Source organism: Parambassis ranga, chromosome 2 (assembly GCF_900634625.1).
Source record: "Parambassis ranga chromosome 2, fParRan2.1, whole genome shotgun sequence".
Taxonomy (NCBI): Eukaryota; Metazoa; Chordata; class Actinopteri; family Ambassidae; genus Parambassis; species Parambassis ranga.
The window spans coordinates 15,370,774-15,514,952 of NC_041023.1; the positions used below are offsets into that span (position 1 = coordinate 15,370,774).

The window sequence follows — 144,179 nt, forward strand, 5'->3', positions numbered from 1 at the left end:
ATATTAATTATGATCAATAATATGGTTAAACAGCAGCTTACCGTCACCTCCCCACTGCGCTCTCCCAGCCTGAAGAAAATGAGCCGTCACCGGTTTTGCTGCCGCTGGAGCCGCCTCTCCTCTTCCTCCAACAACAAATAAATATATTAAAAAATTCCAAATTTCTAAATCCACACTGCTGTCTCGCTTGTTGTGTAGTCCGTGTTGTGTCGCTGTTGCTTTTGTTTTTCCCGGGGCAAAATTTATGACGTCGCGCCACAATCAGGAAGTGCTTTGAAGGCCAGACCGTCCCATTACCAACGGTTGAGGATCCTCCGGAGGATCCTCAGGAGGACGCAGTCTCCTGAGGATCCTCCGGAGGATCCTCAGGAGGACGCAGCCTCCTGAGACCGCGTAGGCTGCGTCCTCCGAAGGATGCAGACCCTGAATTGAGACACAGCTCATGTCCTCTTTCCATGTTGTTGTGTTTGAAGCATTCAAGGCTCAGTTAGCATCAGAATGTTGCAAACTAATGCTACATTATATGTGAGGGGTGTGTATGAGGCAGACTGAAAGCAAAGGAAGAAAGATAAACAGCTGTTATCTGATGAACATTTTGTCATATGGTGTGCAAAGCCAGCCTGCTGGCTGAGCAGAAGAGGCAGCAGGGAGAATGCCTTTGAAAACATGCTTCAAATGTTTTAAACCATTCATTAATATAGGCTTGTCAGAGTAATTATTTAGTCCTGGCTTACATACTGACAGGTTAAGGGTCAGCATAGTTTAATACATGATGCTGTCACAGCACAGAGACCAAATTTGGTTTACCTTTGAATCATTACTTTATACAATTTAGGTAATTTGAAAGATTCCCATTGGGGTCCTCTGATAGATTTTCATGATGTTGTAATAAGGCAAGTAAAAAAAAAGATCTGAATCCTTACTAAAGATGCAAAAAGACATGTGCTGGTGTCATGTTGATTGACAAGAATACAGACATTTGATTATAATAATAAAGTTCATCTTGACCTAGATATAATATCTAGGGTGACAGAGTTTTGTTTTAAATGACAGTGCACTCCAATGCTGGCAACTGCAGCAACATACTGTGGAAAAGCTACATGCCACAATAATATGACATATAATCTTGTTGTCAAGACTGGATCTGTTCTTCCTGCAAGGGAGCCATCAAAATGGCAAATAAAGAAAAAAATGAGTTGAAGAGCAGGAAGAACAAGTACTATGTCATATACTGTCCTCGCCAAAGCATACATAGTTTGCTTAAAGGTTAACTGCTTTAACAAGCTGCCTTTGACAAGCATGGCAATACAAATAGCAACAGCTCAGCACTGTTTGAGAAATTTCTGAGGAGCTGTACAGACTAATTTGGAGTCATACAGTGGAAAAGGCCACAGATCACCTTCTTCATTGACCCTCCTATACAGAGATGGACTGCTTAAAGGTCCTGATTGTTCCGATACATGCCAGATTTGCAGAGAAATACTAAAAACAAGAATTGCTAGAAGTCCGACTTAGGTCAAAGCACAAAGTGAGAGAGAGAGTCAGTAAAGAATGACTGGCCTCTAGTTTCAGACTTCAGGCAGTGTGACATGAATCTAGCTGAGCAGCATGTGATGGTGTGTGTAAAATTAGGTTACATTTAGATTTATTGTGTGCATGGGGGATAGGCAAACAGGGTCTTTGCAGTAACAAGGATATTGGCTGTTAGTTGTTGTAAAGTATCAATGATGAAATAGCGGAAATGCTCAAAATTTCTAAGACATGGAAGAAGGTACTCTATGTACATTGCACCCTGAGAACACCCCTGATGCATGGTTGTGGTAGCGTCACACAGTGGGGATGTTTTTTTTTTTCATTTACAGGGACTGGCTAAAGAAAAATGAAGAATGCTGCCAAATAGAGAAATACTAGAGGATAACTGATTTTAGTCTCCTGTTTAAACATGACATGATCCAAAGCATACACAAAAGCAACATTTGAGTGGTTTAACGGGAAATATTTACATGCCATACTGATACCATACTGATAAAACAAAGCAAGACAAGCTAACAAATGTCATAGCCTATTGGTTAGCTACAAACTTCAGGTCAATTAGTATTGTGTCAACAAATGGCAACATGTACGAGGCTCATGCAAAAACATCTTATCAAGAAGAATACACAAGTCTTATAAACTTTTTTTATGCTTGACAATTTCACGTCACCCTAACAGGGACACTTACTCACTACTAAACATAGACTGTTTATGCTGCTCCCTGATTAAAGAAAAATCTTCGTGCTGGTAGTTGTTCCGGAACTCTATTGACAATACAATGCTTTCTAAAAGTCAAGAGTCAACAAAGGATGTTAGCCAGCTAGCTGCAACTCAGTTCTCACTTGTGATGTATGGCATGTTTTCAGCAGAGAAACACATCGTGCTCAACATCAATTAATTCCTCCTTTGTACTAATACCAGACATGCTTCATGGCAAGTGGAAGTGGAAACTAACTCTAACTTTGACATGCAAATCAACAAATCATGTAATTTAAATCAATTCCAATAGGTTTTGGGTTTGACAAGTGAAATAACATCTGTGGTTGAAAACAGTTTTATTCATTGCCACATTTTTGAGCTTTGCATGGTTACAAACAAGTGGCTGCATGCAGCTACAGAGGTCATTAAGACCCCATTCAGACATGTGTAATCAATCCCACTCGAGCAGGATTCAGGCTGGATTGATTTTTCTTAATCTAAACAGGGCAAATCCGATTAAATTAGACTTTTTTTGTAGTTCAATTGATTTCAATCGAACTACAAAAGCTTTGCCCAGAGTTTATTATCGACATGGCTATAAAGGAACCGACTGCGTCTCTGGACCACAGAGTAAACGGTAAGAACGAACGAAACGAATATATAAATAAATGAATAATGTTTTTTTTCAAGATATAATTTGTAATAGGTCAAATCATCTATGACTTAATCTGTGAATGGACTTGTAGTGTTATACGAGGCTGGCGACACATTTCCTGAGTTCTAGAATCTATCACATCCATCAGAAGCAGCTTGTGTCTAAAACACTGAACCTACAACAAGTCATGAAGCTTGTCATGGTCAGCAACTACATCCGCACACACACTCCTTATATCATAGGCAGTTCAAGAATTTCCTTTGTGAACTTAATCAGGAGGTGCCAAGAGACTCCCCAAAGACATGGAAGATGTTAGTCATAAGCAATTCGCAAAGTCACCCTGCACCCCTGAGGTGTGGTGGTGTCATGTCTCAGAATAGCCTAATTAAAGCAAAGACCATCCATTATGAAGAAACAGTTTTGTCTCAAAGAATGAGATGCAGTCACAGTAACAACATGCCTTAGATAGCTGTTGTATTTTCAGTAAACAGGCCACTTGCCAGTGGCACCTCTTGCCTCAACTCCAACATTTTCTCCAACCAGGTGAGAAGAAACACTGTTTTTAATATTCATCAGCTGTCTGCAGTGCTGCAACACAATAATAACAAAAATACAAAAATAAGTGATATATATATATGATATATATAATATATATATGATATATATATATATATATAGCCATTTAGTTTGAGACTGGAAACATTATTGGGTGTCTCACTAACAGGTTAACAACCCAAATAGATAATTGTGTAGCAAACATAAATTGGAAACATAATTTATAAAAGACAAAAATATATCTATATATAAGATAAGATACACTGTATCTTATCTTATATATAGATATATTTTAAGATTATATATAGATATTATATTATAGATATTATATATAGATATATTTTAAGATATTATAAGATAAGATACACTGTATTAATCCCAGAGGAAATTCTTTTGCCAGAGAGTTCAAGTCACATTAAATACAATTAAATTGCAGGAGTATAATTGTCAATATAAATCCAAATCAGAAGTACTTTTCTGTGAAAAGTCCACTTGGACTGCTGTACATTCCATCCTTTAATAAAGTTAAATAAAGGGAGCTGCATGTTTAGTTACTTTAGTACTTTAAATATGTATATACACAAGCCAAAAATAACAACAACAAAAACCACTTCTCCACAGGTTAAAGAGTGAGAACCTGTATCCAACCAAAACAGAAAAACCGGTACCTGTTTTTTGCTTTATTAACAAGCTTTTAATGGCTGATCAAATGGGTTTTCATTTTTGTTGTGAAAACAAAAACATTGTACATTTTCTGTATTTGAAACATGTGATAAAGGTAACATGGATCATGATGTCAGTGAGGAACAACTTGGCAAAATAATCCAAGCAGGTTTTTGTTGGTGGATGTTTACAGACAATATATTTGCTGTTTTACACAAACCGTCGGGAACGGTGAGTTGAGGACTCAACTGTAGGCAGAGGGTTCAGCAACCAAGGTGAGTTTATTGTTAAAAAAAATAAAGCTAAAACCACAGAAAACCCTAACTACGAAACTAGACTAAATGAGGAACTTACATGACCCAGGCCAACCAAGAGGGACAACAAGATAATCCAGCAAAAACAAAGGGAAGCACAGAACATAAATAGACAAGACACAGGTGAAACACATTATGAAGATGCAACCAACCACAAAGGCAGGAACACACGGGAAGTAAAACACATGCACAAGTACAAGGGAGACAGGACTTTCAAAGTAAAACAGTTAACAAGACAGAACCAAAAGAGAAATAACACAGACAGCCAGAACACATATCCAAGTAACAGAACAAAAGGAATGAAATACAAACACAAGAAAATAATCAAGAAACAAGGATCAAATCAACAGCAAACACACAGGGGAACACACAAGCCGGAAGGATAACCTAAGGAAGTAAAAAAAATCCTAAAATAACCAAGAAAACAACAAAGACCAAGAACAATGGATACAATCTTAAACAAAGAACCACCAAGCTACAAAGAATAAAATAACAATAGGATCATGACATAAATTGGTATTTGATCACCTTTTGGCGTGCCAGTCTTGTTGGAATAAAATGTTTTGTTTTGCTTTCAATAGCTGCCATAATTTAACCAGAACTACTGATTTTCCTAAGTATGAATGTGGCACACACACCCATATGCATTGACTCCTCACAAACAAATGTATTGTATGTCATTAAAATTATAACAAACAGTCAAATTGCTTTATAAATTGAGTCACCTCATAACTAGTGTCAACAGTTTAGGTTCGCACACAAGATTAACTGATGATGATGAGGAATAATCCATATACCTGATTCCCCTCTCTCATATGGTTTCTGTAACAGCTTTACTAATATAGACAACATTAACAAAAGAATCATGTCATATATAAACCTCACTACGGGGTCTATATATGGATCATTTACAAAAGCCTCATCTAGAAAAGAGCCATAGCTGAACAATTTTGTTTTTACAATGCATTACCACTTCTTGTAAAGGTAGAAAAACTAAGTCAGATTTCTGACTTTGGTGCACAACAAAGGTATGTCATAAAGTCATAAAGTACCTGCGAAAGAAAGGTATGACACCCAAGGAAATTCACGAGGACATGGAGACACTTGCAGAGGACTCTTCCTCCTATTCAACTGTAAAGAAGTGGGCTGCAGAATTCAAGCGGGGTAGGGACAGCACAGAAGCCAGGTCATTCAAAACCTCACCCACTGATGAACAGGTTGATGCCTTTCAGATGACAGACATCTTACTGTCCAGCAAGATGAAACGTGTGTCAGCACTTTGAACCTGAAACAAAGATTCAAAGCAAACAGTGGAAACACTGTTGTTCTTTAATGCCAAAGAAGTTTGAGCAGGCAGCATCTGTGGACATGATGATGGCTTCAGTGTTTAGGGAAGGCTGAGGGCAGGTGTGCTCCATCTGACTTCTGCATGTTTCCTAAATACAAATCTCACCTTATCACAGACTTTGATATAGAATATCTGCGGCTGTCATCATATGCAAAAGAACAGGTCACCTACAGGTGCTAGTGAGTCACTGAGAACGCTGATCATCAAATAGAAGTGCAAGTCTGACATCTAGTGGTATAACAAAATACTTGCTGCAGTAAATCTGCTCATGTTGGCAATTCAAATTTAAGCATGTTCTTACAATCACTACCACAACACTGAAGTAACACTATAATATAACTTCTATATAAACAGTATTTACTTTCACCATTGACCATTGTTTGTGCATTGAAATGATGAGGACACCTGAGATAAAGACCATAAGACAGTACTCATGATTATGTCATCATATATATTGATGATTAGTGATATTATTGAACAAATGCAGAGTCAAAGCTGATGTTTCAAAGTGGCTTTATTTGTCTGAATAGAAGGCTTCACATGACAGTAACATCAACATTATGCCCTTTGTCAGTCCACCCATCCCAACCTTCTGCATGATGAGTCTGTGATGTTTGACCTTGATGCGAATACAGGCTCCCTGCAGGCCTTTGTGTCCAAGTGTCACTCCAGCCGGTGCAAGTAACAACCTTCTCTCAGCCTCTGCTGCATCTGATCACAGCTGAGTGTAGGATGTTTACATGAAACACAGTCCTGAGCAACTGTCATTGAGGATACAGGCCACCCAAAACACAAAACTATGAACATTTAGCTTGCTATTCCCTTTTGTGTGGAGCATTAGGGGGCAGCCGGCAGCTGCAAACATCAGACTGAAAGCTCTGTGTGGCAGATTCCAGCTTCCAGTCGGGGATGTTTACAGCCACAAGCTGCCGAGAGCATTCGTAACCTCAGCCGGATGGTGACAACGTGCATAGTGATTATGATACAGCTAATGGAAACATTCAGATAACAGGAGCATAACGTCAAGCTTCTTTATGCTGCGTTCAGATTTAAAGTTAATACAGATTTATGCATCATTTTTAACAATTGTATCAGTAAATTTGTGACAATTTATATAAAAAAGGACACAAACCATTTAACATGTCAATGCCTACAGTTTTTATGCACTATATATATATGTAAATACCAACCCAAAGGCATTCTCGGATCATAATACCTTCTTTCAGTCACTGTTTGTGCAAGCAAATTTGAGGAACATTTAAACGTTTGCAGGCCTCAATAATGACTTCTCAGCAGCTACTGTTATCTTTAAGCCTTGTTCCGTCAGTTGTCTGCTTATAGTCGTTCTGCAGATTTTCTCACACTCTGATCTAGAAGCATTCATCTCTGCATAAACATCAGCAGCAGGCTTCATTCTGACTCTAGTACTTGAAATCTTAAGGTGCCTGAACATCTGCTTTAGTTACCTCTCTCTTCCCTTCTCTTCCTGGCGCATTTTGTAAGTACCCGTTCTCGGCAACTGACTTCACATCCTACTTAAGCTGACTACGAGAACACATTTTGTCTTTCCCTATTTGTCTCAGAGACCATCAAGCATTATGAGGAGCTTTAATGGCAGACTCTTTCATTTTCAGTGAACCATTGATACCATTTTGAACAAGAACCTTTTTATATCCATGGGCTTCTCTGAGAAGTCAGAAAAGAATCAAGCATAACAGTGTGAGACAGGGCAGGAAACAGTATGGAAAGGGCCACCTGATAAGGATAACAGTCTGACAGCCAGTGTTGACTGCAGTGAATCCAGCACCCTCTGTGTTCTTGTGTTATCCTAAAAAGACAAAAACATAACACTTGAAAAAAAATGAGATACTCTCATCCTAATATATAGATAGCTTATGTGGCTATGCAGGTCAGTCTGGGGGCAACTTTCAATGACATGGCATATATTAGCTCTAAGTTCACTAACAAGTATCTATTTCTGTCACGATTTCCGAGATTTGGCATCATCAATATGACTCAAATAATGACAGTGAAAAAAAGTTTGTTATGTGGACTCAGTGATCTGCTCTGAAAAAAAACAAGAAGCTAGCGTGCTAAGTCACATCAAGTTGCGTCAAAGGTTTAAATGATATTAGCTAAAACACCACGGTTATGAGCTTAGCATTTCGGCAGTGTATTGTCGTCTAACGCTACCTTATTGTCGGTGAAGTTAACTTACACAGCTGGGAAATATGCACAGTTGCGAGGCCAGCTACTGTGTCCTATCCTGACACTGCAACACAGAAAAAGCTAACTTAAATAGCAAGGTAGCCTTCGGTAAGAAGCGTTAACATCCGCAAAGCGAGTGATATCGCTGGTGACCCGCTTAAAGTAACTTTGTGTTGTCAGGCTGCTTTCAAAAACAAACAATACTGTCGAGTAACTGTTAGCACTAGCTCGTGTTAGCCAACGACCTGGATTGGGCTATAGCTAGCTCGCTGACACAGCTAGCTACTGTTAGCTCGTCTGTGACCCTAACCTTCTGATGTCTGACGTTTCCTTACCGGCGAACAAAACGGTTATTCCCGGACTGCACGGCGTCAGCATCCATTGCAAGGAAAAGCTCGGAGTTTAAAACGTCTGGGTCCATGTTCTGAACATATTCCAGGCAGCCTGTTAAGTTTCCTTCCGTTTTCATTCACTTGTCTTTATTTTGACCTTTGGTTACTCGACACCAACATTGACGTCATTGTCATGGCAACAAAGTCCCTCCTCCCGCGAGTCCGGACAGTCAGGGAATAATTACATTTACATTTTACGCCTGACATTTAACGCGGTCATAAACAGCATCTTCCTCTGACTGCAGTGCTCGTATAAATAAATGAAAGTAAGCGAAATACTTAAGGAAACAGTAGTAAACTGAAACAGCTCTAGGCCAAATATATAAATACTACATTTTAAATTAATATCAAGAATTCTAAACAGTCTTACTAGTTAATAAAAACAAGTGCTACATTAGATTGTTGTTCAGGCATTAACATATCCTGTTTGTTTTGAGGTAATCTGAATGACTGGATTATTTTAATCCAGCTAAAATTGCATGTATTCTACTCATTGTACCCTCTGCATTTGCTTTTATCTTTTGGCATGTTTGATTTTTGTACTATGAATAAATTTCACATTTATGAAAAAAATCTGTTATAGTATAGTCATATATTAATTTGGTGTGTATAATCTAGTATCCAATACAATCCAGATATTACTGCTGCATTTATTTTTTAACAACACTAAATTTTTAATCACTATATGTTATATTTTATATCTTAGGTAAGTATAGTGTGACACACTAAATACAAGTGTCCTGACATGCAGATGACAAAGTGATGTGTATGTGTTGGGATTGCAGGGATTTGCCGTTGCCTGCATGTGCTATAATAAGAACGCTTGGTTCAATCAGTGCTGGAGGGAAATGTTCAGTCCAGTCCAACACAGTTATGTGGTCTGTCAATAACCAGCTGGCAATCACAACAAAAAATGTTCCTCACTCTGACATTTCAGCAGGGTGAAATATGCCATAGGCCAATACCTTGTAGCCTCCAGTGTTGACCAGTAGCAGCTAATGTGTCTCTTTATGGCTGTGGAATAATGTCTCTATATGAACTTTTACTGTACATCATGCCTGTTGACATACTTGATAGGCTCATTAGCCTAATTAGTGACTTCAGCTACTGATGTTAATACATCGGAGAGATCAGTTTGGACAGCGTGAGTCATCTTTTGATTTTACATGTGCAATTTACATGTGCTGCATCCTAAATGTGGGGCAGAATTCGCACAGTAGTATACATTAAACATGCAGGAATGGACTGACATATAATGGAGACAGTATTCAGAGAAATAAGCTTTGTTACTATGTAAAACTGCTGTGCATGCTATCCTCCACATGAGGTCAGCCTGGATCCATCTCTGCATTATACACTATAGCTAGAGTTAATTATCAAGTCTTATGATGGATTACAGGACATTTATATTCTATTTAATATTTCGAGCACCATGTAAGTGTTGCTAAAATGCCCAGTCTTTGGTCAAAAAAAAAAAAAAAAACATAAAGCAAGTTCAGCAAATGCAAATTTACAAAATTCACTCAGAATAATAATATTCATTAGAATTCAGAAACTAAAAAAAGCAGTGTAGCCTTCAGTAACACTGCTGCAGATTTCTTAATAATTCATATAACATATCTCAGTTATTTCTTATGAAAAGAGCAGGCGAAGAAAATCCATCTATAACCTAACCAGGAAAATTGATTCCCTTGTCATTCTGTGTGGTCTGAAATTGCCCAGAGCTATTATGAGAGAGACTGATTTTCTCTGTGCAGTCGACTGGAACAGTCTCTCCTTGTAGAGCCTTTTTTTTTTGAGATGTGAACAGATTCATAAGAAACAGCAGTGCTAAAGAGACATGTTGCTGTGTGCTTTCAGGCAGAGATCCTGGACATGTTAAAGCTCTGTGCTGTAATCTAGGAAGCTGTTGTCTGATAAAACGTGGAGAGTTAAATATATATAACTCAGCTGTGATACTGTTTTTTCCTCTTATGATGGGAGTTTCACCAAAAACCCAGATTGTATTGTTCATTATACAATAATGCATAATGTATCTTTTCATTTGTCTAACCAGTGTAAAGTAAGTTTGACATGACTATTTAGAGAAATATAATGAATACCGAAACAAACAAAAAAAGTCCCAGAAACAGATCGTGCTGAGTTTTTTGAGCTGGTATGGTTTTAAAAGTCAGTGTTTTTGTGAAGTGATAAATTCAAAAATCAATAAAGGCTCTAAGTAATTTCATAGCTCCTATATGAAATGTGTGTCTGGTACTTTTACTGGGTAGAATTTACAGACGCTATAACTGAAGCTTAAAGATGTGTGAGGGTAGAGGGCATGTGTCTGTGTTTGACTGGCAGATACCTTTTTCTAACCCTGATGCAACAATCAGACATGCAAATTAAGGACATTTACATTTTTGAGTTTGATCAGTCCAAGCACAGATCTGTCCTGTTATATTGTATACAAAATGTAAATGTATGAAAATGGTTTAGAACACTCTCTGTGTGGTGTTCCTTTGTCTTGTTTACTAAGAAAAGCAGTGATACTAAGACCCCATTCACACTGGAGAAAGTCAATCCAGCTAGAGTAGGATGATATCTGGATAGTCTTTAAACTGGATATGTTCAGACCTATTTTCAAATCTGGCTATCACACACGCGTGTCCGCACCTAATCCGGCTTAATCCAGCTTGTTTGTTGTCCTCCAAACCGCTAGATGGCGCCTCATAATATACAGAGTCCAATCAGGCCATTGTAGGACAGCGTGCATGTGTGGTGTGTTTTTTTTTTGTCCCATGTTGCTCGTTCTTTGTTTCTTTTTTTTTGGTTCAAAAAACAGTTTATTCTTTGGTAGCCCTGTTTAAAAAAAAAAAATTAGGGCAACGCTGTCGTAGTTCGACAGTTGCTTACATACAGCTTTTAAACGCGACCCGGACACTGTCCCTATGAACCCGGAAGTATTACATCGCTATCGGATTCGATAGCTGCATTTATTCAGACCTGAGCCAAATTTGAGCCAATCCGGCTAGATCTCCACCTCCGAGAGGTGGATCGAGATCTATTTAGGTATATCCGGATTTGCGTTGTTCAGACTCAAAAAAAAAAAATCTGGATATATCCGGCTACAATTTGGGCCGATTGATTTCCCCAGTGTGAGCGGCCAAGGCCTCAATTTTTGCTTTAGTTCTACAGGTTTTATATATGAAGTCCTGGGAACTTGTTGCAGTTTTTAATAAGCAGTAATGCTTGAAACAGTAAATGTGTGTCAGGATTGTGTTGTCAGATACCACTTGAGGGTTTCGGGGAGTTGAGATTGAAGGAATGTGTCATACAGTACATTAATATGCAGAGTAATGTGTTGGGACATTATCACCAGCTGCCTGCTGCATTTCACATGATAGCTTAGCGCTAATAATGGCTGTCTTCTAATTTAAATACTGCAACAGCCCTGTTTCTGTTTCTCTTGTGAGGAAAGTGTTGGTTTCTTTACAGGCTTTAAACAATGTCATTAGCTTAGATCAACAATTCACTATAAACTGATTATGAAATTGATTTTTCCATCAAAGGTTCTGCCACAATGGCTCCTAGCCTGCGCTGCTTGTGTTTCCATGGTTGTTTTTTTTCCTCTTCAGGTGTGGACAATGTGTCATTGCTGTTTAACATACAGGACACTGCTACCTAATGCTGTTAAAGCACTGCATTCTCTGCAGTTAAATTGCATGTTAAGGTTCTGCACTGTTGCTTTAAGTACAGGAAGCTGGATGCCCTTGAGTGGCAAAGTCAGAGCCCTGGCTTTGTATCTGATTGAAAATCTGTGGAAGAGAGCTGCCCAATGTCTCTCTCCACAAAACTGACCGGATTCCCAACATTTCTAAAAGAGGGAGTGGGCAAAGACTTTCCAGTCATGTTACACTGGCAGAGACACATTGTAGAGATTGTATTTAAAACAAAAGGGGGTTATAAGAAGTGGAAGAAGAAGAACTGTTACTCATCCATTGGAATATTTAATTACAGAAAAGTTGTGATAAAATAAGTTTTTGTAAATGTTGTAAAGTAAACCCAGTAAGTGATGGTCTATTTCCTTTAATCTGACTGGTAAATATAAAGTAGATCAGTCTTATAAGTCATGTTCACACACACGGAAGCCTGTCAAATCCCAAAGTTCAAAGTGGGCTTAGACAGTGTGTATATAGCACTGTGACAGCTCTTGGGATCAAGTGGATTATGCTCAAAGTTTTAGGTAACATGTTCCTTTCATAAAATGAAGGACTAAGATATTTTTACCATTTATTATGTAGGTGTTGGGAGATAGTAACAGGTGTTTTTTTGAGAAGTGGCCATAGACAGTATCCTTTCTAAGCCTCATGTGTAAGTCAGAGTCCATTCTTCAGAAACCACTATGACTGATGCTTTTATTGCAAGGTCTATCATGTCATCTCCACTGCTTTAATTCCATCTTCTGATGGTACTATCGTAGTATGGTGTAAATCACATGGAAATCAATGAGTGAAAAAAATCTCTGAATTAAATCGTCTGCGCCGCTAAAAGCTCAAAATAACTCACTGCTCATGCTGCTTCTCAATGGCCTTGGAGGATTTATGTTTTGTGTTAAGTAAGGCTGAAGCTACTCATGTTATCTCACTCCATCAATAGCAAATACATTAACAATATCTAGTCGCTGCAAGCACACTATTAATTTACCACGACCTGTCCCTACAGGGGCACAATGATTGTTGGAGGCAACGAGGTGTATCTGCTTACCCTTCCCTGGGACACGGTGTCGCTGCCGAAGGGATCAATGTCCATTGAGCACGGAGGAAGAAGGGGGAAGGCAAAGCGGGCAGGCAGGCAGCCAAGCAGCCGGGCTGGAGGAAGCCCTCAACCTTAGCTCGAGTGACGCTGTCACCTAAGAGGTCCCAGCAGGCCCTGCAGAGACAGAGAGGGATGTGCCGCCTAATGCTGGAGCCATGTCCTTTCACACAGAAAACATGGGCCATTGTGCCTCAGAGGTTGAAGAGGACACAGGTAATAGATATCGCAAGCTCCGGTTCATGACAGGAAAAACCAAGACTGCCACTGACAGTCAGTTAAATCGTCTGTCAGACATTATGACATTTGCTATTTGGAGATGTGCAGAAGAAATTCATCTTCCTGGTAATAAAAAATGAGAATTCATATCCAATAACAGAGTGACTGCTACTTTTATATTAACATGAGGGTGGGACATCAGGGCTGCATGGAGCCACCAGTGTTAATGTTGTACAGAATGTCAATGTCAACGATAGCTGGGCAATTAGTGGAGAGACCAGAGGCGAGGGGTCATTTGGGGCAAGTGGTAAGACCCACCTGCCAGCAGTGAAAAAAAATACAGTGCTCTATAATCCACAGAACTGTATAATTCATGATTTGAAGAATAAATACTGGTGCAGCTGTTTTTTTATCTCCCTGCTGGCTGTGCTGGTTGTCTATTTTTATTATAGAGCCATGTAATAAACAATATCAAGCTGAATTACAAGCACACAGTCCCTGTTCTCTTGAATCCAAAGATTTTTTTTTATTGTGTGAATGCTATGATCAACTGTGTTCAACAGGAGTGTTTTTCAAAGGCCTTCCTGAACCCATCCTGTAATTTTCCCTACAGAATCTTGTTTGTTTTTATTGCAGTATGCGATGAGTTCAACTTTAATATTACTGTACACCTGCTTTCTAGATTCTCAGAATTTTATACAATGCTTTTGTCCTTTGTTCTAAAGGACAAAGGGTGGAGAAACCATGTGTCAAATAAAAGGCAAAAAAAGGACTGGAGGCAAATTAAAACACGTAACACTAAGAAAAAACATTTAAAAAAATTAACTGAGCTACAAGTAATAGCATTTTACCATGTAACTAACTTATGTTATGCTGTATTTTAGTATCTTTCTATTTGTTTTGAGGCCACTGGTCACACACACTGGTTTTGCAGAACCTACTTGGCTCACTTGTACACATATTACAAGCTAAGCATGTGCATTTAAAAGCCTATTAAGTCAGAGAGTTCACGGTTTTTGTAGAAAAAAAGAAGAAAAAGAAACAACTGTTTATTCAGCACACAGTTAGCTAAGAATAACTCCTTAGCTCAAATCCTCCTCTTTGACCTCTGAAGAAAAAAAAAAAAGAGCAGTTTGAGTTTTCCACCCTGCTGCTTTATAAATAGGGGAGTGTATGCTGGAGCCGGTAGCCCCTGGAGAAAAGCTACTGCATCAGCGAGTTCCTCAGCCTCCTGACTGTTGCCCTCAATGAGGGTAAAAGGTCAATAATAGAGCAGGCGCAAGCAGAACGTGTATAGTTGGGTGCTATAGCGCTTGTGTGGAAGTGTGTAAACATTGAAAGGAGAGTGATACAAATCCGAGGATTTGTAGAAAGTGCCCGTCTGTAGCGAGCGTGAGCGTGGGCAGATAGTTATTCCAGTGGGTGGTCAGCCTGCAGGAACGCTGAAACAAAGCCTCCCCCCGGCAAATAGTTTTGACATTGAAATATCAGACAAGCAGAAAATTGAGTGTTTTGATCTGTTCCATCATGAGGGATCACTTGGTCATATAAAAATCATGGCTCAAAGGATGCGCTGTATGCATGTGAGAGAACATCATGAATCAGAGGAGGGATACTTGAGCCGTGTTGACGGCTGCAGTCAAACCCGACATGATTTTACGGTAATAAAAAGTCTGATTCTTTTCATCTTTTCTCATTTAGCGGGTTTCACACCAAAACATTCTCACACGTTCTCTCTGAAAAGTCACAATTGCGCATGTGTGACTTCGCCAAGCTGCCAGCCTGCAAATGCTCACTTGATGTGCTTTTGTCTTCTCCATTGCTGTGGAGGGGATTGAGATTCCTTGTGTGAAATGATATTTGAAGTGATTAAAGAAAGTCATTCAGCAGAGCTGACAGTTCTAATGGACAGCAGAAAGCGCTCGTCCAGGGCCTAATAGCCACACAGGCTTCCTGACAGAGCTCTGGAAGCAGGACAAAGTGCCAAGAGGGACATGCTCTCTGATTTTATTCTCAAGAAATACTGTTTGTTCGGTTGCTTATGCTGTTATGAAGGACAGAGTGACAGAGAATACAGAGCATCTTATTTTTAGCACCACAGCTGGTAATCAGAAATGTACTGTCTGCTGAACATCTATTTCTGGCTTCCTTCTACTCAGTCTACCTGCCTTCTGTCTCCGCTTTAAAGTGGTCTCTATGACTTACATTCATATCTGGTCCATAATTAATGACCACAGGTTAACTGTAAAACATGTTTAGATTTATGTTTGTAAGATTAAATGTGATGTATTATTACAACAGTGGTCCTTTGGGGGTTAACTTCAGTGTATAGGTTATTCCATCCATACCAAGAGTGCAGTAATAGCGAAGAATTCATCTGTGGTGTCGGGCACATTCGGTGCAGATCCATTAGGCTCCATCAGATCTGAATGATCTTCCGTCAAGTTCTTAAACTGTTTCTATTGCACGACAGGGTGCAGAGCTTCGCAGTAATGACATGCACTTAATATATGCTGATGCACATTTTTAATGTACATCACCTTTCCAGTGTGATCTTCAGCTTTAGAGGTGTAAGAGGGATGGATTTCTCACACCATTCGCATTGACACAATGCTATATCTGAATTATCAAGCAAGCTGTTGAGGGCATCGGTGCGTGATTTAAGCATTTCCGCTTAAGATAATTATCATTGCTCAAAGTTTCTTTCTTTCTACCTTATAATTCCTGCACTGCTGTTCCCTGTGAAATAGGCAGTCTGCATCCCGGCCATGAATTAACGGTGCTAAAGTATCCATCTTCTACATTTTACTATTTTATTTCATGTTTTCCTAATTAACTTCCCAATAAAGATCGTGCTGATATTATACCTTTTTATCATTTTGCATGTACTACATTCTAAGTTTAGGTAGGTTTTTCAGATGAAAGGCTTACTTTACCATCTGTTATTGCCCTCCAGACATGAAACATGTTCGCTCCTTAAACATGGAAAGACGAAAAAGAGGAGCCGTCTCTGAACCATTTGATATTCACTACTATGAACGGTGCTCAGGGATATTACATTTTCAAAGGCAATTCTAAATAATCATTCCAGTTTTTTTTTTCAGAGCCTAAGACTGCTGACTTGTGTGGCATGCATTAAACAGTACATACAAACATGTAACACCTGCATGCATGTATTTAAGAGGCCGATGTAAAGCAGTGGCAGTGGCTTTTTTTATTTTATTTTATTATTTTTTTATTTTATTAAAAGTTTTTAACTGACTGTTTTTTGCCATCTCTTATGTATCTTGAAGATTTCACATGGACACGTCAACATACTGACTGTGACAGCGTCAACATACTGACGTTAAAAAAGGTTTCAGCAGTGTTCAATCCTTTTTCTGATTGGTCAATCATTTCTTAAGAACACACCATTACTATGCAGGTTAAATTCACTACAATGACCTCGCTTGCACCGTGTTTACCACCATTACTGTCTTAGTTTGGTGTTGTGTCCCCCTTTGTTGTGTATTCTGCGAACATGCTTCATGCATAATATGAAAAAATGTGAGGAGGTAATGAACGTACTGCATACTAGTGTCGGCTCAGTGCAGCTTTGATGGTATTTGCTGTTCATGAGTAGGATGCTCTTTTGTTAATTATCTGCGCTTGTAATGTGGTTTCTTCATTTGTGTTTTATTTGTTTCATCTTTATCTCGGTCTCTCTGCTCACTCTGTAGTCAATTCTTAGCTCCCTCTAGTTCAAAACACAAATTAAATAAGTTCTTTGTGCTTTTAAATGTGTGGCTGCATGCTTCTAACCTGATCATTTGTTACACAGAACCATGTAGGAAGTGTTCAGAGAAGCATAGGGGCCAATCCTATAAACCCACCACCATATCACCTGTTAGGCCCTGTTTACAGCAAGTATAGGATTGAATCTGGATAGCCTGTAAGATGGATACGTTCAGACCTATTTTCAAATCTGACTATCACACATGCGTGTCTGTGCTCAATCTGGCTTAATCCGGCTTCTTTGTTGTCTTCCAAACCGCTAGTTGGCGCCTCATAATATTCAGAGTCCTTTCAGGCTGTGGTGTGTGCGCATGCTTTTTTTTTTTTGTCCCGTCTCGCTTGTTGTTTTGTTTTTTTTTTCAGTTCAAAAAGCAGTTTATTCCTTTGTAGCCCTGTGGAAAATAAACTCGGGGCAAAGCTGTCTTAGTTCGACGGTTGTTTGGCTTTGGTATGCGACCCAGACACTAGCCGGATTCGCTAGCCTCCGAGAGGTGGACGGAGATCTATCCGATATATCTGGGCCTGAATCCCGCCCAACCATGTCTTGACTAATTGTCCTTATAGGGACAGAATTATGACTCTTTAATATTTAGTCTGTCTGGTTCACTGCTTGTCACAGTCAAAATTTCACACACAAAATTTTTTTTACTCCATTTATTCTAATTAATATTTCATCTCAGTGGTAGATATCAGAACTGACAAGCACCCAGCCCTGCTTACTTGAATTTCAAGCCAACTGACCTTTTATTCAATAAAGGGAAGCCTGCCGATAACAATGAATAAAAGCAAAACAGTTATAGCATATATACTATGTACTGTAACATGAGACACTTCCACAGATGAATCCCTCTCGTTTAAGTGCAGCTACAGTAAATTCCAGGTAATGATTTTCCATCCCCTGAAATAAATATATAGCATTACAAATAAAGCTGATAGTAACAGACTCTACTTTGCAGCCAGCAGTGAGTGAACAGCTCAGAGTGTGATGGATATTGACATCTGTGGAGATCGAACCAGTGACCTTCCTGTCCTGTCTTTGTTACCGGATGAACCCTTGAACCGCTACACCGCCCCCGCCATAAAGGAAACACAAGCATTGAAAATGAGTCCATATTTGACCCCCTATCACTATTAGTATTATTATTATTGTATGTATTTGCACATCCCTGTAACCGTAATATTACCATGAATGATATTGCTTTGTTTTTGAGTTTCCCCTTTAGAAGTCAATCTCTGCACAGAGACAGTTTGTATGCCCTTTCCTTGCTTTTCCAAGGCTGATGAAGTTATGTAGGTGTGACAAGAAGGGAGATGGAGGATTTGGCTAACAGAAGTCTTCTTCATCCCTGCAGATCAGCTTTCTAGGGCAGGCAGGTAAATCCTCTTCTCAGCCATTTCCTCTCAGCACCATCTTTCATCCAGCCATCACCTTACGAAAGGGCTCACACAACTAGAAAGACAACCGGCTCGACATTCTGTCTTGTTTGCCCTTTCTTTTGTGGTGAAATGTGGAAAACTCTAAAAAAAACGCTGCTTCTTTAACTTTTGTAAAATAAAGTCACTGCTCACAGACTCTGCAGTTCCTGTCACCTATGTGAGACGTTTAGTGTCTTTCAGCCCCTTGTTTTGGTTTTACTGTTATAGCTGCCAGTTTTTTTTATTTAATAAGGTCAAAATTTACAAAATAACTCCCTTTTCTGATAAATTTGTGTGATAATACTGATATTTACTACATTATTTCACTAAAATGTGCACTCAGCTGGTACACATTTGTTGTACAACACTAAAATGTAAAATCTCAATTTTGTACATTCAAGAACATCCTTGACACCATTCACACAAACAAATATGACAATTTCAGAAGCATCATAGCACACTATTTAGCAACTAATATGTCAGACAATTACCTTCTGGTTGTGACACCAAGTTGGGGGTAATTGAAGGTCCATGAGCATCTGTTGGTCCTGGACTAACTTGTTCAAATGAGCGTGCTAACTCGGTGCAGTCCAACCTGTTGGTGAGAGACATCACTTTGGTTAGAAGCTCAGCTTACCCAACCACATACATGAGAAGAGAGGAAATAAAATCAGATGACTAATAAAGATAAAGAGAATGTATTCACAAAGGGCCAATATTTTCACATAAGGACCAAAAAGATCAATGTGAAGTCCAAGCAATCCAAGCTGTTCCAGCACTTCAGTTATTTCATTCAACAACAACTATCAGCAAAGATACATTTGATTATCCCATGACAGATATGGCTTCTGGAAAACACTGCTCATTTTACTCTCACTCATGCAGTGTACGTGCTGTAGGTGCCAGCTAACTGTGGTTTTTCTGTAGCACCCATTGATAAAAAATACAATAAAAGTAAAGGAAGCAACTAGCATCATGAAACAAGTGTGAAATATTTTAGTTGATTACTCTAACAGAGCCTGTTTACCAGAATAACTAAATAAACTCTGCCCTAGATCCATATTATTATATAATGACCCTATTTCAGGTTTAATGAATACATACTTCAGGACAGTGTGCTACAATTAGCAAAGCCAAAATGTGTATATGTGTGTGTGTGTCTCCACATTAAGTGGATTTAAAGTAGATAAATAGATAACTATTATAATTACTTGAGAAATGTATTCAGGCTACTTCCTCCCAACAGGAGGCCTAACCCATGCAATGCGACATTTAAATGCTACTGGAGAATATATTGAGGGCAGCCTGGGGCTGTGCGGTGGTTGCTGATGCTATCATACTATCATTGTTCTTGTGCTTAATCGCTGTGGCTAATGACAGGAAATGAAATCAACCACCAAAGACCAACACACTTCCCACAGAATAATTACTGCTGTTGACCTTGTGACTCTCTCTCTTCGGTATGTAAAGTGCACAATGAGAGGTCCTACCACACACTTTTAGTCGATACGTATCACGGAGGATTGCTCTGTTAAGCTCTTACTCATATCACGCAAACAAAAACAGAAGTCACTGACCTTAGGTTAAAGTAGAAATAAAAGGATTGTGCTTTTAGCTATCATTTTTCTTTGTATTGTTAAAAGCCTGAGGACATGTGTGTAAGTTGATATTTCAGAAAATCCTCCAATTTCCTGATATATTACAGTTTAATTTATACATGTCCACCTCTTATAGAGAATTTGTGCATATTACTGAGATTTCAAAACTAGATGATCTGTGTTAACACATACAAAAATGAAAGTTCCACTTTGGCATTCTACTGCTGTTGTTTCCTGTGATGCTCCACATGTAATTTCAAGACATTTTGTGCCAGTTGTTGGATGCAAGGCATTAACAGAAAGAACACAAAAGCTGTGAACCCTGACGCTCCGTTGTGTCCAGTATTTTCGAAATGTTGCAATACACACACATTTGTTAGTTTTAGGCTGCTGTGTGTCAGTTTAGCGAAATCATTTGCATGCAGTAAAAGGTGTTTTTATATGCTTTTTTTCTAATTTGCTGATAAGTTAGCTAGTAGGGGGGCTACAATAAAGTTGTCTGTATATGCTAATTGGCTATTGTAGCCTGTTAATTTAGCACAGAGAAAACACGCATGTGTCATAGCAGTGTTGATTAAGTGAGTTCTGCAAGTGCTTATTAGTGTTGTTGTTGTCTTGATAAAGCCAGGCTTCCTGTTCACGCTGTTTCAGTATTTATGCTAAGCTAGGCTAATTAGCTGCCTTATAGGCAACATAGAAATGTGTGAAAGGAGTCAATCTACCCCTCTAATTCTTGACAATAAAGCAAAGAGAGATAATTGAAATGCCAAACTATTTCTTAGAGGTAAAAAGCAGTTTAAAGTAAATCCCATTTGAACCCTGTTTATCTGCTACAAGTCAGATCTTGACATTGCCCTTTACACTGCAGAAGCTTTGGCTGCAGCTCTAACCTCAGGTTTGGTGGGATGTGTGTGTGCGCTGCGACCTTGAGAGCACTGCTGGGTGCCATTGATTTGTTTACCTGTGCGCTGCTGACAGTTTCTCATTAGGTTTCTTTTGCACAACACTTCCAGGAGAGGAGAGCAGAGACTGCACACTCCACGGCCGACGATGCGTGATCAATGTACCTGATAGATTGGCACTGGCAATATAATTCTGTTGAATGGCTATTTAATGGATGTGAGCGCTCCATTTAGTAGCCACAATAAGGTGCCTTTTGTGACTGAGAGCAGCATTGTGGGGGCTACACGTGGAAGAAAACAATATCTTAAATAGAAAAGCTTTGTTAAAATTACTTTGGAAGACAAGAGTGACTGCAGGGGAAATTGTGTTTGTATTATATTGTAGTGTATTGTATTTCACTGTTATTGGAGAGAAGTGAAAGTATTTGCAAAGTGGAAAAATGCAATTTATCATATTTAAAGTTTTCAACATTATTCTTTCAGATTCCGGCAGCTTGAAGAACCTTCAATACAGGAGAAAATAGTGGATAAAAAAACAAAAGGCTGAAAACGACATGAAAAAACAACCTGTTCTAACCCATTAAAACTATTTCCCAAAAATGTAAGATGTACATACAATACTGTAGGATCTGTTTTACTAACAGAGCAGCACCACATGCACTGTGGATGCTGATAAATGAATCAATTGGCCTCATTTACAGCAAAGCTTTGCAGCAATTAGCCAGCTCCTGAACAACCACTCATATGACATGGTCACAAGGAGGCAGTGTTGTCACTCTCCTGGCAATCCATCTGCTCCTATCAGAAATGTAGTGATTGAGAGTATCCTGCTTTTTCTGAGGTGTTAATCATTTCGCCTTGTATAATACTGTCCAATTGGAAGAGCTAAAAGGCCTGCCTGGTGACACCCTCCTGCAATCCCCAGTTTGTGTTCTTTGTGTGACAGTAAGTGACACAGCAATCAGCTTGCGGACACATCAGGGTCTAATTACACCTCAGGTGACATTCTCTCACTGAAATGGGATTTTATGAAGATTGAAAGCTGACATGTCCGAGTGCTTCTATTTAAATCGGTTAGAATTTGCATCAAGTCACTGTTGGAGAGGACAATAGCTCCAATTATCCCTGATTCTTGTTAAGAGAGCACTGGCTTCTGAAAGCAGAAGATCACAGACTAATGGTATGGGTGTATATACACCATATATGTCACCCCCGGGATGGGGGGTGGGGGCGCTGCACAGGCTGCCTAGGTGTGGGCCGACATCATATTTAGTGGACCATGGGGCGAGAAAGAGAGGGCAAGCCATTCTCTAATGATCAAAATATCACTTTGTCAATGTAATAGCCCGTTGTTCTTCATTCTTTACACCCATCTGACGCAACATTCCTCACAGCTTTGTTTACAGCAGTGCTGCTGCCCTTGTGGCCGGCTGAGACTAGTATGAAAAAACGTCAGCCCAAGAGCCACGATTATTTTCATTGCCAATGATATGTCGCAATCAGACGAGACAAGATGTACGGGCCTGCAACTTTGATTCAAACATCAGTGACAATGGGAGGCTTTGTTTGTGAAGACAGTCAACAGAGTCAACAGATGGCAAGCATATCCATAAATAAGTCGCTCTTCTGAAATAGGAGATTAGTGCATTTGAGCTGGTTTTTAATGGTCTCTGGGAGAGATTAAAAAGTAAGCTGATTCATAATGCATTTCTCTTTGCTGCGAATCACTCATAAACAAGAGAAAGAGAGGGGAAAGAAAAATCTGCTTAAGTTAGCAAGTTATGTGATGCATGTCTTCTCTGCATGGGTGCTCTTTCATGACGTGTTAGACAGCGCATCACACAGAGTTGAAATGAAAGCGTTTTACAAATGACCCCCCCCCCACATGCAGCAGATCAATGCAGACCGCTCAGCCCCGCAGACCTAACCATGCACTATATATGTGCAAATTCCCAGCCCATTTACTTTCTATGCACACTATTCACATATCATTAATGCCCAGAGCGGGTATTCCAAGGCAGCAAATAACAAAAGCAAAGTAACCCAATAGCACATTTCAAAGTTCATGGAGGAAATAAAGATTGATAAATATACATAAAGCCATCTTGGTTTTAGCCTCTGGGTCACATTTTCTCCAAGTTATTGAAATAGAACAGAGGAGAGGGAAAAAAATCTCAATTATATAACCAGTGCTGATCAGCCTACAGATAGCCACCCACCTGAGGCTACCTCAGCATCCTCCACAAATATTGACAGAATCCTTTTCTCTCTCTCTTTTTTTTATTTCTCCACATTTTCTAACAAATGTGAAGCTTGTGTACACATCCTGTTTCCCCTCCCATCTGTTAAACTACTCAAAATTCTTCATTCTATGTTTCTAGGAACTGCGGCTCTCCGGATGTTTGATAAAAGTGGATCTGTGCGCTGCATTTTTAGATATCTGCTGCCTGGATAAACTCAAAAATGCATTTTTTTTTCTCCTGATGCTGCATGGTGTCATTGTTTGTGCTCAGTAGACTTACTAAATGTTCAGCTCTGTGCCACTTATGCGGCCACAACACAATTTAATGAATTCATAAACACGCCCAGGAGAAAAGCATGCTTGACCTATGAGAAGGTGAATGGATTTCCTGAGAACTATTGACAGGTTGTCCTAACAAGAGAGGAGTCACACAGTCCTAATCAATTGCTTAAATGAGTATGAAGACAATTATGTGGCCTCCTGAGATGTAACTGTAACTGTACTGACTGATGTGACATATGCGCCTCTAATAATATAAAATCATCTGATCATCAAAGCTTTTTTAATACCATATAAACAGCCGTTATTTGCACGCTGACCTTGGTGTCATAATGTATGCAATGAGAAGGCGTCTCAGGGTAGATCTGAGTGTTCACACCGTGTTTCTGTTTATGTGTCATTATATGTACAAAAACTTAGAAAAAATGATCCTAGAATAGATTTATTAGTGAAAAGTTTCCTTCTAGCAGTAAGTAAAATTAAATAATCTAACTGAATTAAATGTTAAACATATGTCCTTAGTTATTATCGCCTGGATTCCCTCTGCGTTGTTTTAAGCATTTGGGTCTATACGCAGATTTTAGCTGATGAAAGCTAACATGTCACATAAGTAGAAATCTGTTACTGGCATGTGATCTGATTCAATTTAAATGTATTTGTGAAGGATTTTTTTTGTCTTTTTATGTGGTTTGAGTGAACTGTCTCATCGAGCCTCCATTAGTTGTGTGTGAGGACATTGATATTTAAACTATTGTACATTAGGTTTATATTAATTGCATTACATACTAATGAAGACGTGTGAGATTTTGACTGATTTAGTGACAGAAATTTGTAAAACTTGCAGAAATATTGAGCTGCATACATTAGTCTGTAGTCTTAATCTGTTTTTGATATCATTTAGTATGTAATATAATGAAATATATACATATATATATCATTATCCCTGTATGCATGGTTTTAACAGTATTCAGACTGCTGATCATCAGCCATCATGACAGATGTTCAACACATACAGAAGATCCCCCCTAAAAAATCCAGGCACCAGTGCGCATGTTAGGCACTGATCTGCAGTAGATGTGTGCAGACTATAACCTGTTATTAAGCATTAGTCTAAGAGCCTGCACGCACTTTCCTCTGTTGGCGCCTCGCTGTACACGCTCACTTTATGATAATGATATGGTAATGACAGATTTCAGCACCGCGGACAGCTCCGGAGTGTCGCCCCGCCTCCTTTCCAACCGGCTGCGTGTGTCTCGCCGGGGCGACCAATAGCTGTCCGTGCCTGCGCTCCGCTCTGGATACAACAGAGGGAGCTTCAAAGAGCCAGTCCACCCAGAGAGGAGAGCTGCACTCCGGCTGGGATGCATAGCGTAGCTCTACGGCTTCAACAACACTTCAATGGGATAAAAAACATCCGGCTACATTGAATTAAACCATCGTTGCTTTTTCTTCTTGTGTGTGTGTGTGCGCGTGTGCACGCGAGTGACTGAGAGATGTTCTTGTAAGCGTCAACGCGAATGATATTATCGGCCGTGATTTTGCCTCAGAGAACTTGAAGCCGTGTGGACGCTGAGCAAGTTTTTTTTCTATTTTTGTATTAATTTTTTTTTATTTTTGTTTTATTTTTTTTTGTGAATCACATTTGAGTCGTTTTCCTGGGAAGCCCAGAGGCGCAGGAAGAGATGGGGAGCGAAAAGTATTTGCCGGAGCTTATGGCAGAGAAGGACACGCTGGATCCGTCTTTTCAGCACTCCCTGCGGCTACTGGATCAAGGTAAATGTCCGTGCGTAAATACTGGAGTAAACTGTCTTTATCACGGCGTTGGTGTTGGGCTGCGGGCTACATGACACCACACCAGCCCGCCTACATGGAGTTATAAATAAAAAGGGTTGTTGTTCTACTTACAATGTCCTGTTGGTCACACTAAAATAAAAGGTTCTCTAAGCATCATGGTCAACTACTTATGCCCCTCAACTTTTTATTTATTTATTTTTGTTGTTGTTTTTAAATGGCACCTAAGTGCACATGATGACCAAGTGAATATTTAAACATGCATGACCCTTCCCCCTTCTCCTGTTTCTAGATGGCATAACGTGAAATTCCACCTTACACTTTACAAGCTGCAGTCGTCATCTATCCCGTGCAGACATGTGTTTAAGCTGCTGTGGAAATAATCACACAGACTCTTTATTGAAACCTACATGTGTTTTTCCCACCACATCTGAAGAAACGGATGTGACTGAAATTTGCAATTGTGCATGCATGGAGCAGCTTTAATTAATCCGTTGCACATCACTTCTGCTTTGAAGCTGTCGGAATTCTGCAAAAAAACACACTTCTTCAGACGCAGCCCTCACATGGAGCTCCTCATGTGGGGGAAACTGCCTCCTTCTCCTTCAAGTACCACTCGTGGGCTTTGTTAAGAGTCTAGCAGGCTTGTTGTTGGCTTTAAAGGTAACAGACAAGGAGCACCAGACTGTAAACAGTCTTGCTACAGTGTAACTAATTCTATTGGATCCCCCGCTCCTGTGTTTTAGTCTGGCTCTCAAGGGTTTCCTAAAAGGGTTCCAAAAGTGAGGCGTGATTTAATTTTTAATGCTGGAGTTAAACAAAGTTACAAACTGGATGTCCGCTCAGTGTTCCTTTAATGCTTTTTTTTTCCATTAGTTAATGTGTGTAAAATGTCAGAGAGTCCCCTTCAGTCTTAGGAGTCTCACTCCTAAACAGCAAAAATAGTCCCAAATGATATAAAAGAGAAAAATCTGAAAACATGCAAAGCCTGCAAACACTTTAGAGACTTTCACCATATTAATATAAATGCAAATATCTTTGTCTATCTTTGGTATCACTGGTTTACATTCTTTGCCACATGCTTCCATTGCAGTATGAACACCTTGTGATGTGCTTCTATTCATTGACTGTGTTATATCAGCTGCAGATCAGATCAGACTTGGGTTAATGCATCTTTCAGTGAACTGATTCATGCACGGTACTGTAAGGTAAACTCATTCCAGTCTGCGAGGCAGATAAGCCTGTGTTTTACTCAGCACTTTTCATTATCAGCTGCTTTTGTTATTCAAAATCTGGGTTAAGATTTTTTTTCTTTCTTTCTTAGAGCTCACTGATGTAGAGAGGACTGGAGCACTGAATACTTAATGCCAGTTGAAAGACATTTACCAGCCACTTCCTTGACAGAACCTCTGTTAAAGTCTTTTATCCACACGGCAGGCTCTCTGTAGAGTTAAAGCAAACATTGGCTACTTTCCAAACAGGAATAAAAATGATGGAATATGAGCCCAGGATAAACCCAGCAAAGAAGTACATGTTCCCTCTGTGTTGTGCTATTGGATAGTTTAACCCAACACACACTTGTTTCTTGATATGATGCTTCCAATAAAGTTAGTTTGTGATATTTCTAGTGAGGGCAAAGATTGCAGTTGGACAGCATTGCCGTGGCAGAATTAATCCGTGACATTTTATGAAGTAAGCAGTAACTCTGCGGCGCACAAAATTTGGCCCGAAACAGTCTGCCACAACTCCAAAAACTGTAAATACTGTTATCTCTCTCTTACACAACAGATGGAACACGATGCAGCTTAATAGAGCACTTCTTCTGCCATCTTGCTGATGAGTTCTGGACTTGATTATGCAATTGGCAGGGGAAGCAGGGAAAACAGTAACTGGAGTTACTGCGCGCAAATGCAGAATATGAGATTACTGAAAGTCTGGAGAGACTTCCATTCAGGAAAAATTAGAGGAGGGCATTGTGTTGGTTTGCCCGGGGGACGGGGCGGACTGCTTTGATAAGTTTGGGTCGTTCGTGGAGCTCTTCTCCCACATGAGCTGTATCTCTGCCCTTGTGACAGGCCTCGTACGGTCAGTAGCAGGCACTAGGAGCTGGAGGGATGTCTTAAGCCAAAATAAGAGAGCAGCGCTCTACATGGAAGGAATAAAATCCTCAGCAGCATATTAATAAGGCACTTCCTAGTACAAAAACACCTCATGTGGCACGAGCAGCATCTCCTATTTATGAGAAATTGGTGCAAAAAACACAGAGGACTAAACAAAAATATGATTTCAAATGTGAAAGTTCATGCTTGACCTTGGAAAAAGCCATTCAATTTTAAGCATGTCTCCTTTTCCATTAGTCAACATGACCATGTTTACTTAGACATAATAGAGAAGCATATTAACCCCTTGTGGATAAAAAGGTGAGCCTGCGTGCTGACTTCGTTATGAGGAAATGCAACCGCCTTAAGCCGTTTCTACACAGCAGGCGCAGCATGCAGCATGTTAGCAGCTCTGGTGCTCTGCACAGGAGGCGTTTAAACCTAAGTGTTCAGCAGTAGGTGCTGTAATTTCAAAGCGTAGTCATACAGTGAATGTCGAAAATGTCGAATACAGTAAAAATATTTTTTTTTTTGACTAAAATGATTTTGCCTCTTCTAACTCAAGATTATAATTAATTAATAACTGAAGATTTTATCAAAAAAAATTAGCTAAAAGGCACTAAAATGCAATGGCAGGCTGCTCAAAACTAGGTTTCACAGTGAATATGTATTAAAATGATAACAAAGAGGACTGATTACAGAAAACATTCACAAAGATAAGGAAAATGTAAGTTTTCTGGGAGGAAAACATAAAAATGACAAGAACAGTAAAAGCATGCCAGTCATATACAGTTGGACGCATAATTGATAGTCTCAACTGTACTGCATTTTAATGCTTTTTCCTTGGAGTCCGTGTGTAGGCGGTATTCTTCCTGTGCTTATCTCCAGGAGTCTCGCACCTACAGTACATGTAACGGTGTGCTGCTTCGCAATGATTCTTTTCAGCTTTTGATATGAAGTGTTAGACAGTTACACCTGAACTGACTGGAAATGCAGATTTTATGTATATTATCTTTGACTACTTACTGCCCTAAAATATTAAAATACACTACATATAATTAGGTTGCTAGTTTTTTGTGTGTTTCCTGCACTTGTAAACAACACAAAGTTAAAAATGTAGTGTCTCCTTGACACCAGATGTATTCTGTTTGTTGGGGATATGGATGCAGAGCAGTGTGCAACCCACTGAATGTTTAAGGACCTCTGCCCCACTTTGAACATCATAACCTCAGTCCTGCACATAAGTTGCTTTTTAATTGGCTATCCCACAGCAGGAGCTCGGCACAATGTTTGCATTACATTAACAGCCTCAGCTAGCTTACATACAATAAAAAAAAAAGAGTAACCCTATTACAGATGATGCTCCACCTTTAATTCATCCATTTTGCCCCCATCAACAGGGCAGAGGGGTATTTTTAGCTTGAGTTCCGCCCCGACTGAGGGCGCTTCCCAGGTTAGAATGCCCAGAAGTGAAAAAAAAATAAACTCTGGCATAGGATCAAAGAGAGAGATATCATTTTGTTTGATAAACAGTGCTTGATAGCGATAATGATCTGTGGAACTGCGGCTGGCCGACATGCTGAGCTGCACGGTGAGGTGGAGGTGAAGGCGTAGCTTCAGCGCTCAATCCGTTTGAGGCTGAGACCTGACTGGTGATTTGACCCGCAGATGTAGTGAACTTGCGAGTGAACTGTAAGAGGGCAGTGCCAGGGAGCTCCGGAAACTCTCTCTTTGCATTCAGACAAGCAAGTGAGCGTTACTGTGGCTAAGAGCTGTTTGCAGAGTTCTGTCTCCATGCTTTGTAGCAGCTCCCACTGGAATCCAGGGGTGAAATGTAGGCCAGGACAAACCCAGGCTATAAAATCTAACAGCGGCTTTATACAGACGTCAGGGTCACGTAGATTCTTTGATATCACTGCTAATGTGGTGTACATGCTCTTATACTCTTAGGAGCTGAAGATGCTGTGATTTCACCCAGTTCCCACTCACCTGGAATATTATCATCAGTCATTAGTGTACTACCTCATGTAAACAAACCATATCCAGTAGTTATCAATGAGAGGTAATCAAAAATGTCTGGAAGAAAGCCACGTGGATTAGCATAATTGAACCAGCTCAAGAACTGGAAAATAGCCAGAAAGAAAAAAAGTGACAGAAATACAATAAGCAATTAATAGCATGTACTGCAAATATATTTAAAGCTGCATTAATCCATATTTTTATAGGAACAACAAGTCACTAATATAAGAAGGGTTGCTTAAAGAGAAAAATGTGCATAATCTTCTACAAGTAGTGGAGCATTTCAGTGTCTTTCAGCTCATTGTTTTGATATGAACTCCCACTTGAATGACATGTTTCACTCTCACATCGCCCATGATCCATTTGCACCACAACTAACAGCCAAAAAACCCTAATAAATCCATTATTCTACCTGCACAACAGCCAAACTACGTAAATAAACATGGTTGCCCAATAGCTAACCAACAATTAGCTCATTCTGGGGTCTAATTAAGTGCTAGAGCTTTGCTTTGTGTTGAACCCCACTATTATATTTATATAGTGACAGACCACAATGTGTCAACAATGTTTCGACAACTAAAGTTAGCACTGAATATTTGTGTAACTTCTTTTTTTCATATTTTAATGCATTCATGCTCATCAGATCAAATTGATTTCCTCACTTGGGAAATCTGTGGCAACAACATGGATGCTACAAACATCAACTGTCATACTGATAGCTGTTTCTATTTTTTTGCATGACAATGAGGAGCAAAGGAAGCAGATTAGAGGAGTCATGAGACATGACTAATTTTGAATATGCATGAAATAATAAAAATGTTTGCAGTTGCGCAAACGTGTGAGAGATGGGCGTGCAAATTCAACATTCAAGATACACAACATTTGCTAGTTTCACAATAAAAACCAATAGTACTTTTAATTATGTTAACAATATTGATAAGACACATGTATTTTCCCGGTCATGCAAATGTATGTGTGAATTTATTAGACAAACTTTGATACATTCTTTTAGATTTTGTACTAAACTGAGGGTATATATTGACACCACTATTCAATCCTCCCTAGCTGCTGGGCTCATTGGTCTTTTGTTGCATTCCCATTATCCCCTGCACAACCTCATCACCATATTGCACGGCACATCCACCTCCACCTGGCGCAAAAGCTTGCCCTGGGCTGCTCTTCTTGTTGATTGAACGTTTAAACTGTCACGTTCCTATGTCGAACACACCCCTCTGGTATAAATGCCGCATTCATATTTCAAATGCACGTTTTCCTCCTCTACCTGAATCGCTGAGGGCCTTGCCTTGAGCTGTCTGCTATAGGACAGCTATCTAAGAGGAGACTCAATTAAAGCGGGCAGCCAGGGCTAGCTTTAATAATGCAAACTGCACTTGTTTAGGCAGAAGTATGCTGAAAGGTGATATACAAGCACTCGGTAAAAGGATCATTTAAAAGGTGTGTGCTGCTAGGTCCCAGTGTAAGATTCTGGAGGCGATAAACAATACGTCGATTGCAGGTTGATCACATGCCATTCAGAAAATGTTTCAATGTTAGTCTATCATCTATCCTCACGGTGCTCTAAAGATCTTTTATAACACAGATGTCCCACTTTCCACTGATCGCTCACGGCATTGCGTGTGTATATGTTAGCGTGAGTGAGAGCTCTTACCATTGACCTCATCCTCAATCATGATGATCCTATAATAAAACTCAATTGTGTTTATATATATCTATATATATAGATATATATGTATATGTGTTCTGTGTGTGTGTAGAACATTTTGACTTGATCATTGTTAAAAGTAGCTCGCAAGCCAAAAAAAGTGTGGGCACCCCTGCAATAAAACAACATTTTCTAATTTCTCTTTATGCCAAATTGTTGCACACGCAAAACAGCAACACAACATGGTTCAATACCAGAAATGTGTCTCCTTCATGGTGCCAAAAATGTCCTCACCTCGACAGCGTTGATTTAAGCTTCAGTGCATTGCTTATGGAGATCTATTAATCATCATTTTTATTGGATGATAATGTGCTCCGCGGTGCTGGCTCAAAACAGGACTCAGACAGACCAGGATTACACTGGATTAGTTTTTGAAAACTCCCAGACTGTATCAATCTGTTTGCCGCGCCTGAGGCTGAGAGACAAAAGGAGATGGGGATATAAAGGAAAGAGGAGAGTGGGAGCGAGGTTGGTAGAAAAAAAGTAGGAGTCTTCTTTCCTCAGGGAAAGGTTATTTGTAAGGGGGATTGTACCAAAGTCAGTTACAAAAGGAAAAAAATGCAATTTGTGAGGGGAGTGTGGGTAAAAAAAAAATAAATAAATGGATCAGCAGAATGGGAGTTGAAATTGAAAAAAAAGCAGTTATGGGAGTGCTGCTTGTAGATGTGTTAGTGATAAAAAATAAATAAGTAAATAAATAAAGTTCAGATTCCTGCTGTTGCTGACTGCTGCTTCTATTTAAGCGAAAGAACAGAGCAGTAAGGAGTGGCACATCACATTCCCAACTGAAGATAGGTGTGATTTTCCCACTTCCTTGAAAAATTGGCGTCATTGCTTATTCATTTCTGACACTACGAAAGCCTTCCTTTGTGCCACGCAAGTACAGTAAGATCCTTTTAGGATAAGAGTGTTTTCATTTTTTATTTTTATATTTAGCACTTTCTGGACTAAACTATTATGTTTGACTTTCCTAGAAGGGGTCCTCTCTCTGCCCCGCCCCGCCTCGCCTCTGATCTCCCCTGACAGCCCGCTGCTTCCCCTTCCCTCTTCTTTATTTATGTCGTTTTGTGTGGTTGGCACCTCTATAGAGAGGATTGCACTGGATTAGCTTCTCCGCCTTCCCAACTGATCCGATCCATTTTGTGTAATCCAACTCAATTTAATTATGTTTATCGTTCCACCTCGCTGGTGCCGAGGAGCGGCAGCACACCTCTGCCGAGATAAGCCCGGGGACCTTGTGCCTCTTTGCTGGCAGAGCGTCTGCCTGAGCCTGTTGCTTTATAAACAGATGGTGTAAGTCACCTGCGCTCTCAGTAAATAATGTGTTAGGTACAATATTATGTTTTGGAGCTCCACTCAAACATCACTGTGACACAGAAAAGAAAGAAAAAATGAAAGGTTGAAGATCATAACCTAATTTTGTTTGTTGATGTTAATGGAATTTGTACCGTTTAGCATGTTCTCCATCCTTCACCTCCTCTTTGCATGAATTAATGTACCCACTATATAAACAGTCTGTAAGTTAGTCTAATCCTTGGCATTAGATATCAGAGGCTCCAAATAACTTGTTTTCTCAGAGTGCAAGGGCTCACAGATTAACCCAACCTCAATCCATAATGTGAGACAGTCATGTAATTTTGAATGCATTATTATTAATATTATTATCAACATTCACATAAAACATTTTTAACACCTAACATTTGAATGACAATGACCTGAATGACTGGGAATCTTCATCAAATTAACCAGTTGTGCTTTACATTGCTCTGCATTCATTTTTGGTTGACCGCCCTTTTGCTACCAATCTCACTGTTTCTACAAGTACAAGAAATGCTAATACGGCCTCAGTGTCGGTCTTCATATATCAGTGAGGTCCACTTATGGGTTTTTCCACATCTAGGCAAAGCCAATCTTTAGCAATCAGCCCAGCCGATAGCTGATGTGACACAAATTAGCTGAATTCAAACATACATTCAGCTACACTTACAGCATGTAAACTTATAATCTAAACATTAAATACATGGAACAGATCACCAAAAACTACATTTTGTCAAATTACACTTAAAAAATTAGTTAAACAGGAACAGTGTAATAAACATCACTGGTCTGCCTGCAGATGCACCTGCCTGTCAATCTGCTTAATATGCTCAGGTGTCAGCTGATGCTGATTATTTAAAAAAAGCTTATTAATTCAAAAAAGGTATTAATTGGTCCACAACTAGTGTAGTGGAGTGTTCTTAGCAGATGCTACAGTCTGTGAGAAAAAAGAAAGAAAAGAAGCATCTTCTTCATCATCTGTAGCGCCTTCTAAAAAGTCTAATCTCCTCCTGGTGTCAGGAAAAATCTCCTTTTGTTTATTATTTTAACAGGAAAGTTGAACTCAAATATTCAGCTGTGCCACGGAAAATATTAAATTCACATATCAGGCTGAACATTGATTTGGATATCCCATTAAGAACAAAATACCAACACACTACAGCCTTCTGTCAGCCCACGTTTGCAATGTTTTGATGTAACGCAAAGAAGCAAGCCGTCATCATTCCTTCATAAGTCACCGTTAATGGCATTAATCTTCTTTGCTGTATTAAATGTCCTGCTCACCTTCTGAATACAGAAGAAGAAGAAGAAGAAGGACAGGCTTTGGTGGTGGTGGTGGGCATGAATTTTTAATGAGCAAGGGCGGTGGGATATCAGTAAATGAAAGTTAAGTGCATTTTCTGGGTTTTTGGAGCAGGAAAAGTTATCCTGTAATGTACTGAGAGAGGAGGAGAGATGGATGCTCATTTACCACCGGAGCCAAGAGACCTTTCCTCGTGTCCTGCTGGGCTGCTTGCCTCACTGTGTCTCCCGTCTCTATTTTAAGAGCCTGATATTAAAGCCTAATTGTGTTCACAGTTTTTAGGGACATCTCCCTCTGTTTTCTGTGTCCTTTTTTTCTCTTCTCCTTCGCTCTCTCTCTCTCATGGCATGCTAACAAAATCATTAAAAAACAGAATGCAAAGCACAGTTTGTCATTTGAGCTGGTTTATATCACCTCCTTATTTTGACTAATACAGGGAAGGGAGCAGATGCAGCATGTATATTGTTTTCTGTGGGCCTGTTAACATGGCACTGCTGCTGGTTCTAAAGCATTCATTAAATCTTACAGTGAAACCATAAAAAAGGGGGGGGGGGGTCAAATCTGGGGTATACGACCCTCATAACAAGCAGTTATCCACTTTCTCCTTGGTAATGAAATCATACTGTTGCTGCTGTTTCTTTAACACTCCAGCTGATTGCTCCTTCACTGTGCCATTTGTAGGCACTTCTTGTTATAGTCTGACCTAGGCTTTGCCCAATAAGAGGCTTGTTAAAAAGTGACCTGGAAATGGATCTCTGTCCGTCTGTGTCTGTCTGCTTATGAAATTCTGTCTCAGTGGTCATCATTATTTCAGGCGAGACAAATGTTTGGAGCCATTATGGAGTTGTTTGTGTTTAGAACCTCATCCTAACAAAGGCCATGTAGCACATTTTGAGGAGTGCATGGCTCTCACAGGATTTTTAACCTGGTTATAGTGTTGTGTGTGCATATATTTACACTATACTGCAAATGGAAATATTACAATGGCAATGAGCTGGACCCAAATACTTGATAACAGTAACTCCTGATGAGTTAATGGATGACTGATGACCCTGTGGTGTAATGGCCAACGGCCAGAACAAGCATCACAGGCCTAAACAATCATCATGTGTAAATGAGACATAAATTAGTCTTCATCATTACTGAACTCTTAATATTTAAATCTAACATTTAACTTAAGTAAAGTGATAGTATGAACTTTGTTGCTAAATGGTTATCCTTTCCAATCATGAGTTCATTATTATCAAATAAAGAGCCCAAGAAACAATGTGGCACCCAGTTCCTTCTATAGTAAGTGTTAATCCATCATTATCATGAATCCTCATATTATTCAATGTATGAAGTAACTAATAAATAAACTTCATCATGAACTCATAGTGATCATTGTATGTACAGCTGGACCTATAGGCAAAGTCTGTTAGCCACTGTTCTTGGCTTTTGACTCCCTCTAACAACACAACAACCCACTTGTTGTGTTTTAAATTCTCTGTATGCTCACTGTGCAGTGTGGGCTTCTTTGACCTATGCTGCACGGACTTGAATTTAACCCTATGATGAGGTGCAGGGAACATGAACAAGGGCAGAGGAATCCAGATTCCTCCCTAAGAAGGGTCCAAAAATAAATACAGGTCAAAAATAACTGCTTCAAAAAATTCTTTAATAGTGACAACAATAACATATTCTATTCAAAACAGCCACTGCCTCAACATTGACCAGCTGATAGGGCCAAAGTAAGAGGACTGCCATGAAATGCAAAACAAAGGAAAGGTGGCACACATGTGGCTCACAGGCCCCACATCATGCAGTTCAATTCCAGAATCATAGGAGGCGACTGAAAGTTACATATCAGCCCACTGGATGTTCTGTCCACGTGTAGCCACTAAATTCTTCCTATAAACGATCACACCCTGTTATTGATCCAAAACTACCCTGACCCCTTAGCACCACATAAAACACCAAGTTACATACAGCATGTCTATGCACTATAAAAACTACTCCAGGCCAGTAGCACACTAAACTATGTCAGTCCTGTATTCTATTATATTACATATCAGAATAAAATATAAAAGCAAACATCGTTAGAAAATAAGACCTAATGTTTACGCTCCTGCTTATAAGTGGGTTTTTGTGCATGTCCAAAAAAACATGCTCTGTCATAGCATATTTTAATTAGATCCCTCATTAGAATCCATCATATTCCCTTGTATAACCATTTTATTCTGTTCACATTTGACTAATTTAGAATGAAATAGTGCAAATTAGCATCTGGTGCTTTGGACAATCAGAGCATGCACCTTGCGGTCACGATGTTTATCTGCCTATCAATTTAATTATTTCTGATTACATTGTCTGTGGCACTCCCATTGAACACATAAATCTATAACAGCATGTCTGCACTATGCACTGACTTAAGATAGACGGATGTTCATTATTTAGGTGCATCATCTCAGCCTGTCCTCAGCAGGAAAACAATGGCAGAGGTCCAATTTTAAAGGTGAAATTGTTCCGTCCCGCGATAAGATACAGTTTATCAGGATTTGGATAGACATGAAATTATCTGTGGTATCAATTTTAAGTTTATTTGTAGAATCTACTGACAGTGAAATATAGAGAATGTCACTAGAAGCTGAATATAAGGAGATGATTATAAGGCTAAAACTCCAGCTCATTCATTAGTGACGGGCATCACAAGTACCACAGCTCAGTTTCTCTCTGTCATATGTAATGCATCTCTGACAAAGATGACTGTAATTACAAGCGAGCATGCAGTCCACACAGCAGACGCCTCCTGAGCTGGAGTGTCGATGGAAGGCTGTGAGAGGTGAATGGATAGAAATCAAGTTTATAGATCTGTGGGTTATGCGCGCGCCCACCCCCTTCACCAGAGGGCTGGGGTTTTAATTGCTGTCTGACCAGGGCTGCTTCTGTGTGAAGATGCGCCGCCTCGATATGAGAAGTAAGGGGGAAGGAATGGCTTTCTTTCTCTGTGGTTGTTGTATTGACAGCCCCTCAACCTGGAGGAGCTGATAAGAACACGGGACCCAAGGAGAAACACCAGTGGGAGTGGATTGCATTTCAGGGCCAGGAATTAGAGCTGTTTTTTTTCTCTTTTTTTGGGGGGGGGGCTAGAGGGCCATATGACGACAGCCATATCTAATGTCTGGAGAGGACAGCAGAAGCAAGCAAAGGGCCAGTAAGCATGAGCAAAAACCCTGCACCCTTGTAACATGCATAAAGGACCTGCATGCCTGAGGAGGAGCATCTTATTCTAAATCAATGAAGGAAGGCGCATTGATTTACACAACAAAACACAAACACAGGAGACCTTGCTGCTTTCTTTATGTTAGGTCACTGTTTCAGTGCTTCTTTATTTACTGGAGTTCTATTCAGACACAAACACACTATGTCCTTCTCTGTTTTTTTGCATTCTGTCATCAGCTTTTCAAATAATTAAAAATCAATTAGGTGTTCATTTAACAACAGAAAGATGAAAGCACTGCAGAAAATCACAATAATTTCTAAAGTAGTGCTCAACATTCTGTCCAATTTGTCCTCTTTGAATTGTAGCATTTTCATGCAAAAAAATGACACATTCAGAGTTTGAATCCTTTTTGATTAAAAGCCTCTGCAGCAGCCTTTTTAAACTATCATGACACAAAAATACAGAAGTTCCTAACATAATAATGAATTTTATATTAAAGAAGATGTGTGATGTGAGGAAAAAGACTGCAAATCAAGCTGCGTTTTGGTTGGGGGGGGTGTGTGGGGGGACCGTGCCTGTATCAGATCACTGATCAATACATGATGTGTAACATAAGGCAGATATCAGGATATGCTAATACACGAATCCAAACCCCACTCCAGTCCAGTCACTTGACTTATTACTCCTTTTTTACGCTCTCAAACTGTGCCTCTGAGGCTGGAGAATCTGCAGCGCCGCAGGACAGCCCGTGCAATATGTGTCATAGATCTCACTGTCAGAAGTACATTACCCCTGCTGAGCTGCCCGGGTCGCCCGGTGAGAGATAATTGTGACCCCTTACTGTGAGGGGAAAAGTCCAACTTATGGAAGCCAACCGTCCTTTCATCACAAGGCGATTGATTCAAGCTTTTTCTCTCTCAGAGTTAAGTGGTGATCCTAGGCTCTGCAGTCTTGTGGTGTTTTCGTTACATCCTCTCTCATGATTTTCTACTTTTCTCCAACAAGACCCAGTTTAACCCCAATCATATCTCAGCTGTGGAGTTTTGGAGTGGTACTTATAATTAAAGTAAATCAGTACATCTTTCTTTTTGCCTGTTTTCATTTATTTATTTATTTTTTAACTGTGACCACCTACTGGAGTTAAAATTTCAAGCCCAAATCTTATTCATGCCTGTAGGAGTATCTTTTTTTATTTATTTTTTTGAACTTTTGAAGTAAGAAATATCACTTTTACTTTGAATAAAACACACTCCTACACACTGGAGTACACTCAGGGGTTATGAGAGAGAGATGTTTCTTACATGATAATTTTAGCTAAAACCACTCACACATCATGTAAATGTCTTGATGCCAACGATCGCATGCTCAAGTCTGTGCTTGCCGTGAACCACTTTCCACTCTCGCTTGTTGGTTGTATCATTCGGTTCCTAGCCTACCTACTGTTCTTTCTATATAACACAAATAACCCCCCTGGCAATCGGTGGCGTCTACCTCATTATCATATTTATTTAAAGTATCGTATGACCCATTTCATTCCAACATGGGTTCCTCTCGTCATGATTGAGTAGTCCCATATTTAAGTGTAGTCTCTGGAGATGCTGCTGTGCATAATGGGAACATTACTATTAAGCATAGTCACAGGCCTTGTCCTTGTCATTAAAATGAAAAGAGAAACACTTCTTCTGCTCCTAAGTAAGAATAGTTTTAGGTTACAATTACTGCATTATTACAGATATATTCAAAAACTGCAGACTGTTAAACAAAAGGAGCCTTCCATCTGTCTAATGTTGGAAATTCAACTCAGGCGATCAATCTGTCATGTAAGCAATACGGGATGGAATACTGAATATTGTTTGCCCAGTTCTCAGTGATGTAGTGTATAGAGTCCTGTTGGTGAAAGCAAAGGGCTGCGGTGCTGCCCTTTGTAACGTGACCACTCTAATGGACCACATCTGACAAACGGACATGATTGCACCAGAAATCTCTCTGATTGCCAGGTATAAACATCAGTGAGAACTTTAATGGCTGAATCTGTCACTAAACGTCTGGAGCTCATTCACAATGGCCCACCGGCCTGTGGCTGGTAATGGAAGATTAATAGCAGGCTACTGGTCCATCTTCTGAGTTATCGAATGGTTTCCCTTGGATACGTTTCTCAGGACTTGGCCTGTGTCTGGCTCGTATCGATCTGCTGCTTGCAAATTTATGGTTATGTTTCTTCAATTTGCACAAAGGCAAAAACATTGTTGTCTCTGCTGGCATTAGTCATTGACATCCTGCAGATGTGGCTGCAGCAGTGAGTTTTATCTGTCCCTCAGTTCCACAGGGTCCGATCCTCTCCTTCTGTGACAACGTGAATGTCATCGCTGTTACTTTATACATCTAATTGACCGTGACCTTCTCAATGCTTTACATGTAGGAAATGTTTATTGATAAGCATTTCTCTCTGGTGCTTTAAATACTGCACTGATATGATATGACTGCTGCCACCATTTTAGCAAGTCAGCTGATTTTAAGAACATATTGTCCAGACTGTCTTGAGTCAGGGTCATGACTTTCTTTTTAGAACGTCTTACAAGTATTTAGAAATTTAGCTCAACCCACTGCCCATATACTGCCTAACTGCATCTTGAATATAACTTCTGCACAGTCTTTAGCATCAGATTTAACTCCACATAAACCTGGCATGTCCCCCCTCCCAACCCCACCCTGCCCTCTTTCCTTTTCACTGTCTGGTCTAGCTTCGATGCATGGGGTTTCATTACCTCAGCCTTAGTCAAATGGCTGGGAGCTCTGGACTGATATTTCAACTGAGACATAATTAATGAGATGTGCACGTCTGGTTCTCTCTCCTCTGAGTGAAGAACTGGAAGACGTCTGCTGGGACTATAGGCAGTGAGCAGCAGGAAGAGGAGCGAGCTCTTGCTGCAGCCAGAGCCATAATAATAAGATGTTTCATGTTTGCTCTACAAGACAAAGAAAAAAATGCTGAGTCCACTGTCTTTCAATAGGCTGCCCTGACTCTTTTTTTAACTTAAAACCAGTAGTTGTATGTGTTTAATGAGAATCCCCATCAGTTCTAGCCTCTGGATTCATAGAAAACATATAATGCTCTGTACGAGATTAACATAAATGTAAAATATAGCTCAAATATAGTAGGATAGGAAAACATCCTCCAGGGACTGGAGAAAGCAAGGATGTATGAATAGAATTTCTAAATTTGGGCATAAAAAATGGAAATACTACGACAGTGCTTTAATAAATCTATACAAAGAAAAGACAGACTTTTACATTGTGGAAGGTTGTAGTTCCTCTACTGGCAGGAGGATGGCACAAAAAGTAAGTCAATCTCCATAGACCTCCATGTTAAAATGTCCAACACTACTGCAGAAATAGGCGTGCTGTTTTGGTCTTTTAATGACAACTGTGGACTGGCTGCTCTGTCACTAGCCCGTCTCAGCTTTTATTAGCCAGGAGCTAGCAGCATCTGTCAACGGCAACTACACACACTGAGTCTCTCAGGACTCCCGTAAATTGATTTACTCTTGTCAAATAATAACAAGCTTTCTCAGTCCCTTCTGACTGCACACTGGTTGTATTTGGACCATTGAACACACAGAACCAGGCATTTTGATATATGCTGGCTGTTTGTTCTGTGATATAAACGTGGAAGCCAATAGCTTCTGAAACAGGTAGGCAGACTTAAAACTTAAAACTATTTTATTTAATTATGGATTTGTGTGTCTGTACAGACCTGAAAAATGTCAAATCTGAATCACAGCGAACAAGTTACTTCCGCCTGGCAGTTTGAAAGATTTCCTGTGGTTCGACACTTCACCTTTGCAATTGTTCTCACTGCATGTTAAATATTTTCCTCTAAACACAAAATTTCTCTCAGAAATGGGAGTGGAAGTTGTAAAACAAACTTAAGCAGTGGTAACGGGTGAAGAAGGGGGGATTAAAAGCTGTGAAACACATATTATCCTCTGTTGCAGTATGTTTGGCTCTGAAAGTCAGGGTAGCAAACAACAATTGCAACAGAGCTACCGGTACTTTTGCACAATGAATAAAGCCCTGTGGCAATACTGGGATCATCATAAATAGGATTTATTTAAATAACAATACACACTGACAGCTCGAGAATATACTTGTATTTAGGTATTTGAGGCACTTAGAGTAATCTAATAATATTTTAGCCATTTAGAGGGGCGTGCTGGTATTTAGAGGGAGCTTTCTGGCCCTTCATCAGCTCTGTTTTCAGTTTCACCACTTGACACAGTCTGACACAGCTACTCAAAGAAAACTTCCTCCACCTGCTTTCACACATAATTAGCTATTAAGGTAAGTTCATTGTTTTGAAGGAGGTAGAAAATGTGTTTTAAGGTCAATGATGTATTTGAAAGGTTTAATTGGTAGATTATTAACCGGTGAAAACAAAGACGCCTAAAAGGGATGCTTCAAAAAACACGTGTGTAACCTTTAGCTGCTGAGGTTCCATCCCATTATCACCTGCCCGAATTTGGCATGCATGTTCTTTAAAGCTGTGTTTTTTCACACCCAGACTTTCACAGCGATTATTTATTGGAAAATCTTCACTGCCAGCTCACATGCAAACACCTTTCTATCATCCGCCGCAGTCAACAACAGTCCAGATGTGTTCGTGCAGATTTAAATGACTCATTAATCCTATGGGATTCAATTCAGTTCTGTCAAATTCTCTAGTTGAATTTGATGGCAGCAGTGGACAGCTGCCTCCTATATTTTTCCCCAACTTGCTAGCTGCCATGCTAATGATGTGCAGTGGGTGGTGAAGCACTGAGGCACTACACATGCCTCTGCCATGGTGTGAGAACGGCTTCTCACTTCCAGATGACATAAAGTCACGTCTTGAGCGTGTTGCACTGTGAACTGTCAAACTGAAGGGTATGCATACCCTTCACATCGCCTTGTTTTTTTTTTTCTCATTTCCACAGTCATATTTGCTCATACGTCTCATGTCGCAGGTCTGACATTGACGACACTGTCAAAGCTTACTGTCAGACAATAAACCCAGAGCGTGCCACAACTCTAAGACAAAGGAACAGTACCTTAAACAGCGTTGTGTTACTAGGCGGTTTACACGCACTGTAATTGGGGAAACAACCTCTGTTCTTCCAGCTTGAATTTCTATCCTGTTGTTGGTTGCTTGAGTGAAGCAGCGTGCCAGTGGGTGACAACATGCAGTAAAATATGGTTAACATGTTTCATGTGACACTTCAATTTCCTCTCTGTCAATCAGTGTAGCTGCAGTATCTCTCTTATTGCTCTGCTAGACTGACAGCTCATGATGGATCTAGTTCTCGCTTAGTGGCAGAAATGTGTGATTACAGAGACGAGTGTGCAAAATACATGCATATATGCAAGCAGGCCTACATACACCTGCTCGCACTGCACACTGCAAAATCTCACTCATTTAGGTTAGGATTTGCTTCAATTTTTGCATCTTAACTATAAAATGACAAGTGTATTTTAATCCTCATTTCAAGAGGGAAACACAACAGCCAGCTTGAATTGTCAACAAATCTAGTCCTGAAATATTGTATACATTTTTCCCTGAAAATTGATTTTGTTTACAGTAAACCCTGCACACTCAGGGCACCGATGTGATGGCTCCTTGGCTCTGTTATATGCCCGCTGTGGCCTCGGAGAGATTGTCATAAAAATGGCGCGTCCTGCAGAGACAGCCGGCGGCGTTGCTGAGTCGACAGCTCCGCTGTGTCCTAAAGTAGTCCATTAGCTCTACCTGCCCCTTTTCTCCGCAGGAAGCCCACAGCACTAAATGAAGCCAGGCATATTTTCATCTTCCTGACAGCCTGGCTGCGGCTGTAACCATTGGGAGATGGAGGCCTGTGTCAGCCGGCACATTCTGCTGCAGGTTTGGCTCAAATGCAGATGCACAGACAACTATATCATTCATCCAGGATTTGCGCTTTTTGTAGGCCATTTAACAAGAAGAGGCTTACATTTTATGTCTTTTATTTACTAAAATTTAAATTGCTAGATGGTTTCATTTATTAAGCAATGTCTGATATGCATTTTTATGCATATCAACACTGCTGCCGTTAAGTATAAAAGGAACAAAACTGTCCAACTGTGCCACGGCATCCAAGTTAGCCAGTTAACCTTCTGCCTCAAATGAGCCGTACAATCCAGCAGCCATGGTTTCCAGGCAACATCAGAAATGTAGCGGTGGTAGCTGAGGAGGTTACTGCATGGACATACACTTGGCCACAAACTACCTACAGCACATCCACTGACAGAGTTGCTGGTTGATATTTATTTGGATGATTTATAATTAATACTAAATACAGTGCACATTGGGAGAAGCTAATCAAGTTAAGCTTTGTATTCTGTGATCCCTCTTCACTAAACATTTTTGTGATATAAAACACGTTATCTGGTGTACTCTGGCAAGACTGAAAATGTATTTTCACTCATTCAACAACCTCATTCAGTAAATCGAACACCATGGACTTTTACTGCTACTTATACAAACAGAGGTTAATGCAGAGAAATAGGACATATAAAGGAGTAACAAGCTGACAGTCATGCACTGCTAGTCAGCACAGTGTTGCAGAGCTGTATTGTACCAGGTGAAAAGGTTTTTAGGACACATATAGACATGAGAGAGCTACATATAAACTTCATGATTCCCAAGTAAAATGGGTAAAAATTAGTTAGTATTTATTTATTTTTGTTAACATCTATATTCAGCGATGTCATGAATATGGACATTATCTTTACAGCTTCCAGAATTTCATCATGGCAGTCACTGGGGATTGACTCAGTTTATGAGATGGTCTCAAGTGGTCATTGAAGGTAGTGTAGTTTGTTTGTGGTTCGGTGCTGGGCTGTTAGTGTGCTGTCGGCACAATAAAGCTTTTTTTGGCTTCAAATAACTGCTGAAATTGGAGCTTGAGACAGGGTATGTTTTTCCCACTTTTATTCCACACTGACAAATTTGAAAATACATAAATATCTGCGCTAGAAAAGAAGGGATTTACTATGCCGAGTATACACACACCAGATTTCATGTATGATTGAAAAAAAAAACATGTATTTTTATGTGCCATTTTTCAGCACTGTTTAGGTTTGTTGCACATAACTTTTTCATCCCACTACCCATTTAAGGCTAACCTAACCATCTGCCTCTAGAATAGCTGCGCCTCTGAAAAATGTTTGCAGAACAAAAATTCCAATCTGCAGAATGAATGCTACCCCATAAACGGCAGTCATACCTGGAGTATTTATGTGTATTCTAAAGCTGCAGATGCCACAGGGAAGGAGAGAGAGAGAGAGAGAGAGAGAGAGAAGGAGAGAGAGAGAGGGAGAGAGAGAGAAGGGGAGAAAGCTTTCGGCAGTGTGGAGGAGTCAGTGCAGGAGCTCAATCTGAAACCGTGGTGGCCTATACAAAGACTACCACCTACTCAAGTAAGAGATACATTTAAACGTGCCTGTTTGCCAAAAATGACTAAGTGAGAAGGTGAAAGGAGAAGAATGAGCACAGTCAAGAGCCATACAATCACTCTTTTATGCGGCATGTAAACCAACACAGCACACTGAGGCGCCTCTGCTAATGAAAATGTGTGAATTATCTTGCAAATAATGCTGCTCTGTTGCTAAGTTGTGCACGCAAAAGCAACTCGCATTAACATTTAAGCTGTCAGTCAATGGAGCGTGAACTTCAGGACACTGAGCGCTGATGTTATTGCCTTCCTGCTCCTGCCTCCCTCCTGCTGCGGCTTTAAGTTTCTCTATTGGGATGCTGTGCTTGAAGTCGAAGGCAAAGTTAGTGCGGCTGCGAGGACGCAGGTGCTGAAAGCCAAAGTGTCATCCCCCTCTGGTGTGTGGTCGATAATGAGACTGGGGGAGCAGCATGAATAACTCTATGAACTCTTTTTCATTTCCTTAATCTCTGCCCACAGGCCAGGCCGGTAACACTGAGTCATTATTTTCCATCGGTTTATTCGCTACTTGATCACACATATCGCCTCCTATGGGGTAGGATGAAGGAAGGGAAGGAAAATCCACAGCGCAAATGAAAAACGTTCTGTAATTCAATATCTTTAATAATGCTGCTGAACGGATCTCCTTGTTAAGCTCCGTGTAGGAAGAGTAATTGCAGACTTCCTCGCAACTTCAAGCCCGCAAGCAACTTTTGACCTCAGGCTACCAGACCACAGAGGTACAAGCGGGGCTGCAGGACAAGTGCTCCATCTGCTCCAGCACAACGAGCCTCACAAAGGCACATATTCTTTTTCTCATTTTCTTCCCGTTGATCTTGTCGTGAAGCTGGCTCCCCAGTGTGGTTCTCTGCAGTATCCTCTTTCATAAAATCCCAAGCTTGATGTGCTTCCCAGGGATCTGGTAAATGCTTGGCAGCGTGCGCCGGGTGACTCAGCGAACACAGGCCTAGGCGGCCGGCACTATCGCTCCACCAGCGACGGCCTGAAGCGGGGCTAAGCACTCACAATTGATTTAATCACTTAGAATAGGAGCAGAACATAGGGAGACTCTGTTCATGTCTTCCCTTGCTTTTAAAAGCTTGGCCGTGTACAAAAGGTTAATCAGATATGGTGACCTACTGAAGATTGTGCTATCAAAGTAGCAGGGGTTACTTAAAAAAGGACTGTAGATTAAGCAATCAATAATGCCATCCACTGGGTCAGTCTACACACGAATGTACTTTTTTTTTTGCTTTGAAATTCAAGTCAAAGTCTCCTGCCAAAAACTTTAGAGGTGTTTGATGGAAGGGAAGAAAGGATGAAGAGGAGTGGGCTATACTTGCATAATTAGGAATAAGCACAACTAAATTAAGAGTAAAATCAAACCTAAACAGTGGCAATAAAGCTCTAAAAACCCATAATCCACTTCCCCCACCACACACAGTAAAAACGTTTAGCTAAAGGGCCTGCCATATGCTCAGGAACAGGTAGAGACCAGACATGAAGATACAGAGTCCTCAGTGACACTGTAAATACACTGTAAAAACATCCAGTTGTTTTTACATGCAAAATAAATAAATAAATAAATAAAAATGGCTGTTTCTGCTAGAAGAGTTCTAAAAAGAATGTATAATGCATAAAGTATGAACAACTTTTGAGTGAAAATCTAGATGATATTCTGTTAAATTCCAGTCACTGTCATACCACAGCATGGTCTGTGAAACTGAATGGGGTCTTATGTATGTTCTTCAAGTACCAGCTGCATGTAAAGCTTACTGAAAGAACTGGGTTAGTAGTAGCATTACCATGCTTGATATTCAAATTAATGTTTATATTGTTGTATCACGTCAATAGTCAAATTGACATGATACACGATCACGACATGTTAGATCATATCAGTTATACACTGTGAAATATAAGGGATTTCCTGAAAACTCGTACTGTAGATAGATAGATAGACTGTGATTTCCTTTGTATCCCACTCATTTCTGATGGATCAGTGTCAGTGCTTTGATTTATAGACCTAATAATTTTCAATAATTTCACTTCTAATGAAACTACAAAGTAATAAATGGATTCATTTATAATGACAAATGTTATTAGCTGACATCAAATGTGCATGTGCTATCTGACTCGCGCAAAGATAGCAATAATAAAGACAACTGGCCTGCTGGTAAATATATTTGGCAGAACAGTCTGTTCATTGATGAGTTAAATGGCATAAAGCTTTGTTGCTATGGCGATACTTAATCTTGGCTGAGACGTGATTTACAGTTAGCGGTGATGATTAAACTGTTGTTGAGGTGATAGGGTTTTTAAAGGACACTTGCATTTAAAAGTATTATTCATGGAAGTGGCTTATTACAATTACCCAGCTGTTATGTGAATAATGTCACAATTATTTACAGCCATCATTATCTTATCTATAATTCCACAGTTCTTTCGCCTGAAGGCACGCTTTAGAATAAAACAAATAAGGACTGAAATTGTTTTTTTTTCTAATATTTGTTTATGTCTAAAAACAGAGCTACACTATTCATGTTTAGGTGCACACATGGATTTTCTGTGCCGTTGCTGTAATTGGTTACTCGGCTACAAGGAAAGCTTTTAGACAGGGGCGCGACTGTGGTATTACTCGGCTTCCAAGCTTGATGAAGTAGCTGAGAAAATGTCAAGGACTTTACTGAAGACCATACCTGCGAAACATGAGGAAGGACCCTCAACACGGACACTACGAAAGGAAATGTGAAAGGCTGTGTGAGTGTGTTTAGTGAGCGGGGGTTCATTTGCGCTGCTTTGCTCTTATACATTCCCATTACTCATTATTTATTTAGCTAGAGTACACTCTTAAGCAGTGTGACCTTTTAGCAAAGACCTGATTGAAGCAGCTTGTGTAGCTCTCAGCAGGCTCTTCATTCATATACCAGGAGAGGCGATGGTGATCCCTGGTGTCACAACCTGTAAAACCGCACGGCAAAAAAAGTCACTGCACCGATAGCCGCACTGTAAAATGACAATAAGGAGATATGTATGAAAACAATATGGCTTTCATTCCTGGCAATTAGTCTTGACTGAATCGATGAATGGCTGGATTGTCTTTTTTTTCCAGCACTGCTCTTGGCTCGCAGATGATATTGGTATTCAAGTCATTTCTGTGAAAATGATATCAGATTTGTTTAGAGAAGATCTTTCTCAAATCCACTGCTTGTGGTAGAAATGTAGCCTCTCAGATTAAGTGGCTCAGCTGCATGTTCACCTCCATCTTTAGAGACATTTCAATGACGATACAGGCTGAGACATTGTTAAAAGGGGAGGGGTGCTGGTGTCCGTTTACCCAGGAGAGAGCCGGTGTAATCCATCAGCCTGCTGCTGCTGCCCGTTCAGCACAGCCGGCCCCAGCTGCCTACTGCTAACCACCCTCCCCTTCTCCAGCTCTCCCTCTGACTGTCCCCTCCATCTCTCTTTCTGCCATTCTCTGCCTCTCTAGACCTGCTGTCTAGCAATACACAAAATCTCCCACAGATTTTATAAATCATCATACCTGATCCTCTGCAGCTGACCTCAGTACTAAACAAAAGCAGATACAGAAAACATTCAAATATTTAATGGTAGGTGATGCATTACAACCTGAGGTAACCGTCCACACAGGTGTGATGATGGCACTGAGAAAAATATGTTGTGCGCCACCTTCTATCTGTATATTAACAAAAATGTCAAATATGGTTTCATTTTTACAAAAGACAAATAACATTTTCAAAACAGCTGTTACACATTAAAAAACTACATGAAAATAGTGGATGTTAAGGAACTTATTTTACTGGCGGATGTATACATTGGAAGTCCCAGCCTGAGCCTGGACATTTAGGAAAATGTGCTTTATCTGAAAGAACAATGGAAGATCAATGCCACTCTCATATCTGTGTGCTAATTAAGGTTTTTTATAAATCTATCTATAAATTTAGATTTATAACCCCAATTCCAAAGAAAAAAAAAAACACACGCTGTGTAAAACTTAAATGACTAATAAATGATGTGATGACTCACAATTTTAAAATTTGTTGCTGTCTCAGTTTCAACATCTGATATGTTCTTTATGTTGGGAATAAAATAGGGGTAGGGAATCAATGCATCCATTTTACACAGCATCCCAACTTTTTTTTTTCTTTTTTTTGTCACTCTTAGATTTTGTTTTGTGTTCCAAAGTTGCTAACATGCGTCAATGTCACAGAAAAGAAGCTAAGCGTCAAACTCTGCAATTCTCTGTTCATCCTGTGGGGAACCTAATATCAATCTTGTCAATACAGTCAAGCATGTTAGCAGCCTCGGCCTGGATCTCGATGTATATGTACAAAGTAGTTTCTTTCAATGTCTTTTTGGACCATTAATGGAAAACATGCAAAAAAACAAGATGTATTAATGGTATGGTTATGTCATGAAAGTATTGGAGATCTCTCTGTGTTTTAATAAAAAGCCTGAGGAGAACCTGAAGTTAATTCTCCATATTTGCAAGTGAAAGAAGCAAAAGTAAAATAAATGGAGCTACTTGTGCTACAGTAATTAGCATGAATGTAATTCCACTCTGGAATTAATGATTCATGGGCTAATGTTTAGCATCCTAATTTGCTTCTTCAGATTAAGTGCCGCCTCAGATGTAATCTCTTTGGCTTCCTGTCCCGGCGACAGCCCGCCAGCTCGGGCTCTTTTGGCTAAATTTAGCACCTGTGTTGCCATTCATAGCAGCCTTTCGTTTCAAAGTGAAAGGTGCACGTAAAAGTAAAAGTGAACAATGCGTTCAGTGTGTGTGTGTGCACCATGGAAATAAGAGCACTGCATGGATCGGTTTCTCATCCATTCAAGGGTATCACTAACAGTAACCCTATATGTCGTCATGGGAGTAAGGCGCTGAAGTGCGTTTCACCGTTGTCCAAACTGCAAGCAATACATATCAAGGAGCTCTTAGTCTTCACAGACCGTAAAATTTTAATTGTGCTCGGACACATCAGAGAGAAGCTTCATCTTGACTAATTCCTGGTTTTTCATTGAGGTCAAATCTCCTGCAGACAAATGATATATGAGTAAAAAAATAGATCTCATACAAGTCAACTTATTATTAAGAAATATTAGGGTGAAGGAATGATCGCACTGGCTGTATGAATATTTGATCATCATGAAATCATTTTAATCTCCTTTTATAATTAAACTTTTGACAGTCATATAATGAAGGTTCAGCAAAGGAAATGTGGAAAATACATATCACATAACTATTTAATTAGTTCCTGGAGTCATTAGAGAATTTTATGCATATACGTCGCCAATAAATCTGACGATGACAGAGTGGGCCATTTCTGTTTTTTTCAGCATTTTTAAAAAGTCCACCTCCAATGCAAATAGATAATTATCTTCATTTCAATGTAAACTAAAGAGAGTGTGATAGATGCAGCTCAATCTGCTTCTCCTCCTCTCCACCTCGTTTTGCTCAGAGTCCTGCAGCGTTCTCAGTAGGGACAAACTGTCACAGGGCAATAGGAAATGAAATTGAGTGTATTCAACAAACACAAAATAGAGCTGTTGGTTTTGCCTCCCCTGCGGAGCTGAGTTCATGGTCAAAACATTTCTTTTCACAGCATCGGTGTCTGTCAACTGTAAGCCTGAGATTCGTCCCGCTGTGTATCTAGAAGCTCAGATCATGACATCCTTTACTAACCAGTTACGGCGTTTTTCTTCATTTTGTGCTGTGCCTTCAACCCTCAGTGACTTAACTCTTCAGAGCAACATTACAATAAGAGTTTGTAGGCTTCAGGTCCTTTAAAAAGATTCACTTGACCATGGAATGTTCAATGAAGTGCGAAGTAAAAAGGGAAGGGAAAGAGAAATGAAATAAGAGCAAATAGAAGGAATTTTCCCCTCACGGGAGGCATATCATGTGTGCAGCTGGCCTAAGCAACTCTGTTCGAGGCAGCACGGAGTTGCTCTCCCTCTCCCTCTTCGGCGCCTTCTGAGACTCATTAGGACCTCCCTCATAACTGTAAAATCCGACTTTGTCCGCTCCCAGAGCAGAATCTTTTTTAGCGATCTGGCTATGCTTCAAAATGCCTGACCCAAGCTTAATCAAGACATTTTCTTGTTTTACTTTGCTTGCAGCAGCCACTTTCTCTGCACAGGAGTAGGTCAAAGTCAGACACACATAGGCAGGCCAAAGCAGTATTGCTGTTTGGAGCAATTATGAATTCTTCACAGCCCATTTCATAAAATGATGCTCTCATCTATAATGGTGAATTAATGCTGCAAGGTGTACTAAGAAAGTGAGGAGGGTAAAGTAAGTACTGAACATAGCCAGGGCGTCAGAAAATATGTTTCAGAGGAAGAAAACAGCAAGAAAATATCAGTTTTTCTTCTTTTTAATACATATATAAAAAAGAATATTCAATAAATATCTCTTGGCTGGTACTTGCGATGTTGCATAATAGCTTTCATCAGGCCGACAGGCTGCTGCCAGTGGATTTTTCTTCTGGCAACGACAAGTATTGCACCATAAGTGCAATACTTTATACAGGTGCAATATTTTTTTATAAACTACCTCCCTACTTGCACCTACCTAACCTCAGTCTACATTTTAGATTTTATACTTTATTTCTTACTTTATATCTAATATTGTATTGCTCTTATTTTTATACTTTGCTCTTCTTTTGTGGCTTTAAACTTTAGTATCATACACATGTAAATGTGAGTAAATGAAAGCTGACAATAACAAAAAGGAGATTCTATAAAAATGATAGGCATCAGCTTTCTTTTACCTCCAGACCAGGCTTTTGCTCCATGGCAACTCCCCAACCAAGTTTAAATAATACACAAAGTGAAAGATTATGCAAGTATGCAAGTAGTGCAGAGGCTACACAGATGCGCTTGCATGCAGTGCTCCAACAGTGCTCCAACAGCGCTTTACTCATTGGTGAAGACTACTAGTACTAGAAGTACTACTTTACAACCAGGTGGACTGGAAAACAGCAAAGGATGCAGACGCACACTCAAGAAACTAATACATTATATAACACTCCAATAACACACAGTATGTATCATGTGTATCATGGAGGGACCAACAACAGTAAACAAAAAGCAAAAGGAGCTAATTCATGTCGCACATAGTCATTTTGACAGTGCCACCTGTTAACCTGTTGGCTCGCCTCTTAGGAGAGTTAATCGCCATTTTACAACAGAAATGTGCTGGTCTCTGATAAATTTCCTTTTTTGTGACTGACATTAACAACTGACTTAAAAGTTTTAACAGCTTAGTGATTCCTTAGCGTTTCATCTGACATCACCACCCCTAAAAATGAGGTAATCTTTCCACATGAATGGGACCACCTTTCTTGGAACCTAACATGTCATCAGTAGATTTTTACACAAACAGCTTTCCAAAACATCATCTTCAGCTGTGGGCATGTCTCTTGTGTGAGCTACGAGGTATCATGCAACAACTGACGAGGTGAAATGGGACTGGGCAATTATGGATGTAGCTTGTGGGCCTTAACAGTGGGATCTTCCTAATCCCAGAGAAGAGGGAAACAGGGGCAGGGGAGTCTTAGTGGATACAATTTCTCTTCCAAAAAAAAAAGATGGCAACAGCAAAAATGCAAAACCTTCCAGAATAAGTGACATTACAATGGCTGTAGTAGATCAATGTCTATGATACTGACTTGCAGGAAACATCACTTGTTAACAGTTTGCAGTGCACTCAAATAGCATAGATGGAATGATTTAGACGAGGCGTGTTGACTGTGCGATCATGTACTCAGCAGCAGACTACTAATCCTGAATACAACAGCGTCAGATCATCTGCGGTAATAAAACAAAGGAGGATGTATTTGTGGAACTGATCCCAGCCTTTGCCAGCCCCTCACAGTTAATGCCAAAAACCCTCTCTCCGTGTTGAAATAAGTGCATCTCCGCTGGAGAACATCAAATGCTTTATTTCATTTGCAATATTGATCTTTTTTTTTCCTTCCCCTTCTTGAATTGTTTGATGCTTACCACCACGAAAGGACGACAAACTGCAACCTAATTGATTTGGCTCAGTTAGTAACAGAGGTTGATGGAACGTGTTGCAATCAGAGCACAAGTGATGCTGAGAGGCAGCACGTTTGCTCCACGCCGTTTTGGAAAGTGTCGGGAAAAAATAATACGCAAGTGATACTATCATAAACGAACACACGCTCCCTTTAATGCATCCCTAACCTTGGAAATGAATTGCTCTTTTTTTTGCCAGAATCTGAGACGCTGTGTGTGTGTAGATCTGAATCAGTGCTTTTAAGAGGCACTTACACGCTTTCAAGCATTTGTCCGAGATGTTAATTGACACGCGATGAGTAATTGAAATAAAAAATGAAGATGGTCTGGTCATTATGAGTTATGATGATTCAGTGTATTTTGATAATGCAGCCTGAGATGAGTCCCACATAATGATGTACATTAAGCTTCATTTTAAATCCTCGTACCCCCATGCGCCCCCCACCCCCACCACACACACACACACACACACCCACACACACACACACACGCACACACACAGCTTAATGACAGTTTTATGGGAAACTTCATTAGGCAAAGGGATGTCGAACTGATAAACATCAGCTTATAATTGTGGGATAAAGCGGTTGTGATGTGGTCCTTTCATGTTGGGGGGTCAACCAAAAAAAAAGTTTATTGTTGAGGTTGTACTTTGAGCAGACAGGCAATTTATTGTTAATGAATAGATATTTAAAATGATTTATCTTTGCAGCTCTCAGTCAGGACATACAGCCATTGGAGCTCGCCATGGTGCACATTGGTCTGCAGATAGCCTAATGAAGAGAAAGCATTATAGGCTCAGCTGTTACTGCAGGCTGCTAAACAAAGACAGTGATTCATCTCAGCTGTAATCTGAGCAGGGAACAGTAAATGGATGTCTTCTACTGTTAGACCAACATATTGGGGATCATACAGAGCTTTTATTACATCTCAGACAGTCATGGGGTCTGCTATAATGGATGTTCTCCCTTGTCCGTGAGACGCTGCATCTTTATTATTCAGTGCATTTATTTGTGTAAATGAATTCTGTGTGTTTGTCGGCCTTATTTATCTCAATTTGCTCCACCACTCTGGATGGAACGGGTCACTCTGCATTAGGGCGCTTGTGTTATACTTGCTAAACAGAAGCTCCAGCATGAGAGCAATTGTTGTGCTCCTGGAGAGGTTGTGCCACCTCACCTCACGTTCTGATGTATGCTGTCCCCACTTTTTATCTGCTTTAATTGGCTCTTGCGGACTTTTAATTTCTGTGTCCACAGAACGGCCCGAAGGAATGCAGGATGTGCATGCCGGCCATACAACCATAGATCCAGTGCTCAAAGGCACTCAAAGAAATATGCAGAGGGTTTATATATATATATTTTAGATAGATGTTGCTACTCTTATTTGCATTTGCATATATATATGTAGAGAGAGAGAGCGAGAGCGAGAGATTTCTACCTCTATTTTTAATTAATTGTATTTGTATAGCATCTTTAACATTATAGAAACCCAGAGCCTGATCCCCAATAAAATCTTTGTTTTAAAAGTATGATTTTACCTCTTTTTTGTCTAGACTTTTTTAGACTTTTAACTTTAAGACTAGAAAACCTAAAGTTTTTGGCTGTGGCACAAATTTCAAGATAAATCCAATAAAGGACTTTTTTTTTGTCTTTTTTGATGCCTTTCTCTAAGCAGATGGGAAAACTATTTTATGTTTTTATTAAATGGAAGGTCCTTTTTCCTGCTACGTTTCAAACTTCTGAGCAGCTTGATGTTGTCTTATCTATTGTGTGAAAACAGAATACTTTATGTTGAAAAATATGTTGAATTATTTATGGTGGAATATTATTAACCTATATAGGATGTTTGAACAAACTCATTTGATATTTAGCATTTTTAAAGCAACAACTTTAGATGTTTGAACTTACATCCACTGCATATAGCTTAATCAGCAATTTATACATGCATTTGTGACAATATTCATAAATATACTTAGCACCTCTGTAGTAAATTGTGGTGATAAGGTCACCAAGTTTATGATCAGTTGTGTAGACATAACTCAACAAAATCATCACTATCTGTCAAGATGGTTGCTTTTTTTTATTAGTGTCAAGTTAGTTTCGTTAGTATAAAAGTTTTCTACTTTTACTCCGGTGTTTGTATCATCAGAGGAGCAGTAGCTGGGCCTCAGGCTTCAAGTAAGGTTTTGGCTATAAATGATGCCCACACAAATGCATGCACATCCTCTTGTATCTCCTCAGATTCTCACTACATTTGCACTCTCCACTCAGGGGAATGCATAGAGATCAGCGTCATGTGGGTTTCAACTTAGAATAGCCACAAGTCCTTTTTTTCCCTTCTGCTGTTTTGGTACTTATTCATGATATCAGCCCAAAAAAAGGTGAAAAAATTAGTGTTCCCATGGTGAGATCCTGCTAGCAGTAGTTGATGGGCCATTGAAACCTATTGAAACTACATGTGCCTGTGTGATTGTGCACATGAATGCATATGAATCACATGGTCGTGTGAATTATTTTTTTATTTTCATGTGTACTCTTGGAAAAACCATAAAAAGATCTAAAAAGATTTAAGATTAAGAAAACCTTCATTTGTCCCACAATGGGGAAATTGCCAAATTTGAATCTGTTCTCCAAGAATCCAGAGAGAAATATGTCTGAAAATCTCGCATAAATAAACAGGTGACCAGATTAACACACCCCGTGGCAAACAGCAAAGGCCTTAAGTATAAGGAATGCCATCTCACCACTTGCAGCAGTTCTGGCATCTGTAAGGCATTAAACAAGCCTTAAAATCCAAGCTCACGCACTTTGAACAACGCTGCCACCAAAGGGGATCTTCAGGGAAATGTAATGTTCTTACACAACCATTTTAAATTAGTGACTCAGCCTGAGGGTGACAAGAGCATCCCTGAAGATCCCATGATTTTTGCAGTGGAGATGTTCTTTTGTATTAGTGTAATGCTGTAGCCACAGTTACCACTGAGTGTTAGTGGATTAGGATGCTAACATTCACTGCCATAAGAGGACAGAGTTTGACTTCCACAGTGATCCACAGACTCTGACCGGGCCTGGGTGTATTTATGATGCTTCACAGGCCGGATACTGAAATGAAAGAGGCACCACTCGAGGGGCTCTCTGTCTTAATCCGTGGACATTATCTCTACACTGTAAGCAGGTCTTGGCTCGTTACCTCGCAGTAGAGAGCCAGACTGGCAGGGTTGCAAGGAGAGAGGCAGAATAGGAAGGGAAAGGAGGGGAGGGCATTGCCCAGCCGCCGAGAATGTAATCTCCAGATTAGGGGGCGAGACGAATTCCTGCTGCCAGCCTGACCTTGTCAAGGCAATAGAGGAGCCAGAGTGAAATTGAGATTTCAGGACAGGAGCAAGTGGAGACGTGCTTTTTTTTTTTTTTTTCTTCTTAGCGTTAGCATTTCTCTTTTAAGGGCCACAGCCTTGACACCATGATTCACGCTAAATGTGTGTGGTCACACTGTTAGCACACATGAAATGTGAGCAGGGCAAACTGTTTCTGGCACTGACCATACTGCCTGAAAGGCTCGGCAGTCAGTCAGGCTAGTGTGAAAAAAAGTTTCTCTAAAAGCAGGTCTGCATTGCCATGGCATGTTTAATTAACTTAAAAAGATCTTTAAAGGATGTCCTCAAAAATTCCTAAATTGTGTTCAACCTAGCTTTTATATTTTTGACATTTGAAAAATAAATGTTACTCACTGGCAATATCATTTATTATATAAAAATGTAATGTTTGATACATTATTTTCTAAAGCTATGTGAATATTGAAATTTAGAAACACAGAGTACATCCTAAAAGCTATAAAATCTATAAAACAGACCCTTGCTATTGTGGCTGTTATTAGAAATTGCTGTACATAATGTACATACATTTCCTGAAACCACCGTCTAATATGCTTCCAGCTGAGCTGTGAAAAAGAAACACAAGGACAAAAACACAATTATGTTCAGTAATCCAAACAGTTCCAACTGCAAATGTTGTTTTCATGTAAGATCCTTATAGAAAGGAATGGTTTTCTTTCAACTGTTAGTGACCTCATTGTCCTCTGATTAGGTTTACATTAGTATGTTCTGGCAAATAGAAAAAGGAAAAATGAGAATCATATTGTAATATCCTAACCTTCCTGTTTCCTTCATTATGAGTCATAATTGTCAAACAACAAAATAATGGGTCTGTCTGAGGCACACAGCAGCATGCAGCATCAGAAGCTGCCGATAAACTACCCATTGTGTTTTTCACAAGAGATATGCTTTTATTGCTTCAGACACTTTCTACAAAACTCACTGTCTTCCAATTTTCAATTCAATTATATACAGAGGGAAACACATAGTGAGACCTAAGCTCTTTTTATGCAGGTGCATCCTGTCTGTGCTCCGGTGGAAAGAAGAGAGGTGCAAATGATAATAATGAAAAAAAAAAAAATCAAGCAAAAGAAAATTGTCAGTTTTGCTGGTTCTAGTTCATGCCGAGGACTGCAGGCTTACACTGCCTAGAAATAGAAAATATAACATCAAGCAAGATAAAAGATCCCAATTCAAAATGTCAGCTATTTCTCCTTTTTATACAGACCAAAGAGACATCTAATAATGGCTGGTTTAACTTTATACTGCTGCTAAAAGGTTTCTCAAAGACATGTACATTGCCCCGGGCACCACAGTTAGATAAACACCTGCAGTCTGAGCCACTAACAAAAAACATGGTTGTGGTATAAAATGTTTTTTTTTTTTTTATATGTACAATTAATTCCGAAGCACCAATCAGTTCCACTAAATTGAGCAAAGATACGGTCATATAGATGCACCCGCTCGGCGAGAGAAGAAACAAAATCAGTCTAAACACACCATAAAAAGTTGTCATTCTATCGGTGACTCAAAGGCCATGTTGCATTTTAATTTAAAGTTTGGGATACAAAGTGGTGACAGAATACCCTTGAACATCCAAAGCCATTGGATAATTAGTGTTTGAATCAGTGCGTACACCAGGGACAATGGAGATCTCATTATATTTGCCATCTGTAAAGTTTTGCTTCATGCATATTGGTTACTAAAGTGCCACCAATAAGGGCACCAATGGTGTCTCATTAGAGAACTGCTGACCCAGTGTTGTTTTTTTAGTTGTATTTAAATCACAGTAAATGTGCTAGTCTTAATACTTTGATATTATTAGGAATCATTTACAGGGAATAAAACTAGAGATAATTTTGGAAATAAAACTACTGCAGTGAAAGGCAATTATTGCCAGTATTGCTGTCTGTGAATAGATTGCAGTTTGTTCTGCTTAAGTGTTCTGCTTAAAAGGTCAGGAAGCCTGTCGAACAGCATTGTTGGTTCTTACACAAGTAACAAACAAAATTGTGCCTCAGAGTTGCTGGTAGTGATGTTTTAGAACACGCTAGCATGCCAAGCTAAATAAAGTGTCATCCTTATCAGGTAAACAATAGAATAGAATAGAAATACATTATTTATCCCAAGCTGGGAAATGTTGCTATTGCAGCAGCAATGCACAGGCACTCAGCAAACTACAAATATATATATATATATATATATATATTTGTAGTTTGCTGAGTATTTGTAGTATATATATATATATATATATATATATATGTGTGTGTATATATATATATATATGTATGTATATATATATATATATATGTATATATATATATAGTATTGCTGCATATAGCCGACGCAGGTAGCTAGTCGACCATGTAAACTAGCAAAATAGCAAAGGGAAACGGAACCAGAGTACAGTTTTACAAGCTGTTTGAAATAACCAGGGAAGAATTTTGAAGTCAAAAGTCTGGTGTTCATGAATTACGGAGGGGCTTGGCACCATGGTAGCCAGGAACACTGGTAAAAAGCTTGTAATAGGTGGACTAATTTTGAGCCATGAAGTGTGTTTAATGTTGAAAAATGTCTCTTTTAGCCCCAAATAATTAATCTTTTTTAAGCTATTTTAAACAAGTTGTTTTAATGCCTAAACCTCACAATGAGTAAAGAACAATATAACCATCCCAAGGGTTCTGGATTAAAGTCTGGACCAATGCCAGAGTCCAGCCCTAAATCCCTATTTGTGGCAAAAAAAGCTTTACATTTATTGTGTTTATGTTTAACAGATGGAGATGAGGTAAACTGAGTTCACTGAATCATCTCAACATTTGTCAATCCCTCTGTTCTTCCTAGTAACACACAAAGGGAGTGCAGATTGTGTGTTTATGTTCTCTCCCACCTCTCAACATGAAATCTGTAGACTTTATGACACAACTGCTTCTGCATGCAACTCGGCAAGTCAAGCATAATCCCAGAAAATCTACCCAGCTTATGAATTTTAAATGGGTGAAGCCTTATCACAGAGCCGCTTTTAAGTGATTCAGTTTCTAGTAGTGAAGCAGGCAGCAGGGATGATGTCCCGTTGTGAATTGTCACCACCCGGGCGGATGTATTAGATAGACTGTAAATAAATTTTTAATGTGTGCTTTAGTTGTAAAGTTGTTTTATGTAGGAAAAGTTTAGACTAAACCAAATTTTATTGAAACTCTTTTTTTGGTGCACTCTGATTTAATTGAAAGTTCTGAGAGAACACCGTTTTACACAAAAGTGTTGACTCTTGAAGTTAGGAAATAAAAAGAATTTTTTCATCTAATATGTCTCAACAGTGCAGATGGAATGAATGAATAAAATATTGAATCTTGAAGATTTTAAGTCGAGCTTCACTCTGACTCTGGTCTATGAGCTCCTTTAGGAGCCACATGGCCTAAGTATTGCTGAATATGTATGTATATCCTGTGATGTATATCCCCCTTGTGATGAGGGCTCCTAGTACTAATACTTGTGCAATTCACTTATTTCTCAGAAGCACTGATTTAGTTTAAGATGAGGCATGCACCATGGAAGATTTGAAAAATGATGTATACCGTTAAATTTAGTTATTTTAAATGCCACACTTGAAAGCTGAAAATGGCTGTAACAGAAAGAGGAAAAACGCCATCTAACTGCCCCATAGCCCTCCATGTCTTCCTTTTGAGTCATTACATTAAGGTTTAACTGAGCGGCAACCTTCGGGGCTCAGACTTGAAGCCCATGCGGAAGTGTCGAAAGGTGTAGTTCATGCTGCAACCACTGGGGGCTGGCTCCAGAAGCGAATCATTTCCCATAGACTCCCATGTTAAAATGGCCAACTTCACAGCAGAAATGTTCTGGTCTCAAATGATAAGTTCTCTTCTACTGTCAATTGTGGGGGGGTGAATTTCAATAATTATGGGTGTTGCCTGTGGCGCTGCCAACATGGTGGCGGTTGGAGCGTCCCGGAGGCTCCCACCGAGCCTGAAAACAGCTCTTCAGAAACAGACAGGTGACGTCACGGAAGCTCTGTCCATAGTTTTTACTGTCAATGGGTTTAAGAACCATGAGTATCATTATCCTGTTGAAAGGTCCATTTCCTGATGTACAGATGGCCACTACAATGCAGTGTTAATTTTGTTGACGAATCATTTTCGTCATAGTTTTCGTTAACGACCTTTTTTTGCTGATAAAAACGAGACGATAACTAAATAAAAACTAACGCACGGTGCCAAAAACGAAGACGAAATGGATTGACACTTTCGTCAACGAATAAAAACGAGACGAAATTATTGATGGAGACGAGATCCAATCAGAGCAAATTTTGTTTGTGGAAAGGGAGGGACGAATCAGGAGACGGCGGCAGAGAGCCAATCAGAAGTGCTCTCTCTGTGTAAGGACGTTGCGCCGCGATGCTGGAAGAAGGCGTACTCATGCATGGTCACACAAAACAGGAGAACCGACACACAGACACGTTTAATTTCAAGACAATCAAGACGGTTTACAAACCGTGCGGAGCGACTATCAGCGGTAAAAACAATAAACCTGAAGCGACATTTGCAGACGAGTCATCTTAACTTCCGTTCAAAGATACACGTGACAAAATCTATAAATGAAGACACCGCTGCTGATGGTTTTACAGCATGCGACCTGTTTCTAAGCTGTCACTGAAGTGTTTTGCTGTAGTTATGGAGTATTCATGAAGAAGGTCATGACTGAACAGTGTATTCAGGGAGAGCAGCTCACTGTTCACTGCTGCTTTTGTGAAAAGATAATAGCAATTAAATAAAGAGATGTTTGTTTCAAATAACACAAGTTAAAGCTGTGCCTGTTTTTATTGCACAATCAAACCTTAAATATTTCATGAAAAATATATATCATAGAATTTTTTTGATATTTAGTCGACTAAAACTAGACTAAAACTTTAAAAATGTTGATGACTAAAACGTGACTAAAATCAAATTCAATCAAACATTTTAGTCACAAGACTAAAATAATAATAATAAATAATAAGAATCACCCTCATCAGTCCTTATATGTATTTTTTACAATCCTGCATAGGTCTGTTTGTGTGATGATCCTGTGGTGACATCATGGAGACTTCTTTTTGTATGTTTGGTTTGGTATAACTAGTCCTCGAGTTAAATAAATGCCATGTGCGCTTGTTTACATGTGTAGTCTGTATCTTTAGGCTGACAGTAGAAGCAAAGGAACAAAAAGAATTTAGCTGCTCTTCAGCAACAAGAAAAAACCCACGGCAGCCACACAGCCCCCATCAGGGATACACGATGTGCATACATATTCAGCAATATATAATATATAGGCCAAGCAGCTCCCTGAGAGTAAACATAGCAGGGAAATCTTCAGAAAGCGATGTTTTCATTCATTTTATTCCATTTAGGTCTCTGTGCTTCTGAGAGGCATGTTGGCTTTAAAAGCCTTATCAGCCCACTGAATTCCTTTCATTCATCACACTCTGCAGCTTCTCCATTGTTGTTGAAAAGACACATCACATAAAGAACTGCAACCATGCTGTAACCACTGTAAAGAGTCCTAATGATACGTTTTGTATTGAGTTCCACTTCTTCAGATTAGAGACAAAGGTCTGTGTTGGCACAGAGGATTCAGATGAAGCTGGGAGGAGAGAAGAAAAGTAACAAGAGGCGACTTGTGCTGGTGTCAGTGATGCTTGTTTAAGCTCTTTTGGTTTGAGTACTTAGTAATGACTCTGAGGTGGAGGTGCGATTCCAGGTTTAGAGTGGAAGCTCATGTGAAGCTAGCTTTTAGCTGCTTGTTATTACACCTGCTGATTGATTAGCGTGCCACATGGGAGCTTATTTGAACCTGAAAAGCTAAATTTTTTTCCTTTGTACTGCTGTGCTGAGAAGAAATCTCAGTCACAATCTCGCCCCATCACATCAGAGGTGGAATGTTTTGAGGACAACGCCTGGTGGAAGGAGGAAACTGTCTTGGCATGTTGCTAGGCGATGCATTAATATTAATGTTGTCTTTTCTCAGAACGTGTGCACTCTCTGCACCCCCTTGGGATAAACTGAAGCTTAAAGATATCTCCATCTCACTGATACTTCTTTTTATCCTCGTTAAAACTCATATCAAAGGTTTTAATTACATTCTGCTAATGTAATGCTGCAGAGCTTTGTCAGGAAATCACAATTAAGCGTTTGCTGATAATGCAGTGTAAAGAATGTTACCAACATGTGAGCGGGTTGGACTTTCATGAAAAGGAGCTTATTTTGCCTGAATCTAATCACAATGGCATCTGACTGACTTTAAAAACCTGAACTGAAACTCATGATTGCTCTCTTATAATCTTTTTTTTTTTCTTTTATTCCCTACTCTCTGTATGTTCAAAAAAAAAAGAATCATTCTGCGCAGGAGAAATAAATCTGTGATTGAGTTCACCCTCTGCCTCACCCCCTTCCCCTGTAAGGCTTTTAGCCTGGAGTCTGTGCCTCCCTACACCTCTCCGCTGCCCTCTCTACAAAAACCATTTTCCCGGCGCTGAAACACAGATGTTATCCATCTGATTAAACGTTCAAGGTTACATCTCCAAATACATCAAAGTCCACCTCACCCTGAAAAGAAGAAGCGTGACAGCCAGTATTTTTGGTTGCCTGGAGGTGCAAGCTCCAGTGTCATCCCCTTCATTTTTTTTTTTTATTGTTTTTTTTTATAGGCACATGAAAGGGACCGCGCCACGTGTTGTGTCTGCTCAAGCAAATCGAGTGTCCCTGCTCAAATTACAAAGTATTAATGGGTGGCGGGATGAGGCGCAACTGTATAGACAAGGTTCATTTTCCAGGTCTCCAAAAAAATTATACAAAAAATGGAACAATCTGCTAGTACCACTCATCACATATGAGTGTCTGCAGAGCTGGCTTTCTCTAAAATAAATAAATACATTTGTGGCCTCAAAATCCAAAATATAATCCCAATGACACCAATGTGTCTTATTTTTCCTGCATTCCCTTGACACTGCTGCGGTGTTGTTTTCATTTACTGTTAAGTTTCCTCTCCACTTGGTGGGGCATCAAAGACTACTGGTTAAGGTTAAAATGAAAAAATGGTGGAGATTTTATGATAAAAAAAATGTTTCAAAACAAGAACAGCGAAACATAACAAACTAAATGACTAACTCATTGATTAATTTGCAGAACAAAACATTGATGACATGTTATTAACACAACAAAACACAGAGTAGCTTTTCAGCTTTTGAAAATATTCCCACCAATACCTCTTGAATTAACTGTGGTCATCAGGGTTTAATTGTTATTTATGATATGATTTTTATTTTTTTGTCTGATCGTTGAGCCGATCTGATCATTTTAGTTTAATTATGCATCGTGCAAACATCAAGATATTAAAAGTAATCCATTGTGTATACTCAACAACCAAACAGCTCTGCATTGAATGTAATATGAGCAAACACAAACTTCCTTTCTCTTCTGCCACATTCACATAAAAAATAAGGGAACTTCAGCACCTCCTGCATGGTTGTGAAGTGTATGCATATCTATGTGTGTGTGTGTGTGTGTGTGTGTGTGTGTGTGTGTGTGAAGTTTGTGCTTTAGAACATAAGTGCTAACAAATTTGATGTCCATGATCCTTTGCCTTATTTGTAGGGGTCGCCCTCTACTCCTACACATATCTTATGCCCACATTTTAGCTAAGCCCACAGATTGTCAGCGTAGGTGGATGAACCCTCTGTGACATCAAACGACGCCATGATGTTTAGAGTCCCTGAGTAGACCTAACTTGCAATAAATTCAAACACAGGCAAATGTGAGGGGCTCAGTAAGCCCTGGGAGGCTTTGGCTGTGGTCAGCCCAACACCAGATGACATCCATACTTACCCAAGGCTTGATACCATTAATGTTGTCTACAGGTAACGGCAGTGTGGGCTAAGTGATGGTGTAGGCCAGCAGGTCTTTAGAGGCCCATGTTGTCTGCCACCACCTCTTAAACAACCTAAGACAAGACTCTTCTTAAAGCACAGACCTAGTACATATAAAAGTATTCATAAGACACACAGCAGTTTAAGTATCTACTTTTCAATGACTCATTACGTTTGTTCTATCTTCTTTCTAGAGATCGATAAAGTTCAGAAAGACGAGGGCAAGGAGGAGGAGAAGTTCATCGATGTCGTCATCAACAAGAACATGAAACTGGGCCAGAAAGTTTTAATACCAGTCAAGCAGTTTCCTAAAGTAAGTCTTATACCACCACCACCACCAGAGACTCTTCTACACATGTGATGTGCACAGATAGGGAATTTTAGATTGTGTTATTTATAGATAATGAAGTCAACTACAGTAGCTCTGGTTTTGATTTAAATTCCTTCCAACAGCCGCTTGACACTTTTTGTTGATGCTTTATGTTATTAGATGTAGCATATCTGGAAGACTGTTCAGGCCGGGTGAGCTGACAGAACTAGGGTAGAACTATGTTGGGGATGCTACTTCCTGTCTGTTTAAGGTTTTGTAATGTTACAACTCTCACTTCTGCACTTACACACGCACACACACCTCTCCATCTCTCTGACCTTGGTCAATGACGCTTTGATGTCCCGGTATATTAATTTGTCAATGAATATTTATGAATATATGATTTAAAGGAATTATCTCACACTGGTTTTCATTTTCTTGAGTGTTCAGTGGATTTGTTATGATTCATAGTTTTCAACCCTTTTTTGTGTAAATTAACGACTTGCACTGTGAGGGCATGATGGCAATGTGGCCCACGATATAAAGTCTGAGACAGCCGGCGTCATGATGACCTCCGCACGAAGCCCTTTTGAGCAATAACACAGTTGCCACATGAGCCTCACTCATTGTGAGGAGACCATCAACCAGCTGCGGCGTTTATTGGAGCCACAAGCTCCAGTGCATTACTGTGCTCCATTCACATTAAAAGTGAAAGGGAACACTCCTAGACGGGGGACATCACTTAAGTTTTCACCTCAGGCCCCCAAGGGGGAAGGAGAGCAGTGAGCCAATGACCACGGAAGCAGTTCAGAAAACACTGCATGAATAATTTCACCAATGTTTATAATGACATGCAGAGTGAAATAATACCGATGTCATCTGTGATGTATCATGTTTTATATTAGACCACACCCAGCTCTTAATTTAACACTTTTGATCCTTATCACATCTTCCACAGACACATTTTTGATCTTTAATGTAAAACAGTTATGAGTGAAAAATTAAAACTTGTCTGTGAGTGTAGAAAAGGGACTTATGACCAAAAGCGTGAAGCCTAATTATTATCATAACTTCATCTAACTTATGTATGACTGATTTATTTTTTGCCACATTGCTATCATGACTAAAAAGATGATTCTGCTGATGGGGACACATATAACAAACCAATATCAGCTGTCTCTCTGCTTGTATTACACAGTGGTCAACATACATTATCATGGACTACACTGCATGTGTGAGCTCACTGTGCATGTACTTTGCTCTGACATACTGTCAGGGTGCTACGCTATTCAAACTAATGGAGTACAGCGGTGCCAGCACTAAAATCTTGTTGTTAAAGTGATTTTAATGTTACAAAAGTAGTTTTCGAACCACAATGCATGTGAACTAAACAGGAAGTTCTCAATTTTAGAAACCTATGCACTGCTCTAAATTAATTAGGTCACCAGGTGTCAACATGCTCTCTATTTAGAGCTCAAATGAAGTCTACAAAATAATCTCGACGAGTGCTGACTGAGCATTTTGCTCCATACAGCATGTATGTCGTGTTATCCGGAGCCTGATCCCAGTCTCCGAGGTTCACAGCTAAACAGATTTGCTTTGACAGCTTTGATAAGTAGAGCCACTAATACGCTGTTTAGAGCTCCAACAAGCCACCGAAGGAAGACAAATTCAATTTGTTCTATCTGACAGGTAGCAATGGCAAGAGTGATCGGCCTGACTCGAATGGGTTTTTTCTCCTGAGCTGCAAGCATCACCTTTTGGCTCCTGGCATTGAAGTGGCACAGCCATTTTCCAAATAGCCATTTAGAAGCATGCGCGGACAGGCTGAATGTGTCCTCTGCAAACATAGCTTTGTATCAAAATGAAGCAGGGCAAGGACAGCACGCAGCGGGTTCCACGCTGCTGACTCTGTGGTAAAATAGACATGATTCTCAGCAACACTGATGGATTGTTAGTCTTTCATAGATATTGGCAGGAGCGATAGTATTATTGTGTTGTACGGTTACACTTAAATATTGCAGAGAAAGATCACCAGCCAGAAAAAAACATGAATTAATTCTAAAAATTTAAACCTATGATTTATCCAGTGTGACACATAAAGTAATGCCTACTCACAGACTATAAATACCCTGCCTCTTTTAAATACTGATGCACTATCATCTGTATATTCCGTATCTGTGGGCCCTCTCTTACAGTGCATCTTTTTTGGCAGAAGGCACCACAGGCCATTAGCGAGGTGTGAGGAGTCCCACTGGTTTATTTCCAGTTCAGACTGTGGCTTTTCTCTGCGCTGGAAGCGGTCATTTATCCTTCTGCTGTCGTTCCTACCATGCTGTCCTCAGCACACTGACTCTCTGTGAGCACACCTTTCACCAGATTTGCAGTAATACATTTAGTAAACGATGAAAAGACCTCAGATCTGCCCCTTTATCTCCCTGCCACCCACCCCCTTGTGGTGATTAAGGTGTGATTAATCATACACCATTACTCTATCTGAGTCAGATTCTATACTTTCACTACTTTTTTGTTTCACCAATTATTCAAATTTTGATTAATTTATTATTTGTATCTATTTATTTACCATGCAACTACCACAACCAAGTACTGGGTGATAACCTGTGATTAAACACATCAGCTTTTATTCTGGTGATTACAGTCAGCAGCACAATCCTCTCACATAGTCTAATGACAGGAATCGGTACAGAAGCTCAGGCAGGTTTTTATAAGTCACATAATCCCTCATGATAACGAAAGCATTAGCCAAACCCCTAAGCATCAATCACAGTACAAGTCAGATGGATTTTGATGTGATAAACAGCAGGGTTTACTGTTATTTGTTTATATATATATATAGGGATTGTCCATACCAGGATATGTGCGTGACGGCACTGACTGGCTGGTGGTGTGTTTAAATGTCTGGATTTAGACTTTCCTGGGACATTTACTGGCATTAACCAAACAAATAGAAAGCCTACTTGGATGATCTATTTTTAAATAGTCAGGAAGTGAAGAGCTATATATAATACTTGTACTACAGTACATATTTATGGTTTTGTGGTTTTTGAGCGAGAGAGAGAGAGAAGATAAAAAATAATTACTGGAGTATACCCTGCATTCTACTAACTTGCAATATCAATTTAATGTTTATGCAATTTAATTCAGAAAAAAATGTTAATCCAACTATTGTCTTAACATGTATGTATTTCTCTACAGCACCTGCAAGTAATACATCATGATCAGTGAAGAGTAAGTGAAGAAGAGGGTTTTACTTCTACAAAAGAGAAAGATGCAGCTATCACACATTTCTGAAAAATTACAAACAACCAAAAAAATCATATAATGCCACAAGAAGGTCCATCCCAGATAAATCACCTGCCTTTATCACCAGATGAGATTGGATGTTACACATGCAGACAATAGGTTAAGACACTAGCTTTGTGATGCTGAGTCTCTCACTGTCACTGATACAGCACTTATTACACATTACACTGTGAAATGCAATCACCAGTACTACCAAACACTGGAGACTCCCTGTAAAAGTCACCATGTTTGTATGCCTGTGCGTGCCTACCCATATGGTTCATATGGGTAAACTCACCCACTCCCTAAAAAGCCTGAAGATGAACAGTGTGATATGCAGCTTACTCATTTGTGGTGCCTCCAGCCTCAGCTGGAGTTGGCAAGTTAGCAGGTGATTCTAGTGTTTGGTTGTGAGAATGAGTCCACACAACACTTCTCATTGTTATCTAAAAAGCTTTCACTGCTTGTGTTAAGCTCATTATTACAAATAAAATAGTAGCAGCTCCGATAGATATAGTGTGCAAAAATATTATTTGGTACTTAATGCTACATAAGTATAATGCTCATAAAATTAGCATGCCAATGGGCAGTTTATCTCAGCTGTATATATTTATATTTCACCCACACTCCATCTCAAATTTGACCAGTTATTTAAATTAAATTAAATTAAATTAAGAAACCTTTATTAGTCCCACAATGGGGAAATTGCTTAACAGTGACTAGGGAGGAGTTGGGATTGAACCACCAACCATTTGGTTATTGGACAACCCTGCTATACCACTGAGCCACTGCTGCCCAAATTTTGGTATATTTTGGTAAAGTGATGACAAACAGCTATACAAGAAATTATATTTCACAAAATCCTTTGGTCTGATTCACTTGTAACTTGATATTCCATTGTAAATAACATCTAAGCCTCATTCAGCCATTTCAATGTGCGCACTACACTTTATTTTTTTCATGCAAAAAACAGTCAGAGGAGAGATCAATAAGCAAGTGTCCTGTATAATCCACTGAAATTGAAATTAAAGACAATTAAACACCATGAATTCACAGAAAAGCTTCTTTTTCTGTTGATGAACTAAAACTTCAGTTTTGTTCAAAATAGCTGAGCTATAAAATTACAGTTCTGTCATTGAATTAACAACAGTGTTACTAAATCTTACACAATTAAATTCTGTAATCAGTAAATTAAGCTTTCAGAGAATATTAAAGGAAGAGTTTCAGCAGGTGTTTGGTTAGCACAGGACATTGATACACATTGACATACTTCTCATTCAGCAGACTATGTATTTAAGCTGCCTTCTCAGATAACTGTATCTAAACAAAGTAGGACATTTACACAGCCTGACTCTTTCTAACCATACCCCTGATTTCACAGAAAACGCTGTCAATTTATGTTGGAATAATTTTTCTTTCACAGTCTATCTGATTTCTCTCTTCCTGTAAATGCGCTTCTTTGTTCTCTCTCTCTCTCTCTCTCTCTCCGATGCCCATGTACACACAGTTGATATGGCTTCCCTACTCTGGAAAGCAACACAGCATCGCTTTGTTCCCCATCAGAAAACAAGCTTTTCTGCTTGTTCAAGCATTTTTTTTTTTTTTACACAGTTGGGAGTCAGAGGACTTGGGATATCCACACAAACATCCTGGACACTGCGTCCCATACACAACCTGACAGGTGGATGGGCGAGGGCGCACAAAAAAAAGAAAAAAAAAAGCTCTGGTAGCTCTAAGTGATGTCGGCTGTGTGATCAGGCTCTGTGAATCATTGTTCAGGAGATGGCACAGCTCAGTGATCAAGGCTCTATCCAGGTGGAAATGATGGATGCCCAGGACATCGGTTAAACTCAGCACATTTAGAACATTTCCCAACACCCTCCGTGCTGTCTCCTTTGATGATGCTTGTGTAAACTTGAAGCCATTATATTGAGGACACATTTGTTTGCTTAGATATCTTTTAAATTAAAATTATCATGAGACAGCAATACATTCTGTTTAAAATAGTGGAAGTTCACCTGAACTGCAACAATTATTCAGCTGTTCAAGTGAGCATTTTTCTATATATGAACAAAAATTCTCAGGAGGGCCACAAAGCACCATGTTGTGCACCTCATTTGGCCCATGGACCATAAGACGATCATCAGTGTTCCACATTCATCCATCCAGATCATAACTAAGGAGGCCATTTATTTCCATTCACAAGTGCAGGGCTGGAATTAGCACAGTAGGAAATAGTATTTACTTTTTAGGCCTGTGTTGAATAGGGTCCCAGTATGATCACATTCAGTCACAGAATTTTGGTGTAATTATAAAAGCTGAAGAAACACACAGCAGCTGAGAACTGCTGGAGTTCAGCTTGGTCAGAATAAAAACCCAACAGTCAGTTACAGCATTAGAGTGATTCACTAAAGCTTGCCTCTCAAATCCCTCAACCAGGTATTGGCAGGAGCCTCCTAATAAGCACTCGCTTCCTGAACAAAAGGCAGGAGATATATAGGTGAGGCGCAGAACAAAACTGGCTTTTTTTTTTTTTTTTTAACCTCCTGCTCATTAACTGATGACCTAGATAGTGGAGGAAGACAGCTGTATAACTCTGTGTTAAAGGAAAAAACACAGGAAAAGGGAGGAAAGCCACCCTTTTGTCTCTCTGACCATCTCCAGCTGATGGTGGAAGTATGGTTAGCCCGCATTAGAGTTGGACGACTTTGATGGCCGTCTGCGCGGCTTGACGCGGTAATGCATAGCATTTGTGTTTTCATGGCTAAAGAGCAGTGACCCTGTGAAGTGATCTAATCCGGGAAGCCTTTGATCGACGGTGATGCCTCAGAGGTGGTCATGTTCAATGTTAACTCAAACAAGCACATTATGATAATGTCACACCCTCAGCATTTATATTCAGTTATTTCAGCACCAAGGGAAATATTTTTGCTATGGACTTAACTGAGATAAATTCTAATCTAATGATTTTTTTTTTTTACAAGTTATTACATGACACTTTCTGTAATGATAAGAATAATCTAACTTTGCAATATGCTGATTGCTTAAATCAGCATATGGTAAGCTTGGAATTCTGGCCATATTTCATTGGTTGTTGATTAATTGCTTTCAATTTAAATATAACATCTGCCAATTTCAATCAAGTTTAGTAATGAAGCAGAGTGTTCTCACATATGGATGCATGGTCAGTATCTGAAAGACGAGTAGGATCTTAGTTCCAATTATCCCTTCAGACCTGAATGGAAGTCATTATGCAGCAGGTTTTTCTTTTTTTAAACAGACCCTATGTTCTGCCTCTACAAACTACCATAACACCCTCCCTTATGTAAACTAGCCTCTGTTATGCTGTTCTATCAACATTAACTGTAACTCGTCATCAACATAATTTGCTGTCTAATATATTGACAGTTGCCACGGTAACAAGAGTTACTTTCCCTATCAGTATTAAGAATGTTATAGCTCATGAGTGCAATGTCTATTTTTAAATGTGCTTCAGGCACAATTTATCGATCTTACATGAAATAAAACATATGTATTTTTGAAGACCTTCCAATCAAAGAAAAATGAGAATATTAAGTTACATTAGAAGTGCATCATTATTATTATAGTGTGTCTGTTCTTCCTCACTCAGTTTCAATTTGTATCAATGTCTAATGGAAACTGTATCCTCTGATGGTTATGTGAGTTGTTTTTGCCCTGGTTGCTGCCTCTCAGGTAACTTTCAGACCTCTGTAACATACTATAGAGGTGGAGGTTGTTATGACTAAATGCCTGAAAGAAAAAGACTGCTCACACTACGCCATGCTTTAAAACCTGTACACAATATGAATGCAAATGTAACAATAACTATGTGATCCTGAGTACCTGTGCATGCACCAAATATGTTCTCCCCATTTCTGAGACCAACTCTTATTACAGCACATTGGGAGTTTAATGTTATTTTTCTGGGAACACACTTTTTTTAGCAGGGTACAACCACAGAAAAGGTGACACATTGAAATCTGAAACCACTGAAAGTCATCTCTGTAATGCTTCCTCATGGATTTTATCCAGACAGACAACTGCCAGAAAAAAAAATGCTGATAAATTTTCATTAGCTTCAGTCACTGGTCGACTGACATAAGAAAAGTCTTTGCTCTTTATCTCAAATGCACAGATTCTGACTGATCCGCGCTCTCTGTTGCAGTTTAACTTTGTCGGCAAACTCCTCGGGCCACGCGGGAACTCGTTAAAGAGACTACAGGAGGACACTCTCACAAAGATGTCAATTCTCGGTAAAGGATCTATGAGAGACAAAGAAAAGGTAACTCTACTGTTATTTCATTTTTTATATTCCTGCTCTACCTGCTCCTTCCCCATCATTTTACCTGCAACTGTTTCTCTATTACAAGGCTTGAAGTGAAGGTAGGGGTTAAAAGCTGTGAAGATCCCATATCAAAGGTTTCTGACCATGCAGTGCTGCAGTCTTAGTTTTCCTCAATAGTGTTCTTTCCAGAAAGGTTATAAACTCTCATAAGTTCTCACTACATTTGATTGACAGCTCTTGGGTCATGCAGGCTGCATTAGAGTTTTTACAAAAACAGCTACATCTTGAAAACAAATTTCAAAAGTTTATGGAAATGATCTCAGGGATCACCAGACTTGCCTGACATCGCTCAAAGCCTGCTTCCTCTCCCTCTATCTCTCTCATAGAAAGCACAATACACACACTGATTCTCGGTTTTATTTTCAAATAAATTCAGAAACTCGGGGTGAGACAGATGCTTTTTGTAAAAGAAACTTCCTGGATGGACTGAAGCAGAAATGACTTGATATTTCAAACACAAGCCAGGTTAATGACGTCTATCATCCGTGATCACGCCAGCACATAAAAAAAGGATATATAAATGCCTCTAACAGCCGATCTTTAGCAGCACAATTGATTGCACAGAGTCCAGTTTAACTGGGAATAAATCTGCTTCACTTGTCTCTCCCTGCGTTGTCAGGGGAGATTTGTTGTTGGCAATGATTCTTGCTATCATACAGCACATTCTTTTGATTACTGTGATCAATAGCCTTTGATGGCTGACTCCCTCTCGAGTACCTGGAGAAAAAAGATCTGTCACGGAGATGTGCTGACCTCGGCAGCCCCCTACCCATCCACATGAGCTGAGATTTATGACTGACAGCTTTCTTCCAGGGACACCGTTTCTTCTCTTCTTTAGGTGTATACTGATACTTTACGTGTGGCTGGCTGCTGAGTGTCTGTTTTCGGCTAAACGGCATGTGTCATTCTGCAGCTGAAATTCATCATGCAAGGCAGGGTGCTGGGCTTCTACAGTGCTAAACGCTGCACAATTGAAGCGCTGCTGCCTTCAGGGATGTTTCTATTTATATTGACAAAATACATACTGTTCTCCTAAGATGCACCTGACTGACAGGATCAGGGATAATGTTTTCACCCTGTAGAAGAAATTAGATGGGAATGTAATTGTAGTCCTGCTAGTAGAAGGGAGAAACTACAGTCTTTAGTGCATTCCCTTTCAAGTTCTTGCATACGGTGAAGACACTGTGAGAGCTGCTATAATTGCACAAATATTTGCAGCTGCAAGACCTTGATCTGGTTCTGACAAAAATTAGATTGAGGAGAGGTTGAAAGGCACCGAGCTGTCGGAGTCAGAGTCTCCCCGCCTGGTTATGGCACCTCAGTTGTCCTGCTGCTGTCAGAGCAGGATGATGTAAAGGCATTCGTGTTCCGTGCCCCCTTCTCGTTAGCGCCATGATTAACTCATCCATTTTCCTCCCTGGGACCTGTACTCCCTCTTTAATTTTCCTGATAGACAAAACAATCACATTTTCTTGCTTTCACTTTTAGGAAAGTCCTGCGTCTGGTTTAATTTGTGAGCTGCTGCCGTGGAGAAACGCCTTCTGCATGTGTCCTCCGGAAAATGATTCAACCGCAGAAAAGAAATTGAGATGACATAATTTAAAATTACAGGAACATGCAGATAAAATCCAGGTCAGCAGTGTTTCTCGAATTTACTGCACAGGGCACATTTAATTGGGTTCGTCATATGAAATGATGTCTGTTTTGCTGCCTCTAATACAATAAATATCCGATTTAAAGCCAGTTTTAAAGCAGTAATGTGGCAGGAAAGTAAGTCTGATCACAACAATCATAACTCCACGACTGTAAAGGAACACTGTGACCAATAAAGATGCCATAATAACAGGCTGTTTATTAGAGGACACAATGCTTTTTTTCCTCTATACATTCAAAATGAAAAAGGAATTTTATATTTTTTGTAATTTATCATAGAGAAATAACTTACACACTATAAATGTAAAGTACTGTATACCGTATAACCATTGATTCTAAAATCCCACACAGTTGGCTTGATGCTTAAGACCTTACCTGTAAAACGGTTTGACTGTTTGACCATGTAAAACAATAAGTTCCACCCTGTTGTCTAGTTGTTGACACCAAACCTATGTATTCAACCAATGCCATTGTTGTAGCACAAGAGCTTTGCTGCTTACCTCAAACATGTATAGTTAAAAAAGCAGCAGCCCTATTGGTTTTCCTGTCAATGGACTTTCGATGGCACCAACAGAAAAAGCACAGGCATCGTCTACAGAGGAGCATGGCTAGCAGCAGCTCATTAGCATTTAAAGCTACAGATAAAGCGACAGTGACAGGCTTTGGAAAACCAGGCGGCAGAATGAAAGATTTGCATGATACTTTGAGCTAAAAGTTGGAAGACATAGCCTAAGGACAAGTGAGACTTCCATACTGGCCCCCTTTTTATACAAGAACAAAGTCTAGACAGGACTTTTGAAAGGATATGTATGTGGAAAAATAAGCTGGTTCTAGTGTAAGTGCTTGAATCAGAGAACATAATGAGTTCCTTGTTTCACTGGTAAACAATAAAGGAATGACAGCACAGAGGAAATGTGCTTATACAGGTTTTTGTAAGCTGCTGTTAAGACGGCTATTGTGGAATTGTATGTTTCCTCAGAATGTATTTAAGCCCATGTTTGTCATGTAAAAGAAGAAATCTGGTCTTTGTGTCTACAAGCCATTTTGGCTGTCGGAGGAGCAGAACAAGGATAATATGAGCTGTGGGTTTCATCACTATACAGTGGATGGCTGTGTCACATTAAATACAATGCATGACCTGTCGAACAAAAACACAAATAAGTAAAGAAATCCAGTATCTGTCTTAAATTTGTCATCTGAATGTGAATTTCAGCTGACTGCGCGGAGCTTTACATTATTCTTAACCTCTAAGCTGCGGGATGAAGGGAGCTCCTGCGTCCAGAGCACAGTGGCCTCTGTTTCCAGGGTGAACGGCTTTTCATAAGCAGATTTACAGAGCAGAAAAAAATGTAAACAGAAGGAAGATGGTGCCAATAGATATGAAAAACAGACAGCTGTAATCTGCTGCCGTGGGCTACTTAGCTGCTATTGGACTCTGCTGGATCATGGAAGCTTCTTATCAACACTGAGAGAGAGAGAGGAGGTTTCCTCATGTATGAAAGCCGCTACAATATTGCATGCAAATCATGTGGTTACACATACAGATTGGTTTCATACCAGAAGAAATATCCACCGGTGGAACAGTAAGACTGTATGTGCATGGTTAATACACTGGGTATAGCTCTACCTTGCCATCAGATTTTTGGCTTTTTTAAATTATAATGCATATATACACACATGAAAGAAGAGCAACAGATCTACAACAAGAAGTTGTTGTCTTTTTCCAACTGACTCCCGGCTCGACACCCTGGCAGCTCTGGTGCTGTGCGCGGAGGAACCCTACTCGTAAAGTGCAGATTTATGGGTGAAATTAACATATCATTAACATACCACAGGCACTCTTAAAAGAAGGTTATTTATAATTAGGTGACATCAGAGACACTGTTTTGCATGGTGCTGGGGAGGGAGAAGGGGAAAAGGAAGTTGCCGCCATTGGAAAGGCCCCAGAGAAGACTTTTTTTTTTGAAAAGGAGAAACTGGGACGCCAAACCTGTTGTTTCCTTTGTGTGATGTGGTTGGAGACATTTGGGGTTTTTGCTGTCCTATTTCTTGCCATCAATAACATTATACTGGCCTGTTTCTGTCTGGCCTGAATGGCCTGTGCAACCCCCTTTCTGTTTACATGGTACACTTTTCTGTTGCAGCCTTAACGCATTGTGCTGCTGCAGGTGGAAGGTGGAGAGGAGAGGCTTTCTGTGCATCTGTTTCTGCTTTCAGTGGTTTGAGTAGAACAGATCAACAAATGCATGCCTGAACATTATAGGCCACTTATATGAGTAATTTAGAGTAGAAAGCAAAAAAAAAAACACTCTAATTACAGGCACCTTTGGCCATTATCGACCAAAAATTAGCATGTTAGGAGAGCATGATGATAGGGAAAGAGTGTCACAGTGAACATATCTGTAAAGCACTCACTCAACATAGGAGGTTTTTGACATATGCCATCTCTTATGGGAACTAGAAGGATAAGATCTTAAGTAGCAAACATTGAACAAAGTATTAGAAGCAGAAGAATTATCTTAGTCTCTACTATTACAACCATGGTATGGAATGTGGTCTATACCAGCATTTTCCAAAGAAACTAGTGTAGTCTATCCACTATAACCAGTTTGCCTTTTGACAAACATCCATGATCCATTTCAGATTTAGGTGGAAATAAGGCTATTGATCCACAACCTAAACCACACGTTTTGACTTAACCAAAATAAGGAGGGCTCCTGGTATGACAAAATGCTGTATACACTACTGTTCAAAAGTTTGAGGTCATCAGGCCAGTTCTATAGCTTCTCTGATCAGCATAACAGTTCAGCTGTGCTAACATAGTTTCACAGGAGTTTTCTAATCATCAATAAGCCTTTTTAACACGATTAGCTAACACAATGTACCATTAGAACACAGGAGTGATGGTTGCTGGAAAAGGGCCTCTGTATACCTTTATTCCATTAAAAATCAGCCTTTTCTAAGTAGAATAGTCATTTACCACATTAACAATGTCTAGACTGTATGTCTTATTACTTTAATGTTATCTTCATTGAAAAAAAAGTTTGTAATTAAATGGACACTCGACACTTTTAAAGTAAGGTAGCCTCAACTTCTAACAGTGACAACCTACCCAGTCAAATGCTTTTTTGTACCGGCTCTGCTGGTAACAGACACAAGCTGTTGGCAGATACATTTTAGGTGCCACTGCAATTAATGTCTCTATCAACTATCAACAAAGTGACAGATTAAAAGCTTGGGACTAGCAATTAGCAGTAAGCATGTCAATGGGCAGGTTTACCCTCTTTGAAAGTAAAATGAGCACAGGTCCGACAAAACAGGTTTACAAGTCTCATGTTTTAACGCTGCAGGAATACATTTTAAAGCAACCACCCACACTTTTTGATTTGTGGATCTTCAACTATACTTCCACTATACTTCAGTGGTGGTTAAGATGCCCTACCAAAACTATTTTTACTTTTTAGCACTTCACTATTTACTAAACTTCTCCTGGCTTTCAATCCAAACTACTGTAAAAGTATCAAAGTAGTAATAAATGAATAGTCCTCTTCTACTTCCTCCTGTGATATAAGGCTCTAATGTTGTTTTACAAAAATCGATGTTTCACCCCATCAATCATGAATTTGTTTTCCTTCCAGAGTTCCTTAATTTATTTTAATGAAGTTGCATCAGAAAATACAATGAGCAGAGCGGATATTGTGGTGGAAAGCAGTTTGTGTATACTGTACATCATCTGTACAGGCAGCTCTGTGAGGACCAAAGCAATCAGTTAAAAGTGACAGCTGCAGTTGAAAAGACTGTAAGGAATGCCCGTTTGCAGAATTTTACAAGCTACATAAATATTTTCTGTCTGTCATTTTTTTTTAACTCTGCAGCACCGAAACATCAAACCTCATTATGTTAACAGTTATGGAAAAAAATAAAAACTCCCCGCAGTAAATCCATGCCAAAACACACACACACACAAAAAAAAACAGATAAATGTTTCACACTGTGACAGCTAACTCATGCTCATTCTCTAGACAGATGAGATATGACACCAGACTGTTGTTGGTTTTTTTTTTTCAGGAAGAAGAGCTACGGCAGAGTGGCGAGGCTAAATACCACCACCTGAATGAAGACCTGCACGTCCTCATCGAGGTGTTTGCCCCACCAGCTGAGGCCTACGCCAGGATGGGTCATGCTCTGGAGGAGATCAAGAAGTTTCTCATACCAGTATGTTCCCTTCAGTGTCCACGCATACACACTTCCTTTCACTTTTTTTCCTTCTGAATCTCTCCTCAGCTGATCTTTGGCCCAGGTTAACTCGTTTTCAGCCTGTCCACAGTTGAAGTGAGGGAGTAACAGCAGCGACAAGCCACTCTTTCACTCACTCTACTTGTCTGTAACTAGTACTATAATTCAGTCAGGGGTTTCAGCCTGTGTGTGTGGAGAGGGTCTTATTCAATGTGTGTGATCTTGTGCGGGAAGTCATGGATATAAGAGGAATAAGACGAGGGAAGCACTCTGCATGGGCCAAACCCTCCTTGGCAGCAGCATACAGCATGGAGCTTATTTACTCTTCCTCCATTCATGGATGATCTCTCCAATGCTCAGAGCTATAATGATTTACATCTCATCATTAATTATAAGAAGTCCCCTCCAACATCCCCTTCTCTGCTGCCTATTCCTGTCGTTGTCCTAAAACATATCTATTGATGGAGGGAACACATGACAATCATATCATTCATTTTCTGATTAAAGACCTATTTCCGTATTAATTATGCATTTTAATTTAGCACTAAAAAACAACTGTGTGAGAAGATAAAGGCGAACGGGGTCCTGAGGATTTATCAGTGGGAGATCAGAAATGTTTTGCTGCTTCAGGAACAGCGGTCACGGCAGTACTGTAAAGTACATTAATTAGATATTCCCGGGGCTGTAGCCCTGGAGATAAAGGACGTAATTTAATACAGTGTAATTGAAAGCGAGTCTATTGCAAGTCTTTGTGTGTGTGTATGTGTGTGTGAACATGATGCTTCTCTGTGTGCAGGATTACAATGATGAGATCAGACAGGCCCAGCTGCAGGAGCTCACATACCTGAACGGTGGCTCGGAGGATGCCAAGGTGCCATCAGTGAGGGGCAAGTCAGTCGCCCGTGCAAGAGGGACACCTGTTCCAGGGCCTCCCAGGTAACCTGTGTCCAAATGTGTGTGTGAGAGAGAGGGATGCCGCGCACTTTGGTTCAGCTAGGGAATTAGTATTATTTACATTTAAGGAGATAATGGGAAAGCAGTTTTTTTTCTGTGAATGGAAGTGTATGGTATCCTGTTGCGTGGTTAATGGTGTCATTTAGAGGTAAAGTGTATCTACCACTACCTGCATCTGATAGAGTGGGCCTTTTAGTGTTGGGTTTACATGGGTTTTTACGACTGTTTCTTCATAATGTATGCTAGAGAATTTAAACACATCATTGTTGAAAAAAAATCAACAATGATGATATCAAAATATTTATGGCATATTTATAATATTAATTCAATTCTACCTAAAGGAGTAAAGTTTATGATAAAGGAAATTTAAAAGTAAAATTGTACAATTTTAAATTAAAATACTATATTTAAAATCATTTATTTTACAACATATATTTCTTCACTTTCAAAATCAAGGTCATTGGTGTAATTTGTGCTTGTTTAAAAATAAGAAGAAAATAAATATAGTAATTAAATATAAAATATCTTTTAAGAACTGAGGGAGGGGTATTGGGACTGAAACTTTGTTTATTTCAGTACTTTTTTATTAGAAAACTGGTTAGAATATACAAGGAGAACAAGGATATACAGCTCCTTTCATTTACCAGCAGACATAAAAAAAGGCTACCTCAGCACTGGAGCTGTACCTGAAATTACAAACTTATGGCCTCTATGTACTGTGCAATTTTTATCAATCTTATAAGATCATTGCATGACACACTTGCATGACCAATGCTATGTGGATCTGATAAACTTCAGTATGACATCAAGTTTGATGCATGCAGAGTCTACGATGACCATTTACTGAATCACAGGCGATCGCAGGTTACGACGTACGTCAACATGTGAAGGGGAGGAGGATGTGGACCCCGAGTGACAGGTCTGGCCCTATATGAGCAGACAAACGATGCATGTAGTAGGACTATTGCAGCTCTATTGGTCTCATAATATGATCGTCATATGCTTCTGAACATATGTTTATTTGTCTCAAAATGAACTTCTTATTGAGCATGCTTTATTTTTCTCCCAAATAATCTTTTGACAGTGTGGCTTATTGTACTTTTTTCCACGTTAAGCAGTTTTCTGAATACAATTTGTGCTGTTGCTGTCATATTTTGTAGATGTGCTTCCAGCCACAACCTTCTTTGTTACTTCTCTAAATCTCATTCGTGTTACTTTTTTCTACCTGTCCTACAGAGGCGCAGAATTCCCTTTGCACATCTGACCATCGCAAATTGTGCGACCTTAGCAAATTCAGCAGAATGCACAGCATTACCGCATCTCCATGAATGCACTGAGGACAGAGACGCATATTGTAGAAATGACTCAAACTGTACAAACTCTGCAGTGCGTGTGCCTGAAAAGCACACGAGTCCTCAGTGAATCTCTATGTTTATGTTTTCCTGACAGTCAACCTCCTGCGGCTGTGTGAATGTAGACACTCCTTGTCAGTGTGAAGCTGTTATAGCACAACAGATCCTCTTAGACAGGTTAAATAACTGTAATGACTTTAAGATTATTTCAACAATCATTGAATAGGAAATTCACCTAATCCTAATATCCTTATACAGACACAGTCATAAGGGAAAAGAGCCTGTGTTGTTATTTAATACTCATTGGTGTGACTGGCAGGAGGCAAAGTGTATCATAATGCGCCGGCGCTGACATAAAATTATTCCTATAGGACACAGCGGAGGAGTAAAACAACAAACCAAGGCACAGGCTTCCCGTTTAATGTGACGGGTTATCTCTCCCTGTTTCTCATATTCTACAGGAATGAATGGCAGCAAACAGCTTTGTCTGAAGGCAGAAAAATGAGCTCCGGTGTTTCTAACTATGCTGACTGTGTGCAGACCTCAGCAGGAATTACAAAGAAGAGAGAGAAACACCATAAATGATTGGCATTAAGCTGAAAACCAAAGCTCTGCTGTTATCGTTTAAAGTTGCACTGTGGAACTTTGCACATGGCTGGTTATTCACTGAATTTTAAAGCACACACACACAAAAAGACTAACCACACAACAGAAGAAAATTTCATGCTACTGAGTCCAGTTTTCTCTGGAGAGATCTGTCAATAATGTTTAATGAGTTCGATCAGATGGGCTATTTTGCTTATTTTCCTGTTTTCTTTCACTGACCACTTCTTTCATGGTGCATGGTGCAAGGACAAATTGACCCTTTGTTCAACATGTCTCAGCCATTCTTTTAGACTTAAGCCAAATTGATACGTCCTGTGTTCCAGTCAGAATTTGTGATCAGAGATTGTATATGTTGAAATGTTATGCTGTAGCTTATGTAGACTACTGTAAAATACCTCTTATAAAATCAACGTGTGCAGAGGAAAGTACCAAAAGTGAGAAAAATATAACTAGCTTAAAACCTCTTGTTTGTCATGGCTAAAATACGGTGCAGTGCAGTAGCTCAACAGAATGCTCAACTTCTCCACTTGTCTGATTTACACCACAAGACATCTGAGGTATCCATTTACAGCCGAGCCACACAAACCTACCTGCTTTAATAAAGAACCAGTCAATAATTGGTCTTTTTCATCATGCCAGGGGCAACAGCAATCTGATTTTGTGCTACCAAAGCAGGTTTCAGTGTGAGTAGTTTTCCACACAAGGCCTCCAGGCACTAAAGTTAGATATCTAGTTGAAGAGCTGTAACCATCCACTAAATGTAGATGCTACTTTTTCCCAACAGATCCACTGTGAAATAATGTCATCAAGAGTATACACAGAAAGAGATTCTCATGCTCAATGTTTTTACTTTAAAGTAAGAGTAACCCTAATACGGCTGTACAGGGCCCTTTCCTGATGGGATTGTAAGGCACCTTTGTCTCTCAATAAACACAACATACAACCTCTCTAGTAAAAAAGCACTCATTTGTATTCATCTCTAAATCACAACACACAACAAATTAGCCTCCTCCAAAGCAGCATTCTGGCCTGTTTCAGTTATAAGTGGTAGCACACCAATTAACCTATCCCTTTGCCTGGCAATGCCGACCCGTCCTATTAAACTTCACAGGGTTCCCACACCGTGCTGTGATCCTAGAATTGCAGAAAGCCTATTGACACTTAAAACACCTAAAAATACCAATATGAAGAGCTTCAGTCCTTGGGTACCTTCAATGGTTCTCAACACTACAAGAACCTGACAAATGTGATATTTTTTGATTTTATATGACCAATGTCTGCAGACTCTTATGGGTCTCTTATGTACTCTTTTCTCGAGTCTTAGTAAGTTTACTAATTAAAGCTAACTGGGTTTACAATACTTCCTGTCATCACAACTGTTAGTCAAATCAAGTCAGTGCCTACTGACGTGTGATGAAATTGGTGAGGCCAGGTGAAAAGGTGCCATTATTATTTATTAAGTAAACAGCACTGATAGTAAATAGTGTCTATTGGCGCAAGGTGATGTAATGTTGCGTGTCCATAAACATTAGCAAAGCAAAAGGTGTATTTGCATAAAAGCCTTTATATGCAAATGATGTCCGGTCTCTACTCTCCCAGTGAACCCACGCTAATGCCAGCTCCTCTGAGACCTTGCAAGACTACAAATAAAAAATACTCATGGCCATTAGAGGACATTAATGCTTTCTGCCGCTTTAAAAGCAGAAGAGGGAAAAATAAAAAAAAAGATGCTTGTTGTGTGCTTTTTGTGTTTATAAAAGAAAACACGCTTCTTTCATCAGATTTGAAGATAAACAAGGTCACCGAGATGGGGAGTTTGTCTCGCTGTGAGTCAGAATATAATTGGCTATGTTTTAAATTACAATGTAATTAGCATTTACCATGCATAATTTTGAGTGTGATGAGACATAAATCCCGAAGGCTCCAATGCATGCATGGCAGCAAGTTGCATATAGTTTTTTACAGTTTTTTTTTTTTTTTGCCTATTTCCACTTGATGTCGATCAATACCACTGCACTACATGTAGTTCTGCCTCTTTGCTTGGATGCTAAGGGGAATTAACTGTCAGTGCTCAACTTATTCTTTCCTCCGCACGAGGGCAGTCCTTTTTCTATCAAATAAACAATCCTCGCTGTACCAGTTTTGTTTTTTTGCCCCAAATTTGTGATGTGTTCCACAGAAGCTCCTGAAATGGAAAGCATAGAAAGAAAATGACCTGCAGAGCAACCTTGGTGGTTTTCAGCTGCTGCTTCAGATCAGTTAACTGCTTTTAAAAGAAAGCTGGGTCGCTGTAAAAAGCTTGTGGAACATTTTACCAAACCGCAAGGTCAGACAGCCTTTGATTTCCAAGAGAGCAGCTAGAATCTGTTTCCGTCTTGATTACAGTGCAGAGTGGACAGAAGGATCGCCGCTAATTCCTCTATACACAGCAGCAGCTCTGTGTTTTTTCTGTGCACATTTATGAAGGAAACGTGAGTTTAAACATGATGAAAGGCAGAACTTCAGCACAATTTTTGTGTCAGTTCCTCAGAGTCCAAAAGCAAAGCGAAAACATTCACCATAAAACAGGCAGAACCCCCCCATCATCTACATTTTCATTAATAGACAGGAAAGCAATTCTGCCACAAGACATGCTGTGTTTTGAGTAATGGACGTGACTCACTTTTTCTCGACTGGAAGAACTTGCCCTCCACCCTCACTGTTCCTCTTTCTCCACCTACACATATAACCTGCCTGCTGAATGTATCCAATTCATCGCTTACATTTGTAGTCATGTCATTCTGGACGAATCACTAACTGCAGTGAAAGAAGACGAGGCAGCTCGACTGAACATAATAAATTATGGCACCTATTAATGTAGACATCTCATATTGATGATTGCTGCATGCGAAGTAACCTTGTAAAAGTATCTTTTAATGCCTTAAAGATCACATGATCGTGCTGAGCAGTGCATCTGCTCCATCCATCCACACATGAATATTTCTCCCTCCAGTAATCCTCAGAATTTATTACATCCTCCTAAAAAAAAGGCTAATAAGATATAAAACATGCATTACATCTGCTGCTCTTTCATCTAAACCTGGGCGGATGTTTGTGTCTTGTGTCAGAAGTCGCGGAGGAGTTCCTCCCCTGCATGCTGCGGTGCCTCGAGGAGCAGCACCCAGAGGAGCCCCGCCCAGCCGAGCTCCATCTTCCAGAGGGAGGGGGGTGCAGAGAGCCAGAGGGGCTCCACCGACCGCCGGATACAGGGCGGCTCCTCCAATAGTCCAGGACACATATGGCGAATACGTGAGTGTTTTAACAGATCAGCATTGAGATATAATGTTTTTATTAATATGTAGTTGAATGAAAATTAATATGGAAATTAATATGGAATATGGAAATTCATGAGTATCACTGTTTTCAGGTTCTGGGATTTTTAATGTATTTATTTTTGTAGAATTTGTCTCACGTACAGTCAACATTGTTCTCTTTGTTAATGTAATTGATTATTGTGCTCCTAGATGGTAATTCACACACACAAACATGATTGAGAAATGTATAAGATCTAGATCTATAACAGCAGCTTGTACATTTTTGGCCACAGTTCTGGGCAAGAATGGTCTTTTTTAGTGAACCATGGGTCGTTTGGACTAATCAGTGAGAAATACTGGGCGTGTGACAACAATCTAAAGCACACATGTCAAACCAGGCTGACAGGCCAAACCTGGCCTGCTGCTCCGATTAGTCTGGCCAACACCCCTATGTCCATAACATGTAATCCTGCCCTTGTAAATGTAATATCTGGTGTGGCCCCTGACTTTGACACCCCTGGTTAGCAAACAGGAACAATACAACATTTAGTCAGATATTACCTTTACAAGGCAAAAGAGTCTACTGACATACTAACTGCTACTCAATAGCCTTCAGAGATCCTCAGCAGGTTCTTGTTTCTCTCCCTTAGAGGAATTCATTCATCTAATTGGTTAAAGTTCATCAAATCACCTGCCAAGCTAATTTAAGTACAGTACTGTACAGTAAGTACCATTTGAAGTTCCTTGTACTATGCTGTCTTTAAAAATAAGGAGTAAGTTCTCTTCTTGCTCTTTGTCCTGCTTACTGTGGATCAGAGGCTTTCAAACTGTTAGGCGCACCTCCCTGGGGAAGGGTGGGTAAAGATGGGAGCGACACGAGGCAAAGAGTACTGAATTTTGTGTTCATGTGTGCGGGTGTTCCAAAAAAAAAAAAAAAACAAGTGAGTTGTAGTTTGAACGTTGATCTGACAGCTCACCAACACTGTCTTTGTGGTAGCAGCAGCAGTGCAGACTGTAGCCGATGAAGAACCCCCAGTGCCCTATTGCTGCAATTTGTGTCAAACATCATGCTCTCTCTTAGAGCCTAAAAAACAGACTATTTTTAGATTCAGTGTAATTTACACTTTCAGAGGATGTCACTGTTGCTCAGATTTCCATTGTGAATAAGCATCCATAAATCTTCATACAAATCAGAGGGAAACAAGAGCCTGGGCTTCTCTGAGACACTTTTTTCCCCCCATTATTTGTTTGCTGCTCTCCTTATCAACCATGTTCCTAATGTTACATATAAAGAAGTTGGAACAGTTGGAATAACAATATCAGATTATTTTATTCCATAAATGATTTATATCTGCTCCAAAATTCTAATATAGTCAGATATCAGCCCTTATATTACCTGACAAGGGCTGATCTGTTTGCTTTAATTCTAAGCTTCAGCAACACACTCAGTATACCGCTAGACAACAACAATCATACAAAGCCAAAGAGTCACCTATATAGAGATATTAATGCTTGCTATGCCAACAAGATCAATGGCTACATGCAATATCTGCAGAGGAAAATGTATCGGTATCAGATATCGTTTGATGCGTGTATCGTAGGCATTGTATCATTGGGGTTAGGGTTGAAAAAGTCTGACTGGTGCATCCTTTGTACCAATAAACTGACTTAAGATCAATTTGTTTCAACTGCCTGCAAAGCACTATGGGAACTGTTTTTGAGCATGACCATCTACGAAATAGTTAATTATGCACTATTAAAAGTCAACTAGTTTGTTTAAAAAGAGGCATATGCACATCTATAACTAAATAAAATTGTGTTTTTTAATCATTTTGGTCAACTGGCCCTTTAAAAAGGGCATGTAGATAATGAAATATCCAGCAGCACTGACCGGTCCACACATGTTGTCTTACCACAGGAGGTGTCAGCATAAGCAATGTCAATTTGTTACCTGGTCTTGCAGCTTACCTACATAGACTTAAGGGAACCTGGCTGTAATATCAACAGCTGCCAGAGATGAATATATTAGGCTTAAAGTCAGAGCTTTTGTGCTTTTGCCAAGAGAGTCTCCTGCCGCACTGTCAAGGCAAGTTCCCCAGAGAGAGAACGGCAGCTACATTGCATATTTAGCAGATAGAAGAAGAGAGGAGGTGGCCCGCGTTGGAAAATTGCCCCAGCAGCCCATACCTAACCACATTTGACAGGTTTATTCAGAGGTTGCAATTCAAATGCGTGGAGGTCGTAGAGAATGACTCCTGGACCAGCTGTTTCCCATCATTGTCACAGTTGTAAACTGCATCCCCTCGACACCTGCACCTGTGTGTCTGGTTGGGGGAGAAGAAAAAAAAAGAAACCCCCCCACCAACATCTGCCACATGATAAATCTAACCACATCACAGCAAATTAGAGTCTGAATGACTTGCTTTATATTATCTGAATATGTCGCGATCCCAGGACAAGTGCTCTCCATAAGGGGCTGACAAATAGGCTCTTGTATTCATCAATGAAATGACAAAGAGATATTTCTTGTTCGCATTTGTTGGCATTTGTCACTGTTAAGCATTCGCTCATATGCCTGTTCTCATAGTTCCCTTCTTGCTGCGCAGCATCGCCACAGGCTTAAAGCACTTGTTTAGCTGGAGGCGTCTTCTTCTATTGTTCAGACAAGAAGCACCAGACTTGCGTTACCTTTTCATGTCACGATGACACACAGTACAGTAGCTGTTTCATAATCCCCTCTTTGTTCCAGCCTCTGTTTACGTCAGTATCAAATTACTCTGAATCCAATTGTTACCAAATAAAATCACACACAGACGTTATTATCCTGTGATCCACTCTTGGCTGCCCCATCAGTCCCGACTGTAGCCAAATCTCATTTCATGTTATTCATTAGGCGCATTGAGATCTCAGTTTCACCTGCTGTTAATCCCACAGGAGAAGAATTAAACATGATGTCATTTTGGAAATGAGGCTGCATTATATTTTTCTTGTGCATTTTCACCAAGATGGCTAAGGAAAGGAACATAACTTCACTTTCATGTTAAATCTAGAGCTGTGTGAAGCTCAATCCCTTTGGGTGGGAAGACCTACAAAATGTGCAATGCATGTGGGTTGCTATAGTTTATGTTAAATTCCCTGGATACAGTAAACCATTCTGAATCCATGCTGACTGTTATAGCATTTAAATAAATAAAAATCTCCCGCAGGCACTTCTGCATGTCCAGTCCTGCTGAGAGCCAAGCACTGTTAATTGATTCATGTTCTCTAATTCACTGGTCATGTAGCAGTTTTAATCTAAATTGGATGTAATGGTCAGGAAAATATATTTTAGAAAAAAGAGTAAAGAAAAAAAAAAAGCTGCATCCAGCTGGTGTTGCAGGCAAGACCAGTCATGAAGATACGATTGAAACCTATTCACATGGGACAAAATGGAAATGAAATTATTTTTAATCTCAAATGCAAATGTATCATCTGTAATATCCACAACAAATCAATAATCTGTTTTATATCTTAAGTACTTATGTTTAAAGAGAGGACTTTACAGACAGTGCCTGACGCTGCCTAACTCTAAGCTATTCCAAAAATTAGCTGTACACTTTCTCTTAAAAGTGTCTTGAACCTTGCTGCCAACCTTGCTGCCAGTGCAGAAAGGTTGCAAAACATCATGTATCCCACCCATTAAGCATCAACAGTAGCGCATGCTCACAATGCCAATTAGCATACCGATGTTAGCATTGTGCTCAGAGAACTACTACATGTAGACTCTTTGGTCCAGAGCACACAGGAAGTCATTCTTCTTTGGTGTTTTTTTCCCACCATTCAAGAACACAAGCTTGTTAAATAGGTGACTCTAAATTATGTGCAGGTGCGAGTGTGAATGGTGGCCTGTGTGTTCATTCTGTGATACCCTGGAGAGCTTGGAAAGGCTCCAGCCTCATGACTATGCACAGGATAAGCAAGTAAATTCTTGTTGCAACAGAGGTGCCAGTGATCAGTGAGTTTCAGAGAGCACATGTGTTTCTCCGCCGGGCTAATTTATTAATGATATGAATTCCCCAGATAATACTTGGCGGAGGTTATTAGACTTTTACTTAAAACTCAGCCAAAAACTTAAGGTGTTAAAATAACAGGAGAGAAAAGACAAGTGTAACACGAAGTCCTGATACTTCAACTTGATGCATGGTCCCGACTTTTTGGCATCCTCAGCCTGATAGCGTGAGTTGTGTTTCTACCCCTGCAGCAGAAAAGCTTCAGCAAATTCCAGCCTGTTCAGCTTTCTGAAATATGCTGGCAGGAAGAGCTGAATAAATGACACGTAGCTACTTTGAGAAACTTTAGAGCAAGACGGATGACCTAGGTTTGCAAGCCGCTGGATTATTTGTTTTCTGTAGAGCAATATTGTTGTTTTGCTTTTTACTGGTAAAAACTTAAGAGCAGTGTGCGGCACAGAGACATTTTTCTGTGAACAGATGGTGTCATAATTTAGTCAACTGGGAAGAACAGGGATTTTTTTTTTTTGTCTTCCTTTCCTTTGCTTCATTTTCTCACTTTGTTGTGTGCTCTGGCGATGCAGGCCATAGCACATGCACAAGTTCTCTGCTAAGTTCGTATTGTGAGAACGGTGTGTTGTTGTTGTTGGATTTGGTACAGTCTGCAGGGAACAAATCCAGCTGAAAAGCCTGCTCTGGGTGTCAGTGGCATCCTATCTGTTACAGTGGTATTGTAGAGCAGAGTGGAGCGGCTGTGATACTGCTGTTGTAACATGCAGTGCCAGACCCTCTGTTAGTCTTCAGTGGCCTCAGAGGCCAGTCCTTATCTTTTAACAACACGCCTCTCAGCTATCCACTGGCATACAAATGAAAGACTCACTTAGGGGCCGCCCTCCCTCTCCCTTCTCTCTCTCTCTCTCTCTCTCTTCAACCTCTTGCTGTCACACTAATCCTGTTTAGAGCTGGGAACACAGCACAGTTGCGGTATTGTGGTGCTATTGTGCCATCCAAGATATTTTAAGTAAATGGTTTACCAATACAAACACATCAGATATTATAATAGTTTCACTCACATCATCTTCTTCGTGTGCGCTCCATTTTAAACTGTTTTCGCACGTCACCAGAGCAAAGAATCATTTTAAACGTAGCAATGTGATTTATAAACCAGGCAGGTTTCTCCTCTCAGCCCTCATGTAACTCAATTATAGAGTAGTTGCTCTAATAAATGGCAATAACATGCCATTGTTAAAGTTTAATGTGGCCCTTTAATACCAGGCACTATTGGCCGATGTGAGTGGACGGCACCTGGATAGAGTCAGCAGCAAGACGAGAGAAGGACTTTTACGGTAATGGCACATAGCTTGTGTTGAAAACTAATTAGGGGTGTACCTGCCTGTGCCTACTGTGTATGGGCTTTATCAGCTATGGGTGCAGTATCTGTGATGCAGCACTGTGAGAGCATGGCTTGACATTTTCTGCCTCAGAACTCACAGAGGTTCGTTATAGGCCACTGTGAAATCCATCTTACAAGAAAATTTGCAAGAGTATTACCCAGACCTCGAGATACGAACAGTGGGCGCAGAATATACGGTCTAGAAGAAGCCCATGCACTACATGCACACAATGAAATATACTAATCAGATCCAAGCTGCACAGAAAATGACCAATTCCCCATGAGTTGAGTCCTCACAGCAGAGGATCCAGATATCCAAAACTGACCAATTTAAATACATAGACTGCAAACATGTGACTGAAAGCAGCAGTATTAGCTCTGAACTAGTATACAGTGTTGACATCCACCCCAAGATTCATTCATAATTCCCTGTTCTGCCATTCTTCACCAAGAAAACCGATAATTCTTCTTCTCGCTGCCTGTCAGATGTTATATCTGTGCATTCATACAAATGAGAACACCTGGTTTCCACAGCCAGAGTTACACCATGACAGAGCTGTGAAGGTGCTGGAGGAGATAAAAAAGCATCGCTTGTAATGTCTAATGTGATCCTGACATTGACTAAATTATCTATGCAATAAAAGCTATTTTTCTTTGTAGGAGTGGCCACACGAGGAGCTGCAGTTTTACTAATGTGCTGGCGTCATCTGTCAGCCTCAGTGTGAGATTATGAATGTGATATTAATGCATTTCTGTGACTGAGGTCTCCATAAAAATGTAGTACAGTGATGGAAAGGTGCTGTGTATTTCTTTATTTTTAACATTAATAATATTCGTTCCTCCTGGATAGAAGAAGAAAAGTTCAGTCAATTTATTTTGTCTCAGTAAGTTCTGTGAATAATAATGCAACAGGAATAATGGACAAGCAGAGGCTGCCAGTTGCTGATGGGGGAGGAAAACTACACTTTAATTTTGAATTGGAAGCCCGCTGTCTTCATAACACAGAAATATAATAATGCATGCATAAAAAATATCACATTCACTTATTATTTGTGATACTGGAGGAAATGGAATTCAACACAGCCAATTTAAAAACAAATAGAAGAGCAGACATTTTAAGGAGAGATATTTCCTTGGTTATAAGACTCCTGCTGAGTTCCAACTGAAACTTGTATCAGAAAAAGTGAAATAAAGCAGAATTAAACTGTGATAAAGGTTTGTCATATCAGTGTCTAAGGCTGGTAGACTGGCTACAGCCCACACAGCTCATTATTTTTAATTAGCCCCACCTTTTCAGTACAAGCATTTTATAGTGCTGCCGGTCCGAGTTTTTAACTGCTGCATACTCAGCCTTAAAGACAAGCAGATGTCTGATCCTAGACTTTGTTTGTGTCTTTGTTAAATTCACTTTACATTTACAGTCTGGCTGGATTAGATGTTCATGTGTGGGTGCTAATGGACTGTCTAACATGCTTGTTCTGAGACCAATTTGCCGTGTTTAGTAGAAATGCCACAGAAACATTGTTGTACTTTACAGGAGCGACCAGCTCCGATCTGAATCGATTGATGTTGTTGCAGTAATGAGACGAAACAGACACTTTTATCTCTTTTGGTTAAAGCTCTTTCAGCCTCAAACACTTGACCTGTGGCCTTTAGTAAGAAATGCATGTTGCATTGTGTTTAATTACACTTAGTTATCAAAGGTGCCGTATATACAAATGTATAAATCTGTTTTCATTGCATGTATTGTAACCTGTGAAGACACCGTGAACCTACCCCTACCTACACACACAATCAGATTTGGGCAAGCCATACCACAATACGCCAGAACAGCCACCTGACAACGTCAGTTGTTTTCCACAACACCGTTTGTTCATGTGTGTGAAATCAGCTGGGTACTGCAAACAGAAGATGTGTGGCCAAATCATCTGCTGTGTGCATTCTGAGGATTAAATCCTTATGTCTGTGATCTTCCATGTTTTCACAGTCACTAAAGATTTTGCTGCTAGCAAAAAAAATCATGGCTTATCATGCAAAATCTGCTTCACCATTTGTCATTAAGAACTCAACATTTCATTGGACGACTTCAACATCACTAATGACACTGTGCTGGTGCCTCACAGCAGTGCAGAGTAATGTGAAAACTCAAATCTTGTTGGACTGAAATGGCCCTAAAGTGTAATCTCTTTAGTCTGATGATATGATAACAACTGAGTTGTTTGGTGTTTATGTATGCCATGTTTCCTGACAAAAGGTCAGCTCGGTTATCTCTCAGTTATTCTGTGTGTCAGAACCACTCATCTTAATCTGTGCAAAGTGTATGTGGGCTGCATGGACAGTATAGAGCACCAGCATCCCTATGTCAGCTTGGTACTTGCTTCTTGGCCCTTTTTTTGAGTTAAGTAAGTTAAGTACAACAAATTCAAAATTCAGCGATAGCTGCAATAAATCTAATAGAAAATCTGCAGCTGCAACATCTGAGGTTGACAGGCAGTGTGGGCTCAAAATCTCAATCCAGGACTGCCTATACAAACACAAAAGTCACAAAGATTTCACTTCCTTTCTAATTGGCTTCTACAGCTGGCTCCCACTGAAATAATATCCACTGTACTATATATTTTGTGTCACCATTTAAAAAAAAAAACTATTATCAGAATAAATCCAGTTCCAACACTTCCTCTGCCTGTAAAAATGTGTTTTTAATTACTTCCCTTTTGACAAAATTGCACTGCCTTCTAAGAACTGCTGCTCCTATTATTTTTAAATGGAGGTTCAAGGGTTTTAATATTGTCAAAAGTACAGTTGTTGACAGAACGTAGCTGCTGCCTTAGCACGGGGAATTGTTGACTTTGCAAAAGCTTGTTTAACTGCAGAATTACAAATGCCAGGAGGCACTTGAATTCCCTTTAAGCTACCTCTAGACAAATACAAGAGAACTGCAAAGACCTCCACAGAAATAGTACTCCCACACACACAAACAACAACACAACAAACAAGTCTGGAAAAGCAGCCCAATGGGATGACCAAGGAGAGGTTTAAACATATTCCATATGAAGCAGATTCCTTAAACGTAGCTGCCAGATCTCCCCCTGAATTGAACAAATGTAAGCAACCCATATTTTACCCGGAAACAAGGCAGACGTGCTGCATGCGGGTCTCTTTATGGAGAGTTATATGTAGTTCCTTCACCCATACTTAGTTTCCGAAGGATTAAAGATAAAAGACTCGATTCAAACACTGTCATTTGGCAAATGCATGTTTCTAATCAGGAATTAAGGCCTTAATAATAACATGGATGTGATGAGCATTTTCTTCTGCTGCTAAATCTTACAGACGTTCGTTTCAAGCATGCAAATAAGGGGCAGATGGAATTAGCCAAGAAGTGCATGGGGGATGAGAGATGTGTCGCTAGGGGTCGACGCCTTTTGTGGAACATAAGTCCCATTTATCCTAAATTAGGACGGGTGCGGCACTGGGTCTCTTTGATGTTCCTCTTGGTGGGGGTCTGGATGGAGTGCAGAGGCGGGGCGGGGCAGATTGCTCCAGCACAAACAGATGTTGAGGGCTCATCCTTTGAGGTGGTGATGAAACGTAGCCGCAGCGAGAGTCTTTACATCCCGCTGTTGCACAGTTGACACTGAGACAAGGGCACGACTGCAGTTGCCACTCTAATGTCCCTGTGTATGGGCTTCTATAGCAATGGCAGATGAAGCATTGTGACCCATATATTTGAAGGCTTTAATGCATACTGATTATAAAAAAAAAAAAACAGATGTATTGTTGAATGCCATGAAGCCATATGAGAACAATTGCTGGATGTTGCATCATCTAACTGCGTGAATTTTGTCTGTTACTCTAGGAGTACGATGACGGCTACGGAACAGCTTACGACGACCAAGGATATGAATCGTATGACAACAACTACAGCAATCAAGGACAGAAGTAAGTTTTGAGTTTTTCCTGAATTGTTACCTTTATCGTAATTGTGTTGGAAACTTTTTTGGCTTTAGTAAAAAAACACGATAACCCCTAGAGGGTGCTGTCACAATAGATTGGAGAGAGTTTTTATCCTAAACATGTACCAAAGCATCATCTTTCAGCCACAGATAGCTTTTGTTTAACAAAGTCATAAAGACTGAACCATACGACTCACAGGTAATGCTGGCTAACTTATAGTAATGGAGCTTTTAGCTGCTTTAGGGTATTATCGGGTAATGGTATGAGTTGGGTGAGACCACTATTGTAAGCCTTAGGCAAGCTTGTGTAACTTAATGGAGGTGTCTGTAACTCTGCTCCTGAGCTTTGTTTTTGTGAAAACAAAGATCCAAACAGTCTCCCACAGCGTAGTCTGCCAATTTTAAATATAAACAGATGTATCGCCCTTTTATATTTCAAAGCAGGATAGATAAAATATTTTACGTCAAGCATGTAAAATATTTTATCTCCTAGGTCACTACTACTTAGCTCCTAGGTCACTACCTACCTACAGTTTAGCTGGCACTGAAATCCTCATTGTAAAAAAGTTTAATATTACTACCCTGTGTGTGACAGAGGTAGCATTCAGTTGTCATATAAATAATAGAGTGAACAATATTATTTGTACCACTGGGGGATTCCTTAAAGTAAGAGCGACACATCTCTGCAGAGGGTGATAATATTAAGCAGTACTGCCAACTACATTCTCATAAATAAAAGGCATAAATAACTCAGAAATTAAAACTGGGTTATCGTGATGTGCTCTTTAGATTTCCTACCAGGGCAGAAAAACATGAAAATAACAGCGCTTTAAACAGCTCCAGTGAGTGCACTGAATTAAAAAGCACTTGAATATGCAATGAGTTGCATTTATGAGTCTCAAAGTATAAAATCTAAGTTTGCGAGCAGCATCTGAGGGCTTGTGGGTTCGCTGTGGTCTGAGCCTTTGGCCTTGAGTGAGAGTAAATGCAGTAACATTAAGATTTTTGGAAGTCTAGAAGGTTGAGAACAGCTGGATAATTGTGCATGAGATGCTAGGAGTCATTTATGCTGACTTTCTGCCATGTTTAAAAAGAACCTAAGAGTGAAATATTTCCACTAACCTTTGAGTCTGCTTTAAAAAAAGCAGAATTTAACTGTTTCTAGTTTCTGTTTCTAGCCTGTTTCTACTTAGGCAGGTGTAGAAGATCTAAACAGCCAAAGCTAATCTTTGGATCTTAAAATAGACCTCGTTTTAATGACTCAATGATATAATCACAGCATCCTCTGAGGAATTCATTGTGATAAACATATTATCTCTGTTTTAATCGCCTCTTAAAAATATCTGGATAAAGGTGCATCCTCTTCAATCTGTCACTGTGAAATAAAACCTTAGTGGTATGCTGCTCTGTTCAACAGAGGGTCCTGGACGGCTAAATGCAGAATATTGATTTTCTTATATCCAGACGAGCTATAACACTCTCCGAGCCACACAAGGTCAAAGGCTTTCGCTTTGGTCTCCCACTGTATTTTATCAGCAACACAATGTGCCACCGTTATGTATGCCTGCCTGTGCCACTTCAAAGAAAGAATGATTGTTGTAACATTTAGGGTGTCAAAACTGGACTGGATTGGCAGCAGCTGAAAAAAAGAGAAAGAAAACAGAAACAGAGGACAGAAAAAAAAACATTATTCTGTCTCCCTGGCTTTTCTGAGCAAGGGTGGTCGATGTTTTCTTTTGTAGAGGTGTCAGGATGTATGTCACCCAGACCTCATCCATCTTTTGTGCTTTTTTTTTTGTTGGTCCAGATCACACATGCACACACACTCCCTCTCTTACATGCCGAGGTTTGTGTCTCAAAGTGCTGGCGGTCGGGTGGCTTGCTGAGGGGACTGCAGGTCCACCCCAGGAAGCAGCAGCTATTTGTTTTAAAAGCATGGTGTGAATAATGGTGGTGGTGGTGGTTGTGGAGAGAGAGACAGACGGGAGGGGGTTTGGTGCTGGAGCTTGGTGACGGCAGGAAAAAAAAATGGAGTTCATCGTGCGGAGGCTGGAGGCTGGTTGGACTCAAAGAGATTTTCATGTCTGTTATCTGGCGGGGAGACGAAGCAACTAATAGGGCCCAGATGTAGAAGCCTGTGCCTCCAGAGAAAGCTGATTCACTTTTGCTATTATTTGTGTGTCCTGGATTTGGTTGAAAAATGACTGCTACTACAGGCTGACATTGTGCATGTAACACAACATGAGTATTGATCATTTGACCATAAAAGCAGGATGTGCTATTCACTTTGTTTGTCCTTTGTTTACACCTGCAGGCAGTACATTCTTTTACATATTTAATGCTAACAAAGGTTATGGAACCTGCAGGAATTTACTTATTACCTTGAATTGTTGAATACACAATACGATCCTACAGCACCTCTTCACAGTCCTATTTAGCTTTGTGATGGACAAAGGTGCATTATTTTCACCTCCAGGCTGAAGAAAATCATAGCAGGTCCCAGCTGCAGCAGCGGCCTTTGGGGGAGAGCATGTCTGTGCGCTTGCCTGTGTGTGTGTGGAAAAGGAGTCTCCTAACAATGTTTCTCATAGCCTAAGGAGCTCCCAGTCACCAATCTGAGCTCCTACTGTGTGGCAGGATCTCAGTTGCCGGAGGATAACAAGCAGAACAATTTACAGTCTCTCTGTCATGGCATTACCCAGATGGCTTATATGCTAGAAATAAGGCCTGCCATTTGTGAACATGGAAGAGGTTGGTTTTGTACTCTTAAACTGATTGTGTTGCTGCATCAGATACCTTAATTATGTAGAGCAGGGTTTCCAGTGAATGTAATAAACGTAGCTGCGGGTGCTGATCAGTGCTTTGCTTGTGTGACTGAAATATTTAACTATATATCTTTTATTTTTATTTTTGGAGTTAGAATCCCTCTCTCTTTGTTAAACAAAACATGCCATTAAATATATATCCAATTTTCCACTATTTTCTAAAATTTTAGAGATCAAAAGAAAATCTTTTCCCTACTGTTAATAACAACCACATGCCTGCAGGTGTCTCTTTTGTTATATTCTGCTTATTGACAAAAGTTCAGTAAGGTCATTCATTAAAATCATCACAATATTTTTTTTTTCTTGGCATGGATGCCAAGAAAAAAAGTGCGATTAGTGTATATATATATATTTTAATATACACACATTATGAGAAAGTTGCTATCTCTGTATAGCCAAATTAGGGAAACAGAAAAGTAATCATATGATAATTGATGATTATTGTATGCACAGCTATCTCTGTAGCATAGAAGCTGCAGTGAGGAATATTATACTTAATAAGACAGTTTATATATTTAGCCTTGCATTCTCTATGAGTTGATAGCAGCAAATGTTACTTTATCTGTAAGATGTGTTTGTGTGCTTTGACTCGTAAACAACATCACATGTGCGGAACTGCTTATTGGAATAATGGTAAAATAATTATTAGATCTGAAAGACATGCAGCTCCATCCCATAACAGAAGAGCAGGGCATGTGTAATACTTGCTTGCAAAATTAAAATACAAAATAAAGTGATTGTGTGCGTCTGCCGAATAGTAATACAATCCTAATTTCCTCGACTGTCCAAAATGGTGGTTATCTTCAGATACCTCATGATTGGTTACAATTGTACTGAATCAAAAATATGTCCTAGATTATACAGAGGTTGTAATGTGTACACAACATTACAACCTTTGTGTGAACACACAAAGGTTGTAGTGTGTTATGGACAACTAGTCATTTTGATACCTGTGTGATGGGTCAATCTGTGGGTAAGAAGTAAAGAGAGAGGTTGCTGAATGGATGATAATAAAAGGCAATAAAAAAAAAAAGAATTCCCCACATTTTATCCTGTATTTTAACTCATAAAAACTAGCTGACAGCAAGCAATGCATTCTTACTTTAGTTTAATGTTAATCAGCCCATCATTGATGGATGGACTTATATTAGCAGACAGTAGCTAACTAGTTAGCCTACTAATGAGCCAGTGCACCAACATGTGAGCGAGACATCTTCAGTCTTCATCCACGCTCTTAGTCCGGCAGTACAGTCGTCAGTTGTCTGTCTGGTTTGTTGACATGACAACTTGCACGTTGTTTAAAGATCTTGTATTAACGACAAGAGCTCTCACTCCTTCAATCATTCACGCTACTACATACATACACAAACACACAATGACGCAAGCGATCAAGAGAGAGGGGGGCCTCTGCGTTATAAAAAAAATCTTTTTTTTATGAGGATAGATGATAGACTCATTAGCCATGATTGTTTGTGTCCATCCCAGTTAAGTGTCTGGGTGTCATTGTTCTGCACATTAAAGTTTTACCTATTCCTTCCCTGTATACTTTTTATGTTATTTCACATTTAGATTATTGATCCTTTAGCATCGAATAATCGATTCAGAATCATCCACTGCCATATCGAATCATTTTTTTTTCTCCCACCACTAGTCCACACAAATGCATAACTACTGACAAATGAAACAAGACAACCTGTGTAACTGTACTGTACACACACTGTGTCACACAAAACAGCCCGAACTGAGTAATTTAGACATAATTAAATTTGAAAGGCAAATAAGGCTGCATAACCTGAAGACATGAGACCTCAGTTAAAAAAGCTGTTTTTAGATGCCCTGAAGACATTTCACGACATTTACATCTTTCAGAAGAGGGTTAGCGCCCAGGGGAAACTTATGGAACACTACCTCAGCATGACAGCCGTGGCAGTCAGTCTACAGCTGACTGCCACGGCCACTGCTGCCACTGCCAGTCTACAGCCTCCTCTTACCGTGTTTGTACAACACAGAGAACCGAGCTACCATCTTTTTTTTTAGGGACAGGCAGCAGAGGGCTTTATCTCCAGAGAGTTATTGAAAGCTCTTAGCTACCAATCAAGTTGTAAGGACAACAAGTCTGGAGGGGCCTGCCTGAGCTGAGTGCATCTTTAATTTTATTAGCAGAGAGGAGGTGAATGTAGGGAGGGAAATGAGGAGGATGACAGCTGTGGCATGGCCCTGGCTAGACACTTGGTGAGGTCACGACGAGGTGATCTCTCGCAGCTCGGGTGTGATCAAAGCATTATTTTATAGTTGACACCTCGGAGACTTCTTCCCACCAACACCTCGCACCTTTCCTTGCACCTTGCTTTGGTACGCTACATCGTGGGCTGGATCAGAGAGGCTCGCGGGCACAAGGATAGCTGTGTGACAGCGTTTTAAAGGGCAGACACATCCCTGAGGGACAACAGTAAATCGTAGAGAAGCACTCGAAGGACAGTGGCTGGATTTCTAGACAAAGGCTGTAATTGTTTAGTATTAATTGCATGAAAGTCCTAGACTACATGACTGCTGCTGTTTGTGCAATATTTAATATCTGTTTAAATCCAATGCCATGTACACAAACATGAGGTTCAGTTAAATGAGATAACCAACTGTTGCTAGTTGCTGATTAAATGTTAAGGTTAAATTAAGCAGTAACCCCCAGCAGTGCCTATAGGGAGTGGCTTCTTAATCAGTCCTCACAGACCTCTATGTTAAAACGTAAAATTTAACAGCAGAAAAAAACGCATGTTTACAGAGTTTAGGTGACACCTAATCTACGAAGGGCTCAGAGGGGAGCCAATGCTCCTCAACACTGAGAAGTCAGTTAAGGTGGTTCAGGTCTGGTTCGGGTGCCTCCCTTTAGAGGTGTACATCAGGCAGGGCCATCTGTGTGGAGACCACAAGGGTAGCCCAGGGATTACATCTTCCAGCTGGAGGAGGTTGCTGGACTAGGTGTCTTAGCTTCCCCAGTTACAACTGAGACTGGCTGGATGGATAGGTTAAATATACTTGCATATATATACAAGCAGCAAGAAAACTGGGCTTCTCCCACAGGCCCAGAACCTACATGCATGTCAGCTGTGTAATGCATGATTATTAAGCTTTTTGTCACTTTTTTTTTTGTCACATTTTGTGTCACGGCCCTTGGGAAGACAGTTAGTAAAACAGGAACTGTGGTGTTTTTATTATTATTATTATTATTCTTAGCAGAGATTGGGTGTGTTAGCTGTCTGCTTCTGAACCGCCTGCGGTAGCTTTTACAGACGCTGCAACTAGATGATGTTTTCAAGGTAGACAGCTCATCAAGATGAGTGACGGGTGCTGCGGCGGAAATTAGACCGTCTGAGTGGAAGGAGGGCGGGACTTACAGCAATCTCTGTCACAGGACGAAGAAGCCAGATTGCCTTAATTCAATGCTCTTTCAATAAAATATACACTCTTTCTCACACAAACAACAGCTATAGCCTGACTTGACTTGAAGAGGTAGTTTCTCCTTGAAGGATGATTTTGTGTAGTTTCCAAAGAAGAGGTAAAGAAGCATAAATGGCCAGCCAGCTCAAAACTAGAAAGTATTTGGAAAGTCAAATCTTTGCCGTTGGCCATTTTGTCCCTCTTTGTGATTCTCCGGCGGGGGGTCAGCCATGCAGATAGCTTTGCAATCAGCCACCATACTGAGCAATCACCAGTGTATCCATAACGAAGGTTTCCATTTGAAATTATGTCAGCCTCATTTCATATGAAATTGTAGAAGGCCAAACTGCTTTTTCCCCTCTAGCTCCATTTTTTTCTTCATTGTGCTGTTGTCTCTGGAAATCACTGAGCCGCTATAATCAGAGCATTCGGTGTGGGACATTTTTCATCAGCCTTTTACTTTTCAACCTTGTTCTAAGAATGAAAGAAAAACATGATTACACAAAAAGCATCATAGAAGCATTTTCTATGGTTAAGCATTGACAGTTAAAGCAGGAGGAGAAAAGCAGCCCCCTTTTCCATGTCAGGCCACCGCCGTGTTATCCTCACAGCCCCTTGCCAGTGTCCTACTAGATTTCTTCAAATTTATCACAGAGGAGTGGAAGAGTAATGGCGATGTAAGAAAACAAAGTCCACCAGGGACATGTACTACATCATTCAGATTTAACACCGCCATCTGTTCTGTGGTGCCTATGAACAGCAACATCAGTGCTTAAGATGAAGCATTTACAGAGATGACAGATGTGTTAGAGAGGCAGGGTCTTTACCTGTGGAAAAGCTGCCTGATGAAAGACACACTTTATCTAATAGGTGTTGTGTCTGCTTCTCTCAGACCCACGTTTTTTTTTTTTTTTTCTTGGGCAGTGAAGTTCAGGGAGGCACAAAGCAGCGGACGCCTTCTGCTAATGAATGTCAAATCAAAAGCTGACCTATTTAGAAAGTCAAAGCGCTTTCACACCTATGACAGGGTGAGATCTCGTGTGAGATCTGCCCCGGGCACCTTGTCTCATGCTTGTGTTCATGCTGCCCAGCTGTGCACGTCTGACTTATATCGATGATGATAAATGTAGAGTGCATGGGAATATGACATGATGGTAGTTAAAAGTGTTCTCAGGGTACAGTTCTTAAAATTGTCTTTGTCCTTTTCCATCTCATTCTGCCTAAAGTAGAGATCGCTATATGGGATGCACAGTACAAGATTGGGGACCTGTTGAGGCAGCTGCTGGTAGCTGGTTGGCAGCATTACATTATATTACACTCCTGGTTAATCCAAATACAGACAAAGAGTTCATTGTGTGTGCCTTAATATGATCTATCAGTGTCAAAAGTAACAACAGAAAATACATTTTGTCCCACCAGCAAAATACAAACAAAGCAGCTCATCTTCGACTTAAATTGCCTAAAGAGGTGCACGTGCCTTCACAACAAACACTGAGGCCAGACAGAAGAAAATGAAGGCTTGTGACGATGATCACAAAAGTACCAATTGTTTTTATCAATCTTTTTTGTTCAAGATCTCTGAAAATGTTAGTTCTGGATGTAAGAATGGCTAAACTAAAACAAATATTGCAGAATATTAATTCATTTTAATGGCAGGTTGCTTGCTAGGTAGGAATTGGAAAGCGAATGTCTATTGTGGAAAAGAAAGTGCCTCTAATGGGGCTTGTGATTGGTGACTGGCTTATACTACTTCCAGCAATTGACCATACATATCCAGATCAGTGCACCCTCAGTGGTCAGCGCTGTTGTATGAGTAGCACAAATAAAAACGGAAGGTTAGAAAGAATATACGGGATCACAGGGCATCAGATGAACGTCTGGCAACAGAAAGCAAATTTAACCGGAATCTTTGACCTTCAGGACTACAGTCTCTGTAATTGAGAGGAGAAAGTAACTATGGAGAGAAGTTGTGTAGGATATTGACAAAATGTCACCTCAGAAATTAGAGGCGCCTAACAGCTTCTGTTACACTCTCCTCCTTTGTGCAAAGAGCAGGTCTGCACTGGCAGCTTTCAGCAGAGCTGACCGCTATTATTGGTGCTTCCTGACATAAGCAACAGAAAACAGCAAGAGTTAAATGGAGGGGAAAGAGAGAGAGAGAGAGAGAGAGAGAGAGTGTGTGTGTGTGTGCGTGTGCGGCTGTGTCCTGGTTTGTTTGTGTTTTTTTAATGACAGTGTTATGCAGGAAAAGCCCAATATTTCCCCAATATTTCACCCACCGCACAATATGCCTGCAAGCACCTGTGAATTGTAGCAAATTGATTTTCTGTCAGTCATAAAACTGATGTTTATTTGGAAGGCGACCTCTCTGGAATACACCCCTGCATTTTAGCATAGTGTGAAATCTAATTATTTAGTATCCTGTCAGGTCTTGTCTCAGGGTACACAACATGACGAGCCAAAACACGCATTTAGTTGTCACGTGTCCTTCCGCCCCCCCACCCCCACCCCCCTCTTCTCCCTCTCAGCGGTGTCAGGGATATTCCTGCGACTTGACATCCATGGCAGATGCATGGTGGCACCTCAGCCGCGAGGGCTGCCTGGAAACCTCAGCAGCTGGCCTCCCTCGCTTCTTGGAGGGAGACTACATTAGCGCAGGGGAAACAGCCTCATTCGCTCCTGCTGGCTTGGCATTGTTTGTAGTTGAATTATGAACTGTGTAAAATTTATGCTAAGCCTGACTTCAGGCGCAAGGCTCTTTAGGGAGCTGTCTCATGTCTCATTGAGCCACTATGGTGCTCTTAAAATGATGCCTCTCTGCCCTCAATGGGTCATGTTGGTCATCCCTCCTGACAGCTGGTTCAAAAACAATACAGGAGCCAATCAGATTGTCAAGTTGAGAGGCATTGTTAGTGCTGGGGAGGCTGCCAATGTAAAGATCAGACCAAAATTGCAAGGAAGCACATTCTTATAATCTTTATGGATATATACTGTTCTCATGCAGGCACAGGCTCACAGGAAATACAGTTTCCAGCACATTTTCAAAGGAAGGAGTTTTACATTAAAGGCACAAACAATTTGAGTTGCCAAAGTTTTTTTTGAGGGCTGCTCCCTCAAGTGATTAACCGATGCATTTTCTTATATCTCCCTTAGATATTAGACTCCTGTATATGGAATTAAATACTTTTCCTCATTTTAAATACACTACAAAATGTTTATGATCCTTCACATTTAAATTTACATTTATTATGTCACTAATGATTTAGTGTCCTAGTATAGCATGCAAATTAGCTGGGAATGTTAAGCTACAAACCGCCGTGCCGACAATTTTTTGAAGATTATTGGATTATGTAGAGGGGAGGGATGACATATTAAATAGTAAAAACAATTACAAACTACAAATGATATTAAAATGTTGCTGATGTGCCATTATTGTCAGTTTCATATAAACATAAAAAAACTATCCCTGTCCCTTTTTTAATGCTCATTAACAGCATGTTGTTATTTCTGATGCAATAGCCTCTGTCTATCTGCCTAACAGGGATAATTCATTTTTAAAGCCATTATTGTCTGATGCTGACTACATGCTAATGTTATTATACATATTATTAATACTTTCTTTACATTGTCAGCATCTTTCTGTGGCATTTCTCAGTTAAAGCTGGTTCAATTTGTAGAAATTGATTTCCTACAGTGCTACAAACTGTGCTGTCTCAACCTTAGACCTCTGTTTAGCCTTTTTTTTAGGATCATGCTGCAAAAAAAAATGCTACTCCATTACAGTAAAACAGCATTCGTTACTCTCTCCGTGGCGTGTCATTACTGTCACCTCTTTGCCCTCAGCAGTCAGCCAGCGTTGATGTGGTGTGTTGGGGCTTTGGATGGTGCTTTCAGCTCTCTAATCTGGAGAGCAGAGAGGTGCTGCTGTCGCTGACAGACTGACTGACAGACAGACAGGCGGAGAGGACCCAGCTGTGATGGCTGGTGTCGGCTCAGTGGCAGCCTTATGATGAATTGCCTCTCTTGAATGATAGCGCTGTTACTGAATGATACGGACGCAGGATTGTTCTGTCAGCATCCTGCTGGCGACCGCAAATAAAGAAATAAATAAAAAAGCCAGAAATGAACCGCTATGCTACTATGCCTTCCCATCTTTTTTTTATTTTTCATTAAAGTTGCCACCTCTCATGGATCTCCATATGCAGTGATATGGAACTGGAAGTTTGTGCAGAGACAGGGTGAAGAAAATTACCCTGTAGTGCCACACATGTGACTGAACTTTTGATTGAAAGCTGCCTTCTGTTTTACTTTTATTACAAACGTACATATGTCTCTAGAGGAATTAGATGTGATTGCACAGTGACGAAATTTGACTTTGGTGTCATCTGATAAAAATGAAAATAAGTTTTCTTTCCATTTATTTGCTGATAATTGCAATTTGTTTGCAAGATGTGTTAGTTTCCGATATTCAACCTGCTGTTCGCTCTTGTTTACAGCTCAGATGACTACTACGAATATGGACACAGTGGGGAGTCATATGATTCATATGGTGAGTTACAGATCTCTTTTCCTCTGGCATTCATTGTGTCAATTGTCAAAACAATATCATTTTCCTGACTGCTCTGCTGGCGTCGTCTGAGTTTCCGTTGCACCCAGCTAATTGTGTCTCACATCAGCATGTTTTAGGTGACATATCACAAATTAACTTTTTGAGTGAAAAATTAGGTGGAAGCAATGTCACTAAAAAATAACTCTGACTAATGAGTGGAGTTTTAATATTAAGTAATAACATTTTATCTTTTTCTTGTATTATAAAAACTAGATTTTTTTTGTTCAGTCTACTGCCAAACCGTATCATGCATTAATGATGACTGCTGGAGGTGCATATTTACCTACTTAAGTTTATTACACTAAAGAAGAAGAAAACTGGAGCCCTGTGTATTCCTTATTTTGGCATGCAGATGTTTATTGTGATATTTGCGTACACACTTACAAATGAAAGCTGCCTAGCTGCCACACTAACGTAGAAGGTTTGATAAGCATGAGGTGACATGCCTTGTCAGAGACAGGGTTATGTTAAGAGTAATATTGTGAATGTAAAAAGATAAAGTCATTCATTTTGATTTCCAAACTAGATGTGTTATTGAAGTTAAAGAAGACACGTCAGAGCCCAAACACTATTTTGTGTGTCAATATTAGAGGTATAAATGTTGGCTTCTATGTGCTGATCTGAAAGATGAATGTTTACAGAATGCAGTGCAGAAAGATGAACATATGATTTGATTTTGATTTTATCACATTTTATTAGGTGCTTTTAATACTTTCAGCCTTACAGTCATGTTTCTGTGGACCGTTACCATCAGCTTCTTTTTTGGTATTACCTCCTGCAAACAATTATAAGACAATACAAATAAATCTGCTGTGCATTATTACTGGTGATAAAATCAGCCAACCAATACATTGGTTGAGGTTAACTCTTATGTATTTAGCTTGTTTTATGCATTTGTTTTGCATATAACCAGTGACTGTCTATTATAGCATATTATAGTGTCTTTGCTGTGCTAAGTGGTTTTGGCAGCAGATTTATTTCCTGTACTTTCTCAATTCTAAACATTTTCACTTATTTTCTACAGTAGCTCCTTGTTAATAATTTGGCAATAATGTCTCACTATCTGTGATTCTGCCAATGTAAGATCTGGCTCTGCAATGAGAACCGCCTCGTGTGGCTTTAAAAAGACATGTCCAATGCTAAGTGAGATAATGTTAGACAATCCTGTGTCAGCTTTCGACAAGACATGGTAAGAAGAAGGGCCAAGGTCATTCTGTGTCTGCTGCAGAATGCATTCATAGGGCTAATGCACCATGCTGTCATCACAGTGCTGTTCGTTTGAAGGTTGATCTATCTATCTTTTGAATTTTATATATATTATATCATTATTATATCAGTAAACTGAGAATACATGATAAAGAGGTAAGAAGATTGTGTTGACGGCCTTTGTTTCATGCATGCAGAGGTTTTTGTGTTTTTGAAGTCAAAACTTTTTCTATTCAGACCACACTAGTGAAGAAGCTAAGAAGCCTCTCCTCATTAGAGTTGCACATGGAGAAAAAAAAAAAAAAAAAACCTGCCACATGGGTCAGATAGAGAGGAAGGTACCGGTTCAAAAGAAACAGATAAACAGCACTGATGTGCATCCTTGTTCTCAAAACACAAGGTCACCTTGGTGTGCATCTTCAAAGTGACTGTCAGTGGAAGGGTGACAGGTTTAATTAAGGGGTATTGGCTATGTGCTGCCAACAGAGAGCCTGTACACAGAGGAAAAAGAGCAACCCTTTGTGAGCCTCAGCTCGAGGGAAGTCTCAGAGTTGGCTGAAGATCAGACAAAGGGTGCCATCGATACTGGCACTTTCACATTGACAGTACTAGGGGGTGAACAGAGGCTGATTTGGGCTAATGGTAATTGTGACCTTTTCGCTAGGAGCCACTAAACGGGTCCTTTTCAAGTAGCTATTTGATCCTCTCATTCAATTATCTGAGATGAATCCTTCCAGGTGAAAGCCAAGTCGCCGTTTGTATTCTCAGCTTGCAGCGGCTCTTTTGTTTTTTTTTTTATGAGCGCCGTCGATACCGGGTACTTGCAGTGCAACTTTCCACGGACGGTAGCATATTTACAATTTTTGCTGAAAGCTTGAAAGACTTACACGGGTTGTTATGAGTGCATGATTTAAGTATGACGCCCTCAATCACTCCATATCTTTTTCTTCTATTTTTTTTTTCTTCTTCTTCTCTGAATCAGGTCAGGAAGAGTGGGCAAACAATCGCGGCAAGGCTCCATCAACACGAACAACCAAGGGAGTGTACAGAGATCAGCCATACTCCAGATATTGAACTGTTTATACAACCCTGCACCTGAGTCCTCATGGCTGTTTCAACCCAAGTAATGGATTTTTTTATGGACGCTCCCACCTTTTTAGAATTGAAAAAAACTAAACCGCAAAATAATTCAAATGAAACGGTGATAGTGAGGAAACTGGTTTTCAATAATGGAATTTCCCCTAAAAAAGAGAAAGAAAATAGAAAGAAAGAAACATACGCCAACTGGGCAAAACCTGTAAACCAATTTAGGTAATCTATCCTATATACTCTATTGGAGAAATCAACTGGTCGTTAAGATTAAGAAAGACTCCGTAGTACATTAAATTTCTCTTTTGGCTGTGATTGTGAAGACGAACATTGTATCAAGCCGTTTTATTTGGTAATGATTAGCGGGAACCACGATAAGCTGTTCGATACAATGTTTCTACACAAGTAATTTATCACCCTCTATATCCTTTAAACCTTGAACTGCGTGGTTGATCACTTTAAAATGTAGTAGCTTAGTTCTAGGAACGTGCAGTATTGTAGATATTTCTTCTGAGGGGTAAATCGGTGAAAAATGTGTCCCTTTGTAAATGAAAAGACAACATTTACAAACTGAACAAAAGTCATACTGTATACATATTGTATTGCTGTTTCCTCCCTTTTTGTAAAAAAAATAATAATAATAATAGTTGGTTAGTGTTAAAGGGCTTATAAAAGCATGGGTGTGCAACTGTGGATATTGTCAGCTGTTTTATTCTGAAAAAGCCTGTGTAGTCGTGTTCATTGATTATGCCCTTCCCACAAACATTCACTTAAATACATCTATAAATAGCCGTGCGTACTTTTATGTACACTGAACAAGCAACCAGAGCTGCAAAACTGTTCAGGAGCTTTTTAATGTGTTTGACTTTAAATAAGTAATTTCTGATGTCATTTTTTTTTTTATTCAAAACTTTGTAGGCATACTCATGAGTTTTTAAGATACCAAACCACATTTAGTGAGTTTCCATCTAGAGACTTGTTCAACTATATTGATTTTTGAGCTTATGTAAGCCCTTTAATATTTTCTTCTTTGTTGATGCTGAATAAACATTTTGAAAGAAAGCACTTGTGTTGAAGAGACTAATTATGGACTCATAAAAAGCATCATAATTTAAACTAACAAACCCAAATGAACGGACATGTTTGGAATATTATAGCACCCGAACCGCCATGATTATCATCTTAACAGCAAAATAAAACATATGCTCCGAGGATAAAATCCAAATTAAGACAGCGTTTACTAAAAGTGCATCAGAGCAAACAGCTGCTTGTGACCTTGTGGGTGACCTTGGTAATCTGATAAGAAAAAAAGGTTTCCTATTTGTATTGAACGCTACGAGCATTTTGTAGAAAATCTCTACCGACTGAGATTTAGAGGATTTAGTGATAACGCTGTCGCCATTCTTGAAACTCTATCCGGTCTGTTTGCTCACATAATTCGGTGTGAAGCCTACGCCGGTCACGTCGAGCATCATCAGTAAACATGCATTAACTTTGTGAGTGTTTACCCTGATGGGGGAAATAAAAGCCTCCTCGACCTCTTCTATGGGTCTGTGTTATTCAGTTTAGTGAGGGAGGGTGGGGGTGTGCGGGGGTGGGTGGGAGTGACGCTGGGTTGGGCTGATGGGGACGAGTTCTCTCTCTCTTCTTGTTTTGCTCTTTCTGTTCTCCTCCGGTCATGTGACCCTCTCCCAGTCATTTAAAGAGCCTGCCTCTGCCCCGTCCATTATAGAGACTCTAAATGACCCCCAGCTGACCTCCGCAGAGAGAGGATGGCAGTAGCCGTTTAAAAAGACCTCCATCCCAAACAAGGTAAACAATCTGACCCAGTTTAACCTCTCCCATAACGTAGTTGCTAATAAACCCTCTCTAAACTTCAATGTAATGTTTTCCTGTCTCTGTTAAGTCCGTAATCTAGCCACAAAGCTGAAAATAATAACACAAAAAAACTGTAAAAAAGTGTGATAAATAGCAGTAATATGTATAGTGAAATAACTTTATTCTAAGACATTGATAAAATACTTCCTGTTACAATAATTGAATCAGAAAATGTGATTTTTGTTTTTTTTACATCATTAGTTGTTAAAGCATGTTTTTTACGATGTGGACTTGCATGGTCATAGTGTTGTTTATATTCATTTCTAGGTCCGAGGCCAGGCTACACAGAGCCATCCATCTAATAACCTCTCTGGCGCTAAAGGTATGTGGCTGATGATGTTCTGCATGTAAACATTAAAAAGATATCGAAATGACGAGGTCAAACAAGGGGCAAGAGCGAGATTGGCGAACCTCAGAAAGTATTGAAAAGCTTCCAGCATAAAGCGTGCCAATGGCTTTAATTTCACAGTGCGCTCGGTTATTAAAAGATGCATGTTATGTCTGATGTTTTTTTTATTCGTGTCATGTCAAAGTCAATCTGTGGGGTCGGGTAAGGTTCATGGTTGATCTGGTGGTCGCTAGGAGTGGTTTCAAAGGTTCCGATAAGTCTGCAGAATAATTAGCAATAGCTTAGTTTTAGTGTTCTTCAGCACATGTACAGTGTAATCCTGCAAAGATACAGCGCAGTGTTAGATGATGCAGCTTGTATGTCAAATATGGGTCAAAATCAATACCTGAAAGCTACTATATTTGGATACTTTTCCTGAAAAGCTTCCAAAAAATGTGAAGGAAATTACATTTATTTATTTAATAGGTCTTCTAATTATTAAAAAGTGCATGTAATGCATCTGGTGTTAAGATAAAAATATACTGAGGTGAAGGCGAGGTCCAAAAAAATAATTTTTCAAAGCCTAGATAAAATGGGCAGCAGCTCAATGCAGCACAAACGGTAAAACATCACATGTGAATGCTTGGTCAGATAGACCCTTTCACCACAACAACACACAACACAATTTATGACAACAATTCTCCCACTTTTATGCCATTTCTTGGTTACCATGGTATCCCAAACAATAAATTATACTGACAGTGTGTCACTCTATGGAGCCAAACTTATAATACAAATATTTGGAATCCGACCTTTTATTTATTCAAAGAGGTTTTATCATATGAATGAATCTAAAACCCACACACACTCCACACACTGGCTAGACAAACAGAACTCACCCCAGATAAAGTGCAGCCCTTGCATGTTGGTTAAACCTCTCTATGCGTAGAGTTAAAATGAGATATTCGGCTGGGGACATGCCGTTGTCATGACATATCAAATATTAATGTGGCTCTGTGGCAACTTGATGTTTTCTTGATGGATGTTTAACCATAAAAAATCCTTCAGAGCTGCCCTCAGAAAGCTCGACCCTCAGCCACCACCAGCCTCGTCCTCTGTAATAGCCTTTCTTCTCAAGGGGATTCTGATCCCACTGGACTCTGTGCCTCTCTTTCTCTCTCTCTCTCTGTACCTATGCAATTAGTGTATAAGAACACCCTGTGTCATCTGAACCACAACAGGGTCCCTGTTGCTGCAGGCTGAAAAAGAGCTGACCTGTATTAGAAATGTGATGCCTTGAAGTACACATATATGTATGCCTTGGTTTCTAACGCTCTTCTCTCTCTCTTATTTCCTCTTCTAACAGACTTGACATACGCGTTTCCAATCTGGCACAATGTCAAACCAAACCCTGAACTTCAATAAGGATCTCACTTCAGCCAAACAGTGGACTGCCTGGACTGTGATGAATCCCAAATTAGATGAGACCAACTGACCTGAGATGCAGAGAAAAGTGGTGTGTGTGTGGGGGGTGTGGGGGATATTACATGTATCACACATCATCATCTGAAGGAGGGAGGGGAGGAAAACCCGTCAAGCAAATGGAGTTCCTCATCCACTGGGATGATCTGTCGGAGAGTATTTCCTTCAGACCTTCAAAAGCTCTCTATACATTCTACATACACAAAGAAAGGAGTGCTGTGAACTGACTGTGAACCTGACCTGCGTCTCTCCTGATTCAGACTTGTGTTCCAGGAGCTGTGTCTCTCCATCTAATATCCGACGCTCACTGTCACCCATAAAGAAGGACGTATAAATAAATAATGCAACATGCTAAGGCAAAGCAGCAAAGACGCTTCTATCCTCACACGGCTTTGCTACCTATACACAATCCACTCAATGAATAAATAATTCACTAAGTGCCTTATTGTTGCATTGTTTTAGATGTTTAGTCCCATTGCTAGAGTTAAAATATGGGACAATATGCCAGATAATGTAGCTATTTTTTTCCCCACTTTTATGCTCTTGTGGGTTTTCTGTCTGCATTGCCATGGCACTGGAAAACACCACCCAGCCTCACACAAGAGTACAGTCCATCCCAGATGTATTGCTTAATCAGAATCGACTTCAGTGGGTATTACAATTCCAAAATAGCTTTCTATCGGATAGAGGGCTTCATTCTGTCTTGTGCATAAGTCCAGATAGGCTGATCCGTATTCCACACAGTTGTATGTCCTCAGCGGCAGACAATAGTTTTCCATTAGAGGAAGTGATTCTCTCTGGAGCCTGGGGCCAAGCCTCAGACAATAATGCAGCCACTGAAAGCTCACATCTCGGGCTTCCCACAATCAACTCTCATCACCTCCAGGGGCTGATTCCCCAGTCTGAAGTGGCTTAAAGCGACAGGCTTATCTGAAGTAAGCTTGTCTGAGTTAATAAAGTAAGAGCAGCTTATTTGATTAAGAATGCATACAAAGGAGGGTGTAGGGATCTGTCAATGGGAGACAAGTCAATTTCAACAGCAGAAAACAAATCGATGGGTGCAACGTTTGTATCTGCACCAATAAAGGCCATGAACCGAAGTCTGACTGTGTTCAGTCTGTATGAGATTTGAATGTTTGACATTTGAAGTGGGCATGGCTTAATATGTGTTTCCTGTGGACCAAACAGAGTAGTAGCATTCAAATCTATATGTGGTTTGTTGTGGATTTTGGTCGCTTGTGTTGCTGGGATAGTAATTCTGCTGGGATTATCCTGGCATTAAAAAAATAGAAATGGCTCACCTGGCTCTGCTCAACAGTAAAAAATAAACTGCCTTATGAGTGGGACGATTACTTGTCTTTTTTTGGAATGCACAATATGCAATATTCTTTCCCTTTGGCAATTACCAATGTATTTACTTTTTTTGCACCTAGTTGCCAATAGTGTCAAGTCTTTACTATGTTGAATTGAACTTATCAAACTGGGTAAATAAACTTGTTAAAAGGATTGTCAATGCAGAGCAGCTATGCTAGTAGTTTCTGACAGTAATACAGGTCAATTTAATGTGCACACAGATATGCTGGCATTATTTCTAAGGCATACACTTGGGACACAATGAGTATTGTGTGCTGATATCCCTATCCTATTGGTTTGAAGTTAATATTTAATTTAATGCCAAATAGCTGCTAATAATAATCTCTCATAAAATTGTGCATGTGTTTTGCTATTTTTTTTTCTTTCTTTATTTAATGTGTTAATATCCTAACTACCGGTACCACTGGCTGGCACCGAAAGGACAAATACTGTGGGTTTTGAGGCATTTCTAGCATCACTAAATACAGGAAGCTGGAGATGTCAGTATAAATAAAATCTTTCATTTTACCTGTCCTGGATAATCCCGAGTAATGCTCAATCATATCTGTTTTAGCTAAGGGAAAATTTATTTTGTCAAGTGTGCTTGCCCATTAATATTCCTCTTAATCATGTCCAGGATCTAAAGTAGCTGCTGGCCACCGTTTGTTCTGTAATTAACTGGAGGGCTCCTAATCTTACTAAGATTAAAAACACCCTGATCAATGTTGAAGCGTCCCTGTGTCCAAGCACTAATGTAAACACGGGTCTGCTAAATTGGATGTTCAGATTGAGGGGGATCGATCATTACAGGCATATGATTTGACAAAACTACCAACATAATGAATAGTATAATAATAAAGTGCATATTAATGATACATAGGTGTGTATCCAAATGTATGTTTTTGTGCATACTGTACAATTTAGTTTCTGTGCTGTCTGAGATCCATGTTTTAGGTTGTAGACATGCTAATAAAGCTAACGTATTGTTGATAAAAAACAGTGTAAATATGTTTTGCTACCACACTTTCAATTCAGTGAACCCCGGGGTGAAACATTGGGAAATGAATAATATTCCTGATGCTGAAATAAATATAGTTTTGGTATTTAACTCCAAGGTGGTGTTGTTCATGGAGAGTTTTGGCAGTTGGTGTGTTTTTCTAACTTCAAACCCTTACCACCGAAGGGTTATTATTTACCTTGATATGCCCTTGAAATAATAGTTGCAGATCAAATAAGTTTGTGTAGCAAAAGCTGCCTCCGTCTCCTACCTCTTAAATATTGTATGTTCCCTCTCTACCGCTGCCTTGGATACATCTCTCTCCTCATGTAAATGCTGCCGTTCTTTATTCTTTCAGCTTTTTTCCCCCCGTCGCTCTCTATGCCTCCATCCTTCGGGCCGTTACACTTTGAAGTTGTTTCTCAGCTGTGTGAAATTTGAGATTAAAGTCCATCTGTTTGTGCCCTCCACCCTCCCCTCGTCAATATGTACACAGATATAAACAAAAACAGATTTAAAAAAAAAATGTTTTTAAATCAAAAAAAACAAACACAACATGCCTGAACCACCGCTCCAGGTTAACTAAATTCATCCTGACGGTCATTAATGAAAATCAAAAATGAAAAATAAAATAAATAAAAAGGAATACTTCCAAGAAGCTCTTAATCATAGATGAGTCCTATGGGCTTACAGTATAAACTCTGTTCAGGTAGTTTATTTCCTCAATAAAACCAGCGTTGGCTGTGGTTGTACTGGTCAGCCGCATAATAAATGGATGCATTGTAATGATTATCCAGTCCCATGTTGACTGTATTGTTGACTGCCGCCACCACAGCAGTTGCAGCAGGGAGGGAGAGTCCTCAGTAAACCAAGCGGAGATTACATCAACGGTGTATACAGGTGGATAAAACTATATAAGTAGACAGAATGAAATACCATAGAAATTATGCTTATCACATCACCAGCTCAACATAAATATACTGGTAGTGGTTACACGGAAATGTTAAAAACCATCACCTGTACTGTTTACCTTTACATCTATTTCCACTCATGGAGCATTGACCTTCTAAATGACATTTGCCTCCTGTTACTCCTGTTCGAGCGTGTTTGGCATATTAAAAGACCATTCAGCCACTACTACACCTTAACTCTGCCCCAAAAACATGGTAAAATATCGGACAAGTAAAATCTATTTTCTGCCTATTTATTCTACAGGAAATGTCTAAGGGGGCATCACAAGTGTTGAATGGAAGATGTGATAAAATCATATAATGAATGATTCACAGTCTATATATTTATGGTATATTTATGGTATATATATTGGTTACAAAGGTGCAAAAGTGAGAGATGTAAGAGTGTAAGAAGACGAACCTGTAAATGTGCTGGAATATTACCATATCCAGCAATTTGTTGCAGAAATCAAAGAAAAAAAAAGTTGTTATAGAGTCAACTCACTGTACCTCTGCATATAAAGAGTTGTTAATTTTTGGCTGTCACTACAGAATGTAAATAAAGATTGACGATACAGCTCTGCTCAACCAACAATGACAATTTAAAGGCCAATATATTGAAAACAATGTGCATAAACAATGAGTATGAATGATAAGAACCAGCTAACAAGCCACAAACCATGTAGAGGAAAAAAAAATATTTTAAGTGTACTTTTAGTTCTTTAGTTGGAGTTGTGTCCTGAGGAGACAGGACTTTATGAGCCATACTGCATCCTGCCACAAGGGGTGACTGCGATGTTTTGGTCTTACTTTTCGGGAGCTGTCACGTCATCCATCTCTGTATACAGGCATGGTTGTCACAGAGCGTATTTCAATAACAGAAATATTCCCTGAACCCCAAGTTTAGCTGGGACATGAAACATGACGCTACGGTGATGGTATGATGACAAGAGGTGAACATGAATAAGCCATCCATAAAATGTTGATGAAGATTCTCAGTCATCCAGGTCATCATACGTAGAGAAGATTGAAGCAAGGCGTCTGGACTTGTAGAGTTTTCTAGAAGACGTTTCGCTGCTCATCCAAGCAGCTTCATCAGTTCTAACTGTTTGGTGGGGAAACATGGTTTATATGTGGTTACAGACCTATGTGGGTGGGTCTGGGTAAAACTTAAAAAAAAAAAAAAAAAAAAACTTACAAACAATAGCACTAAATGTTTCCATACTTACCTGTGATGTTCTGGCTGACTGGGCCAGGTGAGTCTAACGACTGGCTAACGACTATGAAACTGCCGGAGGGGGACTGGTTGACAGCCCTTTGTTCTTGCTGTGAGTATGTGCAAACTTCCTGGGAATGGATGGAATCACTGCATTGTATGTGGTAGAAAGATGATGTCTGAGGCCACCACCTCTGTTAAGGGAAGGTTTTTCCAGCTTAACATATGACCACCAAACAGTTAGAACTGATGAAGCTGCTTGGATGAGCAGCGAAACGTCTTCTAGAAAACTCTACAAGTCCAGACGCCTTGCTTCAATCTTCCATCCATAAAATAAATATATGTATTTACCATGTCTTATACTGATGAGAAAACTGATCCACACAACTCTGCTGAAAGCAGAGTACAGCCACATGGCTGCATCAATGTTCTGGTTTTTAATTCAGTTAGATACAAATAGACCCTGACAGATCATTCAGCCACCAGGCTGAACATCATTCACCAACCAACAAAACACTAGGCCGTCTGGCAGCCCACTATTAGAAAAAAACCTGCCTTGTTCAAAAATCTAAAAAGACAAACAAAATATTGTTATAATGGGCTGATCTACTAGGTTGTTACATTCACAATGATGCACTTTAATCAATAATTTGGGCACCTAACTGGCAGCTGTCGGGGCCATCTAAGGAACAACGGGCATTCATCAACTGATCACTGGTTTATAAAATGTCAATTCAGTTTTCCATCCACTCCACATGAATACCTTCAAATCTTGTGCCACCACCAAACAAAATCAGTTTAATATGATTGAAATATATAAATTTGACAAATGCTGCAATTTGGAAAATCTTATATAAATTTATTATTACAACCTATTAGCTAGGTATAAAGACCATAACAAAGCTACGTCAGCTGTTTCTACAGCTGACACTGGTTCTGTCTCGGGTTTTGGGGGCAATCCTCCAGGTGGCCAGCTGAAGATGTTAGTCTTATATCAGTGCTGGATGAGATGAAGAAAAATGTCTGCGTTCCTTTCTGCTCCCTCAGAATAAAAGACGGACCTTGTGACCGGTGGGATTTTCCTTCTGTGCGACCTTTTTTTTCCCCTGACAGTGTCACAGATTTTCTGTGCTGTCATCCTTCTGCTTCACAGTGACCTCTTCGTTCTTTTCTTCCTCCCTTTTTTATTTTCAGTGTGTCATTTTCTTTTGTCACATTAGGTCAGCCTGATACTGCCGATTAGATATTCGCATCGAAGAGAAGCTGGCCTCTCAAAACCTGCCTGTGTCTGGTTTCTGTTCAAAATTATTTTTCAAAACGAGTGAAATCAGCCCATCAGCCACTGAGCTGAACTAAACTTTGTTTAGAATACGTTGTTATTTTGGCTCTTGCACTGAGCTTCAAAACTGCTCTTGATGATGGAAGGTTGATCTATCTTCATTTACAGCCTTCGGAGCAGGGCTAAGTGTATTTATCCACAATGCTAAAGAAACACTGTAGAATATAGACCATATATAAAGATGGAAAGCATGACAGTTCACTGAAGGTGATGCCAAAACATCTGGATTGCCCCCTAGTGGTTGGCTCTAGTGCATAAACCCTACCTCCTCCATGTTAGTTTATGGAACACAGATCCAAATAAAAACTAGCTGGGTCTACAGATCAGTTTTTCTAAGAGATTGTTAATGAATTGTTAGCTAGATTTTATCACTAATCTGTATTTAAGTACTTACTGTATCAATACATTTGTATTGGATTAGTTATTGTCAGTGGTGGAGAAAGTACTGAAGCTTGGTACTTAAGTTAAAGTCCTACATCAACAACCCTACTTAAGTAAAAGTCTTAAACACTTACTTGTAAATTTACTTAAAGTATTAACAGTAAAAGGAATCATACAATGAGTCTCTCAATGTCTAGGTGGTGCCATGTTGATAAAGATTGCAGATATAGCTCCAACACAGTATGGACTGGTATAGAGGCTGACTCTGGATCCACATTCAATAGTAAGGCTATAGCTGCAAAGGACAGAAGGCACTGCTGTGCTGCTGCCAAAGGCGAGCTCTGCTATCAATGGAGCCAATACAGCCACCCGATTGGTTTAAACTTCAGAGATAGCAATACTAACATCATCTTCATAAAATGAAACAAGTAACATTGTAGAAATGCAGTGGAGCAGAAAGTATAGACAATAGGTGCAAAATGTAATGGAGTAAAAGTATGAAGTATAATGCATATATATATATACTGTGTGTTTGATGTCTCCAATGTTCACTCTCCTTAGAAAATACAGTGTGTAGCTCACCTAGAATTAATATTTTTGGTATTGTTCTCTCACTGATCAGCATAATCCGCTGCAGAAGATGACTCACTCATTTCTCTAACGTCCTGTTTACTGAAGCATTATCTTTACATTAACTTGCCATAATTGCAGTAGCTGTATGCGTGTTAACACGTTATCTTGACTAATTTGTTTCTCCTAGTCTAGTTCTTGAAGATATTACATTAGATCATACATTTGGCACCTAAAATAACATTACTGACAGATGCATATTATTACTGGTCATAGTCCTTATTTTGTAATATTGTATTTATTAATGTATTTATGTATATATTTCTTTATTTGTTACTTCTTTTTAACTCCTCTTAAGTTAAACTAATGTGTTACTAGGCAAACAAGGCTGAAACCCTAGTACCTACAGTGAAATACTTTGGTCTCAATAAAAGGATGAATGTATATGACTATATTTCCAGAGCTATCCTACTATGATGTTTTTTGATGTGTATAATTCTAGTCTCATTCCACTCTTGCATACAGTACATCACCTTTAAATATATTTTGCAGGGAACATGTCTGAAGAGACTTCTCCTCTCATTCCATCAATTTAAGGGGATGATTGCAGGCAGAAGGATGGTATGGAGAGTGTTAGTCATTGTAGAAAAAGTGTACTTTTTTTTTTAAATAATCAGACCCACAGTAGTAACATGAACCACACTGTCTGATCTCTTGTGGTGTTTTTCAGTCCCAAGCTGAGCTTCTTTGAAAATGTAAAATTGTAGCTCCTCATACGCAGTGATGGATTTAGACTCCAGTTGTGTTCCGTGCTGAATTTAGATTGGTTGAAGACTTTATTCCACAGGAGTGCAAGAAAAAAAGGCTGTCACAATGTCCAGCAAATGGCTGAGGGGTAAAAATGTAAAGCAAAGCTGAAATTAGGATAAGGTAAGACGGCCCTTGAGTATCGTTAGGGGACGTCATTAGAAGAAGCCCGGTTTTGTTTCCTGTGAAGAATCGCTTGGATAAAGACAAAAAAATGCTAATCACACCAGCACTTGTACGAACGTGACCCCGCTGGAACTCCAGGGGAGGATTTCTTGTCTCAGACACCCAGGAGATGTGATATTTTTCCCCAAGTGATTTATTAAACAGGGATGGCTGTAGAACGGTGGAGGGATGTGACTGGGAGGGGGAGGACTGCTATCATTTTCTCTGGGGATGTGTGTGCACACAGCTATGTGACAAATTAACATCGAAAAGTTGTTCCTAGACGCAAGAGGTGGGGTGGCGGGGGAGACTTCCCGATAGCTGATTAATATCATCTCACCACTCCCACACAGGGAAGCCAGCCTGACCATTCAGGCAGCTCTTAGCCACGTTAAATGGAGCTATTTAATTAAATGTGGGACTAAATTACCTTATTGTATCTGACCTAAATGTGACCCGCAATAACATGCAATGATCTTTCAGGATAGACAGCCACATGAGATTTCCTCATCTTCAGGGATTTTTAGAACTTTGACAGTAAAGGTAACATAAAACAGGGGCTGTATCGCATATTCAATTGGCACATAATAGAGTAATCATCCTTTCCTCAAGCATGGATACTTAACCCTGGCCTCTATCACACAGCCCTTTAGACACTGCAGATCCTCCTCCTAAATATTCCTTAAAATATTAATTTTGGGTTTGGGTTATCTTATGTGCGCCAAGCTCATACTCATTGCTAAGGTCTGAGCAACTATTTTATATAACACCGAGGAAATATAACTTAAGTACGGCACATGGACACAAACACCCACCTGCCAATGAGCAAACAATGGTTTAATTCTGTAAAGCATTACAACTACACAGATGGAATAGTTACACTTTGTATTCTACATCAATTAGCTCTCTATCCAGTCTGACTTATGCCTTACATTTCCTTCATGCTATACATAAGAATAATAAATAATAATGCATTGGTCTTATATTGCGCTTTTCTGCTCTGTTCTTTCACACCACATTCACACAGTGGCAGTGGTAAGCTACCAGTGGTAGCCACAGCTCCCCAGGGGGAGACTGACGGAGACGTGGCTGCCAAGGTGCGCCTACGGCCTCTCCGACCACCACCGATTCATTCATACGCATTCATACACCAGTGAGTGCACTGGAGGCAATGCGGGTAAAGTGCCTTGCCCAAGGACACACAACAACGACCAGGGAGGAGCTGGGGTCGAACCGCCGACCTTCCGGTTATTGGACAACCCTGCTCTACCACTGAGCCACTGCTGCCCAAGAATACACCACCCACCTCCCCTGTGTGCTTTCAGATCCTCACATAGTAGAACCTGAAAAACAGTCATTCATGAATTAGCTCACCATCTCAATGGTTTTGAGTCCCAACAATACGTTCACAATGACCACCCATCTTTGTTTTTCTTTTGTTTTTTTCTCCTGTTTATCTACATAATGTACACTGACCATAAAAAACCCTCTTTCACATGCCAATAATGGCATTCAAATTGAATTAAGAAAGAGAGAACAGAGACAAAAAAATAAAAAAACAAACACAGTTGATACTGTCTTTCATCTGATTATAGTTACTATTAGTTTTAGTATCCTAGTCTATAGTGAAAGGATTCTGTGTAATAAAGAGGCTCTCTGAAATAAGCTGTTTATATTCTTTCAGCCATCGTATAAAAGTGAGGCCAAAATTTCTCACTTACAGGTACTGACATTTTAGAAAAATGCTAACTTGAAAGGTGAAGCTGCAGTGTTGCTGTTGCCCAAACACACACCCACTTTAGCTGTGATGGTACTTCTATGTTTTTTAGCCAATAGTAGACAACCAAGCAGTAGCGATAGCTCCAACACCTCAGGCTCACATGACATCACATGTTGGATCAGTATAACAGCGGACTCTGTAACTACAAAGGTCTCCTTTAACTTAACTGCTTAGCTACTCCTAAAACTTTTATTTTCTGCATCTTTTCATTCTATAGTTATGTAATTTTTAGACATAGGACAATATCATAGCTGTCAAATGGTAACTAATGTGCTGTAATAAGCAAGAAGGCTGTAGTAGCTAGCTGTCCTGATGTGTATTTAATCTGTGAGAAAATGTGAAAATGTGACCTTCACCCCTCAAGCTCAGAGCCATTTGTCAATCTTTCCATGTTTTGCTCAGCTGAGGAGCTTCTTATGTGCCTGGCCCAAAACCAAAAAAAACTTGTTTTTTTTTTTGAAAATGCAATTATTTTAATGCCAGAGAAACAATTGACTTTTCTCAAATGTAATTAAATATGACAAAAAGAGCAAAATTGCGTTTCAACAAAGCAGCAGAATGATTGGCAAGAAGCGAACCCGCAGAGAGCCCATCCGGAGAGGTTTGCAACCAGACTGAAAAAGCAGCTGGTCTGCTGGAATTTGATAGGACTACCATGACCACACTCTCTATCCTTAATGAAAGCTTTGTCTTCTTCACATGCACTAAATGTATGGAAGAAGAGGCTTTAGCGCAGATCACATTCAATCGCATACTATTCTGTTGCAAAGAATGTGAGCCAAAAGGTCAGAGAATGTTTAAACACTCAAATTAAGGGCACATTAACTATTTCCAGGGCTGTCAGCAGCAGAACAACATTACCAGGTGTTTGGCATAGACCTCCCCACCCCTTTTACAAGGCCCATTTTCACAATGTGGAACAGCATGCTGGTTAATTAGGATGGGGATCCGAAAGAAACGTCTGCTGAACAGGAAACAGTTGCTGTGATAAACGCTGCAGTCAAAATGCAGCTTTGTCAGCGTGTCGGTGTCACTTTTTAACCTTTCTCAGTTGAAATGTTTTGTAATGCCGTTTGGCTGCTTTTAGCGATGTCCTGCATCAAAGTGTGGGTGAAATTGCTAGTGAGATGAGAAGGGGAGGTGTGTGTTTGCATGTGAGCTGCAGGGCATTTGTATCGGGAAGGAAGCCAGAAGCTTCAGCTCGTGGCCAAAAACAATTACCGAGTCATTTTGTATTGATCAAAAACCTCACATGGACACATGATGGCTTTTTTCCTCACATGTTGCCTTTAAACATCAAACCAAAATTTGCATTGAACCAATTGTTTCTAATAAAGCACAGCTGAGTCTTGACTGAGAAGATCTGATGCGCGTTAAAGCAGAAAGGCAAGCGTGCATTAGGCTGACTATATTTGGTGGCTGGGCGACGAGGCTACAAGCTGTCCTTAGCAGGCTACTTTCACACTGGATAATTGACAGCACAAATTCTCACTCCCTCGCACTGCCAGGCTGCTGGCCACAATTCAACATGGGAGATGCTCATTAACATAAGTTGGAAAGGTTCTGTCAGCCAAGTGCTCTGCTGTGAACATTTTGACATTAAATAATATGAACATATCAATATATATTCTTTGTGTATACTGATGTACATTATCCACTGCTGTATGCCTCAATGTTTAATTTAATGTTTTTATTTTATGATTGTAGTAGTTTAATATTCCTAACTGAGAGGTAGGTGGAGCTGAGATGACCAGGTGTCAAAGCAGCTTTCCTCCTGTGTGGATCCTTAGCGGTGGACCTTCCTGTGGAATGGCAGAAGGAGTATCAACTTTGAGAATCCAAACATCTCATCCGATTTTAGAGAGTAAGCCCAACCTTGCAGGAAAAATGAATAATGATCATTACATCTGCTTGTATTTTGGCTCTTTCTTTCTTTAAATGTTTGTATTATATTTTTTTCTTCACAATATATTTAGATACTAAAAATAATTGTTGAAGTTAAACAGATATGTTCTTGTGTATCACTTCCCTGGAGGCACTTTTAGCTGTGGGCATTGATGAATTTTAAACTGTACAATACAAACCTCATCTCAATTCGTCTACTAATCATCATCTCATTGAAACAGCCAGGCCGTTAACAATGAATGGTGTATGGATGTAAGCGCAGGCAGGGAGAAGCCTTTTTTTTTTTTGCTTCCCCCACCGCCAACCATTCTACAAGCTGAAGTCGGTTGCTATGGCACAGTGAAATGAAGAAAGTTTGACAAGGGTGCCATACATTTTTAAACCACTTATTGGCATTGCCTCAAAGGTAGTACCTCCTGCTGCCCTCCCCTTCAGCTGCTGTTCAGCCACATCAGTGTCAGGGCCCCAGCTCCCCGGAGGAGGGCTGCCACGGTGGGCCGGCTGGGACTCGGAGAGCCTAATTGGGGCCCGAGGATGCTTCCCCTCTGCTGCTACAGCTGTGCTGCTGCTGGCTTGATGGTAGGATCAAAACCCAGTGACTCGCCAAGGGGTCAGAGGTCGCCGGGTGGCTGCTCAGCATGCGGGGCCAGAGGAGGACTGACAGCGGGCGGATCAGGCAACGCTGTGCTGATGTCTGCCTGAGGTCTGTCTGAGGCCCTCAGCTGCTCGCTCAGTCTCTGCCTATGACATGAAAACAGAAAGATAAATGTAGCTGATGTAAGTTTGAGATCCCTCAGTGAAATATGCACATAGCCATGTTTGACTCGCTGTGTTTTGCTTTTGACATGGTGAGAAACTGCAATGGCTACTGCTCACCCTTGTCGACTTAAAGCTTATATATCTGGTATTGGTATTTACAGTATTACAGTAAAACTCTACATGTGGGGTTAACATGTAAGAGTACAGGTGTCGGGCAACATGCAATCTGTTGTCTGACACATGTACTTTCACTGTCTCTCATAAGGTAGACAGTAGGTTGTGACATTTTATAGATAAAAAACCCATATTTATATTTAGTATATACAATTTACAGTACATATGGATGTTGTCATTGCCGTAACATCTACAGGGTCAAAGGACAAAATGGAAAAAAAAAATGCATAATGATTCATAACTGTTTAAATAAAGACAATCCCAGACAGATTATCCCAGATTATAGTTTAATCTGCCATTTAGGGCTGCAATTGACCACACATGGCTTTTTCAGGATGTGGTCAAATTATCTAAATAATGCATACAATGCACATGTGGACATCTCAATGCTGCCATATGTTAATAGGTGTTTGTACTGACTGCGTGTCAGACTGTCTCTGAAGTCTGAGTATGAGAGTCTGAAATTTTGTTTCTATTATTGTTCATTTATATGCTGTGATAAATAAGAATAGGTATTAAATAGAAAAACACAAATCAGGTACAGTGTATTTGGGTGACAATTTTATGGTCCTTGCTGTATTGATTACTGGGTTTACAGATAATGCATGAGCCAGGTCAATTCATGCTTGTGATCACATACATCATAATCCTGCTCAGCTTTCACAAAGAAAAATCTGTTGTTGTTCGGACAAACAGACGGTTACTGGAGAAACATCCGTCTTCGTATAAGCACCATAGATCCATGTTAACCAACAATCAATGAGAAGATAAACCTAAAAAAAGACATTTCGGTAAGAATCAAATTCATTTATTGCCATTCTTATGAGTCAGTTTTTTTTTCTCATAGCACTGAGCTAAGCCTTTTACTTAGGGTGTATGATTATTACATTTATTTTATGTGAAGGATGGGGGGGGGTTATTTTGTTTGTTCAAATAAAAAGTGTCACTGCATCGGCCTATGACAAACACTCAATTGAATTGCTATTGTGATAAACAAGTTGCCGCTCAGACAAAAAAAAAAAATTGAGGCTGGGAAAACAAACACCAAGTGTGCAGTAACTTCATTTCCATAGCAAAGGTGTAGATGAACTCAGCGTCACCCCGACAGCAGCTGCTTTCTCAGTCCATTCTTTTCATGTGCAGGGAATACATCAGCTTAAACACTGAAATTATCAAACAAATGGTCTATAGTTATTTGCCATAATTACGCACACTGTATGTGCAATTCTCAGTCAGCATACCTATAACAAATACTTCAGTGTGACATTTATATGAATCCTAGTGTACCAATATCCCATAAAAAAGGAAAATACTCTAAACAGACATCCCTCTCTGCACTGACTCGTCTTCCATTTACACATTTTCCATTTATTAGCCAATTATGGGTTACACTTTTTCTGACCTGTGGGCAAAGTCTTTTTTACTTTTGGGGGGGGGGGGGGATAAAATAAAAATCTCATACGGCTCTTTAATCTTTACTATTTTTTTTCCGTAAATTAAGGCTCGGCCAGAATGAATCAAGGATTAAACTAAAAAGCAGGAAACAGGAATTTTGCTTCAGGATGTTATCAGCATTTCATTTGTCAGCTGAGATGCATGATTCATATTAATATGGCAGAGTTGACACAGAGCCCTGCATCAAAAACAGGTTTTTCCTTCCACCTCCGTTTAGAGGTCTGTTTTGAAAAAGCTTGACAGTTTTCACCCAGTTTATTGGTGGCATGGACATTTAGTGATGTATTTTTTGCTATATATACAATGAACATCTGTTTAACAGTACAGATCCTATGGAACTTTACATGTAATTTTTGTACACTCAGATACATATGTAATGTATTTTCCGGACTATAAGTCACTTTTTTCCATCCTTTGGCAGGGTATGCAACGTGTACTCAGGTGCGACTTGTATATTAAAATATACAATTAGTTAGCCTTGTATTACAAATATAACGGCATCTGTTCTGTCCCTCTCCTGATGGTTCTCTTCCACCTTTGCATTCTGAGCATAGGTGACATGCATGTTCATGGAACGTGTGCTTGCAGCTGAGACTCAGACCTCACCTGGAAACAAGGAGTTCTATTTTCTGATTGGTCCATAGGTCTGCCTTTTACTCATTTATAAGAATTTCTGTGCAGTGAAGCTAATCATTTTGCCATGTGAGAACTTGTTGAAATGCGTGAGACTTGAGAGCCCTGCAGCCGCACCACTTTAAGAGTAGTTAAAAGAAATTCAAGGAGAGATTCAACGTGACGCTAAAAATGTAGTGATTTACGTAGGCCCGCCTCTCATGGTCGGCAACAGTATAGACACCACACAGTGTTTATTAATGGACAGCGAATAAACACGCACTGGCATGTTTTACTATATTTATTTCAGGAACCTGATTGTACAAATCCAAAGTCTGTAACCTGTGAAAAAACTGACAATATTACAGAGCTCCCCCTAAAGGTCTCAAAGGCTTTCAGGGAAACTTGTGTCCTTTTTTTTTGGCTGGTGCGACTAGTATGTTTTTTTTCTATTTCATTACACATTTTTTGGCTGGTGCGACCTATAGACCTACCCACAAGTGATCCCTGTTCTTCCCGCCAGTCAAGTAATTTGTTGGTTGTGTTCAATCATGTCCACATGTACACGACTCAACTAAATAGCTTACAGCTTCACAATGTAAGTGAAGAGGGAATTGGGGTCATATTTACCAATTTACCTACAACACCTTCTCTGTTACTACACTGTATTTTACTTTCCGCATAGGACATACAGTATGGTTGTAATAATGTGAATCTTTCAGGACACAATCCTGGAGTTGGCCTCAAACTCAGACAAAGATGCTGAATACATTAAATCGTCTATTTTCCGATATGAATCCAAGTTTTGGCTCCAAGTCCAAATCAGTGCTAGATACGAGCTTCCTTCACGTGCTGACTCAGTGTTTATTTCCAACTTTTTTTTTTTTCCCATCTCACTGTCTTTTTTGGCTTACCTACTATTGTCTGTGTAGTACAAACCACCTACACAACAAAATCCACTTCAAATCTAGCAACTGCTTAATGACAGAGCAAGCAGACATCTGAGAGAAGACATTATCATCCCAGAGGACGAAAATGCTATTATAAACTGATTAGGTGGAGGAGAGCTGGATGGAAATCACTCTTGAATCTTTTTTTAACCATTAATTAGTGGTTCTGTCAGTGCGGTTCATTCTGTGGGGATGACTAATGTGTAGAGCTCTCCCACTGCTCTTCATGACCAGTCGGTACATTGCTGCCACATTTGCATATGTAGCTTTGACAGCAAAGAAAAATCCCATTGCCTATTAACGTAGCTGGAGTTGTGTGTGCAGACAGTGTATTCCCGTACAGACCCTGCACTCCTCTGTCTGAAACAAAATGGCATAAAAGTAACAGTATAGCCGCCTTGTGTCAGTAATTGGTTGATTTACAGTAAGTTGTGCAAGTGAACCAGTGATGAATGGCGTGAATTTCTCCATTTGCACCTCTAGTGCCATACAGAGACACGCAAAGGGGTGTACCAAACCCTAGTTAGATTTAATTTAAGGTAGAAGCACATTCTGTTTCGTTTCCTCTCTTACAAATAAACGATTACCTCATTACCCCATCACATTAACTGAGAGGTTTGTAAAAGATGCTTAGATGAACAAGCTTACACCCAATGAAAATATTACTGCTGGCCAGATATCCAGTGTTTATTGTCACACAGAGCTGGGATCAGCTGGATCCAGGTGATTTATTTCATGTCAGGAGTGTTTTAAATGTGTGTTTAGCCATGTATTTTCTTAAATGTCCCACTAAAAAGTGTTTTAGACAAAGCTCTGGCATGAGCCACTTTTTAATGGAACAGTACATCATGCTAACAAGAATTTACTATAGCCATCATTTCTTTTACACCTTATTGACAAGTCAATTTCCTTTTATAATCTTAGACTGAAGGCTAACTAGATGGTACAGTGATTTACTATTGCCTCTTAAAGTAAAAGATGGAACAACAAATCGGTCAAACTTCCTAGTTGGGTCACCCAGCTAGCTCCTCCACCTTTTAAAGTGAGGCTTTAGTCCTGAACCCTGGTAAAAAATGTTTTATTTTATTTTTTATGGCAAGTGGGTGGAGGATATCTCACAGCATGAGCTTACTGCTTCCTTTTTGCCTGTATTTGGATTAACAAGGAGTCAGTTCTGGGCACAATTCTCTTCTCCTTGTATATGCATTCACTGGGTTAATCGCTCTGCTGTTTGCAAGATAACACTTACCTTTGGTACCACAATGACGATCTAACTTTTCTGTGAAATACAACTGCTGTCTCTCCATGACTGCAAAGCCTCCATCAAAAACTGAATGTCATTAACCTCTCCTAACACCTAAACCACAACAAAAAATCTTCTAATTTACCGGATTCACCCCTGCTGTTAACCCAATTACTATCCCTTTGCAACAAAACATTAAACCTACTGCAAGAAACCTTTTTTACATTAATTTTGATCCTCAAATGGCCTTTCACCGATCATATCTCAAAGCCTTGTACAGTTCTTTTTTCTCCACTTAAAAAAATATTAGCAATATCCAAAAATATCCGCAGCAGACACTAAACAACTAATCTGTACCTTTATCCTCAGCTGACTGTTATTAATTATACTTATTTACCTGCCAATATGCCACTAACTGATAGTAGATCCTCAGAAGAAATTTCGAATACAAATTCATTTCATTTTATTTTCCTAAACATGTCTGCATCAGCTGTTGTTTCAGCTATTACTTAGTGACCAACCAACAGAGAGACTAGCATCAGCAAATCCAACATTATTTTCAGAAACAAAAATCAGTCAAATTGAATATTTCATAGTTCTGAGAGTGGTGGAAAAGAGATCACTCTGACAGCTCTGACCCCTGAGCAACTCTACTCAACCACAGTTTATGTTTCCTGTATTGCCTCCAAGACTGGAGGTCCACTGCAGTACCACCTGCGAGGTGCGAGTAGCAGCATCCCTCTTTTAATCCCACACACAAGGACTGCTTTATTACAAACCAGAGAGCTGTTAGAAGATAAGCTGGTTGCACATCACAGGCTCTGTGTGCTGGCTAAGACATTCCTGACACCTCGACAAATGAAACGTGTTGCCAGAATCTTTACAGTGCTGCCTCAACATGCTACTAGCATCAAATCCCAATGACACCTTTGGTTTAATATGTAAGGCATACAGTGTAATATTTCTGTGATGCTATAGTAGTAAAAAGAGATTTATGACACACAACAAGCTATTAAGGAGCTGTATGTGGTGGGGTAATCAGGGGGGGAAATGGGGTGGAAATTCTCTTCTTCATGCCACATTGATTCATCCTTCAGTGAGAGAAACCTCCCCATTATGCACACCTCATCTAAAAAGGGCCCTAAGATGATCATTGTGGACCCACAGTGCACTGATCCCAGGTCTGCTGCGAGGTCAACAAAGGTCCTCCCCGCAGCATCTGGACTCTCTGGAGGATGCCACAACTGCATGATCCATGGAGTGTTGATAATATCACTGCATGATAGAATAGTGTGAGAGGCATCATGCCTGTGTGTGCGGTGGGAGAAGAGGCTGTCTTACCATATGAAGCTGTTGCACAGCATTGTGTTGAATCTTACACCTTGAGCATTTTGTAAATTTCCATTTCTTGATTACACAAAATGAAGTTACTGTACAGTAAGGTGGTAGTGGGTAGACTGGATTATTAATATCACTGTCTCAATAATTACAGTACTTTGTTGAGAGGGGTGCCAGAGGGCCATTGAAACCCTGGATATAATGCTAGGTAGTCATGATAAGGTGCATGAATTATAAAAAGTATTAAAGGCCTCTGGAAAGCTGAAATGAGGTTTAGAACATTTGATTTAAGCAATTCAGTGTTTATTGCCCTTTTTTCCTTAAAATACATAGGGTGGAGTATGATCTGACAAAGCTGATGTTAAGGGGCAGTTGTGGTTACATTTATGCTATGGAAAGTTTCACAATCACTCATCTACACATTGTATATGTGGCAGTGACATGTATGGCTACTTAACATCAAGCAAGGGACCATCAACAACTTCCAAACATATGAAGACAAGCACAGAGACATAACACTGTGGTCGGATAAGCCATCACTATATGTATTCCCTTTATTTATTCCCAAAATCTTTCACTTTGCCAAAATAAGAACTTTACAAATAGACACCAAAATGACAAGTTATGGTATAAAGTGGAAAATTGTAATAGTTACTGGATCAACATTAGCAAACCGCTAAGTAAACACACCAGGACTGTTCTTTTTCTCTAGAACTCAGACACCCGTACCACTATTTTCTAACCAAGAAAGACAGAAAAAAATGTCTTACACAAAGTTTTCTAGAGATAACATTCATCTCAGGAAAGGCTTCAACATTGTAGCCTTTTTTTCCCCTGCACAGCTGAAAGATACCCACAATTGTGTACATCTCTGTCTATTAGTCACAGACGCACACTCTCTCCTGTCAGGCGCTTGAAGCACTCAGAATCATTTTCTCTGACACTTAACATTTTTCACAATGTCTTTGTGAACCATCATCATCAGTTCTTGGCTACAAACTCATTTTCTGTTGTCATGAATTTCCTTCCTTTACAGGAGGCTACAGGTTACACTGGGCTGACCCAACACTGACAGGCTCCTGAAAGACTCACAATAAACTGACTGAGGAAAAAAACTCACTAGCCTAGCACAATGCAGTCTGCTGGTACTCCCCCTATACAATAAGAAGAAGTAATTGTCTAGTCCCTGGATATAAGACAACCCCACTCTTTCAGACCTTGCCCTCACATAGTGTAATGCAAGTGTGCTTCTGTAGCTGCTGGTGACTGTTTACCTGCATGTGGCTGCAGGTGCTGAAGGCTTCTTACATATTAACACTGTTGTTGTTAGGCAAAGGTTGCCATAGCAATAATATAGTATGCTTAATTTAATCATAAAATAAATGTTTTTCTACACTTCATTTAGATATTGACTTAATTGGTTGCTGAATGTAGAAATAAGGCAACAATCTACAGTATGCTTTCTCTAGTATTAGTACACATTATAAAATTTCAGCAATTGTACTTTGACAATTACACAATCTAAATGTGCTGTTCTTGGAACAGAGGCTTCAATAATTACCTTTTATTTACTGCATTATAAAGTGATCTCTAAATTAGGCACTTCTTTGCAGTTAAAGCTTAGAGCTTAGAGCTTGTGTGACCTCATAATCATGTATTTTTAGTCAGCAAGTTTTAGGCCTCATTCCATCATCACGAATTTCCCATTAGATATAAAACAAAGCACACAATTGTATCTGCACTGTGGCAGGTCTTTCAGGGCAATGCATCCGATTTATCCACATGCAATACTAGTGGATGGAGGAGACACTTTTGGGTCCTGGTTCATTTGCATAATAATATTATGTTTACAGCATGTATGCTGGGTAATATATTTTAATGAGTAATGTGTATACAAATGGCTAATTTTGTAGTTATTTATAGATGATGTTTGTGTTTTATGAGATAATTTACCACCGCTTGGAGCTCACAATACAAAAATATCTCTCTCACTCAAACATCACATGGACACTTTATTTTAATATTATGGAGGAATACTGTAGAGCAACTCTGCTACTCTGATGATAAGCAGCAGTTACTGAGAGTGTCATCTTTTGATTAGCTAGTCATGATTCATGAATCATATTATTGCAGTACTCTTCACCAATTTTACAAAGCATTTACTTTGAAGGGGTATGGACTGGAGGAAGCTCTTTATAAAAAAATAGATTGATTATATTTTCTAATATTAACTTCATTAGTTACTTGGTCATCAAAACTCATAAATTTAAAGGCATTTTAACTCATTAATGTACCTGTATTAGATGATGGTGGATCAGGATGTGGCATGGCTAAGGCTGCACCTGTATGGAAAGAATACAAGACAAGATTTAATTTATAATGCACTCTGAAGTACTGTTAAAATACTTGAAATGAGACAGGAATGCATTTGCTGCTTCGATAATAATAATAATAATAATAATTTTATCATGTTTTTTCCTGATCTGGTCTGATCTGTATTGGCTTTATAATAAGATTGGCATCCTGTTGGCATCCTTGATCTCATTTAAATTGTACCAGTTTTGACTGTAATGTTCCACGGTCTACCAAAACGGGTGGAGCTTTCTCTGTAGTAGAGAATCAGTTAATAGTCTACCACTGAATTCAATACTAAATAATGCCGCATTTTACAGGAAATTATACAATGAGAAACGAACCTTAGTAGAAATGAACCCAAAGTTCATGACAGAGAATTTTACTAAAACACAAAAATAATGTTGCGAATAATGTCATGGATACCGAGCGCTATTTCATTTACTGTTTTCTTGATTTGTGCTAAACTCGGGCACACTGGAGATTCATGTTGCAGGAAGAACCTCTTACTCTGAAAGCCGAGTGTGAATTCCATATTTCATTGACTCAATTTGCAGCATATCCACTCAATCCACAAAATAGCAGCAGTAAATCCACTTTTCCATTTCACTCAAAACTCTAAGCCCTGTGGTAAAGACCATTCTCTGTCCTCTCTTTGATTTGACATTTCTTTTTATTATTTTTTGCCACTGGGCTCTGTGCGCAGTGATGGCAGGATGACATGGAGGGCTAATACTGGCACAAAGTGGCCCTCGAGTGCATCAATGGCCAAAGCTCAAAGCAGAGCAGCCACTGCAGTCAAGGTTATGATGCAGTGAAAGCCATTTGCCTCATATTTCCATGCTTAGGGCCACAACAGAGTAATTTCAGGGCAGAGCTGCTTTGTCCCAGACCCCTAACATGTCATTTAAATTCTAACTGTGAAACCAGATCGGTCAAAACACTGATGCCACAACCTCGAAGGACTAAAGTAACAGATTCAGCTGTGTCAATCTGATTCTAACTGATTTCAGTGCAAAATGCTTCCCTCTTGACACTGATTAAGATCATGCAGCTTAATTTGATCTACTGTTGTTTCATTCATCTAGTTCGAAGCCATTTACTGCTTCAAAGTTTCTAATTAACCAGATACAGAAGAGGAAAAAAAACACTCTTCAATGTGAGTATCTTTAATTAATACAGGAGAATTAAGCTGCAGGGACCAGGAGCTTTATTGATCTTTTACCAGTTTTAATTAACCGAGTGAGTTATTTTGGCTTCAGTGTTATATTCATTAAAGCTTCTTATTTATATAGCGTAAAACTATTACAATCTGGTTTTTAGGTCATCTGATGACCTGAGTATTTGAATTTTGCGTGTTTTGTAACGTTATCAGAGTGAGGATGGGAACTCCACAACACAAAAAGCACCTATTCAAAATAAATAAACCATTGTCTTTTTGCTGATTTAACACAGAGAACTACTACACTACACTAATCTATTAGTATTTTATATAAATCATATTAAATGTGCCTAAACTGAAGCTAAATTTGAAAATAGCTATATGAAAAATTTCATTCCTACTTACATGTGTGGAATTGCTGTAAGGCTAGCGGTGCAGTGATTAGCATTGTCGCCGCACAGCAAGAAGGGTCCTGGTTGGGGCTTTGCTATATGGAGTTTGCATGTATGCCTTCCACATTCCAAAGACGTGCATATTAGGCTAACTAGGGAATTGAAATTGAACATGGGTATGAGCATGACTGACTGTTTGTGTCTTTACTTTAGCCCTCTGATGGACTGACAACCTATCCATGGTGTCCCCCAACGCTAGCTCATTAACAGCTGGGTTGGGGACCAGCCCCTCTGAAACCCTGTAGTACAAAGTAGGTCAAGAATATGGATGTATTGGTTTTGCACTACCTGTTAAACACAAGTGAAATTTAAAAATACACGGCTGCCGTTAACTTTTTTTCTGAAGTCTTAAAAATATGTTATCAATGCAAATTTATAAAAATGATATTGTCAGAGGTACTGTGCTTTCTTATGAAGTAGTACTATGTAAAGACTCAAGCTGCCCTCATATGAGTTCTTCATGAAACCTATGGGTGAAGTCATGGGGTATTCAGTCTGTTCAAAGGTTTATTAAACGTACTGAAGCAGAAGTAAATATTGTGGACAACAATGGAGAGTAATGAGAAACCATTTTTGGACACATTCATCATTAGTTATGGTCTTGTCATGGAATTGCTTGACAATAAACAATAAAGTACTCTCATAAGCCTTATCCTATTAATGAAGGGACAGGTGTCCTCATATGTGAGATGAGGCACTGTGATAGGGAGCAGTGTGCTTTTATTTTAATAAAAGCCCCATGTCAGCTTTAACCATTATGGCACAAACGGCAATCCCATGACAAAGATCAATTGTGATCCTCTGCAATTCTGATGAAGAGACCTGTGTGAAGCTGCTAAATTTGAGACTGAAATTGCATTTGTAGTCATGCTCCTCGTGTCACTCCTGCTGAGATTCTCCTTTGTTTTTAGGAGCCGGCCTGCTGAGATTTTTGTTAAACCAGAACAATAAATACAGCTGGACTCAGCGAGAGGTTACTGCCAAACTAAAGCGAAACTAGCTTTGAGGGGATGTCTGGGTAAATAACAACATGAGATAAACTGTAATTCTGCTGATCAGTTTGGTGAACATTTAGGCATAGTAAATTTGGATAAAAAAATTTTGGAAATGCGTTTTTTGATATTCTTCTTGTGGAAAAAATATTTTATGCAATTAAAATAATTTATATTTGCAATTTATACCATTCAACCGTATCTCTTTAAAGACACTCAATTTTCGAAAAAAAAAAAAAAAACAAAACACTTGGAGCTAGGCATTAGAATAGGATTACAAATTTTTATACAATAAATAACATAAATATTGCTGAATGGACAAATTCAAATACTTTCTCCCAATGAAGGAACATCTAAATTGCCCACAGCTTCGTGAATTATCCACTTTTGAGCTAGTCAAGTGCCAAAACACTGCCATGCTGTTAATGGCTACGAGTTGCTGGCTTGAAAAGTGAGTCAATCCCCCACAGACCTCCATGATAAATGGCCAATTTTTGAGCAGAACTAAACATGCATATAGCCTGGTACAAACTGTGGAGAGACACAGGTACTGCCAAGATGCCAACCACAACAGTCTCCAACTCATAGATCATTGGTTGATCCTTTATAACCTATGAGATCTACCTAGTTTCACCCAGTGTCTACTCTTTTTCCTCCTATCCACAGAAGACAAATGGTGCTGTGAAAACAGTCTCTGCAGCACTTCTTGTTGTGCCGTTTGAGGATGAGCAAAAAGCAGTTTAAATCCGCTGAGGGCTGAACAATGCTTTACAAACACGTTTGCCTCTACAGCGTCTTTCGAAATTTTCCAAGCCATTTAGATCCGACACAATGAGCAGCTATACTGTGTGAAATGCTTTTATGGTACAACAATCAGGGAAATAAAGACCACCTGTGCTTACTTATTGATCAGGGTGAAGAGTAGTAGTCAGCCATGAGTGGAATGTAATGTGCAATCCAATGAGAGACTTCAGCAGATAATATAGCAAGAGCTGTGTTTTCCCTATTCTTGTGTAATTTTTAGGACTTCAGGAAGTTTAACAAATAGCATAAACTAAACAAGATGTAGACACAATATTAACAACCACAGTGTTTAGCTGTGTTTCAAATTAGCCTGTCAGCACATGCACTGCCTTGTTAGTTTGTTTTATCTGATGGTGCTATGAATTAATACATTGCTCCTTCTGAAATAAAATAAAGATATACTTTAATGCCTCAGACTGCAGGTTTTTAGTAGTGGCAACAAGGTGAAAAAGCAATAAACCTAATGCATTGTGGGTGTTGAAGTTGCATGCTAACACTTAGGAGGAATCAGTTTTCTCTGGTTTTACAGTACCTATTTCTAAAAAGCTTCCAGACACAGCCTGGTGGTATGACAAGTCCATCTTTTCAGCTTTGAATTATTTAATAAAGCCTATGCTGCCAATCAGTTTTCCCCAGTACAAAGGCCTACAGCTGTCAGAAACATCTGCACCATGCTTGAAATCTCCCAGCAATCACAGCTGCTCACCCCAAGGATATCAATATCAATAAAACAGCCAGACAAACTAAAGGCAGAGACCTAGAAAAACAATTAAGTCTGTCACCGCAGGTCGGATTATGAAAAGGAAACGTTCTGATGCATCTTATTAGGTTTACGTTAGTGTAAGGCAGCGCACCTCTCCTTTGCCTCTTCCTGCTTCTACCTGGCATTAAGCCTGAAAGAGTGCAACAAGCGCTACATTTTTTTTGTTGAAAGCTGAAATTCACTAACCTGATGCACCAGATGGTTTGTTACACAGAACCATCTGGGAGGTCGCGTAGGAAACTGTTTGGGAAGGACAAGCTTTTTAAAAAATATTGGAATTGGACGATTGGACAAATTTTCTCCCAGTTTTACCACCAGACAATCACATCAATGGAAAACAAGTCACAAATCTTTAAAAGCTAGAGGCAAAAAGCTGTTAGTATGACAGTCTTTGCCACGTCTATGGATAATAAAACTATGCTTGTCACCTAAAAAGTCACAATTCATTAAATTGTTTCTCACATGCTATTGCCTCATGTTCCTGATGCTGTCTGACACTCCGAGAGGTCCTCAATTACACGTGTTGAGGTATGATAACCTCCCCACGCTCTACCTGACCCTCTCTGCTCTGTAGATTGGTTATCGATCCTGCTTTCTATACGCATATTGCTGCATGCACTTTTTTTTTTCTCTGAGCCAGGCCCTTTTATGTGGAGACAGTCTAGCCAATGGGGTGTATCTCGTTGCATGAAAAATGCTGAACGGCATGAGTTGTGTCATCTTCGTCAGCTTGTCCCCCCTCCCCCTTCATAAATAATGATCGTTTCAGAAGCCCATCAATTTGACTTTGTAGAGCAATATTTTTGAAAGCATTTACTTTTTTTCCAATTCAATAGATCCTCGTGTTTCATTACCTAAAGCAGCATTATTTTTTCCTCCTCGTCTTCTCTGAAAGCAAAGGGTACAGACATGCAGTTATAATCCATGGTACACCAAAATGCAATCAATAAACATGAAAAGGAGACCCCCCAATCGATCAATAGCACTTTTCTTTGGCATCAATTAGATTGGAGGAATGTATCTCAAATTTTAGTCAAAGGATGAATCTACATTTGTACTACATTGCAGGAAGGACATCATATTTTTAGCCTCTCAAAATGTAATTATATCACAGGATCTTTTATTATAATCCAGCTGCAGTTGCTAACATTTAATGAAGTTTAGCTGTATTATGTTTTTTTCCCTCTAATCATTGTGTCTGTACTGAAATTGAGCTATGAGATTGTATGTGTGGGAGTATTCTTGCATTTCAATATCTGCTGCACTGTAGTCATAGCATTCATTATAAAGTAAGGGAGAAAATAGATGGCGATTTGGTGCTGATGTGGTTCATTCTGTGGTAAAATGAAATAAAGATCGTTACTGTCTTTTGTCACCGGCTGTGTCTGTAAAGTAGCTGTCCTTTAATATGTGTGAAATATGCTTTAATATAGAATTGATGGAAGCTTGCTGAGCAAAGAGGCGGGTCTCATCCTTTAACCTTGAAGGAGTACAAAAAAAAAAAAGTACAAGTGTATTGATGTGATCAACAGTGGTGAAGCCAAAAGGTGAAGCGTATCCAAAGTGGTCTTTGGATGTGCTTGACATGCTTGGGTAATGAGAACGCACAGATAACAGCGAGTAATACGGTATCACCTTGCAAATTGTGGGCGTTTTTTTGCTATGTTTTGAATGCGGATACTCATATATCATTCAGCCGTCCCCCTTTTGACAGGCAGCCAGCTGTGTACATGTCAGTATTCTGTCAGAACAGCAGTGCTCTTCAATCAATCATCCGATTACCCATTCCAACATTTCGACAATGAAAATGACGCGCTGAATTAGATTGGAATTGGCGACTCTGGTAGAATTAGCAGGCACTGAACGTCCCCCTCCCTCCCCCGGGGGGCCGTGCAACTTAGCCTGGAAACAATAGTTTATTACAAAAACATAATTGGGCTGCTGTGACATTTCACGGTGGCCCCCCCTCTGTTTGTTTGCGCTTCACTAGGAGTGTTGGTGATGAAGCAAAGCCTCGCCTTGTGTCTTTTGCTGTTGTACAACAAAATCAATGATTCGTAAACAGAGCCCGGTGACCCGAAACACAGTAGTTGGCACCGGGTGTCAGATAGGCACCCCTGCTACTGCGGTCAATACGATTATAGACAGCTGAAGTCATTCACTTCAATGAAACCGTGTGACATGAAACATACACTCAGCAGCCCTGACAGTGTTCACTAATTACTTGATCTTGCTGTTCACAGCCTTTGGTAAGAGACCCAGACACCCATAGGGTAAATGATAGCTCTACAGCACAGTGAGGAGTTTCATACTGAGCAGATGCTGTGCTTCGTTTCTCCTACTAGTGACTCTCAAAAGTCCTTTGCACATCCTAACTTACCCTAACTGACAGACCTGTGCACTGACACACACATTCCCTCTCTCTTTCTCTCTCTCTCGCTAAGACCCTGGGGGAGCAGGGGTCTAGCAAATGCTGCTCTATGTTGAAAGGGATTAGACAGATTTGTAAGTGCTCAAGCTGGCTCTTCCATGTCAGGATTGCGGCGGTAGCTGGAGGGCTGTGGCCGTTTTTTTTTACTTTACTTTACTTTTTTTTTTCTTTACCTCATTTTTCTGAGCTGTCCTGCCGCGGCTAATGTGAGGCAGAGAAGCATGCTTTCAAAACCAAGAATACCTCCTGGTCCTGACATTATCTTGGCACTACACAGCTGTATTTGCTCTCATTGGTGGATTATTTTCTCTGTGGGGCTATGATGCTGTTAGCACACTCTTCCTGCCATAAAGCGGCCGCACACAGTGGAAATGCTCCGTTTCATTCCACCTGTATTTTTCGTCCCTGAGCAACTTTGCATTCAGTTGCATTTAAGGCTTACACTGTGCAGATAAAGTCATTTTTTTCCTGATCAATTTTTCAATTATATACAGCATGAAATTGTCAAAAGGCTGGGATTGAAAATCCCGGATAAAATGCTGGATTTTATGAATGAAAGGGAAAAAAAATATATAATCTATCTCACAGATGCAAAATGTAAACATTTATTCCGAGTGAAGCTCTCTGGTCTGCATGAGGCCAAAATCAAATGATACATGCAACCAAGAAAACCTATTTGTTTCCCTCTCATCCTAATGGTTCTCACTGTAGCTCTTTCCAGCCCTGTGATCACAACCTTCAATTTCATATGTGGCTCTGTGCAACAGCACAGGTTGTGTGAATAGCATGGGTCAGGCACATCCCATCCAGCGTTTCATTATTCATTGTTCTCATTTTCCATGAGAGATTCATTTCTTTCAGGAAGTCATCTAGAAAGCATTGAATGCCTATTTCCTGCTGGCCGATGTGAGATGGGGGGGGCTGTGGAACAGCAGGGGCGGGGGTATGGAAATCCAGTAAATAGAGCTGACAAAAAAAGGCTGCCTCTACACAAATTGCCTGCATTTTTCTGTTGATAGGAATCACAGCATGTTTTGTTGCCCATAGTTGTGCATTTATACATATGCTCTAATACCTAAGGTCCCCCCCCCCACAAATATTCTATCCCAGAAAAAAAAACATCAATTTTTGTATTTATGAAAAGATGCTAAATAAGGATGGTAATAATATATTGGCTTGGTCAGCATGCTCATTTTGTGATTGCCTCTAGATAGCTGAATAGCATATGGCCGACGTGCACGCTTGACTACAGTAGGACTGATGCAATGTGGAGACAAGTAAGTTTCCTTGACAGGACAACAATACATCTGCAGACAGCAACACCACAGTTGCATACATACTGTATATAAATAATGTGACTGCATAATCAATGGCTTGACTTTTAGTACAACTTCTCTGCAGTTGAGACACACAGCAGATGTGCTGCTGTGGTTGCCTGATTGGCTTAAATAGCTTGTAGGTATAAGTAGCTACATTGTTAATATTTACGTGGCCATATGTTGTGATACAGCTCTATAGAACATGGTGAATGTTAAATGCTCTTCTCCTTCTGCCCTTTCTGTGCAATGATCCAAGCTCAATGCATTTATTGACTTGGTTGCAGTCAGTTGCTTAAAGATGTGTGTGTGCAATATTAGATCTTAGAACTGATGTTCAGTTTAGTACAATGTGTGAAAGTACAGTATATATTTTTGGGCATATAAAGATATTTAAAACAGTTCTGGTGTGTGTGTGTGTGTGTGTGTGTGTGTGTGTGTGTATACAACTACATCACTGTGCAACATTTTCAAGTACTGATCAACGGACTTATGCTGTTAATTCTTTACGCAATCCCAGACTGATGGTTAAATATCTTATTCGAAGTTAGTGGAATTTTTCTTGTGTTGAAGTATCCTGTTTTGATCAGGAATGAATCTGAAGAACTGATTCTCAATGGAAGCCCACTGTCTAATGCTTTCTGCTGATACTACAACCGGAGCACCCAAAATTATGTACAGATTCCTCAAACATAAGATAATAAATCTGACTCTCTCAACTTTTTAGTTTTTAGAACTCATGTTCATGTCTTAAATGACTTTAAATTAATCAGTCAGAGCAAGCCTTGTACTTGCTCTGACTTTGCAGACTGTTAGGGCTTATAACTCAAACTAAAAGGATTACAGTGACTATAGGACATGATCCAGATGTAAATTGAACTACCTTTAATACCTCATCTGTGAGTGTCACCTCACTGTGGCTCTTACAAAGTGAGTTAAGAAGCAAAAATTTGCTAAGCAGAGAGATATCTAAAAACTACTATTTTGCAAATGTTGCTGCCCAACACTGTTAAATGGCTACAATAACTGCATCTAAAGCAAGGGTCTCAAACTTGCAGCCACAATGGATGGATATTTTGTGGCCCCCCACTTGACATCAAAGTTTAGCGTTAGTGTGGCCCACACATTTTTCTCACATACACTTATTTGCTGAGGCTTGCCCTGTGCGTTTTATATTTTTTTATCAGTTATGGGCTACCATAGCTGAGGCACGTGACAGCTTCTGGTGGTGTTTGTTGTGGAATACTTGATACGACCCAGCCTCACCTAGATTCTACCCCCAGTGCCCCCCCAGGTAAGTTGAGTTTGAGACCCCTGCTCTAAAGCATCCTTTGTTTAAGCAAGTGGGCACCTCCTATGTGTGAACATGGCCTATGATAAGGCATAGAGAAGGGACTGTTCAGGTATAAGTGCTGTCAATATGTGATTTCCCTAAATGAAAAATGTTGTACCCACATGATCTTCACTGACTTGTGTGACTTCAATGACCAGCTATTCAGTGCTATTATAACTATAAAGAACTCAGCAAACTTTCAGGAGTCACATTTCTCTTTGTTAAGAATACTTTTAAGCACATGCTGCTGCCCAACACAAGTAAAATCAATTTCAACCGCTCTCTTACACAAAGTCTGTATGGTGGCAGTGAGAACGCGTCAACATGGATGACATTCTACATGAAAGGGCATCTCCAGCCAATGTCCGGCCCTGATTCTCCAAACATAGATAAACATGGCTTATAATCGGCTGCTTGTTTCCCCCTACATGTTTCTGATGTCGCTGCTCGGACAGTTAAGTTAAGGAAAAACAGAGCAGATTTCCTTTTTAGTAGCAAACATCTGACATAGTGATGACACTGCAAACCTTCTGCTCACTGCCATCAGACTGAATGAACTCAGCAGTTGCACAGCAGCAGTCTTCAGTAATGAGCCTCTGTGAAACATTAAAAGACACCAAGAGGCTTCCACAAATCAAACACTTGGAGGACTGTAGTTAACTACAGCAGCAAAATCAAACTCAAAACATGTCTGCTGAACATCCCAACACACACCTACCTTTTTTTTTTACTCCTTCCTCCCCTTTACAGTCTTTTCCCATTACTGTCAAGCCACTGAAGCAAGGCAGAGCTGAGCCTGTTTCTTCCATTTGTTGGTAAAAAGGGAAAATTAAAGGAAAAATGAAATAAGACTGATAGAAATAGCTGATACTTGAGCTGTCATACTGCAGGACACATTCCAGAGAGGGTGTATTGATCTGTCAAAATTGAGTGACTCCATTCGTTCCCTTTAAACTACAGAACACAACACTTACTGGCTGGGCAGAAGAAGCAGATGTGGGGTATTGTGGTGCCATCGTATGCATCAAAGTAGAGTTGTAGTGAAGGTAATGTGGTGACTCTCAGGTAAGAGATACCCCTGTGAGAGGCAGCTTCTGGTTGGTGAACTAGACAACAGACTGGCTCTGATATCAATCAAAGTCACATTGAAAACAATCAGCTGATATGATACACCTCCTGCGAACCGCAGGAGCGATCGGAGGAAGAGGCTAGCGGCATGTTGCTGCTATCAGACAGCGGTGTGGGATCCATTATCGCATCTTTCTCTTCAGAGGATGTCACCTGCCATTTTACACTACTCTGGGTATTGATCATTTTGCACCACATTTAGAGGAAATACCACCCAAGGTGACACTAGTAAACACCAGAGAGGGTAGGACCTAATCTTCTCCTTTGCAAATGAGCTCTTAGATGAGTTAATTTAATCCCTGGACTAAACAAATTAGACTTAGGATGTATCATGTTCTGTGCCAAGTCCTAATGGCCTGATCGCTTGAAGTGCCATGTGAGAATGGGAGAGTCCCTCTGCAGTGCTTCATAAAAGGCACAAAAAACAGGTGAGCAGCTTTCACATCCATTAGTCAAACAGCTCTGTCTAATGGATACACTTTGAATAGACAGGAACAGCTCAGTGTCTGAGAGCAAACATACTTTTTTATGCAATGAGCGGTAATATTGAGTTTATTTTACTAAGCATTAAATTGCCCTATCATGGGAAAGGCATTAACAGTGTGTACCATCATACTCACTCAAGTTAGTCAGTGACTTCTCTCCAACAAAATTGCTGTGACGCAGAATTACTCCATTTCTAGCTGATACAAGACTTTCCATCTTTTTATAGTTTTGTTTTTTTTTTTATGAAAAATAATACAGTCGAGACCACAGATTAGGGGGCAAAATTGTCTGTTGCAAAATTTTTCAGCTACAATAGTGTTTTAAGGAGAAGTATGGTACCTCAAAGAGCAAGGATGAACTCTGAGGAAGATGCACTGAAGGAGAAAGTACTCCAGCACCAGCACTCAGAAGTACTTCGCCACACTTGGAGACAGGGCGCAAGTGCTCTAAAAATCACTGATAACTGGTTCAAAATGACACTGGCTGGCACTCAAAACAAAACTAAAAGAGAAGTCGTAGCCTGTGGTCTCCACAGTTAATATGGTGGAGCATATACAAAGGTGTGGATAAGCCTGCTGATCACTGGAATTAGCCAACCTGATAAGAACGCATGGTACACAAAAGAAAACCAAAAGACAGGAAAAAAAAACAAAGTAGAAAGTATGAGTGGTTACATTGGAAAGTCATTTGCTATAATGATGGATTTCATTAGGACCTAAAGGTACAAGTTGTGAAGTAAGGTACAGTATCAACCTCTTAAGGAAGGTACACCGACTTCTGTTCTGCACTCACCAATTGTCTCTAATTCTGTTTAACCCTTAGAAATCAAATGTACAATATTTCAACAGTGATTTTTTTTGCTGTTGTTCTTGCTGCATGATACTGAATTCTACTAAACCTGAATTCTACTTATTAGTAACTTACATGACCTCAGTAGACTGTCCTCTTTGAAAAGGTCCTGATACTTTGCAGCAATGCTTTGTCAGCAGTTAATCAGTTGGACTCTCACCTGAACACTGAGTTTCATGCTGATCTAAGCTGTAAAATATTCAGACTTTTAATCACCTTCAGTGCATAGATTTGAGTTTTACATTTGAACTTACATGAATATCATCATTTTCAAAAAAAAAAAAAAAACAGGAAAGATCGCAGTTGTGTGTGTTATATTATACAGCAGGGTATACGTATGATTTCAATACTTAACACTAAGAATACCCAGCTTATGAAAAAATGATCAGGTAAGAGAGCCTGATCTTCAGCTAGCTTGCTGTGGAAAATTTCCATGTTCCTTTGATAAAAGGAAATTCAAATCTTTGCATTTGAAGACATTCTGCTTGTATTTTCTTTAGACCTGATCTGTCCACTCTTGGTCATTACATATGGAGAGGTGTGAAGATACTGTAAATAGTAATATTATAGTAATTTGAACCTCACTGTATGTAAGGCCTTCACCTTCAGCCCCAGGCTAGAATTCACAAATAGACGTTTCACACCTCAGCCTGCTCAAAATGTCACCCCGTGACAACTTTAAGCAGCTTTCAGTATCTTTTTTCCTGAACCGAGCTGACACCTGTCGCCTTGATTAAAGAAATAAATCAGCCTCTCATATTCTAAAAATATGCCAAATGAACGTAACTGCTGCTGCTCCTTCCCAAGATCTATAATTAATGTGGTCACATCCAGCGCGGGAAGAGGAAATCTGATGTTTCCCTCTCCTCTCCTCCATCTCTCTCCATGGCAACCCAATAATCCCTGAGAGAACAAAGCGAGCTGTGAAAGCATAAATATGACCGTAGTATCAAAACTTTCAAATCTCTGCTATTACCGTTCTGACAGCTGCCTGCACTAATTAGTCATCAAAGGTCTCGCTCCTCCACCAACAGCTAACACCAGTTCATTATCATCGCTGCTGTCAGAGCATGTTTCCGTGTCACCGTTTGTGTCTGTTTTTATATTGTATAGGTACAGTAATGGAAGGAAGCATGTTTGTGTGTGAGAGCGGATGATAAACTGATTACTACAAGTCTTTCACGGCAACAGTGATACGTGTAACCACTTTCTTTGTCACGGATTATTATTATTATAAATCAGCAAATCACCCTTAGTCTGAGTGGAAAGAATCATACTATTTGTTTGGTTTGACTTTATTAAAGGCTCTCCTGCTGCGACAGCCACACCACATCCTCAACGTGTGTGTGTGTGTGTGTGTGTGTGTGTGTGCGCGCACTGGGAGGGCCGACTGGGTACATCAGATGCAGACGGAGGCAACAGCTAATGACGTCACCAAAACAATAACGCAGGCATTTGATGAAGAGGCTCCATATGAGGACTCTAGTAAACGGTGGACAGAGGTGACAGCAGCAGCTCTGTTTTTCCTTAGATATGATTCCCATTAAAGTTTGATCACTTGTTCTAAATCACATTGAACTTTAGGAGTTACTTAAGTCTCATACTGTATTTATTGTTTAACCTTAGGAGGCTCACTCCAGTCTGTTTAAATGACTGTTGAATAATACTTTACAGAACTACATTAGTCTTCTTTTTAACCTATTTGAAATAAAACTTTATTTTGTTCTGTAATTGTTATTTTCATGTGTATTGAAAACTAATACTGAGGGCACGAGTTGTCGTTTGCCTTTAAATCTACTGATAGATAGAAGTGACAGAGTAGGCTACCTGAAGTCATTTACACAGAAACATGCAAATTAGTGTCAATGTAAAAACAAATCGTGATAAAATCGAGATCGTGATTTTATCATTGAAGAATCGTGATATAAAATTTTTGCCATATCGCCCACCCCTAGTCACCGATGATAAATATGGGC

At 39.8% G+C, this 144,179-nt stretch overlaps 1 protein-coding gene across 1 annotated transcript; it reads left to right on the forward strand.

Annotated features, from left to right (window-relative positions):
* Window positions 1-25,258: 25,258 nt before the first annotated feature.
* khdrbs3 (KH domain containing, RNA binding, signal transduction associated 3) lies at window positions 25,259-106,916 on the forward strand. Its single transcript, XM_028399134.1, has 9 exons — window positions 25,259-25,364; window positions 64,073-64,191; window positions 71,678-71,794; window positions 77,579-77,725; window positions 78,543-78,682; window positions 83,766-83,946; window positions 93,193-93,275; window positions 104,046-104,098; window positions 106,347-106,916. The coding sequence occupies exons 1-9, from the start codon at window positions 25,274-25,276 to the stop codon at window positions 106,436-106,438; spliced, it is 1,023 nt and encodes a 340-aa protein (XP_028254935.1). The 5' UTR covers window positions 25,259-25,273; the 3' UTR covers window positions 106,439-106,916.
* The last annotated feature ends 37,263 nt before the right edge of the window (window positions 106,917-144,179 follow it).

Excerpts from the sequence above, each read along its gene's own strand:
- khdrbs3 (XM_028399134.1), top strand. The coding sequence starts at position 25,274 with ATGGGGAGCGAAAAGTATTTGCCGGAGCTTATGGCAGAGAAGGACACG. Across the intron at positions 64,192-71,677 it reads CAGTCAAGCAGTTTCCTAAA|TTTAACTTTGTCGGCAAACT; the intron begins GTAAGTCTTATA and ends TCTCTGTTGCAG. Across the intron at positions 77,726-78,542 it reads TCAAGAAGTTTCTCATACCA|GATTACAATGATGAGATCAG; the intron begins GTATGTTCCCTT and ends CTCTGTGTGCAG.